At 39.8% G+C, this 141030-nt stretch overlaps 3 protein-coding genes across 14 annotated transcripts; 1 reads left to right on the top strand and 2 right to left on the bottom strand.

The window, feature by feature from the left end:
* Nucleotides 1-2375: 2375 nt before the first annotated feature.
* Nucleotides 2376-120156, top strand: CUNH7orf50 (chromosome unknown C7orf50 homolog). Of its 4 annotated transcripts, none has more exons than XM_027683429.1 (5): nt 2376-2545; nt 4168-4322; nt 96212-96411; nt 115321-115402; nt 119647-120156. In XM_027683429.1, the coding sequence occupies exons 1-5, from the start codon at nt 2482-2484 to the stop codon at nt 119827-119829; spliced, it is 684 nt and encodes a 227-aa protein (XP_027539230.1). In that variant the 5' UTR covers nt 2376-2481; the 3' UTR covers nt 119830-120156. The 4 variants fall into 4 exon arrangements, with proteins under 4 accessions (XP_027539230.1, XP_027539232.1, XP_027539231.1 ...); XM_027683431.1 differs by having other exon boundaries at nt 2533-2592; XM_027683430.1 differs by lacking the exons at nt 2376-2545; nt 4168-4322 and adding exons at nt 89938-90157; nt 92315-92410.
* On the bottom strand, nt 15664-33766 carry GPER1 (G protein-coupled estrogen receptor 1). Of its 6 annotated transcripts, XM_027683421.1 has the most exons (5): nt 33521-33766; nt 27770-27861; nt 24110-27547; nt 20023-20171; nt 15664-18686 (listed from the first exon to the last, which is right to left on the bottom strand). In XM_027683421.1, exon 5 carries the CDS (start codon nt 18254-18256, stop codon nt 17183-17185), a length of 1074 nt encoding a protein of 357 aa, XP_027539222.1. In that variant the 5' UTR covers nt 18257-18686; nt 20023-20171; nt 24110-27547; nt 27770-27861; nt 33521-33766; the 3' UTR covers nt 15664-17182. The 6 variants fall into 6 exon arrangements, with proteins under 6 accessions (XP_027539222.1, XP_027539220.1, XP_027539221.1 ...); XM_027683419.1 differs by lacking the exon at nt 27770-27861; XM_027683420.1 differs by lacking the exon at nt 27770-27861 and having other exon boundaries at nt 24211-27547; nt 33521-33765.
* Nucleotides 41405-89962, bottom strand: GPR146 (G protein-coupled receptor 146). 4 transcript variants are annotated; one of them, XM_027683425.1, is made up of 3 exons: nt 89471-89962; nt 67404-67445; nt 42340-44277 (listed from the first exon to the last, which is right to left on the bottom strand). In XM_027683425.1, the coding sequence occupies exon 3, from the start codon at nt 44231-44233 to the stop codon at nt 43229-43231; it is 1005 nt and encodes a 334-aa protein (XP_027539226.1). In that variant the 5' UTR covers nt 44234-44277; nt 67404-67445; nt 89471-89962; the 3' UTR covers nt 42340-43228. The 4 variants fall into 4 exon arrangements, with proteins under 4 accessions (XP_027539229.1, XP_027539227.1, XP_027539228.1 ...); XM_027683428.1 differs by lacking the exons at nt 67404-67445; nt 89471-89962 and adding an exon at nt 56471-56801 and having other exon boundaries at nt 41405-44277; XM_027683426.1 differs by lacking the exons at nt 67404-67445; nt 89471-89962 and adding an exon at nt 46947-47652 and having other exon boundaries at nt 41405-44277.
* Nucleotides 120157-141030: the final 20874 nt, after the last annotated feature.

The raw sequence follows: 141030 nt of genomic DNA on the forward strand, positions 1-141030 counted from the left end.
ACCCCTTAGACAGAAATCTACATTTGCAGGGGTGTATTTTGCAGCTGGGGGAGGGGGAAAGGAAGCCAGAGAAAGTAGCATTAACTGTGTCTCATGTAATGAGAATGAGGCCAAAATGCAGCACTGTCTGGGGAGGTTACTCTTGCTATCTTCCTGAAAAGCTTAAACAAATGAAGCCATAACAGATAATGCTCCATCTATTACCCTGATCAGCTGTCCTGGCTCTTTAAAACTGCATGACCATCCAGCTGCTTTGCTTGAGGCCTGAAATATTGTAGGTTGATGAGATGGAAATGTGCTGTTAATGAACAATGCTAATTCCCCAGCTGGGATCTAAGTAGACCTCTCATCCAACTAATTGTGAGAAAAATGCCAAGGCTTACTGATGTCAGGGGGTCAAGACCTCAATTTCATGTGTGGCTGGAGCCATTCCTCTGCAGACTGGAGCTGCTGGGCTGGAGTGTTGGCTTAGGACTAACTGGAGGGTAATTGCAGTCCCTTCAGTCCCCTGCAGCTATGAGTGTCCAAGGCTCCTCTGCTGAGGTGGGAGGGTGAGCAGTTGGCAGAGCAGAGGGTGCTGAGTTCCTTGACCTGGGAAAAATAATCTTTGATGATACTGTGAGAGATGTGAGCGTAAGTGCAGTTAATGCCTGTGCTTTGTGCAACCTTGAGGGGCACTGCAGTTGTGCAAAGACTGTTGTGCCTCTTATTCTCTTTGACTAGGTTTAATTCTTGGAGTACAAAGGCTGCCTAAGGAGGAAATGTGGATTTATGGCCCTTCACAGGGATGGCATATAAGCAATCAACATCTTGAGTTGTAGGCCTTTCATAAGAAAGGGAAGATGTAATTTCTGGCCAACACAGAACAAATATCAGTGCTATCCCATATTAATGTTTGGCCCAATGTGATTTTTTCTTCCTGGAGAAATTTTTGGAGATCACTGCTAATTGGCCAAACTGAATATGTAATGTAGGTATGAGTTACCACTGTTCATTCCATTTAATCTAGTTTTATGCAAGCATGCAGCCAAAATTGTGATTTGACAGTATCTGTAATACTGTGTTTAACCACAGGATGTCACAATAGGATATGCAATAAAATGATCTTTATTTTAGGGAGTCTAAACATAGATGACATGCTTTCCCTATTCACACTGGAGCAAAAGCTTAAATTACAACTTTAATTTTAGGTGCCACCACCTACTGATTATTCCATGTGCTCTAACGCCATAACTCTGCCCTAGCACATTGCTATGTTTTATATACATTTTGTTTTATATACATTCTCTATATATTTGCATACATTTTATACTTTTTTTGTATAATTTATAACTGGCCACCCATTTCTCAGTGGTGCCATGCACCCCATTGGTGGTATGGCAAGGGGTTTTTAGGGGGAGCAGAAGGGTGGAGGACATGGACCAGAGCCAAGAGGCTCTGCCCAGCCCAGCAGTGATGGGTGGGGGACGGGATGGCACCTCACAGTTTGGGGAGAAGGTGGAACGGGCAGAATGGTGGAAGTTTTGGACGGGAGAAGGATGCAAAGGTGCGACAGGATGCCTCTGCCCAGTGGGGAGCTGTTGTCACCAGCACCTGCTACCACATCCAGCATTTCATCTGGCACTGGGATCCAAAACTGTGTTTCAGGTTGTCATGAAAAAATTGCTTCATCTATGTGTGTGTTTGTACGCTGTATTCTGGTCCTTAAATTACCAGGGGGAGATGGAGATGTTTGTGCATGTGGTATTTATAGAAAATGAAAACATGGAAGCCAATTTGCTTCCTGGAAACCTTTTTCTCTGAGGGGTTTTGTCATCCCCTCAAACCGCATCATTGGCTTCTTCCCACGCATTCCCTCAGACCCGGTCAGGACACAGGTGATGCTGTCTCAGACACGGAGCCTTTAGGATCTGTGGGCTGAAGGGGATCATGGCCATTCTCCAGGGAGCCACATCTCCCTGTGTCAGCACGGCCCTGGGCCCCACAGGAGCTGCTGTGCCGACAGCACCGGGCTGGCTTCCATGGGTGTCCTGCACGGACAGTGAGGGGTGGGAGCAGTCAGGCTCTGGAGATTCCTGTCAGGCCCTGAGGGATCCCTGGCAGGATGTGAGTGGATCACTGTCAAGCCAACGGGGTCCCTGTCAAGGCATAGGTGATCCCTGTCAGTCCATGGGATGATCCCTGTCAGGGCACAGGGAATCCCTGTCAGCCCATGGGATGATCCCTGTCAGGGCACCGATGATCCCTCTGAGCCCAAGGGATGACCCGGATCCCGGGAATGACCCAGGCCAAGAGGCGGTGCCCTAGGCGGATCCCGGCGCACACAGATGACGTCACACCCCCGCCGAAGCCGGTGGATCGCTCCCCTGCACGTGTGTTCCCGGTGGGCGCTTTAACACCGGAGCGGCGCTTCCTATTGGCCGGCGTGGAGATTGGCGTGCCGGGAACCAACCAGAACCCTTCATTCTCCCCGCGTAGCCAATGGGAGGCAGGGGGCGGGCCGCGGCGCCAAGCGTGAGGCTCGTTGAATGTGAAGGAGCGGGAGGTGCGCGGGGACGGGCGGGGGCGGACCGGGACCTCCACACGGGACCGGCAGGTCCGGGGAGGGAGGAGGGGGAGCACCGGGGTGTCCCTGCGCGGCCGGGGCTGCGGGAGGGCTGGGGTGGCCCGGCCACATGCGCGGCGGTGGCTGAGGGGCTACTGCGAACCAGGGGTGCTGTGCTGGGAACTGAATGTGGTCGAGGTGTGTTGGGAAGCGATCCCGGGGGTCTGTGTTGGGAAGCAGAGACGGGGGTTCTTGTTGGGACGTGAACCGCGGGGTGTGTGTTGGGAGAAGTGAACCTGGGAGTGTGTGCTGGGAAGCATCCCAGGGCTTGTGTTTTGGGAAGCGAACCTGGTGGGGTCTGTGTTGGGAAGCAGACCCAGGGTCCTGTGTTGGGAAGCGGACCCGAGGGTCTGTTGGGAAGCAGCCTCAGGGGTTGTGTGTTGCGAATCGGTCCTGCTGGTCCTGTACTGGGAAGTGAACCGAGGGTGTCTGTGTTGGGAAGGGATCCTGGGGATTTGTGTTGGGAAACATCCCAGGGCTCGTGTGTTGGGAAGCAGTTCTGGTTGAGAAGTGAACCGGGGGATCTGTGTTGGGAAGCAGACTCAGGGATCCCGGCTGGGAAGCGAACCTGGGGTCGTGTGTTGGGAAGCCAGCGGGTGGGTGCTGGCTGTGTGGTGCCCTCCTGCCCGGGGCATGACCATTCCTGGCCTGGTCCCGGTTTCTCTAACTGAGGTGCCAAACCCATCGTTTGGTGGGTTCTGCTGTATTGGGAACCTACCAAAGCGTATTTGTGGGTTGTTTTATCTGTCAGCGTGTTTCAAGGTAAATATTTGTGATTGAGCCGACAGTTGCCTTTATGCTGTTGAACAGAGTGACGGTGTTGGGGCAGCTGTGGAAAGCCGCTTAAATCAGATTTTCTCGCAGAAATGGACTTACAACTAGACCTGGTTTCAGAACTGGGTTTTCTGCAGCTCCTGTTTGCCTTCACCCTTATGCCAGTGTAAAATTAAAGATAAAACTAATGAGGCAATTATTTAAGTTTTTTTAATCTATGTGAAAATAGAAAAGCTTGCAGTTTAAACAGAACTGATGGCTTAAAACTGTTTAGTGATCACATAGACTTATTTTTGCTTGTGAGTATGTGTGTATGCACACATATGTATTTTATTGAGATGACTGATAGTCACATTAATGTGTTTTGAGATGAGAGAGTTTTGATTGGTCTTATGTGAGGTAGACAGTTATTCAAACTATTTAATATGGTGCATTATGACCTGCAGAAAGCACAGCATCAGTTATGGGGGGTTTCTACCAGGAGGGTCAGTGAGGCATTTTCCACAACAGGGCCTCAGAGGAGAATATGTGCTGAGTTTCCTACAGGAGATTGACATTTGAGTTTTACAGTAGCTTAACTGTAATGTAAAGGAAACATGAAAAAATCCTAAAGGAAACATGAAAAGATCTCTAAAATGAATCAAAATTCAGCCCAGACATACATTTCATAGTTAAGTAGTCACAAATAATTCTCATACCAGTGTAATTATAGTATAACTGTCTGGATATGAGACTGGCATTTAATATTAACAAAGGTTCTAATTGCAGTGTGGTGGTTTCTGTTACAGAACAATTCTATTTCAGAATGCCGAAAATGAGTGTGGAAAAAAAAGAAAAGAAGGCAGAAAAAAGAAAAAAGCTGAAGCAACATGTGGCCCAAAAGGAAGAGCTGGAACCAGAAACTGAACCAGTGAAGAAGAAGAAGAAGAAGCAAAATCTGCAGGTTTGACTATTTAATTCAGTAAAATATGGATATATTTTTTTGTATATTCAGTACTGAACCTGAGTGTACTGTTTGATTCAGTTGCAATAATTCCTTGGATCCAGTACGCCTAGAGTGAAAGTTAAAAGGAAAAGCTAAGCTAAGCCAGATGGGATCTCTGTTTGTTTTGGATGCTTCTGTGAAAGACAGAGAATGGGTGAGAGAATGTGGGTGAAAGGGGAACCAAGTGGCACCGAGCAACTGTCATATGGCAATATCGACGCAGCTTCTGTTTCATGTGATCCTGAGTGGCTGGGAAAACATGAAAGATGTTTTCTTGGAAGTCCTCCTGATTTTTTTTTTTGGACAGAATGTCAAGTGACCAGAAGGTGTCAGCAGTCTCTTTGTATTCCTGAACACTTTATGAATTAATTTTATGAGATTGCAATTAGCAATATCAAGACATTATTTAAGCAGAGCTGTGTAATGTTTGGTGTTTTTTTGTGATGGCAGTGATGCATAAACAGGACCATTCAGTTCTGCTGTTCTGAGTGGTTACTGTAGAGTGAGGATCAAAGAAATATGAGGCAGTTTGGCACTGTCAAGAAGTGGAGAGGGAAAGGCAAAGGATTTTTCCTGAGGAATTCTTGAGGACCACCTCAAGAAGCCCTATTCTTAAAAACTCTCATGTTTCCTGGCCTAACATAAAATACATGTGACAGCTTATTACTTCATTTATCATGAGATGTGCAGCTCAATGGAGATCATGTAACTGAAAGTTAGTACTTGTTTTGTTATTAGACTTTATTTAAGCTTGTTGGCAAGAATGTTTTTGAAGAACTTTTGAATTCATAAGTGTCTCTAGGTATTGCATTTAGGGTTTGTGAAGCTTAATATAAGAAAAGCCAACCTATTGGCAGTAGTTATTCAGAGGTCTATAAATTCTTGCAGTTTTGCAGTCAGCAGTAATTTCTCAAGTAGGGAGAGGGTTCATCTTTATCAAAGCAAAAATAGAAAATTTTTGTATTTAGAGCTTAGTAAGAGGGAAAATTTCTCTTTTCCTTTGTAGGGTGTGTATTATAGACCTTAGATTCACAGTACTATAATTTAGTTCGACTGAAAATAGTTTTTCAGGATAAGACCATGTAAGATTGAAATATCAAAATGAAAATTTTATTGCCTGTATAATTTCATGTAAAACTGCAAAACATCCCAAATGGGCTTCAAGCCTCTGCCAGATGAGGCCTTTTTGGACCATCTGATGTCAAGTGATGAGTCCTTGTAGCACACAAATTAGCTCTTGTGGGCTGTACAGACTGTAGGACTGTGAGAGAAAGAGCAAATATTAAGTGGAAAGAAGAATCCTTAATGTCAGGGAACACCACTAGGCACAACAGTTCTTAGAATCATAAAAGTCGATGCCAGTGAGTGGCTTGAACATGTATATAGTGTGAGTTTTAGGGAATGCCATATAAGGTCTATGACAAGCCATTTCTTGGCATCAGCTTTATAAACTATAACTGTTGATAGCAGGAAAGCCTAAGTTAATAGACCACTTTTTTTTTTTATTTGAAGTGACTGTTGAGAATGAAAAATGTGAGGCAGATCTTACACAAATTTATTTCATTGGTTAAAGAAAGCTACTTTCCAGTTTGATTGTTACTCAGTGTGTATACTCCCAGCTTTGTGTGAAATCTTGGTTCAGACACACTGGCAGTTATGCTTTAAAGTGCTTTTGGCCATCAAACCTTGTCAGCATGGAAAACGTAGTAGAAAAGAAGGTAAAATTGTGTACAGGAGGATCAGGAGGAGCTCTGGGGCTGCAGTGATGTGCTCAGTTAGTGTGGAAGGTTCCACACATAAGAAATTTGGAACAGAAATAATTAAGAGTGTTTATTCTGCAGCCTTACTTTCTTTAGTTTTATTTCTGTTACTTTAAAACAAGTTGGAATTTTGCTAGATCTGCAGGAATTCCTGAATCGTGACAACTGGATTCTGATGAACTGTGAGTGACTTTAGTGCAGTAACTGAATTAAAGAAAACTCTTTTGGGCATTTTTAAAATAAGGATGGGTAGATTCCAGTTTTTCCTAAGGAGTCTCATGTGTGGTAGAAAGAAGTCAAAGGTTTTGGTGGGACACTGATTCATTAAGTCACTTTACTTTCCTGTGATTTACTTTTTTTTTCTATTGTAGTACAAGAAATTTAGTCTCCAAAGTGGAAAATACAAATCTCTAATTGATTTTGGTATAGACCTGCAGGCAAGTTGAGCTGTGTTTAAAGTGTCTGGATTTAGTTGTACACTGATCATTCCTTCATGAAATTTGTTTCAAAAATTCTTCCCAACTTCAGACTAAGGCATTTTTCCTTGGGACAGCTTGACCTTTCAGAGTAATCTTGATGTTTTATTGATTTTCATCTACTCAGTTTCTTCTGTTTACATTAAACAGCAATAAGCAATTCAAGACCAATATAAATGTTTTCATGAGTGATCTTAGAACCACGCAGCTCTAAATGACACATCTCTGGTGAAGCTGAGCATTACAAATTTTAAAACTTAATTCAGCCTTGTGGTTTTTCTGACTGATTTTCCTAATGTTACTGTTCTATTTAACTTGGCAATAACCACACATTTTAAATGTTGTTGTTTCTTTTGTTAAGTGCCTGGACATTTGTTTTATGTGGTTTTTAATGATTTTTGTAGTTTAGTAATATATTTATATGTTAGACAGTGTAACAGTTGAGTTTATTCTTGTGAATTGTCACATAACATAGGCATAAAGAAAAGAGATTTAAAATGTGTCTTCCAGGCTGGTGGTTTGATGTTAAATACTGGCTTCTTAAATAACGACTTCCTGGTGGATCTTGTCAGACACAAGTTAATTTTGTTTCAGTTCTCTGAAAAAAAAATATTTACAGTATTGTTAATGTGTCATCTTGAAATAAGAGAAGCGTTAGAAGTGTTTCTTTGCAATTACCCTTGTCTTGCTTCTGGTTATGGATTTCTTCACCCTTCAGACTTTGAGCTGCCTCAGTGTTGTGAAGCAGCACTGTAGGTAGGGAACAACATGTGGCTGCTTTTTCTAGGAGGGCATTTTGAGTTCTGCCCAGAATGACCTTAATGTATCAAAGGATATTGTAATTTACGGGTAGATCTTGTTTCTGCTGTTTTCGGAGCTGGTTGCTTTCTACAAAACAGTAAGGAATTCTTTCTGAGTAGAACATCTATTAGGCAAGACTCATAATTCATAATCCATAGCAAACAGTATTAATTTCCTGTTCCTTCCCAATTTAGTCTAGTAAACACTGTAACTTCCAGGAAAACTACAATGACTAAGAGACAATCTATCTTTATAAATCAAATCCCCTTGTTCATGGTTGAAGGGTACTTTAGGTAATGCTCATACAGCCAGTGGGTGTTTCCTTGTGTTTCCTTGTTATATTCAGCATTGCAAATGGTTGGAGGAGGAGAAATCATTTTCCTCAGATAAAGGCAGGATCAGTGGGAAAGGAATTTAATTTTTGAGATTCCATACAGATAGTACAAACAATGGCAAATAAACAAATGGTGTTTCTATCATCAGAGTGTGCAGGTGCCCAAACAGTAAGATCTGTTTACTAAATGGAAAATGGCTAAATCTGTAGGGAAGGGGTTTTTCTGTTCAACTTTTTGGAGATTACCACAAAGAGCAATATAGAACTATTAGGCTGGAAAACAAACCACAAAACAATGATTCTTTAAAATCAATGTTTGCTTGTAGCAGTGGAAAATCCCATAAAATTATGTTTAAGCTGTGGCGGGAAATATTTTGGCAGGAGCTTGGTGGAATTACTAGGAATGTTACCTTGATATGATCTCTAATGCTGCTTGTAATCAGGTAACTAGGGTAGTAATTTGAATGTTTAATGGCTGCAAACCAGACATTGATGCAAACAGATCCAGCAGATGCTGTAAAACTATCATCAGAAAGTGTATTTATTTGTTTGACAACCCACTAATTCATCCCAAAGTCTGTTGCTGAAATAATGAGTTGTGGATGATTTGCAAACAAACTCAGTAATCCTTTAGTGTTCCCTTAATTTATTTTTCTAATTAATGGGAAGCTTATCTTGTAACCATCAAAATAACTTGGTTTATATTTTCCCATCCTAAGAAATGCCATGAAGTCAACTTAGTGTGATGTTGCAGGATTGTCTTCTGATTATTAGGCTACCAGTACTAACTGTGTCTTATATACATTAAAAATACATTTTAGAAACTGTTTGCATTTCAATTCCGCTGTCCATTCTTCCTGCACTTGTATAGTTTTGCTGTGGTGGCTTAATCCTCTGTTTGTATGCATTAGTGTTATCTGAGGTTATTAATTATTTTGTAAGAAATATGTAGAAAACTAATCTTAAATATTGGGAAAAAAAGGAAAATAAATCCCCAAATGTTAATTTTATTTAGCATAACCTCCTAAAATAAGAATCTTGTCTTGTTCTGTTTTTTTTTTTTACCATTTTTAGAATATCTTTAACGTGCAAATAGAGTTTTGCCTGTGTTATGAAGAGAAGATGACATAATCTTTCATCTTCCCCCATCCCTGCATCTCTCCCTGTGCCTTGATGGAAGGATACATCAGCAGAAAGCAGTTTTCCAGTTATAAAGGGGAGGGTGAGAGCTATTTCTCAAAATGGCCAAGATAAATGTCAGGGTGGATATTAGTGTGGTCTCATTAGTCTGCTGGTTTTGGTCAGTTTGTAATTGAAATGTTGGGCCTATTTCTCTTTGCTTTGGGCTGCCTTTCAGTTGAATGTTTATTCTTGGTTTATTTGGGGTTGTTTTACTTGCACAAAGACACAAGTTTGCTGGCCCGTTGGCTCCTTATTGACTTGTTCTACAGTGGCCTTCTGATGGTTGAAAATAATTATGAACCTCTAAATCCATGTGGCATTTATGACTTACTCTGTGTCATCTTACTTGGCTTATCTGCTTTCTTATCTATGCAATATTTCTCGAATTAGGAAAATTTAAAAAAACAACCAACCACAAAACAACAAACTTTGAGGGCAGCTGGTTATGGGACTGAAACATTTGTTTCCTGCTAACACTTTTTCATCAGAATATTGATAGACTTGCTTTAAATTATTTTATTAAATTAACAAGACATTTATTTATTTTTTAAAAAAAGGTAAACTTAATTGTGACACTATGTAGTGTTTATAGAGAATAGTAGGCCTTTTGTAAACAGACATGTCTAAGGAGGTACAAAATAATGTCTGAAATATGGATGTGCATAGATTAGGCTGAATAATTTTACATTCCTTTGAAAATTATTTTTGTAGTGGTACGAATAGATTTCCCAGGAAAGAGTATTCACAGCTGGGAAAACAGTTGCTACTTTGAAGATGGTTTTCCCAGGCGAAAGGCTCACGTCCCCAACTGTGTTTGGTATAAACAATATGTGGTGTATTTCTTACTTTGTTTAAAGGAATTGTGCATTCTTCATTACATATTAGCCAACAAAAGGGTCATCCTAATTCTGGGTATTTGCCTTAATCTGTATCTGTTCAAAGTTAATTCCTTACTTTTATTAATAAAGCCAGGGTATTAAATTAATGGGGAATTTGGTGGTGAAACACAACAGCCCCTTCTTTGCTATTAAGAGGGGGAAATTCCTCCTTCTGTTCTGGGAGCACGTACTTGTCTTTCCCTCTCAGCCCTCATTCTCTACTTAGTGATGAGACCTTCCTTGATGGTTCTTGTTGGATTTCCAGTATAAATCCTTGCTTTCGTGATTTAGCTGCAAATATCTTAACAAAATTGAAATTCAGGACAGAATTCCCACTTGTGGGCTCAATTTGTTGAGTCTTCAAGCAGTTGTGGAAGGAGCAGAGGCAAGTTCTGCTTGACTGTGTGTCACCCAGCTCCAGTCTAGTGAGAACACTGTTTTCTGCACCTTTTCAGTAATGATTTTATTCTGGTTCTGTATTAATGACTTTTAGCTCCTCACAGACAGAGTCATCATCAATGAAAAGTGCTGGAGAAGGCCCAAATTGTTGAATATAGAAAATTTGGCACAAAACCTCAAAATATGTGTAACTTCAGTTAAAAAAAAAGTCCTGTTACATGTTTGATTTCACAAAATGCATTCACTTGACAAGAAATTAAGTTGTAAGCTTGAAAGGATGTTTGCTGCATTCTGATAGAGGATAAAGTGCAGAGAAATGGGCATTCAAAGCATTTATTCATGACAGGGCCTGAAACTTGGATGTGTGTTTTGTGTAACATAATAATGCAAACCTGATCCTTGTGGATTTGTTACTTCCTCCTTATTGTTCTTGGTACTATTTTATTAATGTTAATTTGTTCAAAAAAATAAAAAATGGCACAGATTTGGATATTTAAAATGTTTATTCTAAAAAGCATCTGTTTTCCCTGTCCTTGATGGAACACTACTGCTTTTCTAAACAACATGTGAGTCTGGTATAAGGATTTTTATAAAATACGAATTTTTCTGTATCAGTGGAATAGATTCAGAAATTAAAACCTCCCAATGTTTTGGTGCAGATAAAAGGGGGGTGTTGGGTGCTTCCACAGCATGAACAAGAAACTAGAAATTTCCTCCTTCAAAATACCTTTCGTGTTTAGATGCAATATTGTGAACCACATGAAAGAACAGTGTATATTTATGTATGTTAATAAATTACAGCATAGATAAAATGGCTCTTGGGTATTAGATCAAAGCCACACAGATTAATAAATACTTGGAAAGTGCTTGTCTGTTACATCCAACAAGTAATTAGAACAGAAAATTAATCTTTTGACTTTTAGAAGCTGCCTGAAATATCGAGGGTACAAGCATGAAGGTATTTGACAGGGGAACCAGACTCTATCTTTGAGTGATTTTACCTGTTTCTAATTGAATCCCACAGGAGTTCTGTAGGACATCAAACAGATCATCAACCAGTGTTTTATTAAATTTCTCAGCATTATCTTAATAATTTGCATCTGTAAACCAGGCTATTGCAAACAGCATATATACATAAGGGCAGACAGCTCTTCCTACCATCCTACATTTTGAAAGATGTCAGAGCTGTTCAGGGAATGTACTGAAGGCTCAGAACTACCTCGCTTAAAAAGGAGCAGAGAGGTTATGTAAAGAGAATGGAAAATCTAAAGTATGTGGGGAAAATACACGCTTTTAGTAACTGTCATTCCATCCTACCTTTACATTATGTACTGCATCCTAAATGAGAGTTATTCATATTTACCCATGTGTAAAATAACTCAGTGGTTACAGAACTGTGACACTGAACTGTAATACAAAGGTCACTGAAATTGGTCATGGACTTTGGAGCTTTCATGTACCTCATTGGCTGGTCCTTTTTTCAAGTCACCTTTGGAATAGACAAGTTTTTCCTATTTTATTATGAAACTCCCATATTCCATGGCTTTCAAGCCTGTACTCCATGATTTTCTAAAGGCATTTTTAATAAACTTGTGAGGTGGTTTTTTTTTGTAAATTGTTTGTTTTAGTGGTCGAAGTTTGCAATGCTTTGTTTAAAACATGGTTATCTTCCTTACAAAGATTTGTCTAGATTAAGTCATGGTCTGGTTTGGGCTTAGAATAGGAGCAGCCAACTGTCCTGATCCGATAGGTCTTGTAATAAAATCTCTGACCAAGATCAGAAAGGTCTCACTTGTTATCAGTGGGAGTCAAGAAGAGCACAAATCTAGCAAGGGACAGGGACAGTTTTCCATGGGTCCTCATGGGCCCTGTGTTATGGGCTCAGGATGCAGCAGGTTCTATGTGATCCGATGTGAACTTTAGTAGCAGCTCTGCCAGCAAGTTTGTGCTTCTGATCCCACGACACTTCAACAGTGTCACACATCATCAGGCATCTTTAATTAGCACAGATGTCATGTTTCTCACTGTTCTAGAGAATTAGCTTGCAATATCAGAAGTAATTCTGACTTTTTGTATTTAAAAGCCAAGCAAGTTTATAAAGTAAGCTCTCCCACACATCACTGTCTGTATCTTCTTCCCATCTTGATACTCAGTTGTCAGGTGGAAGTTTGGATTATTATCACTTTGTTTAGGTGAGTTCTTTCCTTGGTTTCTTTCTCAGTTTGCTGTGTGCACTTCCCTCTGGAGCACAAGAGTTAAAAGGTTTCTGTAGCCGGGTACAGGCTATTTCTCTTTTGTAGTTCTGAATGGAGAGAGAATGAAAGGAAGAAAATCTTATTTGCCATTATATTACCGTTTCTATTGAGAGAATGCCTGGGAAAGGAAATATTTCTCCTGCTGAGGCAGAAAATAAATCTATCTCCAGCACTATTAGGCAATTCTAACACTGAGCTCCTTCTGTAAAAATCGCCTTAACTCCAATTTCTAAGGATAATTTAACAATATCCTAATAATTTTCCTGTTTCTCTACTATGTGTTTTTTTCCCCCATAGTTTTTTAAAAGTCCTTCCAGAAAACACATTCAATGCAATTTGAAAAGGTCTTAAATAAACCTTTTCAGTGGTTTTGCTTGCAGGTCAAGTGAGCTGGAACTTGTAAGCAAAGCTGCTGCTTTGGAAAGGCTTACCCTGGTACATTAAATGTTTATTTACAGAAGGTGGGTGTTACTTTTTGGTAATGAACAGTTCAGTAGTTTGTTAATTTAGAGCTTTGAAACTTCTGTATATACCTGCAGCAGACTGTTGGAACAATGGACTGGAAACTTGAATATGGTTTTATCACAGGGACTGAAGAATTTCAAAGGCCATTCTAAACACGCAGGTGATTTTTGTGAGACTCAGACAACCATCTTTAGATTTTGTAGTGGAATTTAGTGGGCATATGTAAAATAAATGAAGTAGGATGTAGGAGACTGAGTTGAAAGTGGAGCTAATCCTGCAATGTCTGCAGTCCTGAGAAGGCATTGCTGTCCCTTAAATGAAAAGCAAAACCCCTTATCTCTGTTGTTTTCAATCAAAATCAAATTAATTCATTGGTTCACCTTCATGGATAGCTATTAAAATTCAAACCTGATTCTTCATGCAGTCACTTGTTTTTTACTTATGCAGAAACAAGTTCAAATGGAATTAATGATAATCAGGGTTGAACTTGACATGCTTTTACTTATGGTAAACCACTCTTTAGCACATTTTTTATGTGACAATCCTTACCATTTAAAATTGTCCAGACAACCTTTTCCCTTTTGCAATCTTAATAAACAGATGAGAGAACACAGCAAAATCCTTACACGGGAAAAAATTCAGTTATACTCTAACATAACTTGATGGCTGGAAAAAAGATTAGAGCCTGCACTGTACAGCCAGTGAATTTTGTTTGAAACACAGATACTTAGTCTGAAATTTTACAAGCATTTTCTTGTAAAATTTTGTGTTCAATTTTTTTTTTAAGCTTGCAGAGGGAGAGGTGACTTTTCTTACATCTTGTCCGTATTATGTCAGTCTTGCTCAGAATCTGGGATCACCTGACTCATTGATTCAATTCCCTGTCACATGTCCTCCCATCATGTAATGCTTTTCATAAATGAATCAAGCTTTATCTTTAGACTGACTGACTTTGCATTTTCTAGATGTGGATGTTGTGCCTGCACAGTTGGTATTTAGTGTATCTCCTAAAACTTAAAAGTATGTAAAGTTGCAGCATCTCTTTAACATGTTAAAATGGTCTCAGATAAATATTTTTCTTGTATCTTTTTACACAGCTGAGGGAAGACTGTTGCTTTCGGTTGCATCAGGTCCAGATTAGTGCTTGTTTGTGCTGTTTGCATTTATTTTGTTTCTAGATATTCAATTATACTCTGCATTCAAGATATTCTTGTGTTAAGGTATTTTCAAAAGCAGTTAATGGTTTCAGGCGTTCTTTGATTATTCTCCCGCCCCTCTTTTCTGTGAGCTTTTCATAATTCTAGACTTTTCTTGTCTGGAGACTTGATACAGAGTATTATAGCAAAGATTGTAAGCATCTGTGATAAACAGGTTTTTAAGTCTCATAGTTGTCATCAATCCAGCATTTTAGAAAGGCATATGGAATTCTTTCCTTAAATTAAACAACTGAACAATTTGTGAGAGACCAGAGAAAAAAAGTGAAGAAGTTGTATCAAAATTCTTGTCCCCCTTTCCTCTACACTCTAGGAAAGTTTTTGTTTACTGATGATTATGCTCTTCAAAATTAAAGAAAACGACACATTTAGCACAGAACTATTTGGTTCATGGATAAGCCATAGTAACGAGTTATTGCAAGATGATGGGCTGCAGAAGGCATGTTGTGTATATAAATACATGGAAGTTTTATGGTGTTTCTACAAATATTACTTTGTACAGAGTTACTGTTAAAAAAAAAAAGCTTTGGAAATAAGTGTGCTGCTTTTTCAGCTGGGAGAGCACTTTGCATTTAAAGTAAGTAGTGTGTTTAAATTTAGTAATTTCAGGCACAGTTCATAAGCCTGTACCAAAATATGAACAGTAGGGAACTCAACAGGTATTTTAGATTTGTGAATTTGGTTTTAAACGTGCAATAGGTTGTTTCGAGTTGAGTAAATATTTTCTTCATAATATAGTAATCTGATCTTTCCTAGATTTCACTGTGTATTACTGAAAATGATCATTTAGAAACAAACTACTTCATAGCATGTATGAGCAGGCATTTGCTATTGCTGTTTGTTTATTATCATAAGCTTCTGCACAAAGACTTTCTTGACTTGTGTTCTGCAGTGGTAGTGAAAGGGCTTCTACCATAGCCTTGATCAAAAACCTGATCCCTGTATTGGAAGGAAGGAGGAGGGGAAAGGAACTTATTCCTATAAAACCTAAGTAAGCAACAACTACAATTGGGAAAGTACATTCCTATAACCCCAAGTAAGTTATTTGTTCATGCCAAGTGTCAAGATTACACAAACCTAATCTGTCTGTAAACTCAAGATGTATCTCAATTCACGGAATTGCATTGCCAAGATACTTATCCATTCCTTCAGCTTGGGGTTGTCTGAAATAGTTGTCTTTGAAGGTGTGATGATGCCCATTGACAGTCCACGGGACATGAGTAACTGTGGCTAATTCCAAAAGTGAAAATAATGAAGAAAAAGGGCTACGTGTGATGCAGCCCAGTGGTGTGGGATGTCTTGTTAACTGTTGTTTAGCAACTCATGCTATGCTTGCATCTCTCTTGAGAGAAGATATATTTGGTGTTCTACGGGGAAGATGTGACTAAAATGACATTGTTCCTTAACCCGCAGTTGCCTCGGCCCCACCCTGCAGTTCCTGTTTGAGCTGCAGGAATATCTAGATATCTATTTCAAATTCAGCCATCATCGTCTTGTGGCCTTTCTGTTTACAGGTCAAGTCTTTTGTGGCCAAAACTTCCACTAGGAAGCTCGAGATATTTCATGAGAAATATGAGTGGAATCGTTGTTTTCACTGTTTTCTTTATTGCTTTATTAGCTTCAGTCATTGTTTTAAGGATCTACGTTTAAAAATGCTTTAAAATCTGTTATTGTGCTAATTAATTCATGTATGACATTTAAAAATAGGACAAAGCATCTTATTCTGCAGAGTTCTGGTGCTTCAGTCAATAAGCACAGAGGTGAAATGGGTTTGTTCACCTCAGAGGTGCAGCAAGTGATGTTTTAATGATCTTGCACACTAATCTCTAGGAACTTTATAGCTTCCTCTGAACAAGTTCAGCAGTAACTTGTGCTAAACATCAATCAGATTTAAAACCCAATTATTTTCTAGAAGAAAAGAGACACTATTGTTTTCCAGTAAGTGGTACTATAATTTGTTCGCTTAATATAATTAATCTTCAAATGAGCAAAGCAACCTACATACATCTTAAAACCTTGAAAGGCCAGTGTTCTCTGGAGGTGGGATGGACAGTGCACAAGGTGCAAATCTGATAATTGCCAATCACACTCCCCATTACGTAAGTTTTTCCTTTCTAAAAATAGAGGCTTCTGTTGTTTTCATAAGCACTATTTACACCCTTTTGCAGCGACACCTCTGTAAAAATCACAGCATTTTGTTCTGGCAATCAAAATAGACCTTTTGAATGTAAAGAGATCTCGTGAAACATGCATTCAGTTCTGAAGGCAGATGTGAATGTATGTGTATGTGCACTGGCATTTTTAACACAAGGCCCAATTATGTCTGTCCTGGGAGAGATGGTTGGGGTCAGCCCTAAAAGACAGAATGAAGCACTACATTTTGCTTATGTGAAGTTCTTTGAGATGAGCAATATAGTTACAGATGATTTTGGTTTTGATCAAGTAAACATGTAAACAGCAGTCTACATTTAGGAGACGAAAACTCACCACTGTGCTTGATTATATTATGATTAAAAAAAAACTTAATCATGGAAGACATGCTCAGGTACAGTGACAATAGTAGTATTTAGTTCTTCTAAGCAAAGTCATTTATCTTAACATGTTTGGATGGAAAAAAATCAATGTTTTCTGCATCTCCACGTCAATATGTTGTAATGATTTTTCCCCACTGTTAGGGCAGCTTCATTATTTCAGTGGAAGTTATATACACCAGGAAAATAGAATCTCTGATAATCAGATTACATCTAGAGTCTTCCTAACTTGATAAAATTTTCTCCTCTATTGTCATTCATACATGTATAATACAAAATAAAGCTTCTTCAGTGCTCAGCTTTTAATAATCCTGTTCTTAATTAAATATAAATCTGGCTAAAACATATTCTTCTACATCAAAGTCTTGTCATAAAAACATTTTGAATATAAACTTTCAATACTCAGTAGAGCGATACACTATATATATATATTCACAAATGCACTTTTTTCTGTTACTAGCAAGCATTTTGTTCTCTATTTGCACAACTTCACAGTCATATGTTTTATACAACGACTACTAAGTCAGACTTCTGATTGCTCGTTACTGTCAGGGATGACAGACGTCAGGGCAGCCTGACAGAAGCGATGTAATGTTGACATTTTTGTTTTCTGTTCAATGTACAGTCGCAGTTTGTCTCTGAAGGTTTCCCCCAGAAAACTGTAAATTAAGGGGTTCAAACAGCTGTTAGAAAAAGCTGCCAGGTTCACAATGTGTCCTGTTAAAGGATAATCGTGTCTGAAGGATGGGCTGTTTGAAGAGACGGGCTCGTTTTTCTTCTGGAGAAGTTGGACGCTAATGAAGACGTTTTCAGGTAACCAGCAGATAAAGAAAACCAAGACCACAACAAAAATCATGCGAAGAGCCTTTTGCCGCCGCAGACGAAGACTCCTGTGCTTGTGGGCTTTTATAAGAACTCGCACAATTAACGAGTAACAGAGACCGATGATCACAAAGGGGATAATAAACCCCAAGGTTATTTCTAACCACTGGATTTCTTTTACATCTGCAAAACAAAAATAGACCTCTCCGGTGTGTTGTAAATGCACGGCTGTGAATGGGACCAGAGCTGCAGAAATGGATGCCATCCATATGAGCCCACAGCTCAGTCTAGCGTGCTGCATAGTGCGGAATATGTTGGACCTCATTACTTTTGCCAGGGCTAGGTATCTGTCAAAACTCATCCATGTCAGAAAGAAAATGCTGCTATACATGTTGATCTGAAGGAACAAAGACATAAAGGTGCAAATGATAGTGATATCATAATACTTTTCATCAAGATTAAACACCTCAATGAGAGAATCAGCAACTAAAATGAGATCGGCCACTGCGAGGTTTATGAAGTAAAGGTCTGGGATAGTCATTTTTTCCCGAAAGCTTATGTTGACAACCAGTATCAGAATGTTTCCTACGAAACCGATAGGAAAGAGAAATATTGTGTAAAGACATGATAAGAAAAGACCAATAACGTATTGTTGGTGTTCTGATTTATCTGCTAATCTAGAGGATATGCTTTCGTTACACAAATGGGATCCATTCAGGTTAAAAGTTGTGCTGTTACATATAACAGGTGATATTGAGGCAGAATAAGTTTCCATGGTTAAAATATCTGTAGAAAAGGTATTAGCAATCACAGTTTGGTGTCAGTACCAAAAAATCAGATTTTTGGTTGTCTTCAACTAAACTTCTAGTAAGCATTTTTGATTGGAGTTGAAAAAGATGCAGAATTTTGTATAGAAAATTTAAATTCTTTAGAAGTCACATTAATTAGACTTAAAACTGACCCAAATATAACACTACAAATAGTAAATGTCTTAATTTGTTTTACAGGACACTATATACATTGTAAATGTGAGAATTTACAGTTCTTGTGTGCCTTAAGATCATGTAGGAATCTTTTTACCATGATGGTACTTGTGTCTGTTTAATAAAAGCTTTTCATCAACAGTGTTTCTTCATGCAAGCTGGAAGGCAGTAGAATTTTAGCTCCATTTGTTTTCTTTTAATAATCAATGAACATCCTTGGACCTGCAATTTGCAAATGGAAAACAATTAATCTCGTATTCCAGCACTGTACCATGTGCTATGTGCTTCTTCTAACTTAACATCATAGCTGAGATTGTAGAAAACGTCATGTTTTAATATATATGCAAAGGTTCAGTTAAAAGAATTTAAATTTTTTCTGGATGATAATATGTTGTGAGGGCAGATCTGTTAAAATGGTGTGTACCCTTCAGGGGTTCAGCATTAGAAAATGCAGAAATACAGAGAAATCAGATGAGTGAGTTTAGCCTAATAAAGAAAAATGGTGTTTTTTACATAGGTATTTATTTTATCAGCTTGTAAGGCTATTAAATAGCAAAGTCTGTGGCTGAGAAAGCAACAGAGATGAAAAGCAGTTGGTTCCTGCTGCTTTCAGTGGGAAGAAAAGGCAAATTTTAGAAATGAAGGTAATACAAGCAGCGTATTGATTTACACCAGCATTATTATACTCAATTTGCTTTTTGTTGTGATTTATTATGTTTCACTGACTTCCGGGTAGGAATGGAAAATACCAGTTATCGGATTTGTTTACTCATAAATGTTGAATGTTATGGACTTGAAGCATTGCTAGAAGTTTATTTAAAGGAAAAAACAACCAAACAAAAGACACCCCAAACAAATAAAACAGCAAGAAAATTATAAACCAGGGTATTTTGTGTTAAGTTTTAAATATTTTGAACTGCTTTAATCTTCATCTTCCTATCAACCCCTTGATTTTATTTATACTAAAACATAGTAAAAAAAATTGTTTGCTAGTAAAATTCGTGCATATTTCCACATATTAATGACTTAAATCCTGCCGAGGTACAGTCTGGGGGAGAAAAAGGAGCAGACCACTAATGGAGTAGGAGCGTTAGAATATTTTTAGTCAGAAATATAGCTCTGAGTTTGCTTAAATGTATTCAAATCACCAGAAGTAGCTACAGATACTGAAATAAAGATATGGGTTCCAGAGCTTTTATTTCTCAGTGAAACAGGCATAAGTTCCCAGTACCTGTTGCTGTGTTTTGAATCGTTTTAGTAGTGTAAATCTTTATGCTAAAATATCCATAGGAAATTACACTTATTAGAAGAAGGTTCGCTGTTTGTTTCAGCAGCTGTGGAAGTCAAACATAAACTGTTGTCCTTTACGTAAGGTCCTTTTATTTGCGAACAAGGCAGTAAAACTGCTTTAAACACAATAAAAGATGTTAGCAGCCTAAGAAATTTATTTTAAAAGGTCGGTCTGTGGTCAGATTTTAATTACATCTGAAAGGCTGCCAAAAGCCAAGTAATTACAAGCATTACAGGTAACTATGTACGGTGAAACACTTTATTTTACCTTAATTCCATTTCTCCAGAGCTGATTTTCCTCCAGACAGAGCAGCAGGCTGGTTCTTGCTGGGTACACACGTAAAGGATGTGCCAACTTCCACTGTTCTCTCGGTAAAAAACTTGCCTTTAGGTGTGCAGAGCTGCAGTGGATGCCACCTGTTGATGATTCAGCATTAAAAAGAAAATCATGTAAAAGTCTGTCCTGCTTTAGAACATCTTAAATAAAGGATAGTTTACAACAGCAAAATGCAGATCTTGCTGCATGTCCTTGCCAATAAAACAAGCTTTATAGATTCCCGGGGTTGTTCTAATTTGTGTGCAGTTGAAGTGCTGCTGAACAGCCTTATAAGGCTGGAATTAACCCTGTTTCTGCTGGTTTCTTTTTTGCTAGAACTACTCAAGCATCTTTTCTCTCGTATTTGTCAGTTTTATTTTGCCTAACGTTCGTTGCACCCTCCTTTCTGCCTCTGGCATTTTTCAAAGTTATATAGTCCGTTCAAACCTATAGCTCAGCTGATCAATAATTCAGAGGGTTTGATCAATAGTTAAAAGATTTATTTGCAAATTTTAAGGAAGCACGTTTTATATAGATATAAAGCAATAATTACTGCTATACATGGTGTTTTTTAAAAGCCTCTGGGCAATCTAAAGGGGAATATTTGATTGAGGGACCTCAAGTAGCTGAGATGGGTCATTTGCTAAACTGACAAGATGAATTTCAGTTTTCCTACCTTCAAGCTGATCCCATTTTGCCTGTTTGTATTTAAATTTTCAGGTATGTATTGTCATCCTCTTACTTCTTGGAATTGCTCAGCTCAGAATCACATGGATAAAATACTTCTTTTACAGAGAATGTGGAGCCTCGGTTTTGCGTAAAACCGCCAGTGCTGCAGGTGGAGTTTTGCATTTCATCTGTAGGGGGGAAAAACCCACTTGCCATTTCCAGTAACACCACCTACTGGTGGCCAGGATGCTTAGAATGGAAAGAAAGCTAAACCTTTCTCATAAAACAGAAATATTTTATTTGTGGTAGTTGCTTTCTGTGGTTATACTGATCTCATACCTGAATTTCAAGTGCCATGAGTGGTTATGCTGTACATCGATGCAGCATCTGCTCCTACTGGAATAAGATGAATGGGGCAATTTTAGAAGTGTGGAGTAAGCAACTACCATGTCATTATAATGCCTGTATGACACCAGTTACAGTGGTCAAATATTTTTAGATTAAAAAAGATCTCATCTGTAGAAAAGTGAAGCAAAAGTTCTTTAAACGAATGGCTTTGGGAGTAGAACCACTTTGCCTTCATTGAGGCAAATATATTATTTGCTGATTTTTTTGTAACACGCTGTGCATAGGAACAGAGGATTTTGACAGTGTTACTAAAAGAGTTTTTTAAGATGTTCTTGCACGATGGGTCCTCATAAATAGTTTGGGAATCAATTATGATTTAGATGAAAAGAATGTTTGCGCAAATTGGTGCTGGTATAAATTTTCTGAACAGAAGATTTCCACTATGTGTGGAATGGCTTTATGGAGTGTTTTTTCTACAGGGTGATGAGGACAGAGACTAAAGTGTTTTGCTTTGAGAAGTGTACAAATATGATGGTGTTATGGGACTGGAATAATTGTAATGTAGAAAAATCTTGTGATACCAGCTTTGAAGGTCTTAATTATTTGGTGTCATAGAAGAACAGAATAAAAAGAGTCTTTATTGTTGTTTGTTGATCATGTGGTTTTGCTGTACTTAGTTCTGTCCTTCAGAGCTTCCACTGATCTTGTAAGGGCCAGAAGGATTTTTTACTTTACTTAATGTGTAACATTCGCTTCTGGGTATTGGTTGGTTGTAATTATGGGGGCCTGAATTTGATAGTCAGCTGGTCTGCCTGTCCTTGCTTTTCTAGCTTTGCATATCAGCTGATTTACTATGAAAATGTATAGTTCTGAGCACTAATTTTCTTATTTGAAGTCATGGTAAGAAATATGTCACTTTGCCATACTTTCAGAATTGTTAGGAAATTCTCTTTCAAAAGGCCCACGAAGAAGCTGTTTTCTGTGCTGGTAGAACTATGAAGCATAAGAGGCTGAATCTGGTATTATGAATATTCTATTATTATGTTGTAACTATTGAGTTCTCTATTTCACTAAGTATTTTATGAGATGATCATGTGAATCCTCGGAATCCTGTTTCCTAAAACAATGACAGCATTGTCAGGCTCTTGTTTATGCAGTCAAATTATTGTTACTATTAATCTATCTTAATCTCATTGATTAATCTATCTTAATCTCACTAATTTGAGCAGCTGCTGAACATTGTACCCTTGCTCTTTCCCTATCAGTTGCAGCTATTCCATGGGACTTAACAGCGAGTGCCTTTAATGATCCATAGTCACAGCTGTGACAGTATTGAGCCTCAAAATTCCACCTGTTGTACCTTATTGTGACTGTTCCTGAGAACATGCATGAAAGCAACTGGTGCAGTAGCATTTTTATTATGTCAGACTTCAATAATCCAGCATTCAGAATTCTCCTAGCAGTTTATTTTTAAATACAAGTAGTAGTCAACTTGTAAAACACTGTCTATATCTCAATAAACATGTCTACCACCCCAGAGTCTTTCAGGAGCAGTAATGTAATTGCCTGTGATGTACTTACTAGCACCAGGAGGCAGAATGTGTGGTATATTAGAAGATACTCTGTGTAATTTAGCAGACTTCAACATATGTGCCTGCTTTTGTGCTGCTAAAAGGTGGCAGCTGAGGAGGAAGAAAGTGGGAGGTGTGAGTGTGGGAGAGAACAACGTTAAGAGGTCTGGTGCATCACAGCACTGCATGGCAGCCTCTCCAGCTGGATAAGCAGGATAAGCCCTGTAGGATGCAAGAGCTGTTGGATTATGTCAGAAGTGTGGAAGTGCTTTGGGTATAAAGCTGTCGAGTCCTGGAGAAATGAGATCAGGGCCAGGGAGTCTAAAGCTGAAAAAAATAAGGTGCTGTATTGCATGGAAGTGGAAGGAAGTATAAATTGAAATCATTTTGGAATGCTTGCAGTGTAATATAACCATCTGCAGAAGAAACAAGATTTGTTTAAGAATCTTTACTGAAGCTATCTCCAGGGGAAATGCAGATGCTGTTATACTGTTCATGACGTTTTGCAAGTACACTGATCTCCAAATTCTCATCTTTTTCAACCACTGAATGACATCAGCGTCCATTACTCAAACCCCTGAAGGGTTTTTTTCAAATGCAGACCAAAGTTTTGGAAAGATACAAATATTACCAGTACAGAAGTAAAAGATTCTTCTTTGAATTTTTCCAGTATATCCCTGCATTAATTTTGACAGCCTGCCTATAAAAATATATGCTCTATTTCCTCTGGAACATACTGTTCAAATCTAGGTGAAGCCTGGAAGAAGTGAGAGTTCAACAAAGCTGTTGCTAGCGTAAGGGAAAAAAGATCTCTCAGAGCAAGGAGATTTTATTTTGTTCTTAAAAATACTCTTAGATTTATTAATTATTTAAACATTATTACTTTTAATCTTTGCCAAAGCTGCTCTTTTCTCCCTCATATGAAACTCTTTTAGAATAGGGGTGTTTGTTCTTATATTCCAACTGAATGTGAGATTTTTTCTAGGACTGTATATTCGTTGTCATAAATTTTAATATAAGCTCTGAGTAACTTTATCAAGAATGTTTCTATGAAAACATTTCTGTATTGCAAAAAGTTGTATTCATAACTATTTGAGTTATTGTTCTACATTTTTCAGCCTCTTCCCTCCTGTCTACCTTTGTTTTCTCATATTCAGTTCAAAGTCTTTTGATTGTACATAGAGATTTCTCTATGTCAATATAACCAGCCATCCAGAAAATACTCTGATTTTTTACACGACAGTAGTCAAGGACAGGGAAGAGGCCAGAGTACATGAACTCGAATCTCACAGATGGCAGCCAGGAGCTATACCCAGGAGTACCCACAGACTCACACACAGTAGTTCATTCTGACAGGATGTACTCGTTCTCAAATCCTAGATCTGACAGTAGGTCCCTACAGGTTTTATTTCTCTGAGGCCTTTGGTTATGGTTCTGCTCTAGCTGTGTACCTTGCTGAGAGTATGATGAAGCATCCTCCTCTCCATGCTCAACCTTCCACCCATGCTCAACCTTCTGGCTCCTTCCAGGTGTGTCACCACGATTCACTCACCATTAGACCAGTTTCCAGGTGTCAGCCAGTTACTGACCAGGTTTTCTTTTAGGCACCTTTCACAGTAATTCAGGACTCAGAAACAACACAGTATTTATTCTTTCATCCTTAAATATAAAAGAGATGGAAGCTGTAAATAAAGTAGAATTATTCGTGCATAATTCCAATACTAAAAAATAGACCTCTTATCCACGGCACAGCTGAAACTATGACACTGAGGGATAAACAGCTTGCATCTTCTGACATTCTCCTTCACTCAGTCTGTCAGCTTTTCCATGGATGTACAGCTCTTACAACTCATCTCTTCAAACGTCTTTCTGCAGGGCTGATCTTTGGTCCGTGTTGTTTAATCCCCCTCTTCTCAGGTGCAAAACAAAACCTCTGATGCCATCTGAGAATCCTTTCACAAGTATGAATTTGGCTCTTATATTCCAAGAGATGATTCTTATCTACGTACTTCCTTTCTGACCACATTCTATAATGATCTGTTTATATGCAGAGTTTTTTAATTATCCATCTGTTCATGCTGGCAGCAGAACAAAATTGAACAGGAAAACAGGCTGACACAATGCAATGCAGACATCTTACCAGTTGACTTTTACATCTTGCAGAAATGTTGGTCCTTGCAGACATAGTGAAACTACATATTGCCCTTTATTTGCGTGTGATACAGTCGTGGTCTATACATTCCAGGACTTGGATGACTAAGACTAGATCTGTATCTCTAGATACTAAATCTATATTCTGTATTATTATTGAACAAATGTCCTTTATTCTTCCATTTCTGCACTTGGCTGTAGTTTTGTGGAAGATGTTCATCTTCATCGATCGGTTCCTGCTTTTCTCTCTTAGGCAGCCCATGCTGATCTGCACCAGCTCCCCATGCAAATCTGGACCCCATCAGGAAGACCTTTCAAAGGATACAACTGCAAAAAAACCTGTCAGTTCCGTTAGCACCCGAGTGTCACGCGAAGGAACGGATTTAAGCATAAAAATGAGTTTTCTCAAAACTCTTCAAGTTGCTTGAGCCTCACAGCACCGTATTTTTATAACTTTGTGATCTAAGCTGACGTCATTATCCAAGATCTAGTACAATTTTGTGCTATTCCTGTTTCCGTTCTCTCCACCTCTATGAGAGGAAAAGCTGAAACCAAAGCCAAATGTGTAAGGTGGCTCCTGGCCAGATTTGGTGACAGCAACAATGTTCTCAAAGTGAGCATTCACAGCTTTGCACCTACCTCTCAGCTGCATCAGCTACTGATTCTGCAGGGCTACATCCCACCTCCTGTACCACTGCTGTTTAATTCTGATTCAGATTCTTTCCCCTTCTTGCACCATTGACCCATCAACTCTCATCTACATGTACAATGCTTCTGTCTTTTTTCCAGTAGAGCTTTGATTTCATTTAGGACCTAAGGTTCTGCTTTTGTTTGCCCTCTTAAAAACACACCTCAGTTACACTGTTCTAGACTGGTATTTCTCTGGTTTTTATTTAGTATATTGTTGAATGTGACTCTTCCAATGCATGCGACTTCATACTCCTGAATGAACTCACCAGGAATGGCTTAAATCAATAATTGCCCTAAGTCTAAATGAAAAGTGGAAGCTGAGAGGACATTAACAAAAAGCTTTCATTCTTGCACAAAGTTTTAATTAGCCATCCTGTTGATCTTTCCAGTTCAATGCCTCACAAAGGACCCAAAGCTTTTCTTTATGGACCAGCGTTTCCATTAATTTGAATTTTTTTTTTTTGGGGGGGGACAAGAAGTCATACAAAAACTTCACTGCTGCTGCTACTGGGATTTAACCAGTGTTATAAAAATAGTTTGTAGGGTAAGAAGTCAAAAGAGGAAGCATACCTGAGAGAATGCTTTGGCTGAGGATTTTTGCTTTTGTTCAGAGTTGCTTTCTGCCATGTTTTTGTTTGTAGCTTTGTTGGGGCATTGATATTATTGCAGAAGCACAGTTCTATGGCAGCAGGACTCATCTTCCTACTTGGCTTTGAAGTAACACTTGCAGAAAATAGATGATTTTAATATATATGTGTATATATACATAAAAAAAACCCCAAACAACCCCAGACCCTACATGTTCTCTCAAAGATCACTATAAATACTAGAATTAAAGATCTTTTTTTCTTCCAGTACTGCTAGCTGTAAGATGGGCCAAGTTTGGGTTCTAAAGAAGGAACAATCACCCTTTTTTAAAGAAGTGAAAACCCAAACCAAAACCCACAAACAAGCTGAAAAGTAAAGTGGATTGACAGCTGTTCAGAACATTATTACTGAGACCCTCTTTCATGAGGCATGTTTGTTTCTGGTATTTCATGGTGATTGTTGGCAGTGGTTTTTCTTCTGCAGTTCTGTATGACTTTGAGTATTTCATCCTTGCATGGCTTATGAAAACTAAGTATAAACACCAAACTAGCACAGCTCTCGCAGAACAACACTATTTCTGCAATATTCATCATAAGCTCGTTCTTCGTGGTTCCAGTGCTCTTCTGGAATTTCAGTGTTGTCCTGAAGAGAAGCATGAGGTTATAAAACAGGCGGCACATAAACATTGTTACGCTGATCACATACACGGCAGGGTAAGTACGGATGTGCTGTTGTAAGGCTGGAGCTTCAGCAGGTGCTGCTTTAGCCAAGAGAACAGTAAAACAGAGTATCTGAAGGAACAGTGGGATTCCAAACCCAAATGTGAATTTAATGATCTCGTATTCAGGCCATGCAAACAATGGATCTAACTGGCAGTCTGTTTCCAGGTGATAGTTGTCAGTGCCAACCAGCACTGCCTCAGTCAGGGACAAACAGAAGGTGTATGTGAGAACAATTCCAACACACAGGATGGGTCTCTGGGTGGCTTTGCAGAGAGCAGTCCGTGGTGGAAATCTCTTGAGTAACAGTATGAGAAGCGTCAAAATGAAAACATACTGAGAATTGAAATAACTGAAGTTGAAAAAAAATGACAGCACGTTACAGGTGAGGTGGGTTGCTGTTAAATAGTCGGGTCTAGTAATGACAGTGAATGACAAAAAAATCATTACAATATTGCTGATGGTGAAGTGTAGAAGAAGCAAGTCCAAGTTTTCTATGACTCTGTGCTGCACATAATTCTTTATGAGAACAATCAAAATACATATGCCAGCTATTAATCCTGTGGGCACAAAAAAGGCGATGTAGCAGTGCATGAGTCTGGATATGATGTTTTGAGAAGCTATGATGTCTTCAATTTCTTCTGGGGAGGTGAAAGCCAGGTTCTTGCTTGGGTAGCTGATCCATGTCATGTTGTGAGAAGTCATCCTTCCTTCTGGTTTCCTGTTCAAAGGAGTTTGAAACTGAAATGGAAAAGGAAGGTGAAACAGGTTTAAAGTACAGTTTTAATATCTAATTTGTGCATTAAATATGTTATGTGCAGTCAGGGGTATGAGCCATTTGTTCACAATAAATGTAGTAATTTTTTAGGTAGGTTTTACCCTATGCTAATTTCAAGCTAACTTGCATAATATTTTTAGCCAGAGAAATCATCTTTTTATTTTTGGTGTGGGTTCTGCTCTTACCACTCCCCCCTTTTCCTCTCTTAGTGCAGCCAGGGCTTTTCCTGCAGCTCAGCCTCGAACACGACAGCCAGGATCCAGCACACTGGTGTCGCCTGTGGAATATATGGGAGTTGGCTGTTTGGGTGAGGAAGGAATTGGCTCTGGGATTAGGTGGAGCTGCTTTTCCTCAGCATCTTGCCAAAAAAGGCCAAGGCAGTGCACAGGGCAACTCCAGTGTGTGGGCAGCAGCCACAGCCACAAAAAGCTGCACTGTCCTGTTGCAAGGCGGGGAATTTTGGACAATTTGAACCCAGCTGCCAGTGGGAGCTTGCTGAGGAAAATGCAAAGACAATCACAATATGAGGCACGAGCCACATTCCTTCCTTTGTTTTAGTTTTGTTTCCTTTCTGTTCTGAAATAAAGCCTTTCATAACTGCAGTCTGTACTGAGCAGCCCATATAAAATTAATGTGAGTGTTTAAGAACAGTTATGAACAAACTGCTTTTATACTAAAACATATTTATACATTAATAACGCTGTCATTTCTTATATGTAGCTGTTGCATAAAACTGCAGAAAATAATGCTTTTCTGCATGCTCAACTTGGAGAAAACAATTACTGGTGCATTATAAACCTATTGATAAAGTTTTAGCAAGGAACATATTTTACAACTGTGTTATAAATTCCTGAAAATAGGGAATTTTAAGAGTAATATCAATAGGCTGTTAGCTGTAATGACTCTGTGATATATTGATATAATGATTCTGCTACTGTATAAATGTTTGGAGGCTCCTTTTTTTTAAGCCAAAATGCTTTTATAGGAACATAATATGTACTTCTGAAAAACTGAGTGTAATGGATATGGATATATACTTTTTATAGACCACCTAAAAGCACAATTAACTCAATTTCTGAAAGAAAATTTCTATGTACCTTATACTGATTGATGCAGAAAATAGCATTCTTTTTTTTAGTAGCAAAGAATATTTTTAAACACAAGATAATGAACTCCTACTAATGAATTTGGAATGTTTGATTAAGGATGCTTCTTAGTACTGGAAAGAGTTAAACATATATTTACAGTGTAGAGTGTTTTCTGGGAAAAAATTCTTGTTTATTCGTAAAGATTTCAATTTTCTGTTAGAGTTTGGTGTTTTTACTTTGTTCTGTTGTACATACAGCAGGTCTGAACAAGTAGGCAAAGACAGGATGGTGGAGTTCTTATAGAAATTTCTATACAGTCATACTAGTAAGAAGTGATTTTCTTAGTTGTACATAATGCCTTTTCCATAAAGGGAGTCTAGTGATGTTAACTCTTAAAGTGAAAGTAACTTTAAATTGGTAAAAGTTCATAAAGATGCATTAATGTTTTTAAGCAGTGCTCATTATAGATAAGTCAGTGTCTTAATACTATTTGACAGTTAATTTATGGTTGTTACCTCTGACACTACTTCACATTTCTGATATTTCTAATCTGTCCTCAAAATTGGAATTCTAATACTGGTTTTAATTAGAAAAGTTGACTTATCAAAGTGACTTTGATTAAATGTGTATATAATCTTATATAATTATAATTTCATTTATAGAAAACCGTGGAGTTATGTTTTGATTCAGCAGTGTTCTTTGTCCCCTTTAAAAGACAGTTTCTTCCTTTCTAGAAAAGGTTATTTTCTTAGAGATTCTACTACACGAAGGACTGATGCACCCAGGGAAGATTTTTTTGTGTTACAGGTGCACTCACAGGAGGGGAAAAGTTGATTAGTCAGACTCTGTTTATGTTCTGATCTCTGAGCTCGACCTACACCATGTAGGAATGAACTGATGGGCAAAACTGGTGGAAGTCTCTGAAGCAAGTCAAGAATTAATATAATTTTGAAGCTTAAAAATAGTTTGTTAAATATGAACAATCTTAAGAAAAATGGTATTAAATTCTAACTTCTGCAATTCATTTATTCTTAAATACTCAGCAGAGGGAAACAGTTTAAGTCAAGTTTTGACCTTCTATTAGTAGAGAGATTTGAAGCTTGATCTGGTGAAGGATTTGGTGAAGGTAATTGTGGCCACTTGAGCATCTGAGAAAGTTTGTTGTTATCACCCCGCACTGTAGCTTCAAGGTTAAGAAATATTTACATTTTGAGCTGTTCCATGGGAGCCTACAGTGTCACCTTCTAATCCCATCAGGCCTTTTGCAGGGCTGAACATGAGATTTCAGCTCTGGCACTGTGAGTATCTCCATTATCTTCTCAACAACCATGGGCCAAATAACTGTGCTCGTCCTCCTTGCAGAGAATCTCAGAATAACTCAGCAACATTCAACTTTTCTGGAAACATAATTGCAAAGGAAACAAAGGATGTAGTTTGTGGTTTCACAGGAAATCATATATGGCCCTACATCAAATTACAGGAAAAACAAGATGCCAAAACTTAGTTAAATTTGCTCAGGACCTGACCTTGGTACTGAGACTGGGTTCAGTTTTGACCATAGCAAGGGTATTTTTAATTGTATTTAGCTGCTCTTTGGGTGTTTAAGACGAAGTAAGGAATATTAAACTTAATGCAGCATATTCCAGTAGTTGCAACTTATTGTGTAAGCAAGTGCATCATCTTGGTTTCTCTTTCTGTACCCTCCAGTTTGCACATTGTGATATTTTAATGATGGACCAGCACAGTACTAAGGAGAGGCTGACAACGTGTTTCAGCCTCATTTGTCATAGATGTCAAGATGAATGCCTGAAACAGTTTCAGTTGTAACCACAGACCATTACTTAACATAGTTGTTAAATAATATCGATGATGTTACTCTTCCTCTCCTAAACATTGCTATTCTAACATAGATGTGTTTTAACTTCCTTCATCTGAGGAGGGATTTAAACTAAACAAAAGTAATCTATTCAACCTAGAATTAACATGCTTGCTTGGGGGAAATAACAGTGCAACTATATGATCAATGTAAGTAGTAATATTCTGAGCTAAGGAAAAATTTCTAGGTGTTCTGTTTTAAAGGGAACATCCCAAAAATCACTTTAGGATTCCCACACAACAAAATTTCACCAAAACAACAAACATCTGTGGCTTTACTGTGGTTAGTGAGTATGAGCATAATTCATGATTGAATTCAATAAAGTGTTTATCACAGAAGAAAAAAATATCTGCTAATAGTTTGTAGTTTATTCAGAAATATTTTTAGTTGTCAAATAAGATAAAAGTCAGTTTCCCCCCCTTCAAATTATCCCTAGAAGCTTACAAAAAATCACAGTGATAATGTCAGACTATTTTCTTATTCGATTCTGGTGTCTCACTAAGTATTTAAAAGAGTAAAAGGCAATTTTGAGTTCCAATTTTGATAGGAAAGGCTCATGTGCAGGGGGCTGCAGTCAGACATCCCAGTGCTTCATACAAGCTGATACATGTGGACTCTTCTCTCTAAAGTGGTCACACCTCCATAGATATTTCTGACTTATGGCCTTATCCTACAACCTAATATTTCAGTGCAATTTGAGGATAGAAAGCACTTTCCAAGGTGCATTCTCACCACCTCGTGAAGTGGCTGCATTAAGGTTTTCTAACTGATATTATGAATTGGGCCCTGTCAGAACAGCCTGACTCCTTTGCAGCCTCTGCAGGTGATGGATTGGGAATGGAATGGATTGCCATCCACAGATGGCATAACCTCTCTGTACATTTGTTTACATGGAAATGGGGAGCTTTAGAGATTCCTGTGACTGTAAGATGCTCATCTATCATGTAAAGCAACTCTTGAGAAATTGTAAGTCTTTACAGTTTTAAAACATTACCAAAGCATTAAGTTCATTCCCTGCACTAAAGCAAATGTATGCTTAGAATAACAATGGGATGAAGGAGCTCACAACTTCTGCTGGAGCAATGTGAAGATGTTTCCAAATTTTTATAGACTTTTGGTAATACTAATATAATTTAAAATAAAAATATGTGTTCCAAGGGGGCAGCAGAGGGTGGCTTATTTTTCATGTGATTTTTTTCAGAATCTTCATACAACTGACCACATTTCTTGTCAAAGTACTTTGAGTTTCCATCATATAAAAATGAGGAATTTATTATGTCATTTTCCTCTGCTCTGAGAAAATATGGCATTCCCTCAGTTCTTGTCTGGTTCTTGGATTTACTGCAGGGACCTTTTTTTTTCCCCCCAAACTCATGTAATGTTTATGCTCTGCTTGGCAGAGGGGCCTTGTCCTTTACTCTTTTGCTGGAATCTGTCAGCTTAGAGGGCAACTACCTCACGACCTGAATTAATATTTTTTTTCCTCATAACTTGCTGTAACATAAAGTGGCTTTGTTATTTCTATTTACTGGTAACTGAGAGTAATATGCAGTGTGTCATAGCTCACATGTACTGAAGCTGTGGTGGAAGCTTATTCCTGTTTCTCCCAAGATTAATTAGTGAGGGAAATCTGCAATATGCTACTTGCATTATCTTTCTCTGTGTTGTCATGCTGCAATATTTTGTCCCTTTACCTCAGCCCCCCCACTTTAATTGGCCATCATTCATATGTTATGAATCCTTCCTTAACTTCATATGGCCTCGCTTTTTTCTTGGGGGTTTTTTTCCCTCTTCATATCCCAGCTTCACCACTATAATTTAGCAGTTAAATATGTTTGATTTTTGCTTCCTGAAGCACAGTGAATACGTTCCCCATCACTTCCAACAGATGGGGCTGAGCAGTGAGTGCAGTGTTCAGTAAGCAGTTTAAAAATAGCAAGTTGTGAAAGGACTTTCAGTATTGAGAGGACCCAGTCCCGAACACTTCAGTGGTTTTGGGCTCCCCATCCCCACTTTGATGTTTAACTTTCAAATGGAGAGCTTGGTTTCAAAGAAACTTGTGTTTATTTAAAGTGTAGAAAGAAGAGCTCCTAAAGCAGGGAGTTTCTCCCTGGCAGCCAGAACTCTTCCTCTCTAAAACGTTTGGCTGGGCAGTCCTTTTGCATTCTGTCACCAGCCTTTAGAAGGAAAATATTCTTTCATCCAGTCATAAAGCAATACACATAATGCTCCTTATGAAACTCTGCTCTTGGTGGGCATGTCCTCCATTGACTTGTGAAAACACTGCACGTAATTTGGGGGGTGAATTTGTCCTTTAGGTTTGCACTGCATCTGCAAAGTTAAAAGAGGGGGGGCATCTTGCATAAGAGACTGAAATGTGAAATACTGTATTCATCTGTCTTGTAAAGTCACAATTCCTGCACTTGGGCGAGTATCTGAACTTGTAAAGGTTTAAGAAATCCTACCCCTAGCTTGCAAAAAATTACCAGTTCCTGAGAAACCAAGAGCTTTTAGTTTTACTTTTCTAGAACATAAGCTAATCAACAGTAACATAGTTTCCAAGAAGCATTGCTCACGTGTTTCCTGTTCTATACAATTCCTGTAGTGTGGTATCGAGCAATGCCCATCCTTTAAAAGACTGGATTTAGGCAACAGTTGGAGTCTTTTTTCTCCAGACCACTGGGCAGTATTTCATCATCCAGCTCCCATCGGTTCAACAGGAGTTAAGTACTTACTGGAAGACAGTCTTCACATTTTCTCTATTTAATGCCCGGCTTTATTATAAATTTCAGCTTTATTAAACATATCAGCCTTCTGAAGATGTTTCCCAGATACAGTAGGTTAGTTTGTCTAGTTCAAATGTTGTTAAAGAAGGGAAAACTAAAAGCTTTAAATTATAACCTCAGCTTCACAATTTGAGCCTCTTGTGATGAATAAAGCATTGCATATTCAAAGTAATATAAAGCACTTACCTTTTCAAGAGAATGCTCCACAGATACAACAGGCTGAGACTTTCACTGTAAAATGCCAGATGAAATATAATTGTTGTTTGGAGCTTATAACCGTTTTTATTTCTGTAGAAAGCAGAGTGTATAGATTAGAATAACTTCTTTAGCTGCTGTACATCACGATGAAAAATCCAGGCGCTTGCTGACTAAAAAAACATTCAGTTCTGTAAAAAGGAAACAGGAACTTGTTGAAGTCATTCAAACCATACACGTTGCATGTTTAGCAAACCTATGGTTTCATCATGTGACTTTAAAGTTCAAATTATCCTCTGCACTGAGATATTTTAGAACAGAAAAGTAGTGTTTGTCCCTGCCATTTCTAAGTGTGTGAGGCCATCCAGTGGATTTTATTTTCCTGTTCCTGAAGTGATCCCACACGCACTGACCAGCCTTCGCAACTGCATTTTTTTCCAGTGCGCTGGTTGAAGTGCTTGAGGTCTAGAAAAGGAAAAGCCTGTTGAATAAATACCATGCAAGGCCCTTTGCTTAACATGACAAAAACTTGATACAAAGCAGGGCATGTAAAAAATATTAAGACCCTTTCTTAAAAATAGGTGTCTTTCTACTTTTCCATGGGTTGGAACATTCCCAGTATTGTATATGTGCTATAAATTATTTTTCCAGATGCTCTGCAATGACCATGAGGTGTTAAAAGACAGGATTTTGAGCCTGGAGGATGTTTTGGGTCTGGCTCGGCATCAGTTGTCTTAGTGACTGTTGAATAGTGTTCTTAAAACCTCAGATAAAAATAGGCAAGAAAGGGTTGGCTCGTGATTTTTTTAGTGCATGCAGCCTGTCACCTTATTCTCACTAGGACTGAGGGCTGTGCAGAGAGCACACCAAACTGTGTGAGCATAGTCAAAGGATTGTTTTGGAAATTACAGAAAAATTTCTGGAAGTTTTTGCTCATCACCTTGTCCTTTCAGCTTCCAGAATGGATCAGGTGTGCACTTGAGGCAATGCTGAACAGTTGAAGCATCTGTTTGTTGCTGTACTTCCCATTGAAGTGCTTTGATTGATAACCCCGGGCTGTGCTGAGGGCAGGGGGGGACTAAAATTATTTCTTGGCTGAGGGTCACCAGCAAACCACTGGGGTTTGTACATTTTAGAAGTTGCATTGGGTGGGTGTACACAGCGATATCTGGCTGTGCCCTTTGTGATTATGAGTAAAATAAAGGCAAATCAATGACTGCAACAAACGTTTAAGGAATATTCACAAAGGTTTGAGTGACTCTGAGTTAATTAGCAGTGGATGAGCAGGGAGTAACCCCGGTGCAGATAAGCCCTGTCACAGCAGTGGTAAGACCACGTTTCCTGTTATTGAGTAACCTCCGTTCTGACAATGCAAGAGGTGATACAGCTGAACTCCAAGGGAGCTTATCCTCTAATGATTAAATTATATAAATAGAACCGGAAAAGCAAAAAGGGAGAAGCTATTTCTTATGCCTCCTGTCTTTAAAAAGAAAAAGTAATCAAAGAGGAAGCTCCCATCTTCATAATTCTGTTCACATTTACAAACATTAGTTCATACTTTGGCTGCAACCTGTATTAAGCCTCGTTATTCAGCGGTGTGTAGGGGGCAAGAACATGTTTCCTGCTTGGAATCTGGAACAAGCAGCACAATACAATTCCAGAATGCAGACACAGATTCAGAGAATCACACATCAGAAAACACCCATTTTACAGGTGTGTTCCAGACACCTTGAACAAACCTGAAACACATTTGGAAACCATGTGGAACATGTTTCTAGGCTTGTTCAAACACACTAGGACCTGAAACATGGCTGGAACACACCTGGAACACACCTGGAACACACCTGGAATGTAAATGAATTTTAATGGAAATGAAGTTAAATGAATAATGAATAATGAAGTGAAATGAAATGAAATGAAATGAAATGAAATGAAATGAAATGAAATTTGTGACCTTGATTAAAACACTGTGGAACATCAGGCCTTTGACATTAAAAAGGACACCCCCAGACAAAACCAAACCAACAAAACCCCAAACCACCAAGCCCCAAAACATGAGGGAAGTTGTACATAGAACTAAGAATTACTAGCTAGAAGAAAGTTAAAGGAACTTTGTGTATGGATGAATTCTAGAATAAAACTCCCTTGCATACCTTTATTGTATTATATTCTCTGCATGTTTGGTTTTGGGAGGGTTTTTTGAGTGTGGTTTTTAAAATGGAATTCAGATGCTTCTGCTGATTTATAAGGTACCTGGAGCTATATGAAATTGTAAAATTTGATAGTCTTTCTCTCTCTGCTAGGAAGGGGTTAGAAAAGCCCAAGTTGGTGATGTGTATCCATAAGAACTGGTATTAATAATTCCCTGTGCCTCAGAGGCTGCTGTAAATCAACATTTCTTCCTTTTATCTTAGAACAGCCATGCTTGGTGCTCTGTGACTGCTGCCTTCACATCTCAGGGTTGCTTGCCCATGATTCACTATTAGCAATTTTATATTGGCTTATTTGAGCACTGTTTGTAATGCAAGTTGTTTTATAAACAGCGTTTTATTATTATTACTCTGCAGTAATGTTTCTATCAATCACAAAATAAATTCCTCAGTAGGGGTAAATCATCTGTGTAACTCAGCTACAAGGGCTCAAAAATTGCCTGTATTTGCTAATAATACTCTACTTCTGTTAAAGGGTGGAAAAAAGCTTTTTTTAATTGCAAATTTTATAAGAGAGCTGGTCTCTGCATAGCACTGCAGGTGCTAGAATGATTATTTAATTGCACATAGGCTGACCTGAAAAATTTCAAATGTCTGTATTAATTAAGTATGAAATCTATTTCACTGGGAACTAGTGAAACCATAACTTAATTAGAAGGATTGCAATACTCTGGAGCTGAATGGGAATGGCACTTCCTATGGTCTTGGATTGGAGCATCTTGTCAACCACAATGACCAGTACCAGATGTTTCATAAAACAATACAAGAAACATGTGCTTTTTTAGAAATATTTCTTCCTTGTGAATAATCAGACCTTATAGCATGGTTAAATATCCCTCTGTTAGGTTCAAAACTAAAATTAACCATTGCTGAGGTTTGTTTCCTGCAACAGAATTGTCTCTTACATGCCTCACTCTCACAGCAGCAGTTGGTTGTGGAAGTTGAGGTTAATTTTGTTTCTTCTTACAAATACTTGCAGCAACACCCTCACTGCCTGCAGACAGGACCAGTTAGTATAAATCTGTGTTTAACCAGAAACTGGGACTGATTTTTTCCCCCCTTAACAATTAATTTAAATCTTTTAACTAATTTTACAGATCTTTCGGGAACTTCAAGAACATTCTGCTAGCGGCCACCAGATGGAGTTTCTGAAACAGCTTTGATAACCCAATACTAGCATTTATTTCAAAATGATCTTTTAAATGTTTTGGAGATAAGAAAGAGTTGCAGAAGCTTAAATTTGCAAATTTTTTTTTGCTAAAACTAGGCTTTTCAATTCACTTTGTAATTAGTAATTACATTGGGTTTGGCGAGGTTTTGGTAGTGGAGGTGGGGAGAGGCTACAGAGGAGGCTTCTGTGAGAAGCTGCCAGAAGCTTCTCCTGTGTCTGATAGATCCAGTGCCAGCTGGCACCAAGATGGACCCATAGATCAGATCACTCAGAATATTCTGAGTTGGAAAGGACCCACAAGGATCCTTGACCCGCCACTGGACAAGGCTGAGCCCATCAGTGCCAGTGGCAGCACCTCTGGGATAATATATTTAAGAAGAAGGAACAAAGTGTGCAAGTACAATTAGATAAAATAGATTCACCTTCTGGTTGTCTTACCTTGAAGAACTTTTGATAGAAAAAGTTTTTTAAAATATATTTTTATACCTAATAAATTCACCTAATTTCATACTCCACTTATATACTTAATTCTGATAAGAATCTGATGTTTTAAAATATTTTACTCTTGTGTTCTGCCTGCTTTAGACTGTGAATAACTTTGACTGTTCTTGTACATGGAATTAGAAGTGCCAGTTCTTTAGAAGGAAGGAATATAAGGAAATCATATGGACTTCCAAGTTAAGGGAAGGACTTGGTGGGAAGAGAGGAGGATGAAATAGGAGAGAATACATCTCTGCTCTCCTGATGGAAAAAGAAGGTATTCAGCATATGTCAAAGTGTTTTGATATAGAATGGAAAGCTAAAGGAAATACAACAGAGCAAACATTTCACACTTCAGCCTTGTTGCCGTGACAGTCTGCACAGCTGGGCTTGTACCACTAGAGTGCTTTCACTTGGAAAAAGTATTGCATGAGATATTTTAGAAATACACAAGGTTTTGCTTATTAAGAAACTTAATTTAATCCATGAGCATCTGTTTCGGATTCATCAGTGCATTGAGCTCTTTACAGCTGCAGAAACTTAGGCAAGAATCAATTCTTCTCTGAGTCCTTGGCCCACAGCGGAACTGAGAGCAGCACTTGGGCAACTTCTGCTTTTCTTTGGTCTTACCAGTCCTGTGCTGCTGCAGTGAAGCTCACGAGAAGGTCTCCAGCCTGGACACTGTGCTGCTTTCATTTTTATTTAGCAATGATAAGTGGGGTATTATCTATGCACGTACCAACAGCACAAAAACAATTTAATTGAATCTCAGTTTAAAAAAAGAAAAAAAAAAAAAGAGTGTTACCTCCCTTTGAGGTTTCTGGGAGCGGTGTCATGTTTTCCTCACAACCTTGGGGCCTGTTTTCCTGTTATAATAGTTGAATGAGTATTTTCTGATTATGCTTAGTATTTCTGAGTATGCTCCAAAATGTAGTTGTAATCTTGTTGTATTGACAGAAAAGGGCAGATTCAGATGCCATGTCAGCCTGGTTTGTACTGGTGTAAACATCTTGACTTTGCTGAACCTGATCAACTCTTTTTCCTTGCATTTATGTAGAAGTTCTCCCTTCACAAAGCTGTGGGCTTGTGAACTTGCATATGACTAACTCGGTTCTCATTGAAGATCCTTCAAGCCTGTGTTATATACAAGGGGTTTTACTAATCCAACTGAGAAACAGCCTTTTTGTGTACGTTGATTGTATCTTAAAGCTCTATGGAATGAAGGATCAGGAAATCACTGCTCTGTGTTTGTTCAGAGATGCTCTCCTATTTGAGTAACAGAAAAATCCTCTAAACCATTGTATGGAAATAAGGGAATCTTGTCAGACACTAGGCTTTCACTAACTGGTGTAGTATTGCAGCTCCCACTCTGACAGTTGCAATTTTCATTTATTTCTCACTGAGACTTAAAACTCAGAAGTGCCTTGGACTGACTTTTTTTTTTCTAAAGGAATTTACCAATAACTATTTTAAACAGAGTTTGCTATTATTTGCTGTCTTCCTACACTTTACAGGAAATTGAAAGGGAACAAATGAATAATTTGGTAAGTATAACCAGGAAAACACTTTCATATATGTGGGGTAAACTAACTGAGCCATGGTCAGTTATCTTTTGGTTTTATGCAGTGGTTACTGCAATAAATGTGCTATGAGGTACATTATATTCTGAAAGCTACATTTTCTTTGGCATGACAGAGGTGTGGGTTATTGTGTTATGTTGTTCTGGGAACCAAAAGGTGTTCTGCAGGGAGCTGACTGTGGCAGCACAAAGGAGAGGAAGTTGTCAGGATGTGGGCAATGCATACATTAATCTCCATCCTTGTATTTTTGTGGTGCACTGTTACTGTCTTACAAGTTGCAGGATTCTTTACGCTGAAAAAATCTGGGAGAGTTATGTGCCTTTTTGCTTTCATTCTCAGCCAACTTCATGCTGATGAATAATGAGATTTTAATGATGTCAAAATTATGGCCTGGAAATCTGATATCCAAGTCATGAAATTTGTTATGTTTGATTTAGTGAAGCAACACAGGTTTAACCTTGTCTGCAATAGGTTTTTATCCAGAAAGCCAAAAAAAGTTCACACATCTCACTGACCAGATACTTTTTATTGAGAATGTATTATGAGTCAATAGTTCCTTTATGAAGCTTTCCAGAAAGTCCATTTCTGTAGTATTTTGACATGATATTGGAGGCCGCAGCTCTTCATTGTAATAGAACCAGAAATTTTTTAGTGGCTGATCACTTTCTTCCATTAACTGAATTTACATCTTCAGAGACCAACCCAATTTGATTCTGAAACTTTTGAAACTAGGACCTCTACTAAGTTAGTCAACAAGGACCTGTCTTGAGTTAGCTGTGTTAATAACTCAAACAGAAGCAGAGCACGACATTTTTGTTAGTTCATTGATTTGACTCAATTAGCGGTTCAGCAAGAGGGCTATAAGCCATAGATCAACTCAAATATTAAGTTTAATTCTGTGAGAAAATAACACTGTTAATAATGGCACTTAACTAGTGCTTACTTTCTAGTACACAGTATATACATATAGAAGCATACAGTACACCTTCCTGTTCAGAGGTTTACATTTAAATTATACACTTTAAGAAATAATTTAATAAACTCTTTGCAAATTCTTTTTACATCAGTAGGCTGATTTCTATCTTGCATATATACAGTATTTTATTCATATTTATTTAAATGTGAAATAGATAAGCCCCTATTTACAGTCATCAGAAACCTTCAGGTATTTGAAATGGAAAGGCCCCATTCTCGAGAGCTTTGTAATTTGTCCATTAAATTTCTCCCTAGATTAAGATAACATGTATTTCCTTAAGTATTTTACTGCACTTGCTCCTCTACTGTTCTTTGTATAAATATTGCAAAGCTCTCCCTTTCTGGGATACTGCTTTTTAAGAGATACCATGTGAGGGTACTGCAGTAAGTCCAGAATTTTCTTAAGAGAACAGCAGCCAGGCAGGTCCATGGCACAGTTGCTTTGAGGCAACTAATAGATCAAATTATCTCTTAAAAGAGGTTGAGTGGATACCAGTCTTGTTCATTAAATTATCAAAGTTGTTTGTATCTATGATTGCCATCACATTTAGTATTTATCAAGGATAAATGCAAACATATGTAGCTCTGTTGCAATAAAAAAAAATAGGAAAAAATCAGATTTGATATTTCAAGCGTAAATTACATAAAACCCTGTCTTTCTCCATCTCTTATACAGCAGCTTCCATTCAAATAATTGAATAATATTTGGGTCATCATAAAGGAGTCACACAAATGAAGTAAACATGAGTGTAGAACGGTACCAGCTATACAAGTCCAAGCATGGATGGGAACAGGAGAGAAATGGAAGTTAAATAAATGGGGCAGAGAAGTGAAAAAGATAAACGATAGAAGAGCCATGATCTGAAACTGGGAATTTAACACAGAGAGAAAGGAACAGAAATAAAGGCAACAGTCCTGTTGGAGACAGAAAGTAAGATGTCTTAAGAGAAGGAGGAAATGGAAGTAGGGAAGCAACGTGGAAGTTAAAATTACACTTCATGCTGCCTGTTCAGCCACACTGTTCTGGCAGTGTCCCAGTTCTGAAAGCCCCTATTCACACCAGATAAGGCAGTTCCTCCCTGCTGGAACTCCTCCTGCATAATGGGACAGAATTTCTTTAACAGATTTTACGTGAGTGATTTAATGTGGTGCATTAGGAAACCTAATTTTCATCAGATGGGAAGGAGGAATCTCTTTGCTTGACAGCTATAAGGAAAGATTTTTTTTTTCTTAAGCATTTCTGTGTGGAAGTGAGTTTGAATGACCAAGATGTACAGAAATTCATAGAAAACCTCACAAGAGGGAAAAAAATCAGCCAAAACATCCAGTAATTGTATCAGCATAGAGGCACTATAAATGAGTGTGTGAGCTGGACAGAATGATAAAGAACAGCTTCATTCCTTAACATGGTTTTTATCAGTGGGCTAAAACTATGAAGTAAACCGATGTAGTTATGCTGGATAGTTTTTGTGTGGAGAAAACACCACAGAAGTAAGATTATTTACTGTGTAGTCTTTAAGGGGTAAAAAGATTTCAATAAACTATGAAAAGTTGTTAAAAAAAAGGCTAATGGAGAGTCTTCCACCAAAATGCTGACAACTTAAAGATGCTTGTATATGAAGAAGATAAGCAAAGATGACTATGAGAAGAAATTGAGTAATGTTGAAGGGAAAAGGTATGAAAAGTCTGTTCCTCACCTGCTTTCCCCTTAGCACTTAAGGATGTGCCTCTGCTGACAGATAGGACCAGCTATCAGATGAGATTGTGCTCTAAGCAATGGAAAAGATTCAGATCTGGTTTTGCTTCATGTTTTTATTATACCTGAAGCTTGAAAAGCCACATTTTTTGCATAAAGTCACGTGGAATTTGAACTGTGTTGTGACAGATTAAGCAACAAAACAATGCTGTGGTGTTGCAGGGAGAGTAACAAAAATGTCTCATGGCCCCCAAACCAGTGGGAGAATCTCAGTTCCACTTGTACCCCCTCCGTCATTAATAATGCAACAGCAGCACGGGAACAAGCAGTTCTTGGGTCAGTGCTTTGTAGTTTGTTGTTGTGGGTAATTATTTATGTGCTTCCTGCAGCATGTTTGTGGTTCTTATGTATTTCATCAAACCAGTAAAATTTGGTGATCTGGGCTGGATTTCTTCATCCCAATTGTGAAATACAGAAACTAGACTTTACTGTGTATCCAAGAATCCCACTGGGAGGCACTTCCATTTCTGAGAGGTCAGCAAAGGCTGATGCTGACTGGGATTCCTAGATATTACTCCCATTTTAAAACCTTGTATATATTGAGGAATTTTATATGGTTTCCAAACCTTTAGTGATGCCCTAGATTAAAGAGAGTTTAATTTATTTGTTGCAAACATATCCCTTGAAAATACAAAATGTTAATCATAAACATATTTATTTTTTAAGATAATTACTCTCATTACATGAACATATGTGGACCATAACACTTAGCCAGACAATCTTTACTAGTTAAATTCTGATTTAACTTTGTAAACCACTGTGTCCTTCATTTTCATATGTGGAACAAACATCTTTAGGTTCCCTTAGAATTAGACAATAAATATTTCTGGATTCTTGAAATGTTTTAGGATGCAAACAAAGGACTGGAAAATTAAAACACATTTTTGTTAATTGTTATAGCTAGGAAAAAAAATCACTTTACTATAAACTTTAAAACAGGTTAGTTGGTGTGAGAAAATAATTCCTGAAAATGGTAAATTAGGCTTCTTTTAGAGGGATTCAGTGATGGAGAAAGAAATTAAATAATTTAATTTATAATTAACATTTACTATTTGGGCATGTATAATTGGATCATATGATCTTTAGTAAAGATCATCTATATAATCTTCATTGAAAAATGCTATTTACTTCATCAAGGATAGCACTATCACTTCTTTGTACAGAAAATAAGGTAATACCTTTTTCTATACAAGATACAAGGTGCTGTGTCTTCAGTCAAGACTTCAATAAACTGCTTAGTGATTTCTTCAGACAGGAAGATTAGAGACATGAAGACAGAGTTTGTAACCAGTTCAGTGCACTGAAGGTATCGGATGTCACAGGTATTGCAGCACACTGGCCAGAGCCTCACGCGACTTCAGCAAACAACTGTTTGAAAATTAAGACTGTTGCATTCAGCTGCAATGGAAGCTCCTTCCAGCCTCTTGGTTGGGACTCTTTCATGTCTCTGAGTGCCAACACAGCAGTATCACAGTCCCAAGAACACCAAGTACTGCAGTAACAGAGCACCAAGGGGGTTTGTCACACCTATGTCATGACTTGCTGTACTACTGTGCGCTCGTGAGAACACCCTTGATTCCCACAGTGTATCTTTTTAAGCAAACGTCGCAATTTGTTGGGAAAGTTTTTGTTAATATATCTGTAGAGCAGAGGCATTACAAAGCTGCTTGAGAAAGCCAAGAATTTTGATAATATCGTGGTAAAATGCAATATTCGAATGTGATTTATATCCGCAATTCTTCCTTGCAGGTTAGTAAATGTGCTTACCAAGAGAATAACATAATAGGGTGTCCACAGCGTGAACTGTGTGCAGACTGTGGCAATCAAAAGCCTGTGCACTGACGGATCCAACCGCCCAGTGTCTTGATCCAGTGGCGTGGCCTCTTTGCGTATCCGCAGGATTAACGTGAGCGCGTAGAGTACCGCGATGGCCGGTACGACGTACCCGATGAACACCATGATGGCATCCGCTGCCTCTTGGTTCTGCATCTTGGAACACTCAATTATTTTGGTGGACACGTGATTGCAGACGTAGAACAGGAGAGATGAAAAACTCGTCAGCATGGCACCACCCCAGATGAACCCACAGACATGTTTGGTGTTGTACACACTCGACATGTAAGTTCTGGGTAGAGCGCGTTCGATGTAGTAGTCCAGACTGAGCAGTGTCGTAGAGTACATTGTAACTAAGGACGAGACGTTGAATAAAATAAGGAAGGTAATATAAACTTCATTGTTGGAATTCCAGATGGCCCATTTTGTATTGGCAACACCTAGAAGGTACATTGGTGCCAGAGCGTTGATGATGAGACCAGCAATGGCAATGTTGACAAAGTAAACATCTGGCATAGTCATGGTAGCTTTGTTGTAGAGGTTAACTAGGACCAGCAAGCCATTGTAACAAAGGCCGATTGGGAAACATATAATGAGGTAGAGTAGGGAAAAGATGGACAGTACAAGGTCGAAGTCATGGCAGAGATGCTGGTCCTCACTGTTCTCGGTACTGTTGATTAAGGCTTCACAGCTCCACATAGTGATTTTAGCTTTTGTGTCTTCTTCGCTGGTTACCAGCTTTTCTGTAGAGAGAAAAACAGTAAAGGTATTGTTGAAACATTATATTGTAAGCGAAATGCAGTGTAGTGTGAAGAAAACATTTTAAACTTGAAGATTACATGGATCACATAGATGACCTTGTTAGTCTAGAAGAAAGTCATCTGTGATTCAAAATTTTGTGAGACTAGTAAATGTCCTAAAGTTCTAACTGAAATGAAATTGGTTGCAAATGAGTTGATACAGGACACTCAACAGAAGTAAATTGCAAACTGTCTATCTTTAAGTACTGATGCAGTATATATGAATATTAGGACAATGGTATTTTTAAATTATCAAACAGTACCTTGTATATGGCTAGTAATATATAAGGGTAACTGCTGAAGAATGGAAGGATGTAAGCTGAAGCACAAATCTTTGTAATAAGATGGAGAATAGAGTTCTCTAAGGTGTTAAATAAACTTTCCATTGAAAAGATAGTTTCTTGGGAGGCACATCCAAGGCAGTATGGTGGCTGTGTACTGGATCACTGATAAAACTGACTAGAGGAAACTGGGAAGTGAGATGAAAGATTTAGGTTTTTTTAATAGGCCAGTTTGTATTCAGACTTCCAACCTATAACCATTTAGTTCTGAAAAAAAAAAACAATGGACCTCTGTAGTCCGGGGAACCTAATATCAGGGCAGCCTGACTTTCCAAAAAGGCAAGAGTTAGCTATCATTTCCTCTCAAAATAGCATGAATTCTTTAAAGTATGCTACTATCAGTTGTTATCCAGCTATCTTTGCTTTATGGTCAGTAAAGAGATAACGTTTTAACTGAAATAACTGAACTTCAAAGCAATTGTGAAAAGTCTCTTTCCAAAATGCAGAAATAAGAAATAACCTCTGAAGTACAACTCAAAACCTGCGCTTAAAATCATGGTTATGATTCCTGCCAGCTCATTTCTGGGCCAGTGTGGAGTTTATGCAGCAGGTGATTTCCCGTGTACTCTGACACTGTCACACACTCCTGTGGTTTTTTGCACACTTCCCTTTCAGCACGTACAGAAAAGTGTAAGCACACATACCTGCATTCTTTCCAGAGAGAGAGAGCAAGATTTAATCAAATCCTCAATAAACATTGTGCAATGAAAATGAATGTTACTAGACAACATGCTATACTCTGTGAACCATATGGCTGAATTACACAGTGTGGGGTTTGTAAGCATATGAATGCATGGTGCATCTCTCTAGTGCTAATTCTTTGACACTTCAGTCACAGTACAGAATTTGCCCCAAAATCACATCAACTTTCATGATTTATTTCCCATTGCAGTTGTTTTGTGTACATTTTTCTTCTAAATATCATAACCTATGCCAGAAATCAGGCTAAAAGTACAGTCATTTTAGCTGGGCAAGCAAATTTTTATTCCATTGTCCTATGCTGGCTTTCCTCAGAGAAGTGACTTCTGTGGCAGCAGTACCAGCTGCAGTTCTGTTATTTTCAACGCCTGTTTTCACCTTTGTGGGAAAACTTACTTTTTTCGTTCACTTTCTCAGTTCAGTTTTTTAGCTATAGTACTGCATATGAATGGACTGTATCATATCTTTATGTTGTCTTTCCATCCTCATGCTATTTTTGAGCACTGAAAACAACCCCGTTTGTTTTCAGGAAGCATCTGTTGTTTTAAGTTTTTAAGAAAGAAAAAGCAAAGCTGTTTTTTGTGCAGTTGAAGGGAAACAAAACTACATTGAACTGTTATGACTTGAGTCAAGCAAAGCAACAGACTGGAACCAGATATTGCAAATATATGCATTATGGTGAGTGCAAGGGTGACTAAGCACAGGCATGGATACAATCACGTAATTCCATTATGTAGGTTTATCCTTAAGCATGTAGCTTTGATTACTCCAGACTGAATTACATCAGCCACAGAGTAACTTGCCTGTATATTGTCTCAGAAGATCAACAGTCTTTGCTACCACACTTTGTATTTTACAGAGCAAGGGGATGTCTGGTTTCACAAGTGTTTTTAGTAATTACCCCTTTTTTCTTTACATAGTTTAACACAATTCTGTTTAAATGAAATAGTGATAGAAATGGCAGGTGATTCTCTGTGTTAAATAGTAATCTGACGAAAATGACAATATTTACATCTGAAATGAGCAAAAATAAAATCCAAAATAAAAATATTTTCGTAAGAAATTTTGTTGATGACTTCTAAATTACCAGGTGGGGTATTTTTGCCACTAATGCCGAAATCACCCATGTTTAATGGTCACTTACCGGCGAAGGCACTGAACCTGTTTGCTGTGCTGTGCAGGCCCAGCTCAGCATTTCTCACCCAGCCGTCTCTTTTGTCATTTCTAAAGGCAGTTTTGCCCTCACAGTTTTACCGTGTCTGGGTAAGTCCTTGCGATCCCTGAACGCGGCTTGACTCGCTCAGTCTAAGCTGACCCCCTTCCCTCTCCGGTCACAAGGAGCTCTGCACTCCCAGGTTGACTCTGTTGCATAAGTGAACGCTGCAGCCTCTTGTTTACAGTGCCCTGACTCGGCCGGCCGCGGCACTTCCCAGGTTCTCCCTGCTTTTGGACCCGGGATCAGGCTGAAAACGAAAGCCGGCCGTGGGCAGGGAGCGGGAAGCGCTCCGTGCCCGCCGCCGCTCCGCGCCCGCCGTTCCCACGGCGCGGCCGCCGCGCTCCGGAGCCTCTTACCTTCCCTTCACATTGGCATTCCTCCGAGCCGCATTCCCGAGGAAGGAAGCCGGCCGCAAGGCCCCGGCGTGGTTCTCCTTGGGAACATGGTGCTGGCCGTGCCAGCGCCCGCCTGGGCGCTGCTGCCTGCGCTGCACTTGTTTTTGCTCTATAAGTTACTCACAAGTTTCTGCTTGGCTTGGCAGCCGCCTGGCCCCTCCCTTTCCCTGTTTACAGCCAGTTTCAAGAAGTGAGAGGCTCCACTCGGAGCTGTGTTGGATCCAGCTCGCTTTTGTAGTCTCTGGGTTTCAGATTTAGCACTTAAAATACACGGGGCTGCCGGAGCGCGCAGGTTTGTGGTATTGTCATCGGCGCTGGGGGTCTCTGGGGACGCTGGAGAGGCTGTGCCATTCCCTGCGACTGCAATCAACAGCCCCTGGTTCAAGAGCGTGGGGTTTATTTTTAACCCGGGATGAGAATGTGTAGCTTTGAGGTTTCAGTTTTATAGGCAATATATCCTGAACAATCAGTATTTAAAAATTCCCGTACTACAAAGTGCACAGGTGCTTGTGGTGCTGGCAAACATGAGCCAGCTTGTAGCGCGAGGTAGGAAGAAAAGTTTCTGGGTGTTTAATTTGAATTTGGAGATTGTTTTGGTGTTGTGAAAAGGCATTACAGCATGACCCTCATTTTGTGATGGTGTTATGGGGTTCAGTTCTGCTTCCTTTTTTAAAAAGTTGATCGCTCTCAGGATTATTTGCATGTCACTCGCAGTTAATGGATGTGAGTGTATATATTTTCTACAACTTTAAAATGCATCATTTCTTGAAAGAGTTTTTGAACTGCAGGTTGATAATTTATCCCGTTCTGAGTTTTGTACTGTGGTTGTTCTGTTGTTTATACGGAAACTCCTTGGACTAATGAAATAAAGTTAGTACCTTTGAAGTGTGTTTTTAACTGATATCACCAATCAAAACAGTGTTGCCTTACTTTCTCAAAATAATTTGTCATATTTTTACAAATTTGCAGGCTTTATTCCATAGCAAATAAACACCAATGTAAAACTCCTTCATGTAAAATTAAGCAGGTGTTTATGGAATAAATACCAGAAAAACACTAAAAATGGTAACTGAGTTTGAGTTCTTCTATCTGACTGCAGTTTGGGTTGGATTTTTTTAGGTAAGGTCTGTCTGTGCTGCTTAGTTTGTATTAAAAGTTCATTATCAGTATGTAAAACCACTGCAAATCCCAAATGGCATAAATTTCCTAAGGTCCTGTTTGATACATTGTCCACAGACAGAACTGTGTATGTGCTGTGGATAACTTCATATTACAAACTGTGGCATCAAGTGTTGGTTGCCTCAAAACTTTAGAAGGACTTTAATCATCAGAAGCTGACTGGAGAAACAGCAAAGTAGGAAAGGTATTTGTGTAGAAGAACTTTTAGAGTGCTGATACTTGGCTGAAAGCCAATTTCTTTACACTCCATTAAAGCTGAAGGTGGTTTTATTTAGATACAAATTTGCATAAGGTACTTAAGAAAAAACTTCTTACAACACAGCAGGAAAAGTTGAGAGCGCTTTGTGGCAAAGATTATTTTAGAAAAGGTGCATGAAATGAACTTTAATTAATGAGAAAGAAACAAAGTGCTGCTCAGTTGTATTAGAGAGTCCATAGCTGCAGTCAGGTTTTTTCAGGCATTTTCATTCATAATGCAGCACTAAGTTGCAGAGCAGGTTGGGTCGCAGTTTGAAGCACGACCATTCTACACTCAGATTATTTTATTTGACTTAAAGACCCCAAACCTTTATCCAGCTGCAGCACTGTCTCTTTGCTCTGCAGATTTTTTTGTTTATACAATAAATGGTTTATCTACTTGCTTGCTTTGTTATCATCTATATGTTAGGTAGCTCTTACCTAGTTTATCTGACCTCTGAATATGTGTTTTCACAAGCTGTAATATCATTATAAACTGTACATAGCTAATAAAGCTGGTGCCAACAAGGCAAGTCTCTAAACAGGCCTAAGACTCATACCTTCATCATCTTTTCCTGAGTTCCCACAGGATCTCTTTATTCCTACAAACTGAAACCCAAAGGTGCTGCCTAAGGGAAGGCTGGGCCCTATGTAGAGCTTTGCTGGACAGCACAGATTTATTTCAGATCTAGACTGAGAAAACTAAAAATCTTGGCCAGAAGTGATGCATATATACATAAACCATGACTCAGTAGACTGTCAGCTCCTCATGAGGGTTTGAAAGTTTTTGAAAGTGTCATGCTAAATATTACTTATGGATTATCAATATTTCTGGAAGAAAACAGACCTGTAACTAGCTGTACCTCAAGGGGAACATTCTCTGAACTCTCAAGTGTGAGAGGATGAAGTGTCACACTGCTGTTATGTCTCAGCCTGGGTAACATGACATTTCTTTAGGCTTACTAGCTTATATACATACCACAGGGATTAACAGAAAACATGTTGGCTGGATATACAGAAAAGTAAAACTAGATTGCTCAGGTTAGATGTGAGGGGCAAGAAAATGCAGCAGTGCAGGCAAGTAGGTTTCAGAATATATTTTGCTCATGCAATTGCTGAGTTGGTGCTGTTTATAATATAATGATACAGCTCAGATAAAATGCTTTTAACATGAGTAGAGAAGAAAATCCTGCTTGATACTGGGGGCTGGGCTGAAAAACAGGCCCCTTCCAACCCTATCATTTTATGTCTTTGTGGCGCAACCATTGACCAGTTTGGTGGGTGGTAAGTTTGTAATTGATATTGGCTCCATTTGTAACATGGTTAGTTCAGTGCAACCTAAGGTGAAAGAAGGCACAACTAAATAGTAAGAATAACTGATACAAAGTAGCACTGAATATGTCTGTCTTGGATGCTTAAAAAGGAACAAATTAAAAAGCAAGAGTAGGTCAGTTGGAAGAGAGGGAGCAAGGAGTTGGCCACCCTGGCAGGTGAACTAATGGAAGAGCATGGTCCCACTGATTCCACCCTTCACTAGGCTCAGGGTTTAGAAAACCCTCTCCCTTTGCAGTATAACTTGCTTTAGTAGCTGCATAACAATAATTAAAAACAAAACCCAAGGAAACCTTTGACTCACACAATCCAACTCTTGCCTGCTCCTGCTTCATTCTGCACAATTTGAGTGCCCATTTCCACCTTTATAGCTTATTGCCTCCCCTTGGGTCAGCGTTATGCCTTAAATGTTCCTTCTGTCCAGGCATAAATTCTCATGTACATTTCCTTGTCCTTAAAAGAAGTCTTGCATTTCACATCTGCCTGGCTCTTGCTTTCCTCTTATCTCTCCCTGATGGCTCCCTTACAGTTAAAGTTGCACCTCCCACCATCATTTGCTCATATGACACACGGTATCACATCCGACTTATGACAGGGTTTCCAAGTACTCTTTCACTTCTACTTCTCTTGTTATTTTCCTGTGGGACATCCCAGGCTTTTCTTAGGCATATTGAGTCAACAGAAAAAAGTGCATTCTCAGGAACTATAAGGATGTATTTCTGTTGCATGTGGGATGAGTACAGAGATACCCGTGTTTCTGAAACTGTTCTTTGCCCTTTGCTCATCCTTTGAGGTTGCTCACTCTGCTTTTCTAGAAATTCTGACTATATTTTGTCATCAGAGCACTTCAAGGCTTAGCTCCTTCCTGTGACCTTTTTTATTAAAGTGCTCAGCTCCTTCCTGTGACCTTTTTTATTGTTCCACATACGTTGGCAACCTCTGCCACTTGTTTATCCTTTCATTCTGTGAGCACCATCTTAGTGGTAAATCATCTGCATAGCAGCTGCCTGGTCCTTCAGATCCCACTTGTGCCATGATAATCTGCTTACTGTCCCTGGCCTCTTGGGAACCTAAATAGATGCACTTTTTTTCCCCTGTTTTGATGTTTTGGTGTTGTTGCTAAATATATAAATAATATAAGGTAAAGCTATTAACATAATATAGCTGTTAGCAATGTCAGCTGCACACTTTGTTGCTATTTAGACTACCCAGCTCTTTGGAATCTGAGTTCATGTAAGGCCATGTCAGAAGTAAGTCTCTGCAAATTGCTGTCACAGGTCACTAAGCATCAACAAATGAGTTCAGATGTTCTTTTGGTTGGAAAGAAAGAAGAAAACTTGATTTTAGGTTATGGCAACTGTTTTTTAAAATGTGCATCCTCTCTAATAGGTTAGAACTACAGAACTTTCTTCTGTTTTCAGAGTTCATAGAAGATTGCTCAGAACAATGTGTCTACCCGTCAGAAATGGGTAACTGTATTTGCTTCAGTTTCTCTTCCACCCCTCAATATTTAAGCAGCTTAAAGCTTATGAGAACAGATAATATACTCCAATAAAGAAAGACAAAAAAGATCAACTACTCTGGAAACCATAATAAAAACTGCCAAGTGGTGTTTTTGAGAGCCCGTTAGATCTGTTGGAGAGAGTCACTGTGACAGTGGTCTGGAAGGTTCTAATAACCCAGTGCTACAGGGTCAAAGTTCTGTGGAGAGGAGATAGTCCAGCGTTAGGGCCCCTAAAGATTCGTGTGGAAGGAATCCCATGTTCAGACACAGATGTTATCTGCCAGGCACATTTGCCACTCTGGATAAATCCTCCTCTTTTTGTGCTGTTTGTTTCTTTGCAGTGGAGCCTCTGCAGGGGTTTGGTTGCCGGTGGCTGTGCCCTCCTGGCAGCTGCTCAGGAATGGGGCTCTGCATGGGTTAACTCTATAAACTCAATCGTGTTTTGATAAGTTCTCTCAGTGTCCCAGTATCAGAGGAGTGTGACTGGTCTCCTGCTCCACCTCTTCCCGACTCTAGCTTTATCACTGAATTCTGTAAGAGCCTTTATATGGAAAACATGACATATCATTTCTTCTTTAGCATTTGTGTGCAGCGAAAAAGAATTCACCTTAGAGGGAACAGTGCAGCTCTTAATACATCATATACGTGTGGTGGGTTAAGGTTTCACTGCTGCAAAAGGTGAAATACCTTATTTTTGTGCAGTTCTTCAGATGGGGATTCCATCAGGCAGAATGAATTTATGCAATGGTTACTTCTATTCATCTACAGGCAGCTTCACTGCCTGGGTGCCTGAAATGAGATACAATTTTGAGATGCCCAAACAGCCACTAGATAATACTTTTTTTTAAAAAAACCGAGTTATATGCAAAACAAAGCCCCTGTAATTTTCCTGGTATTCACATTCACTTCCAGTAACTTACGTTGTATTAAATAACAGGAATAATTTGAATGAATGTAGTATCAGAAAATCAGCTTACATAAGGTGCTTTGGGTTCTGGATTTTATAAAGTTGACCGGTTGGAATACAAGAAGTGACAGCTTTTAATCATCAGCAGAGTACACAGCACCATTCAGAGTGCTGAACAGCCAGTTAGCACTGCTGCAGTTCTGGGCTGTGTTGTCAGAGCCCTTAGAAGCTGATTTTGATGCAGCTATCCTCCTTTAAAACTAAGTGGCAACAAACTTAAATAAAATTCAGCATCAAGGTGATTGAGAGTTGCTATTAATTTTTTTAACTGAGTCATGGAAACCAAATTAAAAAGTACAATTTCAGTTTCTTGTAGAGCACACAAGAAAATATTTTCATTCAGTTTAAAAGTGAATGTAAGTTGCAGACTCTTTTCATATGAAATATTTCAACTCAGTGGATCTAACAAGGGTAACATGGACCTTCAGAAGGCTGAAGTTGTGGTGTTGATGTTCAGAGCAGCTGGGACTTGGTAGATTTACACAGTAGACACACTTTACCCCACTGTTTTTAGTTAAAGTATTTGTTCATTTATTCTGTTTTAAGGAATTAAATACACTAGGTGGGCAATATCATTAAAGAATCTTTTTAAAATGATAATCATCAATGTTTAACTATAAGGGGTTTTGCCCCCAGTATGGACAGACACTTAAACTGGAGGGCAAGAAGACAGCTAAGACTGGTTTGAGGGGGAAATTGTTTATGAAACTTATACGTTCCTTTTTTTTATATAAATATGATCAGATCATGAAGACTAATTTAAAACTTTCTGCTAAGGCCTTTTTATTATTTGAGAAAATATAAGATTACAGGGCAGTTTTATGGTAAAATGGTTTCTCTAGGTAATGTGTTTAAATCATAGGTGCCACATTTGCACCTCTTACAAAACAGCAAGTGCCCAGATTTCTGCATTTCCAGCATTTTGGAGTTGTTAAGGTTCCAGGTAAGGAATGTCTGTACTTCTGGTTTATGTAAATCAGCATCACTCCAGTAAAGAAGAAAGATTCTCGCCAGTCAAAATTAATGCAAATTATGCCAATGCTAGGCATTGCAGACTGAATTTATTCCAGGAAAAGAGTGTCAAAGGTGCATGGACTGTGCTGGAATTACTCTGTAAATGAGCTGGCACGGTGAGCTGGCAGGGTGGAAACAGCAGCTCTTATCTTCCCCCACTGTTTGTCAGCTCAAGGCTCGTGGCAGGGAACACTGCTGAAATTTGGCAGCACGGAAACATTCCCCACAGATATTCTGGTGCCAGTTGCAAAGACTGACAGGAGGCACAGATGGTACTTTTCCTGGAAACTATAATATAATGCTGTTTCCTATTAGAAACGTCGGCGAAAGCTGACCCAGTGACTTATCAGCAAGACATCACGTTGGCTGTGTAGGAGACTGTTGTGGAACAGACTCTGACTGCAGGGACCAGGTTTCCAGTAAATGCAGAAATATTAACATAGTCCTGTATCAGATAACATATACAGGAATCAGTACGAAAATGGTTTGAGTTTTAGAGTTTGAAGGGAAAAATCATCCCTCAGCAGATTTGCACTAAAGAAATTACTTCAAAATTTGTCACATCCGTTGGAGATAAACATATCTTTCTGTTAATTGTCAGCAAGCCCGAGACATCTTGTTCCTGACACTCTTGTGGCTTTTCATTTCCACTGCTTGGTGAAGGAAATAGCATTTTCTAGCTGTCTCCTGGATGAACTTGAACAATTACTGATTACATCTTATTCCATTTATAATGTCTGAAAAAAAATCTTTTAACTTTACATTCTAGGGGGTCCTAGTATAATATTAATGCTGATCTAAGGGTGGTTATTATTAGACTGCAAGATTTGGAGAAGGGACTTGCAATTAATTAAGAGGCATCTTACGGATGTGAATGGGCTCTGACTTGTCCATGTACTGCTTGTCATGTGTCACTCCTCACTCCACTTTATCAGTGACAGGGTTTTTTACCCTTTAGTCATCAAAATTTTCTCCCAATAAATTTGATTTCTTATAGGGTTCCCCATTGCAGCCATAGGTATATAATGAAACCTGAAAAAGCCAGGAATAACCTTTAGCACTTTCTGTTCTGGGATGCTGCCAAAGGGTTTGACACATTTAAGTATTTGATGATTTGAGTCCTTGGCCATCCTTTAACAGGTCTGTGGGTGTGGATACTTCCTTAGATACTCCTAAGGGGTGTTGTTTTTCCAGCCCAGTATGAGGCTGGGAAAAGGTTTCCAAGGGCAGAAAAACCCAAGTAGTACTAGGGGAAGAAATGAGCAAAGGAGTCTGAGATTTCTGTAAACCAGGACTCTTTAAACCTAAAGCTTCCCACTTCAAAAACATCTGTACCTGTAGCCACCTGTTATCCACACTGTGTCCATTCCATGGTACTTTGGAAAGCCATGGTTAGGATTTGTACAAATTCCTGGGACTACAGCCAAGTAAATGGCATGGAAATAAATACTAGTGCTTACTAATTGCAGTGTATTGATTCATATGCTGTACAGCAATCACTTCTTTAAAAAATGTGAACAGATTTTTTTGTAGAGATTTTTTAGTGTCTTTGGTAGGTAACACGCTGCTTTAAAAGTCTTGCTCGCCCCAGGAAGCCAGCACGACTTCTGTAGCAGATTTGTTACTGCAGGAGCCTCGATATATAAAATTATATTGGGGTTGCATGGCAAGGTTTTGGAAAGGTGTTCAGTTCTATTTCTCATTACCCTACTCTAATTTGATTGGTAATAAATGAAATTAATTTTTCTGTAAATTGAGGCCATTCTGCTCAGGATGGTAATGGGTGAGTGATCTCTCCCTGTCCTTCTCTTGACCCGCGAGCCTTTAGTTATGTTTTCTCTCCCTTGTCCAGCTGACAAGGGGAGCAATAGAGCAGCTTTGGTGGGCACCTGGTGTCCAGCCAGGGTCAGCCCACCTCAAAAATAAATATATAATCTGCTTCCTCCTGTGCTAATGAGTGGAAGCCTGAGGAGTAATTAGTTTGTCACAGAGCCGGTTTCTTAGTAATGATTGATAAATGGATGTTTTTACAGAGCCCACACAGGCACTGGGTGCTTATGAACAGTAAAGCACAGTTTGCAGGGAGGTCACTGGAGCCTGCTAGTCTGTCCTCAATTAAATGAGCCACACTTGTTGTAGCTGTTGTGGAAAATATGCGGAATATTCTGATAATCTCTTGTCTGATGTTCAGAGCCTGCACACGCGAGTTCAAATGAATCATTCTGAACTGCAGATCACAAACATTGATGTCCACATGAATCACTTTGTCCAGACACTTGATTAACTTTTTTGCATCATTTCAGAATCAGTCCAGCTTCTGTAGAAATCCATGGAATTCTGCTCGGACTGAAGTGATGGGGCCAATCAGACACGTGAAGGATGTGATGCCTGCATGACAAATAGGGTGCTGCCTTTTGTGCTGCTTTAGCATTTGTATAAGAACAACATAAAGTTCAGCTGACAGAGCCCTAAGGGAAAGTAGGTGTTCTGCTACATACAGTAGAAAACAGATTTGCAAATATCACGGTGATTAGTGTAGTTAAAAATGCTTAGGGAGGCTCAAAAAACCAGCAGTTGTTCTGCTTATTCAAAGCTTCTGCTGAAAGCAGTTAGGAAATTTTTGGTGCTTTGTAGTTTGCCTTTGGCTTACCTTCTTTTATAATATAAATGAAAATGCAATTTAATTGTGATTAATTAGTTAATTAGTTACTGATGTGGCTTTTTATCTGCTTTGCAGTAGTATTTCACTGTATAGTTTGCTGTGTGTTTATTACTATGCTACAAATAAAAGATTCACAAAGATCTCACTTTCATTGAGAACATTTTTCTCTATTAAAGACTAACTGAATTAACTTTTGATCAATTCCTCTGCTATACTTCTGCTCTAGTACAGCTTCTAGATTCAATATACAGGAACATCTAGATCTTGTATAAGAGTGATTAATAAAAACCGTAAAAGCACATAGTCATTACATAAACAGTAAGTGAGAAATCCAGCCTAATGTGCATGAAAATTGATATGCATAAGAAAAGCTACTGAACCTTTCTTTTGGCCAACCAGATAAAAGTGGGAGCATGACAAATTCAAACAATAATGTTTTTCCTAAAGAACTGTTACCTAAACCCCAAACATTGTTTTCTAACGATGGCACTATTCATTCGCCGATCCGAGGTTTATATGCATTAGTGCAAAGTGTTTCTAAGCTCTTAAAAAAAAATGAAATCTAAAAGGAGAAGTGCTAAAAACCTCACCTGGCAGGCTCTGCCTTGCTGTCCCTTGACGGCCGGCAGAAACATTTTGCCCCTCTGGTCGGACCCTTTCCCAAGTGAGCTCAGCAGAAACTCCAGTCTCTCGTTTCTCTGGCAGGAGTAAACAATGGGAGAGCCGGGAAGCGGCGCTGAGGCCGCGGCGCTGCCCTCGGCGGTGGCACCGGGCGCTGGACACATGTGACTGCCCCGCACAGACGTGCACATAATCCCTTAAGCCTCGGCCGCACGCGAAAACAAGGGCCTGATCCTGCCGTGGGGACAGCCCTGTGCCCCCTGTCCCTGGTTGTGAAAGGGGTTTGGAGAGGTCTTTTTTTTTTTTTGGAAAGGACGAAGCGAAAGGACGAGCTGCGGTTCAGCCTTTCGGTGTCGTTACGTAACGGGAGACAAACAGCGGCCGCATCAAACCGGGAGAGCTTTGATGCAGCAGAAGCTTTTGCCACGGGAGTAGCTGTTCTGCAAAGCTGTGCACGTTAACAGGATCACAGACCCAGAGCAAAATAAGCCAAGATGGCAAAAATATTATGTTAGTAATTTCTGATTTTCTTTAAAGCTGCTCATCACAGCTGTGTTTGCCAGGAGTCATGTCCCTTCCCATCTCTGAAGCACAACGCTGTTTAGCAAAAGCCTGTAGCATCCACTTGGCCTCTAGAGAGTTTAGACAGTAACCAGCATTAGGCTGAAAAACAGCCAATGTGTGCTTTTAAAAGTACTTTACTGTAAACCTCAGAATTCTTTTAAGCATTCAGAAAGAACATTTTAATTGGGGAAAAAAAACAAACATGTAACGAAAATGCTACTGCTCTATCATCTTAGGTTAATGAGATGGTAGGTAAATGTAAATTCTTTCCATTTGAATAGAAAGTGTGTAATATCATGATTCTCTCTGCTTAGCTTGAATACAAATAGTCCTTAAATAATTTGCCTTTTTAAACTGTAATGTAAAATTAATTTATGTGTTTTCCTTCCTCCCCAAAGCCGTAAAGTTTAATATATGATTTTACTTATCGACCAAAAAGGAGCTGACCCATAAAATAAAGGAAGAATTTGTCATTCATGTTAGCATGTGTGGGGTTTTTTATGTATGTAATATAAATGTATTTTCTTATTTTATACCATTAGTTGCTTATTTTTATTCTTACAATATCTTAGAGGCTAAGTACCATAGGACTGTAAGACAGACTCTAAGACACCTGAGAACTTTTTGAGTGTCAGTATTTATGATCTAAGTATTTGCTTAGTTCAGTTATTTTTTTTGTTCCTTTTGGCTAAGCTTCTATTGTTCATATTAAAGTTAAAGCCCCCCAAGTCTCTGTTTACAACCTCTATAACACAGAGGCTCTGTTTGTAGGTCCCAAGTTAGTATTTCCATTAGATTCTCTATTGTTGGAGATTGGTCAAATTATTAAATAAACAAGTACCTCTTTAATCTCAGAAGTAACATTTCTCTGAGGAGACAATGGGGGGTAGCCCAGGATTATGCTTTTTCCTTTTTTTTTAAATGGTTTATAGTAGTTCATATTTATCGCTCATTTGGATAAGCTGTTATGTATGGTTTGTATTTTGAAACACAGAGGAAAAAAACCCCAAACTGTGTTGATTGATAAAATACCAGTGACAGTTGGGTATGGAGTTGAAGGTGAGGTGTGCTTTCCTTTTGAAATTCAGACCTCATAAACTTTAGCGTATGGGCTTTTTGCAGGAGAAGAATGCAGGGAGATGGAATAGCACTCCTTCTGTCTCCAGGGAGAGCAGAAGGTAATAATGTGGCTCCTTCAAGTCTGCTGCTCTCTGGGTTTTATAGAGGCAACTGCTTGTTCTTATAGGCCCCACCAGTCCATCACTTATTTCAGTTTGCAGTGCCCACCACCTAATACTTTTTCCATTATCCTGGTTGGGTTTGTCTAGCAGACTTTCCTGAGGTTTGTTTGAGTGTAGAGATACATAATCCCTGACATAATTATGCTGTGTAACTATTGCTTGTAGTGACAAGTGGTAGTTGATCATCTGTAGAAACTTGGGGTAGTTGTGGGGCAGAGGAGACCGCTGTGCTTTGACCATAAAGGTCCAACTTTTAACAATATCCATACTTGTCGAACTTGCCCAGGTATTTCTTGTGTTTTCCTTCCTTCCCAAAGCAGTAAAGTTTAATATATGCTTTTACCTATGAACTGAAAAGGAGATTAACCCTAAAATGAATGAAGAATCTGTGGACAGACCCATGGATGTGGCTTTGTGCTGAGACTGGGTCCTGGCCAGGCAGCTACAAGGGAACTGGGGGAAATGGCAAACAGACTTGTTTGAGGTTTGCTTTAGTGACTTATTTTTTAACTCTGCCTCGCTGCAAAGTCAGCAAGCGCCAGCTTCAGTGAAGGTGGAGCCTCTTCTGTGATCTGTCAGGAAAATTGGCCCAAACTTAAAACACCTTTAAACACAAGCCAGATATTTTTGCTGTGCATGTGGTAGAAATTCAGCAGGATAGAACTCTGGTATGAGCATGACACACACACAGAACCTAATGCACTTTTTCTTTGCCACCACTAAGCAGCAGGGATCACTGAAGCCTTGGGGGTCTCTTCACATGTTCAATTTGTTGCAGTCTGCTGTTGCTATTGGCTTGATTAATGCGCTGAATTAAACATGGCAATTCCCTCTCCATCTTCCCCCAAATATGGTTCTCATTGCTGATGGTTCTGCAAAGTTAATGCACAACCTTAAAGTTCATAATTACAAGTAACTTGGTTAATATGAAAGCGGGATGTGAGCAGTGCAGGTTTTTGTTTACAGAATGATCTGTAGTGGTTCAGATGATGAAGTCACCCTGACACACTGCTACATCTGATATGAACTCATAGACAGTTCTAGTAATACTTCTTTTTTTACAGAAGCTAAATATGACAAAAATTAAGTTCTGCTCAATTTTATTTGGCAGTATAATGACTTTAAGAAGTTCACCTTTTAGGAGTGCTCTAAGCAGTAACTTGGATTAAGGCAGAGTTAGTGATTCAGGTTGATCAAACAAATCACAGCGTTAAAGTGAAAGTAGTTATTTAGGACTGTGGTTGCCAGAGTATTATTTTTATGAGCTGAAGTGGTTTTGTTGAAGCATCAATACAACATTAGTGAATTAGTGGGTGTGTTTGAGCCCTTTATACCCATGTGTAATGTGTCTATAAAGAGCAGTTATTCATATAAAGGATTATCAGAAATATTTCTCGGTATACTTTTATCTTAAGCTGGTACCTTCAAAGGAACATAAACAGTTGGTGGCACCTGATAAAGAGACTGTGGTGTGGGCAAAAAAATCTCCTTCCTCACATGGAATGAGGCCAGTCCCCACAGACATTTCTTATTTTCTAGTACTGTTGTTTTAAGTGTAAAGCAAGGTGTAATATTAATGGGATTCATTCAGGACTGTTTATTTCTGTTTTATCTTAGTGTGAATATTCAACAAGTTCATATTTCGTCATAACAAGTCTGAAAAGATGTAAAAAATTGAAATTGAAAATGCAAATCAGTTGAAGCAAGCAAGACTTATTTGCAAATTTTAGATTAGTTGCTTTGGAACTGCCTTTTAAATGGGCACAGCTTTTGAGTCCCTTTCATTTTTCATCTGCTACAATATTGCAGCTTGTAAGACCTTTGATGGAAAACTTTAAAAAGGCGACCACAATTGTAGCAGTGCTGCAACCCCATTAATCATACATTCATTCTGCAGAACCAGCGTCTCTGGTTTGAGAAATTCACCCAGCTCTCCCTAAGGGCCCTTCCAAAGGAGCTCTGCTGGCACTCGCTGCAGCACCTGGATGCACCACGGCCCTGGCACAGCCTCCCTTCTGGTGAGGGCTGGATGTCCAGGTGGGACCACAAAGCTCAGGGGCATTGCAGTGCACTCAAGCTGCTGGGACAGGTCAATGTTCCTCTCCTTGTGCCCCCTCCCTCATGACAGGAGTGGGAACCTCCTCCCTCGCAGCTCCTTCCTCTGCTGACGTGACTCGGGATCCTCATGTGGTTTTAGGGAAAATCCCTCGGACCTGCTAACCCAGCTAATTCAAAGGAGCTTTCCCAAAGTAAGCTTTACCGAGCTTGTGGTTCATGTCAGTAGCATGCCTTTTATTTATTTATTTTGAAAAGACCATGATTCTGTTTCAAAATACAGTTCTGTGCTAAAAACATTGGAAGAAACCTGATAGTTGCATACAAATATAAGTGATATTAATCAGCAAGGTAAGAATACTGGTGTCTTTTCTAGTCAGTAGGCTTTTTAACTTGGGCTCCTTTATATTTGACCCTGATCTGTATGGCCAAGCTGCTGAAATTCCATTAGGTCATTGCCCATGTGGATGTATTAGAGACATTTTCTACTGTGTCTGTGTGCATCTTTTGTCTCTGCATACCTTGGATAATTTTATTAGCTACTGTTTGAAAATGTCATTAGACATCAAATCAGTTTATTTAGCTATTGTGGGCTAATCCAAACATACAGAATATAATACACAGCTCCTGACCTTTTCCTGTTACCAGCAGCTCTTTCCTTTGCAGACCTCAGGTGGTGGGGATGGAGGAAGGGCTTTAACCCTGTGGGTATATTTTAGGAAGGCTACAGGACAGGCTGAAGGAACTCCAGCTCACTTGGCAGCATAGGAGAAACAGGAGAGGAAACAGATGTATAAGAAGAGGACTAAAGTCCAGGGCATTCCTATTCTCCTTAATAAATGCTTGGGTGCAGTCTCCCCACCTTTCAACCCCTTAAAGAAGTTGGAAAGCAGTGAGTTTGCCTGCTCAAGACTGTGGCTAATGAGCAGGATTTCACAGCCAGCTGACCATGAAGCACTACCAGCCTCTGAATTCACTTGACTGAACGTTACTTCTTGAAATCTTCCAGATTTTGGGGAAACTTCTTGCACAAAAAGATGAGGTTGAATGTTTGTAGAACTGTTTTTTCTAAAGGATATGGAGAATCGAAATGGAGTTAAAACACCATTTCCTCCAGCTGTCCATTTTACTACTGACACTTTTGATCTGTGCTCATATGAAAATACAATTTATTAATAAATCTCTACCCCAAGAGGTATTTTGATAGCATAAATCTATTGTATTTGTTATTAGTAGCAAATTTTAAAGGGAAGAAAAAAACAGAGGAAGAATGCAATAAAAATGTTGACCTCAGTTGGACTACTTGTACTCTGAGAAAATGAGATAATTATGGCTATAAAATCCTGTGCCCAAAGAATGAAAATAAACAACAGAGAGAGCCACTACAGTAGGACAGATTCACTGAAATATTTTCTCCATAATAATTCTTAATAATGTGGGCATTTTTTTTTTAGTAAAGGACTAAAACTGTCCTGGAAAGTGTTTGGCAGCAGTGCAAGAGGATGGTTTATAAACATTTCACACCAGGAAAATATTTGGAAACCAGTAATGTGGTCTTTTGCCACTCCTATTATAAGCAGCAATAGATGCATTTTTTTGTTGCATTAGAGCCATCTGGCAGGTTAGTGGTCCATTTATCTGTTACCAGACAATCATTCCATATAATTTTAGGCTGAATCTTCTTTTGAGGAAAAAAAAAAGTGATTAGAATAAAGGATGTCAGAGTAAAGGGTTAAAGCTTGAGTTAAATACAGCACAATAACACTGGAAATAACATTGCATCTAGTATCTAGATTTTAAAAAGAATTTTCCTTTAAGCAATAGCTAAATGGTTTCCTTAGATTGTTCATGTGTTGCACAAACCATATCAGACCAGTCTGTAAAGTTCAGCATTTTCTCCAGTGTCTAAAATCCTACTACAAAGAGTCCTTACGTCTGAGAGTCTGACACCAAGTAGAAATAAAAGGCTGAAATAATAACACCACTAAATTGGTTTAATTAATTGAATGTTTCTGTACTTAAGCTTTTGAAGGGTGGAAAGTATTGCTTTAAAGACTACCTACAAAACTGGTGAATGAGCAGCCACTCAGGGTGCCACTTCAAAGAGAAACACCCAAAAGAGCAACAGAAGGGAAGCTGCTTTTGAATTCTCTCAGTTCCTCCTGGCAGCCCAGGGCTCACAAAGCCAGAAATGGTTATTTTCTTTTGTGTTTGTTGGTTACATAACCAGCTCCCGGCAAATAAAGCCGGAGGTGGAGCAGCTGTACAAAGATCCACTTCGTAACCTGTGCCTACCATAGCTGCCAAAAGAATCTCACCTGAATTTAGGATTTTTTCCTTCCTGGCTGAGGGAAATTTCTTACACTGTCTGCAGACAACCTGATAGAGTTCAGGAGGCAGATGCAGCTCTTGGCTGCACTGGTGGATATTTTGAGATTCGTGCCTTTGCATTTACTCCAGATTTATCCCTTATTGCCGAAGCTGTCAAACAGATCATGGTTTCCACCATTTTTTATTTTTCAGCTTTCTCTGTACACAATATTGCTGTAGTTAATACTAAAGAAGTAGAAAAAAGTATCCGAAAATGGAAACCTGGATTTTACAAGAGTGCTCAGTCTTTCCTTTAGGATCAGTCGAAGCACCAAGAATTGTGCTTTCACGTTAATCATCCTGTGCCATCTTTAAACTTTGCCTTTGCAGCCGTGTTGTAGCTTCCATAAACCAGCATCCAGGATGCAGGCTGGTGCTTTACTGCTGTAGATGATAGCCCTGGCTTTGTTCTGGCAGTTGTGCTCTTTGCCTCCCCATCCTTGTCCTCCATCCTCCCGCCACCCTCTGCACGCCACGCACTGACCGTGAGCTGGCGGATCACTGTCTCTGTCTCCCTCATTATTTCCTTCCCACAGCTCCATAATGGCCTGGTCTTGGCTGTGGGACTTCAGTTTGTGATTTACTGGTTATAAAATTCCGGGATTATGTGTGTGCTCTTTCATTGTCTTCAGGTGTCAGCTGTAACACCACTGCAGGGATGTTGCAGTGCCATCATTTAAAGGATGATTAGGAGACCAGGCTGAGAGTAGCTACTACTGATGATATAACAGGTTAAAAGGATCGAGAGAATTTATACATCTGGCAGTTCTAACCATTTTTTACACTTACTTTATGTGAAATTAGACCTGGAAAGGAGGGACTTGTAATAAATATGAAATTCTAAAATGTTATCCATGCCCAACTCCTACAAACTTTATTATCATTACCTCTGTATGAATTAAAAGTCAGTTCATGTACTCCAGAGCAGCAAATATTGTCAGACAATGTGTAATGGAAATTTATAAGAGCCAATATTTAACATCTTGAAATGAGAAGCATCCAGGATAACTTTTGAAATCACTCGAATTCAGTATATATTACAACAAAATATGAAGGTAAATATTAAGGTTTTTTTCATCAGATGGCTTTAAATTAATCTTTGCATTTCCTTTAAAAAAAGAAAATGAAGAACCTTTTGGTAATGGAGGGTCAGGGTGCTCCTCATATTGCTTGCACCCTGAAGTATGGCACAGAGAGAAAAATTACTTAGAAATAATTCTATTTCTGTGTCTAAACTCTAGTTATTTGAGTCCAGAATGCTTTTAAAGTGCCTGGTTCAGGCCTTGATACTGCAAATTAACTTTAGGTAGTTAGATGCATATAGAGAGGCAGAACAAAACCCCACTGAAATTAATAGGTCTTGTGTGGCCTGGGGTTCTGTCTCAGAGGGCTGTTTACAGGGGGGTTGTTTATTTTTAAAGTGTTTCAAAATGCTTTTCCCAGCTAAGTATGTGACGTTCTATAAATGACAGATGAGTAGTAGCAAACTTCAAGCCCTCTTACAAAGTAGCTTTCCTTGGCTTTGTTTAGGGAGATCTCTTTGATTCTGCTTGTATTTAAAGTGCGCTGCTGGGTAACCGTGGAACATCCATCTGCTTAAACCAAATTCAAAGAGTATCACGAACTGACACCTGCTTAGGTCTTTAATTAAAAGTGGTTTAATCTCTAACAATCTCTACATACATAAGCAGAAAGTATCTGTGTTTCATGTGCACTTTGAACTGCCATTCATTTAGAAATCAAAGATTTGTAAATGAAACACAGTATGCCAGACATGATGATGTTTGACTGGAATCTCTTCTCGTTGGCATAGCCTAGTTTTCCTGATGCTGTCAGCCCCCGGGAATACATTCTTATTAAAAATTATGTATAGAGGGGGAAAATACAAAAAAAAAGGCTATCTTACAAAAAGTGTATCAACTATATAAAAACTGTATTTAAAATAGGCAAATATATACAGTGGGACATGTGGTGGAGAATTGTTCCTCCTTGAAAGGGTCAGCAGAAGGAATACTGTTTGTATTTCCAGATGTATGGACCCAATAGAAAGAGATTTATTTTCTCTATTTTTCCCAACTGTGAATTTTGCTGGCCTAATATGTCTTAAAATTAAAGACTGATCTTAGTTTAGTTAATGTTTATTCATGATAGTTCATTTTCTCTTTCTCAAATCTCTCGTCTTTCCTCCTCCAAAATGAGCATGGTCTCATCTGACAGGGAGGCTCAAACTGCATTAGGGAATGATGAACATGGTCCTTAATTTGTAACAGGAAGGAAGCTGATAGGGAGACAGAGAATTAAGGTTTATAGTAATACAGAATTGAGTATGAAGAGGACATGCAGCAGGAAGGATGTTGGGGCAAGCTGGAGACAGAAAGCTCCATGGTCATAAGTGGAGAGGAGTAAATTGGAAAGGAGACATGGATAATGCAGGAGGGCCTGGCGTGGCTGTGGATGGGAAGGTGGCACATGTACCAAGCCAGTGGGGTGGGACAGAGGGATGTGAGGGAATCCCTAGTACATGCAGTGAGCTGAGAAGTGAGTAACCCTTTTGACCTGCTCATCTTTTCTACCTTGAACCACTGCAGTGTCTGTGTTATGTATGTGTTGAGTTTGTGCCCGGAAAGGAGATGAACATTCCTTGAAAACATTTCAGAGCTGATCTTTTGAGAGTACAATGTTAAAGGCATTTGCTTTTGATTTACTTTTGACCTCCTGCAGAGCTCACCAAGCTCGTTTTGAGTAAGACAGGATGGCACAAAGAATTCTGGGTTGTTTTTACTATGGGTAGTTTTACTTTTAGGATGGAGACTTAAATTCTGAAATGTTAGGAGTCTGGTTTTTGCTTTGTTTAGATTTTTAGAAACTTTCTTTTCCCCTTTTACTAAGGTTTGTTTATATTGCTAGTTTTGAAATATTTGGGATATTGTCTCAATCACTGTCACCTGTTGTTTGTAAGTACATTTGTACTTTCTGGGACCAGTTTATACCATGATACAAAGAATCCAATGTGACAATAAAAAGGTCATGATGTTTCACCCTAAGTATCTGGCCAATGGCATCACACTTTTTTAGTTGAATGTCTTGGGGGTGAATAGTTTGGAGGAGTCTTTCCTATGCCAGCTCTAGGTTTTGGAGTAACAGACCATTTATTTTTTTAACAATGGCCCCTAAAAGGATGGAGCTGCATACATGTAATGGTTTTGTGATCAGCCTTCAGTGAGGAATTTAAACTAAAAACTTGTCTTGCTGTAGCTGATATCTTACTCAATATGTCCTTTCTGGTTTTAAACATAGTCTCTAAGATTAGTGTGGTTGAGTATATTGAAAGTAATAAAAAACAGACCCAGAAAAATTGTTGCATGTTTTAAAAAAAAATCATAAAATGAAAGAGGAAGTGCATCATTTATTATAACACCATGTAGTCTAATGAAAAACATACTGCAGGCTGGAAATTTGTGAAGAGCTGCACTAAAAAGTTTCCATTCCCAAAAAAATGCCTTGGGGCCTCCGGCTGTAAGCCTGTGGCTAAAGAGGCCCTGTGGTAAACTGACATAAAAAATAAGTACTCCATAAACAGTCAGCTCCTGTTTCACAATAGTTGGAAAGAAGTTTTTAAAAAGTGTTACCTATTGATGCTGACTGTACTTTATCAAAGTAAAAGGGAGGCCATGCATTTATGTGCATTAACTAGAATGTTAAATTGGGAATTAAACGCTGGGGAGATGGACACTGGGCACCAAAATGTTATGTTGGCTGTACATAGGAGAATATGAAAAAGATGAGGAGACTTGCTGAGAGCAACAGAACAGCACTTGGCACTGGCAGAGCTGGTATTAACATTAAATAATTCCTGGCCTCTCATCCCTTGCTCATTAACTAGACTGGAGTGAACAAGTTCCCTGCTCCCCCACACTGAGCAGGTGCCACCCCTTGCACCCCAGCACATTCTTCAGGCTGTGTGCAAATACACCCTCAGAGCATTGGTGGTGTTTGCACCATCAGGGCTCAGATGAATGGAATTGGCCACTTAGAGGAGACCAAGTTTTGTGTCTCTCCTTTTAATCTGCTTGGCTTTCTTAGAGGTGCCTTTTCCCTGCCGAGCCAGCCCAGGCTGGCCAACAAGGGGTTGGCTTTGCCGTTCTCCTTCTCCTTCATCAGCCCTTGTCAACATAGGAAAGTCATTCCTGTGGGCTTTCAGGCAGGTTTAAGTGTCATGATGCTCTGCTGGTGGGGAGAGCTTTACAGCCTCCATTCCTTCTTCACGTGGATTGGAAAGCAGTTTGCAGAAGTAATGCAAATTAAACCTTCTGATATTCCTCCAGTCTGTTTCTGCAGAGGTTTCCCTGCCTGGCAAGGAGCCCTGGAGTGCCTCAAGATCATGGGACACTTCCATGGAGCCCAGATTTCACAAACTTAGAAAGATGTAGTGAATTGGTTGTACCTTTGTATGAGACTACTTAGGTGGCTGGTTTGTGATCTTTGAGAAGGACAATCTGAGACTTAATATTACTTGTCTTAGTTAAGTCTTCAGTGAGGACTTGGTAATCCAGTACACTTTTTTACAGGAGTAAATGGAAGGTCTAGAAGTCCCAATTTTGGTAAATATTTTCACAGTTGTGCCTTGGTTAAATAAATAATAGTCACACTGTATTGCTACAGCTCTACTTACATGAAGTGCAGCCCAGCAGAATGTCAGTCTGAAATGGAGCCACTGGAAGGAGAAAAGAAAAGAAAAAAACAAAAGGTGAGGCAGTTATTTGTAGGTGGTTGAAAGAAATGAAAATTTAATCAGCTCTGATAAATATAGCTCACTTTCATTTTTTTGCCTTGTATCTCCCTGTACCATGCTCTGTGTAGCATTTAAAATATGCAGTGTTTTCATCCACTGATTAGAAAATCTATAACGTAATTGTTCATGATGTTTGATGTTGTAACATATCACAGTGGGGTTGATGGTTTTATTTACACTTGTGAGGTGAATTAAGGATCTTGAATAAAAGCTGTAGATTGATCTAAAAATAGAACCATAACTTCCTTCTCCTCATTGAAAATATCACGCCTGCTGGGTTAAAATTGATGTGTAACAGTCCTGATGCGAAATATTTTTCATGTAATATGATACTATGATAAATGTCAGTTTGGTTTGTTACTGTAAAAAGTGGTGGTTTTGGCACCACAGTAATTCACTTTGGTTACTGGGTATGTGTCTGCTCCTTTGCACACTGTGGGGAAAAAATATAGAGAAGTGTATTTTATTATTTTATTAAATTACAAGTATAATCTGTCCTCTCAAAATTTGTAACCAGTATTTCAGTATGGACACGTAACTTACCTAAAGGAGAAGAAAGGTAACTAAAGCACTGATTTCCCTATGTATTGCAGTAGAAAAAAAAATATATACACACATACATAAGGCATTAAAGAGGTTTTAGGTTAATGTTTGAACAGTAATATTTGGAGAGAAAGACAATCTATAAAAGTAGATGAGTTTTCCCCTAATAAAAAAAAAAAGATTAACAAGTTCAATTTATGACTGAATTTTGAGGTAAGTAGAATACTTTATCTGGGAAAAAATGGTTGAAGATATCTGCCTGTGCCACTTCATTCTTTTTTTTATCAAAGTTTTATCAAGAGGTGCAACACTGGTCTATTAAAGATCTGAGCTCATTCTGATGCACATTTTTCCTTCCCCTTTTCTCTTCCACTAGCACCGGTTACGGTCATTATCACCACGTGTTTCAGGCAGAGCTCCCCTTCTCTGCTTGGCCTCTCTCTGCCCTCTGTTTCACATCTTGTGGTTGGCATTTAAGGACCCAAGAAAAACAACCAGTGCAACCAGTATTTCCCTTGCAATTTTAGTTTCATACTTTGATGGAGAATAGTAAATAGAAGGACAAACTGTTACTATTATTGTGTGGTCTCGATCTTAAGAGAAAGGGATTTCCATGGCTAATGTGTATTTGTGGTGTGTCACACAGGTGGAAATCGCCAAACACCAACTCTAGTGGTCTTAAAAGTGGTAGTGGCTGTTTGGTGACAGTCTCTGGCTGGCCTCTCTTCTCAAGAACAAAAATAAATGTGCTAGAAATCCATGCAGAGAAAGAAAAGAGCAGCTCTTCTGTTTATACTTTCATACAAATTTAAGTCGTGTTCAGGGCCGTAGTGAGACAGCTGGTCTGTGCTTTAGAGCAGAAAATGGTTGGGGAGAGCTTTTCCTGGCTGGTACCTCTCACTGCTGAAGTTCCACCTGTGGAACAGCTGTAATACATCTGGAGCTCTGGGAGCTCCAGCCGTGGAAGGACAGGCTGTAGGAGGTGGCTTCCCCTGAGTAATGCAGCCCTTCAGTGCTTTAGTTGTGTCCTGTGGACTCATCTCCACGTGTGTGTGGATATGACTAGAATTAGAGATGTGAATTGTTGAATTCAGCTGGCAGAGTTGCACAAGTTTATTTACATGCCTGGCAAGGTGCATTGCTGAGATCTGCATTCCAAGGGCCCTGGTTGTGTGCTCATGGAGCTCTTAGGGCTGGATTGGGGAAACATTCTGTGGTCACCACAGTGGTCACCCAGCAGACACCAAAGAGAAGCTTTGCTACTGCTGACCTACTCTAGCTTCCCAAGGATAACATGTATCTTGTTGCCTTCCTCCTTAGTGACTCAGTAGCCCTTCTGGATTGATTTTCTTGCTTTCTGATCCTTGTTGTTGAAGTACAATTTCTTTTATGTAGTAAACAGTGTTTCAGGATTGATTAAATCACAACATGAATCATAATGGAAATGCTGAGCTATACACATCTATAAGGCTGTGGAGGTGAATAACAAGTTCTATAGTGACAGCCTTAAAGTGGGTTTGCAGTTTTGCTGGGAGCTGAACTCACTGGTTTTTGTTTTAATGTAGACAACTTGAGTGGAATAAAATGCTGGTTAATCAGTTTGAAATGAAGTTGTGGCATGGACAGAATGAGCATAGTATTTCTAGATAGCTGAAAGAATGGGGTATGATTTCAAAGGTCATATATAATTATAATTTTATTCATGAGGCCTGTGTTTTATATTCTAACAAATGTAATTCATCAATTGTATTAATCACATAGAATTCTGAATCACATAAAATGTTGCAGTGCTATAATTAAGAAAAATGAAAGCGATAAGGAGTAGCAGCTGTGTAGCTAATGAAGGAGTTAATTTCAACGTGTGTTTTAGACCATTAAGTACTACAAAGCAAAAGGGTTGCTTTGCCAGCACAAACCAAAGGAAGGCAGTTAACTACCACTCCCTTCCCCAGCCAGCATTGCTGGGAGTAACGTGGAGCTTGGGCTTTAGTTCAGGCAGAAGCGTGCACAAGAAATGTGGAAGAAGATATAAATCATTAGTGCAGATTGTCATTTAGCATGGAAAAATCTTTTGTATTCTGCATGTGAATATGAATTTTTCTCTATGAAAATGTTTTTATCCTTTCAGGTTGGAGTACTTTTATAAAGTTACTTAACAGTTCAGGAGCCAAGGCTCAGGCCTTTTTTTCTGTCAGGACTCTCCAGAGGCTGGGATCTGCAGGCCATCCAATACATCATTGTTCACGCTGTGCTTTTCTCTCTCATTTTTTTTTTAACAAGTCTGAAACGTTTTCCTTGTGCGGTTTCGCAACCCTGTATTTTTTTTTTGCCAAACAGCATGAGTCCTATCACTAGATCAAATTTAGAATTCACTGCTTCCAACAATTGTCTGATGGATCCACATGTTTACACAGCATGACACTGGCATCCAGATAGTGTCGTGAAAGTCTCGGACCGGTACTACCGTTTCATGTTTCCTCCCTACTTTAAAAAAAAAAAGAAAAGCTACAGGCACATTTTTTTCTGGTATTCAGGGCAGCAGTGAATGGTCCTGCTATTTCAGCCACCAGTACTATCTCAGAGAAGTCTGGAAAAAGACTTTTTCCATCTCCTGTAACTGAAAATGCCAACCCTCAGGTATTTTATCAGTACTTATTGTATCAATAAATAGATCTTAAAATCACACAAAATGGCCTGGGTTCAAAGGGAGCTTAAAGATCATCTAGTTCCAATCCCCCTGCCATGGACACACTAGACCAGGTTGCTCAGAGCTCCATCCAACCTGGCCTTACTTCCAGGGCTGAATGCTGCTAAATGGGAGCCTGGAAAATAACATTTCCAGACCCAATCCTTTTTTCTTTCCTGAGATTCCCAACTGGATGAAAACTTTTATGTCCGTATGCCCCTCCAGCAGCACGGGTACCACTGCCTTGGTGAAGCTCCAGCTGCTTCTCCCCAGCACTGATCTGCCCTTCTGCTGATCTGAGCCTTTGTGTGGCCTTATGATGAATCAAGTCACCAAAATGATCTTTCTGAAAACCAGCCTCAGGCACTTGGCATTTGTATAGCATGGGAAGACCTTTGGTAATTTACTCGCCTGTGTATTTTGCAAAGTGTTTAATTCCTGTCCCTGTGATTGGATGTGCATAAATCAGTAGCAATTACTTGGCAGGAACCTTCCACAGTCATTTGCTCTGAAGAAACAGTCCCTGGTAGCATGAAGTGAAGGAAGGGGGGTTTGGCTTGGACACCAAAACCTTTCCTTTTTTTTAATGCTCTCATGGGATCTTTCACTTCCACACAAGCAACTGCCCGAACTGGCCAAGCAGTCTTGATTTAGCATTGCCTTATGTACACGACTTGTCCCAGCTGCAGGATGTCATAACCTCTGTTTCCTTAGCTTAGATTTGAAATCTGGAGCCGTATGATTCAGATGAACTACAACTGCCCTTGCTTTAACTCAGTGTATTTGTTTTGAAAATACTGTTGTTGACTCCAAGTTTTAGCTGCTGAGCAAATTAAGCTGATCTGCAGTGGTAAATGGCGAATACTTACCAGCTTCATTAAAAAACTCCATAAAACCTGGAAAGAAAGCTCAAGTAATTTTTAGCTCATCCGTGCCAATGAAAACACTTCATTAGGGTAAATATAAAAAATATAAAACTAGTTTTGAATACAAAAATTAGAGATTGTCCCTGAGATAAGTGTAGCTCTGATGTATAAAACCAAATTCTTAGAAAAATAACTGTATGTTGTGCAGTATTTCAGGGAAGGACAGTGAGCTCACCAAAAACTGCTGCTGCAGACAGGATTCAGAATAGAGGATGATGAGCAGAACTGGGTTGGCTTTGCATTCAGAATTTGATTTTACACGGGCTCCTGTTCTTACGCAGCTTAGAAACAAGCTTTTGCATTTGAAGTAAAGCCAACTAGATTTGTAAAGATACTTATCTTATTCTCTGGCCCCATTCAAATCACCAGAAAATATTAAGGCTGACAAGCCTAACTTGATATGCTTCTCAATTAATATTTTTATGCCAGATTATAGTACACACAAATTTGCACGAATGCCAGGTTTGAAGTCACTCAGCTGGTTTTGAAGTGGCAGATGCTGCCTTCACTGTATGTCTGCTTTCCACAATAAAGTCACTGCAAATATTAGCGTCAGAGTTTAGTGTCTTTCTTTGTAACTTGTTGCAAATTTTAATTTTAGACGATTTTAATATGGGACCAAACTTTTCAGTTCTAAGTTCACATCTACACGGTGTGTCAGCTCCTCTTAATTCCTTGCTATTTTTGGCATTTTGTCTCCTGTTGAAATTTATGTGCTTATCAGTTGAGCGGGGCATTATTTACTGCTTTGTAAATTATTTTTTAAAGAGTAACTTAATCTAGAGTAAGTAAGCAGAATAAAAGCTGTGCCACATCCTTTCTGAAGGTATTTGATGGTGTGCTTTAGATGAGTAAAATTTTTTCTTAAAAAAGGAAAAACAGTCGATGCCTTGGCTGTAGTCTGTTAAATTAAAAACAAAGAAACAAACAAACAAAAACCTCAAAGCTTGCAAACCACCCCCCACCCCCCTTTTTATTGAAAAAATTGAGACATGGCAGAAAAAGTGAAAAATCACCCAAGAGAGTCTGCCTGTTTACCCAGTCATTGGAGGTCAGCCTCTATTGCTGATATGTCCTGTCAGGGTTTTGTTATCACTTGTTATATAAATGAAGATGTATTTACAGGCTGTAATTTGTAGAATTTTTTTATGATTAAGCTTATAAACATCATAATCTAATTGAATTCTTAACTTCCACTTTCTGTAATTGCCAGTTTGTAGGTGGTAGTTTGTGAATTTTCTTGTTTATTTATTCATAAATGCTCAGAGAGACTAAACAAAAAGTTTAAGAGCTGGGATGCTTTCCCAAATATAGTTTAGAGCTGTTGGTCAGTCAGTGAACTGCTTCTTCAGTGTGAAATAGAAGTAGCCCCAGCAGCACCTGCTGGGACAGCGTGTGCAGGATGCTAAGTTTGGCAAATCAAGATTTGTGAGTTGATAACGTGCAGGGGGATCAGTCTTAGGGCACCCGCAGAGCCGCTTCTAAATTGTCAGGCGTATTGTGGAGTGGAAAAGCTTTGAGGAAATTGTACTGAAATATTGGAAATAACCTTAAAATAAACAAGGAATTTTACTTGATGGATTTTTGGCAATTCTGCTTCCTTCCAAACTGCACGGGCTGAGTGAGATTTTTCTTCTGCTTTCTATTTCCCCTCCCTCCCAGGGTGTTGACACGAACCGGTTCAGAGTTTGGTGTAAGGCACTGGAGCTATTCCAGACTTAAGAGCTGGTGTTGGTGTCTCAAGGCAGTGCTATGGCCTGGGGACTTAGCTGAATTCCTTAGCAGTGGTTGCATGACCAGCCAGAGCAGTTTCTTGCACTTCACCATCCATTGGCAATGGTTGCTGAAAATTATTTATGCCCTCCAAGATTTAACCCATCCCATATTGCACTTTGTGCAGTGTCCCAACCTTTTAGACTGACCTGACTTTATTTATATTCACATACATGCACACAGACACATAAAGCTGACATTTCACAGTCAGACCTGCAGAGCTGATGGCTGGAAGAGCTCTTTCTCTACCCTGCTGGCAGCTGAGAGGAGCTCCATGGCTCCCCAGGAGGGGACGTGTTTGCCTCCTGACTCGGTCACTGAGCTGAACATGGGCACTTTCTTGCCAAGCAACTGGTCCATCAGAACGTGACCACCTCCACTGCCTCCCCTTCTGGTACGTGCCTGACTGCATGTGATTATTTCTCAGCTAACCTGCTGCTGGGACAGATAGAGCTGCCTCTGTGTCTGTTGTCAGTAATCGGCATTGCCAGAGGGAGGGATTGCAGAAGGGAGGCAGAGGGAAGAACGGTGAGCGCTGCAGTGCTCCTGCATGGAGAAGCTGGAGGTGGGTTGAGTGTGTTGTTGAGGCAGAAAGGAAGAATGGGATTTTGCAACAAGGAGGAAGTGGTGTGGTTGATTTGCCACATCACAGTTCTCAGTGGCCCACCCATTTGTTTTGACATAAATACCTACTCTCGAGCTATGTCCAGGCACGAAGACTAGACATGTACCTTCAGACTTGTGGTCTTCAGGGCTTGTTACTGCTCTTTGAAGCTTGAGCTTGATGTTTTAATGTTTTGTTTGGAGACTTAAGCATTTAGATTTGTAATTCTGCCCTTCTACTCATTTCCCTGATTTACCTTGCAGAGTAAACATTCTTTCGTTCCATTTCCCAGACTTCCTTTTCCTTTTCTTTGCTGTTGGCTTAATTTTGAGATATGATACTCCAGTCAGAGGTAAGTGTCTCCTTGGGAGTGAAACAAAAAAACAGCTAAGGGTTTGAGTGAGCTAACTATTTTCTCTGTTTAGAAGCAGCAGCTTATTTTCCAGTATTCTGGAAGTCCTCAAACACAGATCCTGCCAAAGGCACTGACTTTAACAACAACAGTGCTTAGGAGAACACGCTCAGGTTTTCTGGCAGCTCTTACAAGCCACTTAGAATAAATAGGCACATTGCTTTTAGCGAGTGCCCCAGAGCTTGAAAAGCACTGATGAAGACAAATTTGTATAGAATTTCTTCTTGTGGTTATAGTTCTTCATTTTCATTTCATGTGCAGTGGGCCCAGTCTCCTCAGAGTTTGATATCTAGGATCTTAATAGCAAATCTGTAATTAATGCAGCTGCATTTAGAGACTAAGACATTTGCAGGGTTTGTAGCAATAATTCACTGTGTGGCACAGCAGGGAACTCTGTGTGTTTTAAACATTCTCCACTTGTGCATGTACAGATTTTTATAGTTGAATTGAGAATTTATAACATGCTGGGTCTCATATTCCAGCTCTGTTTCTAAAGCTATACACAGAACTTGGACTAGGTCATAAATTTATGCAGATGAAATGAAGGCTGATTAGAATTTTAATATTAAGGAAGGAAATGGCCTTGGGTAGTGCACTACAGAGCAGAACAAGCCTTCTGTTAATACACAAGAGTATTACTGTTTTCTTGAACTTTGCCTTCCAATCCAATTACAACTTGTGCCTAGAAATCATAACTCTGGTGCCTCCCATTTGATAATGTTGAATGTTATCCTTGTCCAAGTTTATATCATTTCCAGTAGTAAAAACTATCGTAGTTATAAAACTGCTAGATAATATAGCCCTAAAATTGAATTATAGGCAGTAGTACATGGTCTTTGTTGATAAACAAAGCAGAGTCATGATGGTATATCAACTTGGCCCAGTTCTGTCTCTTTTTAAAGTAAATGAAAGCAAGACTTTTTCCTTGTGACATGCATTTCTGGTGATGGCATATTGTATAACTCACTCTCTGTGATAAGAATGAAGACAAAGCTTTCAGTGTAAATGATTTTTTTTTTCAAGTCAAGCAAAATAACGGGAATCTATGTGCCAGCTTTCGTTTTAAGCACTTCTGTGATAGCATCATGCTCACAGTATGTAATGAGCTCATACCAGGAGTAGTCCCAGCCAGCTCCTTTATCAGCATAAGCCATCGTAGCTCAGAACGTGTCCTCCCGTGTCCTCCTCCCATGCCCTCACTGATAACTGGATTGAACTAGATGCTGCATAATTCTCTGGATCTGTATTTACTGACGCGTCTTTGATGCACATTCACAGCAGAAAATGTTATTACTGAAGTGTGGAATCGCGTTCTGGTGTTTGTTACGTGAAAATTGATTCTGATTCCTCGGTATTTCAGAGTGTGTTATTAGCACAGTACAACTAATCATTTTCTTACAAAGGGAATGACAATTGTATCCTTGTTTGGATACTGATTGTGTATTTATAGGGTATAAATATATATAGCCCAATGTGGTGACTAAACTTGGCTGCTTTTCCTGCTGGTTTCTGTGGTTTCACTTCATTGTCCAGAAGAAGCAACAACATTCTTAACTCTGTTGCATCCCTCACCAGGATTGATGTGATGTCCACTCTTGGCAGGAAAAGAACAATGTGTATTTGTTTATTTGGGCCTTTAAATGGTATAACAGACTTCATAGTTTATTATCTATCTCTAAGAAGTTTTATTTCTAGGTCTGACACCATTAAAATGCCACATTAGTGGCACAGTCTGAAACATATTTATCCCGCTCAAAAGACTCAAGGGGTCGGGCTCAGGCTGTTATGCAAGAAGCTTTACTTCAGATTTCTTCCCTTTTTTCTTTGATCACTTGTGTAATGTCTTTGAAATGTATGTCTGGTGTTGATTCTTTTTTGTGTTCCATTGGGGGGCATTTGATTTTGCAGCTAAAAGGATTGAATACTAAGTGTTCTTTTTGCATGTGTATATAAGAGGGTGCTTCCTTCTTTCAGACAGAGAAAGGGCACTTCTAGGATTTAAGGCCCGATAAAGTAATTAAAAAGAAAAAGCAAAACCCAAAAAGCCAACACAGAAATGTATTTTTATAATTTTGGGGATTTTATACTGTAAATCAGAACAGAAGGAACAAACTGTATGAGAGATGCTACTGTAAGTTAAAAAAATCAAATTATTGCATTATGTCATGCACATTGTAAGAACAGTAGGGATGAACTCTGACTTCCTTAGTGCTTTTTTTCCCCCTATATTAGGCCACAAATGTTTCAGTAACCAGAAATATACAGGTTTTTAATTACTTACTATAATGAATTTGATGCTGATAAAGAGAGTTGTATTCAAAGATTTTTGTTTTCCCCTTCTTAAAGTAGAAAAATGCTAATGTTTCCTTTCCTTTCTGAACTTCCAGACTGGAACAGTATTTGATAATACTGTTCCCAGGGTAGAAGTGCCCTTCACAGATCCTCTTTGTAGAGCATATGAATTCTTTTGTTTGATTGTTGTAGTTTTTGGGCGCAACACAGCAAGTTTAGTGTCGGTATCTACATTGGGCTTGGCATTTCAGTGACATTCCATTTTAAAAGTTCTGTAGTGATTCAGTGCCGAAGGTGCAGTGAGTCTACAGCTCTGGAAAGACTCCTTTCTTTCTGGTGCCATATGTTATCTTTGATCAGGAAACCATTTGAACTGAGATGCCTTCAGATATAATATGAGCAAATATAGAAGTCCAGACCTTACTAGACAGTTTTACTGCAAGGGAGGATCCAGTTGTGGTTTTGCCTACAAACATTTTTTATCTGTTGAGTTACAGTTTTTAATTACTCACAACTGTGGGGGATTTTTATGTCAGCCATGTGAGCTCTGTGAGCATTCAAAACTGAATTATCGTTACAAATTTTCCCTGTATTTTTACTTCTTCCCCCTCCTCAATTCACTGCACTCAAAAGCTGAGAAGAAGGGATTGTGACTGGAGAGAGATCTCTTCCTTCAGCAGACAGTAATGGAAAGCCTAAACCAGTGATCCAGCTGACATCTCATACCAGAAGCTTCTCAAATGATCATATAAAATTCTGGCATCAAACCAGCCCGTTGGTGATAACACAGAGCTACCAAAGCTGATCAGTACAACCCGTAGTGAAGGATGCTGAGTAGCCCTGTGCTGCATCATGTGCCAGGAGCAGTGTTCCTACACTAACCCTGGAGATCCTCCCACCCTCAGTGTTACCTGCCCTGCTCAACATGGACAGGAAATAACCAACCAACTGCAGAACCAACTGGACACATGTGTGTGTGTAGCCTGGTGTGTCCCTACGAGCACTGAGTGAATATTTGCACCTCAGAGCTTCCAAAAGAACTGGTGGGAGTGCAGCTAACACCTTCACCCATATTCTTCCTGAAGAATTCTGCTATATCCAGTGCTCGTTCTGGCAAAGACATCTTAATCTTATTGTAATAGTTTTTAATTACTCATTTCTGCAAGATCGCTGCCAGAGAGTCACCACGAGCCAGATACTCTGTGAACAATTATCCCAAGGAGTTGTTAATTACCGTGGAGCCACTACAGCTCTTTAAAATGTATTGCCTGTACCCATACCATAAATCCATTTTCCTCTCCACTTGTTATGGAGCCCTTTGTACTCTGGATTCTGTGTTAATGAAGGTACAGAAGTGTTGCTGTGGCTTATTCCTCACACTGCTGCCTGTCATCTCTCTACAGACGAGCGTGTGAGATGGAGACATGACTAAAAAGGCCCTGCTAACCCAGCAAGTTAGGTATGATGTGGTCTAGGTTTTTTAATTCTGATTATCACTCTGGAGGAAGAGCCACAAAAACACTACAAAATTGCCTGTCTTTGTAGTGGATTTTGTGGCTTCCTATTTGTAACATTTGTTGCGTGTAAATTTTTGCACTTTGGCCAAAACAAGACTGTTTTTATGACTTTACTTCCAAACGTGTTGAAAGCTTATGTTGGTGTGTTATTTATTGTACAGCACTTAAATAACTTTGCATACCAAACATATGCTAAAGCAGAATTCACAAATGGCATCTCCCTCAGTGTAACTTCAGAAGTATTTCAGAGAACCTGCAGTTGGTGTCCTACTGCAACCACATAAATTTGCAAGGAAGACAGATGATTTAAAAGTTTTTGGACAGAAGTAGGAAAATTATAAATATTAGAAACATTACACCTAATTTGATTGAAATCCCAATGCAAACCTTAACCTAAGAAGCTAAAAAGAGAGTAATGAAAGATACATGCTTTTATTAGGGGCGAAGGATTTTAGAAGCCTTTAGAGGTCTGTGTGCTCTTTTATATGGGTTTTGTTTCTGGCACCTCTCAATGTGGATTTAAAGCAGCTTTTTATTTAAAAGGAAAGATATACAAGCAGTTTGGCGGTAGATCTGCTCTTTGAATAGATTAAAATGCCTCAAAAAACTTGACAGTTGCTTGTAAGAGGAGCTGTATTAGTTATTTTTCTGCTTTTATTTTTAGTAAATAATAAATCTAGTTATTAAATCACTCCTCTTCCTAAAGCATTTCCCATTACCACTGGTGTCCTGACAGGAATAATCTGTTAGGAAGGGTCTAATATGAGACCGGGTAAAAAAAAAAAGAAACAACTTAAAATCTTGTGAGCTCAATCTAACTTCTGTGGTGACCAAAGAGGGAAAAAATTCCTTTTAAATAAAATTGTTCTCTTACTAAATAGATAACTAGCCAAATGCATTTCAAATATTTGTTCAACTGATCAAATATTGCTTTAGGTTTAGAAAACAAATTAACCAAATGTTTGAAGAATTAGACATTTTGTACCTGAACACTTCTCTGTGTCATTACTTCTGTACTGATGACCCCAAATACTTTGGTCAAAATAAAAGGCCCTTTTGATAAAAATAAGTCAGACAAATGTGTTTGCAACTTGGATAGTTCCTACTGTTGTGGGCATTCATGTTAAAATAGCACACTTTTATGTTTAAATTCCAGTAGTTTCATTAGGGAAAGACCAGTCAAATTGCAGTGCTGTCCAGTGCTGGTAATAAGGAATTTTTTTCTGAAGGAACTGAAAATATAAACAATAGTTAAAATTACAGTGTTTTGTTAGTCTATAAGTATTGGGAAATCAGTTTCATATGCCTATATGGAACATTTGAATGAGAAAACAAAGTTGTAAGTTGAAGCAATTTTCCACCAAAGTTAAGCAGAATTACTAAGCTGGCTTGCTTACTGGGTTGTTGTTTTTTTTTTTTTTTTTATTTCTTCATAAAACAACTAAACTGTGGAAGTTCACAATCTTTTTTTTTTCTTTTTTTTTTACTCTCTTGCTTATGAGAAAGGCACACCAGTGTGTCAAATTTAAGTTCTTACTCCTGCTGTAGATACACTGATTGGCTGAAGTACTTCTAGATTAGCTATATATTTTTGGCAAAAAGATAACTTGATAGTTGAACATTAGTTTGAATTAGAGAGAAACACATTTCTCTGTGGATGGGTTCAGAAAGCAGAACAGTCCATCCGGACACTAAATAAAAGCAGTTTCCAGGTGGAAATTCTCAGTTTAGATGTCTGATAACCTTCTGTCGCAGTGGCTGTGCCTCAAGATCCTGGCAGTGTTTGGATCATTGGTATGAGATACCATCCCTCTTCCTGTTCTGGAATTAGAAGCTGTGAACTCCTTTTTCACACTGTTAAGTGTAAGATTTTCTACTAATTAGCCAATAACATGAGTGGACTCAGAGACATATAGGCATATCTAATGCACTTTTGCATGCTGCCTATGCCTAAGAGTTTTAGATAGACCAAATTAAAGTTTTGGCAGTAAGATTTCAAACTCAGTTGATTCCTACGATGGCTCTGCTGTGTTCTGCTGGTACTACATTGTATCACAGTGTGCACCCGCTGTGGGGTTACAGGCTTTGGTGATTATTGGATGTTCTGTTTACAAAATTGTGAACCTTTTCAAAAGGTTGCTAGAGTTTAACTCCTAACAGGACGCTCTGCTTGCTTTGAGTCATTGCTGAACTGAATGATGTCTTCAGATGTGATGCAACTCCAAGAGGAAATGCAAAGGGAAGGACAGAGGATGGCAACACTTATAGTTCTCCTTTAACTGCCTTGACCACATCTTGCAATGTATTTGTATTTGTATAGTATATGAAGATAACCTGTTTTCTTTATTACATTAAGTATCTTGATAAAGTTATGGGTATGGTTTATTATATAGATGGCAGCATTTGTTTGTTTAATTTCATTTTTAACTCAGTCATCATCTGTTAAATTATTGGAGCAATTCAATAATTGACTGCTACCACTACCCACCTCAGAATGAGCAAGCAAACCTATTTATTTCCGCCACAAATCCTTGCTTCTGATGTGTTTGTTGACCACTCATCAATAGATACTGAATAAAGGGGATTTTCTTGCTCATTCTAAACTGCAGGAAGAGAACCAGCATCTTCTCATTGCAGTTGTACCTTGAAATGGCTATAAAATCTGACAGCTCCATTGGAACCTGGCTGTATCCCAGGCTGTTTGTTTCCTGGCTGTGCCTCAGAGTTTTTGATGGGCAGGAAGTTGGTGTCTGTGCTGAACAGTCAAACCCTGTGATTCAAGGAGTCACAGCTCCAGCAGCCAGAGAACATCAGCTGAAGGGAGAAACTACCTGAACCAGCAGCTCACCTAAGAGGATGAAGAACAGAGGGGAATTTCACTTTTGTGAAATACCATACCCTCAGTATGGTGAAAATGAGTCCTGTACACTGTAAGAGATTTATAAATTCCTATACTGGTGATCTATTGCCATTTTTTAAATTTACTTGCTTATCTGCAAGAAAAATATATTTGTCCAAATTATAAATATTTTTTATAATATCAAACACCTGAGTTCAGGCCTTTGGAAACAAAAATTATTTTTTCTGTCTTTACTAGACCCCTACTGTCATTTTGAAATTAGAGGGAAATAATTGAAAGCCTGTAACTGTGCAATGCATGGTGCTACTAAGGAGCATCAAATACCAAATGATCTGTGACAATTTAAGAGTTGGAAAGCTGAAGTTCATCATCCCTATATGTAAAAGGTCGGATACCCATAGCAACGCTGGGTATTTTACACTTATATTTATTACTTTACATATTTTTACACTTATATTTATTTTAAGGAATGGTGTCTTCAGCCAGAGGCTGCAAAAAATGGGATTCCACAAGCTGCACATCCACTTGCTTCCACCTTTCTATCACTTCTTCTTTTTGCTGACAGAAATGTTCACAGTACATCACATTAAGAAACTGATTTGGTTTTAAAGTAACCTTTTTGAAGCGACAAAGAGGTAATTTTTACCCAAATGGGTTTTCAAGACCGTACAAACACTTGTGACAACCCAAGGAAGAGGTGGGAGAAAATGGAGAGTGTGTCTTTTGGCAGCAGTACTAACTTATACAGGTTTAAATTGTTGCTGAAACTATTACCTGAGATATTTCTTCATAAATGTAGAGCATTCTTTAGAGCCTAAACAGAAGTACTTGGTTGTGAAATCTTTCACTGTAAGCAAAATATACTGCATCTAATTTATGAGCATTTGTTCTGCTGCAGTCAGTATGTGACTATATTTCTGCCAGTAAGTTAACAATTTCTATTCTATATAATGTGGGTATTCCAGTGTAAGGCGGGAAAGGAAGAAATCAGAGCTCTGTGTAATGACATTAAGCTTTTAGGCTATAGACAGCTTAAATGGACTCACAGCTGCTTAACATATGCCCTCTGCCTGAACTCGCTTTATCACTTGGTATCTGACTTCTCTCAACGTATAAAAAGTTGATGTGATTGATAGTCGGTCATACAATATTTGTCAGGGGGAACTGAATCATTATGTGTATAGATTCAGGAGTATAGAAAAATAAAGCCGAAAGGACAACAACAAAAACTGTTGACATTTTTTTCCATTCATTAAGCTTTCCTAAAGCAACTCTTTTTGTTTGCTGGAGTTAGTGGTTGCTGGTTTTTCTAAGCAGCAATTGCTGAGTGATTTAGAGTACATCTCTGCTCTTTTGTTTGGATTTCATTTGCGAAACCATTTAGAGTTATAAAACTGTCAACTTAAGAACATTCTATATATTTTGCCAGTGAGGGCCTTGTGTATGCAGAGTTTATGCATTTCTCTCCATTTTGTGTGCTGTTTGAATCTCAGTGTATATCACTGTTCTTCTTTGGGCTAGTTGTTAGAGTAAGTCCCGTGGCCTTCTTTAGAGCAGCAGAAATCTTCAAAGTAATTATGAAATTGCATCTCAGATTAGTCATTAGATAAATGAGTGTGTAAGATTTGCTAATCACAACATCTTGCCCTTGGCCAAGCCTAACCCAGCAGTGTAGTAATAGAAGGCTCTGCTGATGCTTAAAAACACATGAAATTTAGAAGCCCTGAACTGCAACTGGAATTGAATCTTGCACCTAAACATTAGAAAGCATGGACCAGAACTGTTAGTTATGTTAATTACAGTTGTTAAGCCACAGTATGGTACCTTTCTGAACTCTCAGATGCCCTATAATAACTACCAGCTGGGAGTTGAAAAATGTTATGCAAACTCTGTAGAGTTTTGCTCACTGTTTCTCTCCTGCAGAATTCCTTTGGTGGCTCAGCTCAGTTTTACATTGCATGGAAGCTGTAGGGCCCAGGTCCATCATCATTCTGCACAACTGTAATCTCTCATGGCCTTGCTGCTGGCCCTGTTTCATGTATTTAATGTATTTATTTCAGATTTCCTACTCCTGTTTTTCATAAGGTATGGCAGACTTAAGATATCAGGTACTTAAATTATATAAATGTGGATGTGACAAGTCTGTGATATATTGTTGTGCTGAACACGTGCCTGAAGGTTAGAAATTTCTAAGCAAAGTTCCACAGTGGGTTTAAATTTATGTTACTTTGGGCAAGTTGCAAAGTTTGACTTGAACTGCCAACATGAACCATACATCCTGTCATGACAGTTGTCAAGAGTGTGTTTGATGAATCAGGTTATTATCTTTCATTTCCAGTTGTATCCCTGGTCTAATCATAGCAAGATCTGAGTGTAGAAGTAAAAAAAAAATGAAAAAAAAATATTTCAAACATTTTCAAAGCAAGGAAGAGGATGGACCATGCTCCTGTTTGTATCTTGAAAGTTGGAATCTGTCATGAATTTGCATCTCTGCATTTATTCCTGGGTGCCTGGCTGATTATGAACAGTGGGAGATAAGTCAGTGCTTGAAAACTACTCTGGAATTTTTGGAGTCAAAAGTTTTTAAGGGGCAATGACAGATTTTATGAAAGCATTAAATAACTGAAGAGTTCACTCAGCAAATCTGGAAGGATCTGTGCAGGAAGTACAGTGTTTTGTCTTTGCTATCTTGAAAGATTTTGGTTTTCCTGGCTTCCCTAACTGTTCCGGTGTTCCCTCTTCTCCTTGACTTCACACTCCAGTAACCATGCTGCTTGCATCACTGGCAGGAGATCATATCTCCATTTCTATCTTATGACCTTCCAGGACAATTTTAGCTCCCAGTATTCCAAGGGAAAGTATTAATTTTTTAAGAAAAGAAAAGAATTAATGAGAAAATTTCTTCGTCAAACTTGATTTTTTTCCCCTTTGCAGATTGCAATTTTATTCCATATGTTTTAGGAAACATACTGACTTTTAATTTAACCTTTAGCAGAGAAGTATCATATCTGCTTGCTCATTTTACATTCATAATAACGGATTGTCTCTGGTTAAGGTAGAATCCTTATTTTCACTTTGATTTTACTTTAATTTTTCTGTTTCAAAGTATGTTGTATTGTTCCCAGGTAAACAGAAATACAAAGCTTTTCTGTTGCCATTCAAGAAAGAATTCTGACATCTTGGCTTTTATCCAGAGTAGTTAAATTTTTTTTAATTTTGTTTTGAAGATCAGGATTTCCCTCGAGATGGACCTTCCATTTGCTGTTAATCTCTCTCTTCCTTTGCTCTCCTTTTCTTCTGCCAAGCACAAACTACTTCACTTTCAAAGCTTTGCAGTCTAATCCCACTGTAGCCATTATCCCTGTGACTCTTGGTTCACTAACAGCTCAAACATTTACCTTTGACCATCTGCATTTTCTAATGACCATCTCCAGTGCCTTTTGCTGTTCTGCCCCTGTGTGCAATGAAGAAGTTCCTTGTTGTTCCTATCTTAAAACTTTGTTTTGATCCCTGAGAAATTACATGATAACAGAACAGATATGTGATAAACTTAATCCTCCTGTTAGTGGGTGGGTCCATGCATTCTTGTATTTCACATGTTATTCCATCTGCAATTATCCACTCTATTTTGTACTTAACTTGAAAATTATGTAGGTAACTGCTGTTTTCTGTTGTGTTTGTACTTGGTTTATCAAAGATGTAAAATGTAACTTTGGCAGGTAAAACTTGGCTTTGAAATTATCATGAGTTGTAAATTCAATCCTTGTAAATTCTGGTATTTATTTTGTAAATATGTGTAAGCTACTTATTATTGAAATGTAGATTAATACAACTTTATTTTAGGATAACTTGCTAGATGCCCTAATTCCAAAATAAGCAAACACCACTAACACCTTGTGTTGTGCTGCTTTTACAATGATATCTTTCAGTGTGGTCTGTTGGAATACAAACAGGTTTTATGGAACATTTTTTCCAAACAGTCAACAGGTTTTAATTTAGGTTCTTAAATCATAATTGTTTTTCAATTTTCTGCTCTGCCTCACAAACGCATAATGAGGGCACACCTGATGCTATAAAAACCAGATGTCATTTCAGTATTCCAGGGCTGTGTGATAAATTTGGAGAGCTTAAAAGTTGGTATCACAGATTTATAGTTATCAGGGAGCTCACAAGAGCAGAAAGCATGTAGAGCATTGCTAAATAAACAGGATCTGGGAATGGATTGTGCTTTATTTTCAGAGACTTTCAAAATGCTGAAATTATAGATGGAATTTCCTTAAGGAACTTTCAACAGGAGACCATTTCAAACTCCCAAACAATATATTCAAATTCTTTCTCCCTACCAGTCATGTTAAATGAGCCTGTGCAGTGCCACTTGCACTTGATCATGGTGATTTGAAGAGCAGCAAGCAGACCTGAAGGAAAATTAGACTGCGTAATTCATGCCAGCTCTTAGAAACTTTCCTCCTTTACCATTCTCCTTGAGACAAAACTTAAATCGGATGTTCAGTGGGAACTGAACTGTACCTGAGATACAGTTTTACAGTACAGCTTTATAGTAGTTGTTTCTTTAAACAGGTTCAAATTCTGCATACCAGTGTTCAGTGGTGTATTAATGGAAATTATAAATATTTAGAAGAAGAATAATTTCACAGAAATTAATTGGCAAGGCCTAGGTCAGCCATCTCTGATTATCACTAGGCATAAAGTCAAATGCAAAAATCAATAACGTCCATCACATTCATTCCTTGTTTTGTGTTAAGATGTCTCTCTTTTCACAACCACAGTGAGGGTCCAATTCTCTGTCTCCCAAATCCTTTATCCCATTGTAAAGCAAAGCAAGTGGCAAGACATGCGCTGAGGTTGTTGATACCCTTGTACTTGGTTGTCACGGTATGAACGTGCAGGACAGTTGAGGGGCTGCTCGTGTTCTGGGTGTTGCTGTGGGTTTCTGTTTTAGGGTTGTTGAATCATGAAGTGATCACATTCTGCTAACAAAATGAATCCTGCCCACTCTCTTTTCTTGAGTGTCTTCTCTTGGGTCTTGTTCACCACAAATTGAAAATTGCATGTTCCTGCATACACGTGTGTGTGCAGTTGAGTGTATGTGAATGTAGGCATGTATGAAATGCATTCTGTGAGGTTTTAAAAAAGATCTTAGTATAGCAAACTACAAGTGATGATAGTTTTATCTAATGAGGAATTGATGAATAAAAGTTTTGTCGAGGTATATGTGGGAGAATATACAGAGGGTTTGAGAGTAGAGTGTATCTACCCCAGGACATTCATTCCCTCTAGCCATGCATCCTGTTGAACTGTGGAGCTGAAGATAGTGACAACTTGTTGGTAAAGAGGTATCAAGTTTTTACAGGTTTTGATGACTTTGTTGTTTCTAACAAAAATGTCTTCCTAAGTCAAATGCAAGGATTCCCGTTTGAATTGTAAGGAAAACCACCTTTCCTAGGGATTGATAACCATTTATTTTTCATTTAATATTTTGTCTTCTGCTTCACTAGTCTTTCCAATAGATGGGAAAACTGTACCTTCTCCAGCTGTATGTTAATTACATTCCACTTTTGAGGCAGAATGGGTACATTGCAGAGGAGCTGTCAACTTGACACTGAGAAAGCTAAATATGCTCAGTTGAGTGAATCCAGCACTGTGAACGTGAACCACCGGTGTAAATTAGAAAGGAAACACCTTGAAGCTTTACCATATTCAAGAAGTGTCAGGTTATGTTCATTTGAAATGGATGGCAATGCTCTTTCTCCACCAGTGTAGGCATGAGTATTATGTTTCACCCAAGACAGGCTATCCAGGCGTTCAGCAGACCCTGATGTTTGCACCTTTATTGTTGAATTTCCACATTTTTTTGAATAGCATTCAACTTGTTTTGTATAATCCCAGATATTTCCCTTCATAAAATCTTAAATAGGTGAGATTAAACCAAAATGTGTGTCCTTCCACTTTTAAAATAATTTTAACTACTTTGCTGACTGTTTCAAAACCTTGTGGACTCTTTTCAAACAGCTCTTTTACCAGCATTTGTTTCTGTAAGGACAATTAGCATGAACTGTTAAGAACTCTTGACTATGGTGAAGATGGGATTCATCATTGAGGACAAAGTACTCCCAAAGATATGGGACTATCAAGACTAGTAGAAATGGGAGAAATTGGTTCCCATTAGTTCTGTTCTGTTGTATCCAACTCAGCAAAGCAACATGAGATCCTTCCAGATCTCCATACTCTAAAGGGAAAGTTGGAAGGACTCTGTCACTGTGCAGGGAATCTGCTTTAATAACATTGACATGACTGAGGAAGAGTGATAAATCGTGCCTTGAGGTATGACTGCTAGAATGTCTGTGTTTGATCAAAACTTCTGATTGAGAAAATACCTTTTTTCTATATTGTGTGGTTGAAAAGAATATATTCCATTAACAGTAAGTGCTGTGGAAACTCACACCACTTGGCTTCTGAAAAACACATCCTTTTGAACAAAAATATCCCACACTCTGCTTTAAAGATAATATTTATATTTCTGCTGAGGGAGTAATGGGGAGGAATATCACTTGAGCTTGAGAATGTCAGTACAAGTGATATGTGTTGTGTAAGACCCACCTAAGCTTTCCTTGTTTGAAATGTTAAAAAAAGACTTCAATGAGTTCTTCTGCATAAGGATAAATTTAGCTCCAAGAGCCATGCAAAACAGACTTGTTGATTGGTGTGGGAGTGATTGCTGTGATTCCCGAGCTATGAAGGTGCTATCATTTCTGCAAAGGATCTGTGCAGGGGAGGAAAACACAGAACTCGTTTTGAAAAATGAATCATGGGTCTGTGGGTATGACCAAAACCTCATATAGGGTCCTATTCGGTTATGAATCACAATTTTGCTTTTTCGTTGTAAATTGTTGTTCTTTAATTACGTTTTGGCTATAATTTTGTGACTGTTTTGTGTGAAAAGTTCAAAACTGGATTAATAAATCCGTGTAAAAACTTCTTGCTATTTAAATACTGCCTCAGCTATTTTCATAGCTTTATTAGAACAGTTCATGCTTAAACTTACATCCTTTACTTTTGGTCATGGAAGTGTTCTCCAGGTCATTCTGTAAGTGTGTGAGTCATCCACTTCCATGTGTTGTGAAAATTATAAAATAACCCTTAAAAGGCGTGCATTTTCCAAGGAAAGAGCAGCATTGCACCTGCAGAAATACATCTGCACTTGCTGTACTGAATTAGTGCATTCTGTCTGCTGATACTGAAAGGGAGGAGATGCTTGGAAGTCTCTTCTTTCTACCTTCATAGTCAACCAGGCTTTTGTACCCTACAGGTTGGGGATCATGAGGTGCCAAATAAGTGGAAGTGGAGGCATCCAGTCCCTCCCCAGCCCTCCCTGGGACTGAGCGTGTGTGTTGCTGTCAACATCTAATGATGACCAGCATGGAGGGGACAAGCACTGTTGCTCTTGCTCCACAGGCACCTATTTATTATCTGTTCCAGTGAATTCCTGCCGCTGCTGGAAAAGAGATGTAGATATCATGATTTTTGCTTGCTTTGCAGAAGGCAGGCTTTGATTTCATCCTCCGTGTCTCACTGAAGTCTACATAAATAATCTGAAGCTGGCCAAAAACTTTGGAAGAATGTTATGATCTACATCTGTTATCTGTGCCTTTCCCATTTTTGTTAGGGATAAAACCTGCATGCATTAGGGTAATGGAAGAATATACATGTGCTGCATAAACCTGTGTCAGTCGTTCCTAAACAACGTGCCAGAAATCCCCCTTGGCTGTAGGAACAACTAATTGCAAAGTTCTTTTTGACAAAGCAATCAGCCTTGCCCCCCGTGCATGCACGCTGCTGTAATTCATGGTACAGAGCAGCACATGGAACTCGGTGCAAGTATGTTCTCTATGTGGCTGCTATGGTGATTAAAATACATAAATAAAATAGATAAATATGGACCATATTAGAAATCCATTACTGGCACTGTCTCAGATCACAGTCTGCTCCAGCGTGCGGTGTCAGTCGTGTTTCCCTGCTCCTTGGCCCTCGTGGAGCGGGAGCTCCTGGGGGGGCTGCACTCATGTGATGGCCCTGTCCTACCTTGTCAGCTCGCAAATTCAGCACAAAACCGGTAAACAAAGGGCTTTTGTGCATGGTTTATAGTTCAGCGAGGATTAGTGGCCTGACACGGTTTTCAGACGGGACAAGCTTAGCGTTAAGTCTCCCGAGGTTAACGAGGGCGGACGCGGGGCAGGCAGGGGAGGCTGGGGCAGAAAGGTCTCGCTCCGGTTTTGGGCGCGGTACAGAGAGTTGATAAAAGCAGGTTCTGCTTACCTGGGTCGGTGTGTCGGTCACGTGTTCCCAATGTTCCAGCTGCCTTAGGATGTGGATGATCTCAGGCGCTTGCTCGCAGTCCCCGCAGCTCCAGAGGTCCCCTCCGCCGGGCTGGACATCCTAGCCTGTTCCTGGGCTCTGGCTGGATCAGATTCCTGCTTTTCTTCCCCCTCTCACCTTTTAGCATTCTCCGACCGTAAAATCCATCCCTTTCCTGAAATGCAGGACGATGCACTTGTCCAATGAAGTTTTTCTAGGCGAGATTCAAATTCCAAACAAGCCTTTCATTTCCTTCGCGCTGGGGGGAGAGCGAAGGCAGGGAGGCGAAGGAAAGTGCTGGCTTCCTTTAAATCCCCACCAGCGTCTTCCCAGCGCTGGAAGCAAAGTAGCTTGTCATGGTGATCTTCAGAGTTTAACTTTAGAGGGGGAGGGAGAAAGTGGAAAGCAAACTGAATGCTGTAGTGGAGATTTCTCTCTTCCCCCACTGGGCCCCTTGCCGACTGTTTTTATTGATTTCAATCACTGGAGGCTAGCTGGCTCTCAGAAGAAACACTGTGTAATGTGTTCTTTCCTGGCTTTCATTAAAGAAACTCAATGCAGTGCGGTCACGCTGCCGAGCTCGCCTGGCAACCTGCCTACACCCTGTGGTACCTCTTTCATTGGAGGAGATCGAGCTCGTGGTTTGGGGTTGGTTTATTTATTTTTTTTCTAATTCTCCAGCAAGGATTTCAAAACAGCCCCTGCTCTGCTTCTAACTCCTCTCGCAGCCCAAAGCCTTTTCAAGCTTCGGAAGAAATTGTCAGCACCCCAAAGGGGACGACTTTGGTGGCAGTGAAAACGCCGAGTGCTGCGACAGTCTCGTGCTCCTTGTATTAAAATTCCTCTGTGTTTCTGGGGAGGGGTTAAAAGGGCTGTGTGTAAGCCACAGGGATGTGGATACAAATGACTTCCAAGGGGTTTCCTTTTCTTTTTCTTTTTTTTTTTTTTTTAATTCCATCTTCTCCTGATTGGTTAACGTGGTTTAATTAAGGGTAAGGGAGTAAGCAAAATCCTTCAACAAATATGTGAAAATTCCTGGCAGCACTGTAGTTGCAAATGAAGCAAAACTGCATTCCCCGAGCCTGCAGTTGCGGTGGTGTCTGAAATATTACTGTTGTATTCAGGGCTGTGATAGCGGTGGAGAAAAATGAGAAATACAATATGATACTAATTTATGCCTTAGAACCTAATCTGCTGCAGTATGTACTTTGTGGGAGCAAACAGTCTATAAAGTGGAATTCAACAAGCTATGTTCTGTAAGTCTTGCATTCTGTGTGCCTGTAAATGCTTTCTTTTAATTTGGTAAATTGTTCAATTTCTTCTTATTCAGCGGTTGCTAATGATAACACTTTATGGGCTCTTCACAGTTGGCTGTAAATCTATGAGACATGCAAAGATCACATAGTTTTAAATTAAACTGGGTTTCAAGCTAATCAAGGTGCATCTATTCTAAATTACAGCTGCAGATTTAGAGTGCTACCTGATCACTTGTGCTCCTGAGATACTATAGCTGGGTGCACAAGGAGGCTTTTTTTATTATTTTATTTTAAAAAAGGCATTTACATGACCACAAAAAGAATCCTTTCCTGGAGCAGAAAGATAAAAAGCCTGTTCTTATTTAAATCTGGTTTCCTGCAGAACTTGTTTGAGGCTTCTCTGCCTGGGTTGAAACTACAGAAACTTTTCCAAATCAACTTAATATAAATTATTCCCAGTGTTTTTGTTGCAAGGAGTTGAGATTCTAAAAACACCTAGCTTTTATGAAAAATTTGTTATTTTTCTTTGAGCAGCATATAAGTTTTAAAAAATCTTCCTCTGTAAGTGCAACAGACATGATGTAAGGAGGAGTACTTCTACATATTGCTTTTCATTTAAAATTTGCTTTCTGCATGATAATGAAATTTCATGTCTGGTCATACTTCTTTTCAAAAGGTTCTAGATGATAGAAAATAATTATTTAAATTCAGTATGGCCATGAACTGTTCTATGCAAATTCTCTAGCTGTAGTTGGAGCACAGCTCTGTGGCCAGCCTCGAATAGTAAATCATTTGTCAATCTCTCTTTTATGAACCTTGTGTGTAAGGGTTTGCCAGCCTTTCTTCTCTGTGGGTTTTGAACTGTGTTTATAGATTCTGCTTTTTGTTTTTAAGCCGGCAGATGGCCAGTTATTTATCAGGGTTCATATGTATTGTGTAAGGCAGGAACAGGACGTTTTGCATGCTGATATTGTTCACAGGGCATTTTTGGGGCAGGAGGCTGCTCGTAAGCAGAAGCCATTATGTGACGGGTCGGTAGTTCTTGGTCAGCGAACAAAGCCCCTTTTGACATTTCTCTGTATTAAAAGTTATGAAATAACATGAGCTTCATGAACAAACAAGGTGATACAATGCTTCTACTATGAAATAAACCATATAATCTATTTCCCCTCCATTTTGAACTCTCTGGAGTTCAAAAATTTGACGCCCTTTTTATATGTTTGTCGCTGTTATTTTTTCCTTTGAATTTCTGCTGTTGCTTGCTTTGCTGTTGTACAGACTTGTGGTGCTGTGCTGGGAGGAAAGGATAAAAGTCTGTTGGTTTTGGAGGAGCTGGATTCACTGTTACTAATAAATAGTGAATTTGGTCTTGTGGCTTGGTCTGTGGTTACTGTTATAGGTTTGGCAGCAAAGCCAAACTCCTGATCAGGCAGAAAGTTCAGACCTACACAGGCGAATCATAAAGGCAACATTTAATGGATGAGTATTCGGTTGGTTGTGGCAGTTCTTCAGAGTTTCTGACTACATCAACTTTATTCTGTGCTGGCAACGGGCAACCAGGGATGCAAATGTGGGAGGTTTGGATGCAGTGATGGGCGAGGAGGAGGAACAGAAGTCTTTAGGAGATTTCTTCAGTTCTACTCAGGTATAAGACAGTCAAGGACTTTTGTGTAACTATAAATCTGGAAACAAATTTAAAAATGCACTTAGTGCTCTGCTGAAAATACAACACAATTAGTGTGCTGTTAATCCCATCTGGGTGCTGCTTGCTCAGCTATTATGGTTCATAGTCCCCTGGCAGTACAAGCTTTTATGCAGGTGCAGTCCCTGGAAACATACACCTCTTTGGTTCTGCCACTCTTGCTGAAATAAAAAAGGGTCAGATATCTTCAAGAAAACCTGAACATCTTTCTACTGGTTTCTCTTGCAGTTCTACTTATTTTTCTCTGTTCTGAATTGCTTAGTAGGGCTGCTCTACACTATTAAATGCTTCCCTTCAGTGTGAGCTGGCTCCCCATTTATGTGGGTAAGCTCATTTATAAAGACCACTTATAAAATGTTTCAAATTTGTGCAGTATTTCCAGATTACAAAGAATGATGGAAAACTTTAACCGGTATCTGAAACTGCCACAGCTGAAGCCTCCAGATATTTTGAGGCAGATGTCTTAGACTATTTACAGCATATTGCTATATTTACACACAGTTCAGAAATTTGGAAACTGGCATTGATGAAAGGCACTGTATTGGCAGTCACAGCACTTTGCCTGCAGATGGACAGGGTACAGTATAAACTTTGGCAATTTGCTGGAAGATGCCTGAACTCACATCTCTGTACCCGTGCAAAGTTGACATGGGTTTTTATGAGCATAAGTGTGAAAGATTTGGGGGTCTGCCTTTTACTCAGAATATGGCATCCAGTGGCAATATCCCTTTTAGCACCTTTTCAGGCCTTCTGGAAAGCTTCCAAGTGGAAGACTCCCACCTCCTTAATCACGAGAAAACACTGGCTCTCCTCTGAATGTCATTCATTCAAGTGTGCTGACCTGGCCTGACCTTGTTTAGATTGAGATCTAATGAGCCCAGGATCCAAGGTGGTGTGGTAGCTCTCAGCAGGCTTTGCAAATAAGCAAGTGTTGTGTTTTTCTGTGTGCATGTGGTTTAAATTTATCACGTCAATAAACAAGTGTCTCACACACTCAAATAGGGACTTTACAATGTTGTAGTTAAGACTAAATTGCAGCACTACAAATTGTGATGTCACTTTATAAATATAGAAGGAGACAACGTGGAATATTTATGACCTCAAAACAATGAAGTCCTGTTGGTTGGGTTTTTGAAATTTAAATAATGACATAACACTAAAACTCTTATTCCAAATGAGTCACAAACTGGGAACACCTTTCAGAAGAACACCTTTCAGTCGCACGAATGGTTTGGAGAAAGAGAAATTAAAAAATAAGGCTATTGATTTAAAGAAAGCAGAGGTGCATCAATAAAGTAATAAATAATAAACACAGCTAGGATTTAAATTCCAGTAAAAGGTTTGGTTTTGTTTTCTTTCGAGTCTCAGGTTTGGGGGAAATATTTTTTATATATAAATTGCGATAAAATTACACTCAGCCTCAGTGGAGAATATACCACCAAATGTAGGTATTTTCTGAAGCACATAAGGCTTTCAAATTAAAAACACAGTCAAGGACAGATTGGGGCACATACGACTAAATTAACCAAGTTGACATGGATGGATAAAAGTATAGCTGGAACTAGAGAAGTTGCTTGAGCTGTGAGGTTGTGAGGACTTTTTGTGGGGTGTGTGCTGGCAGTCCCAGACAGAGGCCTGATGAATTCAGTTTTCCTTGAATGATGCTGTGGGCCAGCAGAAGGTACCTCCAGCTGTAAATCCCGACTCTTTCATGCCAGGAGAGCCGCAGCCCCGCAGGAGAACAATGCTCTTGTGTCAGACAGCCCACGGCACGTCAGTCGTGATGCTGGAAACAAACGTTGTTAGGGCCCGGTATTTACGTTGGGACCTACAGGGAGGGAGCAACTTGTTTTGTTTTTAATGGAGCAGTCGGGGAGAGGGATAAAAAGCTTTTTGATAATGCCAGGAATGTGGGGGGGAAGGGGAGGCTCCAAGATATGCATTTACTGTAAGTATGAAGAAGCAGAGGCCTCTTTATCAGAGCAGCTCTAATGATGTGCCACAGTCACTTTATTTGAAAGCTTCATGGCTCACAGAAAAGTAAACAAATTCATTACATTATTTTTAAAAGAAGATTAACTGTAGTGTGTCGTCTGTTGGACAGCTGCTGTAGTAATCTTTTACAAACACTTTATAAATGACCACCCTCAGTGTTTTCCAGGGCTTTGTGTGGCTGGACTGTTATTTTAGTAAGTACCAGGGTGGCTTTTCAAATGAAAACGTTGTTTCCTGTATAACAATTTAATTCTACCTTCACCCTAAATATTATTTTCTTCTCAGCATGAACTATAAAATGTCTTCTATACAAATACAACATATGTTGCTTTTTTCTGCATGTGTTTGCAATGAATGCTGGCTTTTCAACAAAAGTAGCTAAAAAGTATTTTGGATGAAAAAAGCAAATCCTCTTTACTTCCATTTATTCTAATTTTTGCTTTCTTGCCCTTTCCTTGGTCTGTGAAAGCACAAATCTGAAAAGATGAGTCAGAGTAAACTTATATGGTAGGTAAATTGACTCTGAACAAATGTTTAGACCCCAGCAGGTGTCTTTGGCAAATAAAGATGTGTTCAGGTACTGTCTTGTTTAACATCCTTTGGTTGAATGTCAGCAAGAATAACCTTATTTAGCTCTTTGGGTGGATTTGTGTTTGAAAGCAGTCAACTAACACAAATTGATATAACATTAAGGATTTGTGAGTTTATAATGTACTTTTAACCAATCTTGCCATAAGCAGTTGATCTTGTGCATTCAGGTTTCAGTTACGGGTTCCTCAAATAGGTGAGAAGGGAGCAGAGAGAGGAGGAAGAGCATTTCTCACTCAGTTGGCCTCCATGGGTATCCCAGGCTCTAGCAGAGAGTACCTCTTTCAGACATATAGGAATCCCTGGAGTCAATCTCATCTTGCTATGGAACAGTGTTTTATTTCTACACAGTGTAATCTCACACTGGATATATGATAAACTCAGTGTGTCTATTTAATGCTCTTCGTCTGTACATGAAATATTTATTTTCATTTGGGATAAGCTGATGCATATATTTATGGCAATACAGTTTTAGATGTGAATAATTTACTGTTCTGTCTACAAACCTAAAGAAATGCCAACCTTTGTGCAATACTTCTCTGTATGTGTTTATTGAAGATTGTGCATATGTTCCCTCAAGATTGCTAAAGTTTCTCCAAGTGGTCTTGGATGAAGATGGCAGTTGTCACATCTTCTCCCTTGGATTAATTGAGATGAAGTCTCTATGGCAGACAGAGGTTTTCTCAGTCCATGGAAGTGTGTGGTTACACAAAAAGCAGAAACTGAGAATCTCAGGGAAACCCTGCTGCTCCCACTGAAATGTGTGTATGCTAAAAAAAAAAATCCAAACCCTCCTTCCACTATGAAACAGCCTCTGCTGTTTACATGCCCCCCTCAAATTTGAGTGTGGGAGAACAAACAGCACAGGAAGTTTTAGATATGATGTTTAATACATAGCTAGAGGTGCTCAGGCACCTGAAGGTGCTCAGAACAGCATCATTATCTACAGAGGGCAGTTCAACAGATCTCTACAAGTGCAGCATTTGCAGTTCTGTGAATTGGGCAGAGCAGAGAGGCAGTGGAAGTACAGTGAGCAGTAAAAACATGAATCCTGAAGCTTGTTTTTGAATATTACCTGTGCCCTTTATTTGAATTTATGCACATTTTGTTTCACTTTCCTATGGAAATATAAACACTTTATTTAACTGTTGATTATTTCAGGCAACGAAAGAAGAGGAAGAACTTATTGCAGAGGAAGAGCAAGAACTCACTCCAGAGGAAAAGAGGAAACTGGAAAGAAAATTGAAAAAAGAGCGCAAGAAGAAGGAGAAACAGCTGATGAGGGAAGCTGGAATCTCCATTAAAAAGGCGGCGCCCCAGAAGCCATCGGGATGTGAGCGGGCTCTGGCCTATTTAACCAGGTAAGAGCAGTAAAACCTCTGCAGGTGCTCCCTGCAGAGGGAATCTGTAAACCAGTAATCCAGAACAAGCTGCACCAAGTAATAGCACATTAAAGGAAATTGCTGCAGTTTAGTACTAAGTTAATGTTTCATCTCAGTTGACACCCTGGAGGACAGTTGATCACCCCCGTTGTGTTTCTGTCGCAGGAACAACAGAGAGAAGTGAAGTATGGTGCAAACATTTTACAGAAAGGCAGCTCCTATCCTGAAGATATTATAGTTGCCATATAAATATCATGGGGTTAGCTGCACTTTGAGAGATGAAAGGCAGACTGCAGAAAAGATTGCAGAGAGAAAATGAGTTTTGTTTCTTGAGTATGCTGTTCCAAGCAAAGGAGTTCCAGTTGTTCTCTTTATATAAGCAAATTCCATGGAATGGTTAAGCATTATGGAGTCTGAATTAAACCACCTGCATGATGTTTGGATATTTGTAAACTAAGATGGGATTATGCCACTATTTTAAGGTTAAACAGTGTACAATGCCTGATTTTTGCATACCAAGGTGTACAGCAAGTATAGTGGCTGATTTCAGATGGGAGGCAATTGCTTTATCTAGTTAGCACACTTATTTAGAAGTCTTAAAATTCCAGCACAAAGCAAAGTCTATGGTTAAACTAAAGAACTACAGGGAAGCATTCAGAGTACCCCACAGACAGTAAGAGGCCACATATAAACAGGATGATAGTGTTTATTTTTTTCCAAACTGCAGAATATACCCTGTCTGTAAGACCTCCAGAAAGCTGGCATCTTACAAATAGTGGGTTACCACATGGAGTAATTCTAGGGTTGCATCTCTGGCCGTGCTCAAAACTGAAGCATCCAGACTGTCTGAATTGTTACTTACCACTCGCAGTGGGGAGGGAGGAAATTAATTGCATTCCAGGCAGAGGGACATGTGCATTTTTGTTACATAACCCTCAGCACGCAGCGATAGCAAAATGACAATAATATTTTTGATCTGGAAAACAGCTGGAGTAGTTCACCACTGTTTTGAACTGCAAATGGATTGACAGATAGCTTTGAACCATCTGCTCAGCCTGTACTCTGGTATGTGTGCTCTGGTAAGTGGTAGATCTCTAAATAATGGATTTCAGGTTTGGAAAGCAAAGAAACAAGCTGTGGGTTTTTGCTTGTTATTGCACTGTTATCTGTATGGATTTTTATCTTGTTAGGTGAGAGAACACGAAATTATATTTGAACTAATATTTGAACCAATTTGATTCCAGAGTTTCACTTAACCTGCACCAAATTACCTTGAAATAGAATATCTGCTCTGTCAATGGTCTTATAATACAGAGTCTATGGACTGTCTGTACAGTAGTAGGTTGTGAGGGATTCTTTCATCAACAGACAATTTGAATTTTGTAGACTTAACAGGGATAGTCATAAGATGCTGAACTGCCAAGCAAACATAGAGTCACTGTTCTAGCCCCAAATACTGCAGGACCATCTTGCATCATTGTCAGTTATAGAAGAACAGCTTAATCCTTTTACATCTCAGACTTCTTTTCAACCCAGTAAGACTGCAAAAAGAAACAAGTGGATTTAAAGGAATCACAGAAGTAATATATTAGCTGGGGAAGGGGAACAAAAATCCAGTTTCTGGAAGTCCATTGCAAACCTTCCAGCAACACCAGTGGGTCAAGGATTTCAATCTATGTGCTTTTGCAGGGCTATGAGCGTGAATAATAAATGTGAGGATAAGTAAATCTTATAGATGCAAGAGATTAATATAATTGGAAGTAAACAAAAGGGTGCTGTGGATTTGTGTTTTGCCCCACCTACAATAAAAGGCTTACATGACATAAGGGTTGGTAAGTGGAGTGACATCTTAACTCCTCAATGACGTGTAAAGCTCCTGTAGGACAGGTGGAACTTGAACTACCATGTGATGACTGAAACTGTCATTTTTATTGATTAAGGGACTCTTTATAGTATGAGAGCACAGCTGTATGAGGCACGAGGTGACTTTCACAAAGCCGTGCCTCGTGCTGTTGGTTGACAGGAGTTAATGAAGGAGAGCATTGATGAGAGGGTATAAGACACAGTGTGCACAGAGCAGGACTGCTCATCACATCCTGCCCTTCCTGACGCTTTCAGAGCAGCCCTGCAGCAGTGGAGCCAGGTTCCAAGTGATGCAATGCTGGACTCAGGCACGTGGGTGATGTTGGCAGCACGGCCGATGTGTGCTCCTGCTGCTGGGGGTCTGTGCTGCTGGGCACATGGTGCTACAAGCTGAGTTCTCTAGTTTCTTTATTTAAGTCTGAAAACAAATGGTCCTTGATGTTTTCCAGTCTCCAGAGGGATCAAATTTTAATTTTCTTGGAGGGCCATCCTAGCAATTGAGAGAGGCTTTTTTCACCATACACATGGCATGGCCACATGCGACAGCAGCTGATGCCAACTCGCAAACTGCAGACCCCAACTACTATACCTGAGGTGCTGAAGGGTTTCCCCTGTGAAGTGGTGACATTCATAGCCCAGGCTTTTGAGCTGCTTGCCCAGTTAAGGAGACCAGAATGAGCATGGCCAGGTTTTGCACTCCTCATGGAGGAGAAGCAGCCAAGTGACTTCTGGCTTTTTTCCTCTCTCACTTTCTGTTGGCCTGTGAGAAAAGGAATGAAGGAAGAAAAGAAGTCTTTGCTTCAGCAGTTTTTGTCTCACCTTTTCCCTCGGTGAGATAATCTCAGGTGGTTCCCAAGGCAGTTCTGTCCAGGGAGCAGTCAAAATGTCTGAGGAAACAGGAAAGTTACTGCCATCAGACTCCCCAGCTTGGTGAGGGAGCAGACAGGAATAGTAATAGAGCTGAAGATATATAGAGGATTAAAAATAGGGAGCTGAAGCAGAAAGGTTATAAAACTCTGGAAAGGAAAAAAGAGAATGTGAAATAATGAAAAAACCCAGAGTGGTACTGAGCAGAAGAGAAAAATAGCTTGTAAAATTACTGCAGAGGAATAGGGAAAAGCAGGAGTGAGGAAGTGGTTGAATAAACTGCTGAAATCTCTTCCTTTTAATAATGACATGCCTTGTTTCTTTATGATGGCAAGTGATGATTCAGATTTAAAGCCAAGATTAGAACGTCTCATTACTGTGATTCTTGGAAAATCTTGAAAAATTCATCCTTTTCTGAGCATTAAGCGACTTCAAGTGAAAAGATGTTGCAATTCATGAGAATGGTAATTAGATTTAATTATAACCTAACTGACCTTCTGTGGTGTTAAAATGTTGGCAGAACTTGTTTGTCTTGGCAAACCACTCTCTCGTAGAAGCTGCTGTTCTTGTGTCTGGCTTACAAAGTTCATTACTGTATGGATCGGGACATATGGTTTTCTCCATCACCCATCAAAGGGTGAGATCTGAAAAGATCTCACTAAAAGTATGTGGAATTACAAGATTGATATCATCTGAAGTAGAAGTAATAGATAATATCATTATCTGGATATTGCTGTGAATTATCTAAGCCTTTCAATACTATTTAAAATATTAACATTTTTAATGTGTTCAAATTTAAAAAATAAGGTGTTGGAGTACGTGTTTTTAATGATTTGTGTTATAGTAGTAGTATATGTCACCAAAATGTTTCCCAAGGCTTTTTGCTTTTCTTTATAGATCTTACTTTCCTCATCCTCGAATTTAAATTTAGGTGAGATTCAGAGATTCCTTTAAAGAAAAAAGATGCTTTTAGAATAATACAAACCCAGGGCACGTCACAGAAACACGAAAGTGTGAGGCAGCCAGAATTCCCCGTGGCGTGGGGAAATCATCTGACTCTGCAGAACCCAAGGCGGTTTTTGCTGAGTGTGGTGGCAGCTCTGCTGACAGCCCTGGACAACCCTGGGCGGCTGTTTATCCGCTGGGTTTGCAGAATGGAAACAGATCCCAGTCCTCCGTCCAACTTTTATTAGAAACAGTGCCAAGCACGGGAGATTCGAAAGCTGAAATGTTGTTCTTCCTTTCGAAGAATACAGAAGTCTTAGGGGTGTTGCTAGAAGCATTTATTTTGATACTTTGGTGTTTTTAAATATGTCTCATGTATTATATAGATGCATAAATAGGACTAACACCTAGAAAGTATATCAGGTTTCTACTCCTGCTGGAGCAGAGGCCATGTGGAGAAGGGCATTAAGAGGTAGCTTAGTGCTCACTCAGAGTTCACATCTAAGGAAGTTTCTGATTTTTCAAGGAACCAAGAGAGGCTTGTCCTGGGCTGTAAAGTGGGCAACAACATTTGAGATTTGAGATTGAGATTTGTGGCCAAATGGCTGAGATGACAGTGGCCCTTCAGGAAATCACAAACCATTCATCCTCCCCCATTTGGGGCAGGGGACTCCATTGGCAGAACTTCTGTGCAAACACAACCACGCTCATTATTGTTGAAAACCAGCTTCTAATTTTAAGCACTTCAAGTGGGCTTTTGTCAGATTTTGTTTGCTTTGTTGATCCATAACATTTTGAAGCTGTTTTTCTTCTCACAGGTTAAGTACTTTTTTAGCCATGGTTAGTGATGTTTGATTTTGAACTTAATAAGTCATTCTCTTTGTTGCAGGCCTAAATCTTTATTAATTTCAAACTTGGCACTGGTGTTGATGTTTTGCTATTAATGTCTTAAGCTTTTAGATATTAAGGGTGACTGATGCACTAGAAATCTAAACATACACAGGTTTTAGTTCCTCCCTCCAGAGACCAGCTCCTTGGATGGGGTAGCAACTAACATTAGCATTTAGTGTCATTTTTCCTTCCTCCGACCTTCAGGTCGGAGATTGAGTTTCCTTCCTGACAGGGAGGTGCAGCATATATATAAGCTCATCAGTTATCTTGAATTTCATAAAATATTGGAGAACTGCTCAGGTGATGAATCTCAATTAGCCAGTAACAAAAATAGTATGTGAACTTAAACTATTGTAATTAGACATGGCAGCATTCCTGAATTCCTTTCAACAGTTGGGACTTTAAGGTGTCTTGAAAGAGCAGTTTTTCCTCAAAGATTAGGGGAATAGTGATGGAGGATAGTTTTGCTTTAATAATCATTTTTTAAATGTTCTGGGGCAAGCATTAACTATGGATGTAATTAATCTATTCATACATGCTTTTAGTCATTTTGTCATATGCATTAACTCCATAAGAAACCTCATGAATCCAGAGAGTCAAATACAGGATGAATTTGCATTTGGTGTTGTTCTGTGGCTGTTTTATATGAACTTGGGCAGGCACTTGCTGCTATCTGATTTCAAAGGCTTGCACTTTTCCTAATACTCTAGAGATCAATGAATTTGTTTTAGCACTTCTCCGACTTTCTATATTGCTTGACTTTTAATTTCTACGAGGGCCTGACCTGCCTCTAAGTGGGATTCCTCTCCTTGATCTAAGTCAGTGTGTCTGTAAAACTGCAAGTTTTACATTTGATGTTAATAGTTGGGCAAATCTTCAGTTTAAAAGCAGCCACTGTCTCTATTTGTGGCAAAGGAGTCTTGTCTTATTGAGTTACCTTCTCATTATCCTGCACTCCCTTGTGTAACTTCAGTTACATTCACTGGCATCTGCTGAAGCCACCCCAGTTTGTTTGCAGTTCCCTGGCAGTCCTGCCATTACTCAGAAGCTCTACAAATCTCTGTTGCAATGCCCACACCTTTCCTATTTTAGGGTGCTGGTATGCTGGCAGTTATTCTTGTGAGGGTAGGTGGAGGGGGCATATTCACTCCACAGATTTGGTGCTGCTTGGGGCTATTCTGTAAACGTGCTCAAGCATATTATCTTCTGCAGAAGGCAAAGCTTGCTGTAAGGGTATATGAGAAATTGTTCTGCTGTGTTGGACCTGTTACTGAGCAAGGTTTTCCAAATCACTTTATTGCCCCACATTTGGTAAATAACTTCTCCCATCCTGGTGTTTACATCCTTCTTGAGTCTGTGTCGGGTTTCTCAGTCTCACTGTCTGTTCAGTGAAGCAGTACATCCCTGATCCTTCATCTGTTACTGCTCCTTCCAGACCCTGATGTGTTGTGGTGCTCTTCTTTGAACTCCTGTGTCTGTGACCCTTCTGGAAATGCAACACCTGGAAACAAACGTGCCGTTTTGCTGGAGCCTTCTTCCAGCTTCATGCAGAAGGGCTGAGAGTCTTCAATTCCTTCCTGCTCCATGTCACTCTGGCCTTGCTTTATGGGCAACAACATTGGATTCATCTTTGGGCCATCTTTGAGTTGAGATTTCACATTGAATTTGCTGAACACTTTTCTTTTTTTTTTTCTCCCCCAAACTGTTACTCAGTTTTGTGGGACAGTGTTGGCATGAACATGCCAACTACAGCCATAATACGTTTTTCACTGACTATCAAAGGGACAGAGCTTCTCATCCTGCTTCAGCGTGGGTGCAGCAGGTCAGACACTCTCCTGTTTCAGAGTTGGCTTTATGATGCCCATTTCCAGGTGTCAGTGTTCTTGTTATTATTCAAACTGTGCCTTTAGGATTCTGTGACTTCATGTTATACTCTGGGTAGCAGCACCATACAGCTTTTGCCTGTTTAATGAAGGTATCTGGTAACAGCCTGAGTTGATGATTTTCAGTCCCTGTGATAGAGTCATTGACTTCTGGATCCACTTTTCTGTACCTTGATGGCAGGCGATAAGCAGAACCGTGTTGGAGCCATACCAGTGTTTTTCTAACCCCCACATGACATCCACAGGATGTCAGATTGTGCAGGAATTGCTTTTAAACTGTTATTAACTTCTTGCTGGGTTAGCTGCTTTTTATGGTTCTAATACAATTTCACTGCTTTGCAAGAAGCGCGTGAACATCTTACCCTTAATTTAGTGAGCTCATGCAGGTTACTGCTCCTCACATATCTCTCTTCTCTTTTTCCACTTATAAATATTACAGCTATCCACAGTCAGTGATCCAGGCTTTGCCTGATGAAGATCCATTGAGAAAAGGAAGGCAACAGTTTTGGTCTGCTGCTCTTCCATGTGAGTCCAGCTTTGCCATGTAGGTGGTTGAAGAAATGTCTGTACAGGCACTGAACAGAGGCAGGTGCCTGTGCAGGAGTACTCGGATCTTGAAGCTGAATAACCAGGTTAACTCCCAGATGATCCTGAATTAAGAAGTCTGGGCTCTGCAAATGAGCTCAGACACTGCACAGAGCTGATTTATAAGTTACACCACTTCCAGAGCCAGAGTGGGCACCGAGGCTTCTTTAGCTGTTGCTGAAGATAAACTTGTCAGTTCAAGCTAATGCTGACAAATCATAGTATTATTTACTACATAATTCTAAAAACAGCAACCAAAAGTAAGAACCAAAAAAACCCCCAACTTTAAGTGGCTCAGAGCCAATCTTAGCTATTTTTGCCAAGAATTTCTGGGAAGAAAACAAACTTAAGGAATATATTCTGGGTATCTGTAATACTATCCTGGAAATGCTCCAGATGGACAGAATTACTTTGTAAAATAATTTCAGTCTAATAATTTCTAGGAAGTTCTGTCCATAGTGGTGGATCATGTTGTGAAGATCCTGGTACTTAGAAATATTTTTTGATGTATTTTGCCATTTCCACCTTGCAGGATAAGCAGCTCTGATTTCTAGAGACAAAACACGTGATTGCTTTGAAGATTCTGAAATGTTGGGTTCTAAGACTTTTAAGCATAATTATACATGGAAGTTCTTAGATGTTGCAGATATTTCTGTGGTATTTTCAACTCAATCAGAAGTAGGAAGTTTTAGAAACATCAAGGATTGCATGATTTTCCAGCCAAATTAGTAAATGCTTATGATGCAACTCATTCAACTTTGGAAAAGCAGCTGGACTAACACAACCTTCCCTGAACCAAACTCTTATGGTTTAGCTATTAATATTATTCTGGATAAACTCCCTTCTATAGGGAATGGTTTTGGAGTAGCTTTTTCACCCCTTTGCCTAGCACTGATATGTGGCTTGAGAGGAGGAAGCAAGGGAAACTCAGGACCATGCTAAATATTTCTCAGTCAGAGTCAGTAGCTGTTCCATCTTTCTGAATCTGCTCATTGTCCTGTTTAGTTTATGCAGAGGAAAGACATTTCTTCTTGTAATTTCCATAACCATAAATGGTCACTAAATTTAACAAAAAACCAAAAAATAGATTAGGAAACTCTAATCCTGCTTTATGGCTCCAAATCAAATTATTTGTCTTTCTAAATCTTTAAATTAATTTTATGGAAGGTCACAAGTACACCTCTCAAAGCATATTTCAGTGAAAGCTGCAGAGTGATTTACTTTGAAACCTTCTGCCTCTTTGCATTTCTACCATTTTTTCAGTGTGAAACAAAGCTGTCAAAATATTTACTTGGGCATTTTGTTCAAACATTCTCGTATGGAAATACTGTATTTAATATCATCATTAACATGAATTCAGAAATCCTTTCATCTGACATCTATCATTTACAGGATCAGCTGAAAAGTACCTTATTGACTAACCAGCCTCATCCTTAAATGGATTTTGATATGTTTGGGTTTTTTTAAACATACTGTCTCTATCTTTTCCCCACAGTAGTAATGATAATTTGCTTTTCCATTTTGCCTTCTCTGATAGCATATCACAACTGTATTTTGACAAAATAAGTGAAAAATATTTTGACACTAATTTATTTACTCTCGTTCTGGCGGCTTTTGAGAAATTGTTATATTACCCCATTTTTCAGATGAATAATTAAACACTGATGAAGTTTGTGACTCACCAAAGCCCTTGTACTATGCAGAGGTCTCCTTTCAGGCAAGTGACATGAGGGAAACTAGACACAACTTTCTTCTCATCTGAGCACAGGCTCTGTTTTCTTTGGCCCTGTACCAGAGTCTGCTTCCAACAGACCTGCAGGATTTTTGTCAATTCCTGATTTTGAAAGGGGAGCTTGCATGGATTTTGTTCTGTAGTGGTGTCTCAAGACTTTCCTAAATGCCACCAGTCTCTGGGTGGGCGTGCAATGCATGGATTATTATTCCAAACCCTTCTATAGCTATCTTGGGAGAGGCTTCTGTCTTCCATGGGTGGGGTCTCCTGGCAGTTGTGGTCCTTCACAGTATGGCTGCAGGTGACCAGAGCAGCTTTATTCCACTTCATTGCTGCTGATAAAACAAGGAATGAAAATTCCCAAGTTTGCCAGCTGGAGGTTACAGACAGCACTTTCATTCTCAGCCACATATATAAGATTTTCCTCCTGCATATGCTCTTGTATCAGATAAGATTGGTGGCACTGAAAATTACTCATTCCCATGTGCCTGAGGAGGCTTCCCGTGCATTCTTGGTGAATTGATTTTTTTCCCCATTTAGTTTGCTTTTATTTATTAATAATTGGATCAATAGGATGGTTAAACTTCTCATAATTTTTCACATATATGTTGTCAAAACTGTTAGTTATATTATCAGCAATTTACTGTTGGACTGTAAAGTGATGTGTCAGATGGGGATAAATAGATTACACGTGTTAAATTCATAAATATTGAGGCAAACATAATTAAGGTTTCTTTGCCTGATTCTTTCCTGTAAAATAACATCTTTATTTCTGAACCTGGTTAAGAAAATTTAATGTCTTCTTTCTTAATGACTCATTTCCAGTAAAAGAAAATTTAGTATAAATGAATTTTCTTAACAGTTTATTAAATGTAGCCATTAGATATTTATCGTTGAGATCCGGCTTTCATCTTTCCATAGTATTATACAAAAGAGATTGCATCTAATTGAACAATTAAGCAGCTTTAATATATTATTTCATCTGAAATTACCTTTAGAAACCTTGTGAGATATATTGGGGAGATTCAGAAGTCTTTAAAAACAGGCCAGTCTGCTCCAGGACTGTATCCTGAAGTTAAGTAGATGTTTCCAATCCTCACTGAAGTGCTCAAAACCTCACACAAGCACTTTGACCTTTCCCATTTGTCTTGGGGGAAACTTGTGCACTGTTCGGGTCAAATCAAACCAGAATAATTAAAATAACTCATTTCACATGGAAGTATTACAACAAACTACCTCTTGATATTTTTTAGCTGAAAGCATATTTCAGGGATTATTTACTTTATTGTGATGAAATGTCATTTGCAATGAGGTTGCATTGAAGGAGTGGGAGGCACAGCTTTTCCTCCCAGCTTCTGAAGTCTGCTCTCCCCTGGCTCTCCGGACTCCTTGCCTCAATCCTGGCTCCAAGCCCAGGCATCCCATTCCTAACCCCCCTTCTGGCTTTGAGAAAAGGCATTTTGTACTCACCCATCTCCTTCCATTCAGACTGTGTTCTTGACATGGCAGAAATGCAAAAAGAAGGTTTTATGTTTTCTCTGTGTCATAAAATTTCGATCGAGGAGAATTAACACCACTACTCACTTCCTCAAACACGTTCAAACTATTCATCTAATGCCCAAAGACTCGTAGTAGTGACGAGTAGTTTTGTAGCTCTAGGGAATCATTTAGTCTAGTCAGCCAAAGCCAAAATTAAAATTTAAAATGCAGTTGGCAATGATTATTAATCAATTAGCTCCAGGGAGCTGTCAAGGCTTCCTAACCAGAGTTAGAATAACAAGAAGTATTTTTGAAATAATAAAACTAGATCCTTAATAAAACTTGTCTCTTCCTTCACACATTCATTAATATGATGATGCCGAAAAAGGTATCAGGAATTAGGTTTATATGAATGAAATTGAATTGGAATGAAAGCCGTCTGCAGGAAGCACTAATTGGCAGATCCATTTCTTTAGGCATAGATTAGTTAAAATCTTAGTAGTGCAACACGTGTCACAGGGTATTAGAAGAGGGGAATCTGATACTGTCCTGAACACAATTGTGCAGTATCAGATTTTATTATGCACTGAGAGATAACTGAATATCTCAGCTAAATAAAAAAAAAGTGAGTGGGCTGTCAACTGCTGTACACTTTTAGGTTGATCTTGATATTGATATTGGCCCTTTTTAGAACTCTTTTGCCAGAGGAAGTGTAAATCAGTCTGTAAGGTTACAGCTTGGGAGATTCAAATGGCAGGGGGTCTGCAGCAGTGTCTCCACCCGCCTCTGCCATATTTCCTAATGAATGCAGCCGTGGGATGTCCAAACTGGGATGTAAAAAATTACAAGGATGGTTGACATGTCCTTTTTTTTTTTAAACTTCTATATATGTTCTTGCCATTGGTCCAGAATAACCTCAAAAGTGTTACTTCTCAGAGTCACTGTAAAAGCCATCTGTGTGATGGGTTATTTGAAGAGGGCTGCGTGGGGCTTCCTGTAACAGAGATGAGCTTTGTCTAATTAGCCAGAAATAGAAGTACTTGGATTTCATATAAAAAAAAAAATTTTATTTTTCTTTGAGGTGCTGGGGGGGGAGGAAGAACCTTTAAAAGTTTTTGAAGCTGATTTAAAATTTAAAAAGCAGTGAAAATGAGCTACTCAGCTTGAGTCTGTGCCTTGGCAGGAGTGTTCTGTATCACAGTTGGATGTTATGTGGTGTAACGGTAAAGGAGAAGAGAATTGACCCTATTTGTTTTTTCTGAGTCTGGTAGCATATCCATCATCTGATCTTCAGAAAGCATTTATATAACTGGATTGTTGCCAACTTTTGAAAATGATTTTACATACAGCTGGCTTCTTACATGATTTTCATACAGACTGTGGGGCCCTCTTTATCTCCTCGTACCCCCCAGGATGTTCTTCATGGGAGGGAGGCATAACAGTTGTTTTCATTTTCCCTTTCCCTTATTTCTGGTCCAGGCATCGTTGTGACCAGAATTAAGTGCAAGAAAAGATGGACATCTGGAGAGGAGATGGGACTTCAGCACAGCTTTGAGATAGCACTTGGTTGTATGTTCCTTGCAGGAGCAGAACAGATTGGCTGTGAAGGGCTCAAATTCTATTTTTTATTCTTCTGTGATAATTCAACTCCTGCTTTGTGTTCTTTTTATGAACGTATGTAAAATAAAAAGCACATTTAGCTTAATAATACAGTAATGGTAGCTGTGGGCTTTCAAGCCTACTGCTGACCTTTCTGTTATTATTGAAAACAGCAGAAAGTGCTGAGCATATTATTAGTGCTATATATATTCTAGTACACAGTGCTATATATTTTCCAATATATATTCTAATATATTTTTTCTAATATATATTCTAATATATAGTGCTACATATTTTCTAATCAAAATGCAGTTTTGCTGCAGACAGGCTAATGCAGATACCAGCAGCTAAATAACTGTATTAGGAAAATAATTTTTAAGGCTACTGCGAAGGTTTTTTTCCCAGTGGAATGCTGTTGGCATTTGCAGGTGGGTTGGTGTCTATGAGAAGTTGAATCACAGTAAGATTCCCTACGTGTACTGTACCAGATGTAAGAGACAGGAGCTCCACTCAGGACCTGCTGTATGATTTTGAGGCATTGTTACAATTTTCTGGGTCAACTTTTCTTTCCACTTATCATCTGTCTCATCTGTTTATACTCGAAGCTCTTCAAGGGAACGTCTCGTGTTGCGTTTGAACAGAGCCTGTGATGGGGGAGGAAGGGGATTTTTAGCTTGGCCGAAGCCTCAGGATGCAAACAGAATATAAAACGTTACAAATAATGGCAAGTGATAAAAGTACACATAATAAAAGATAAGCTGCAATAAACATTTTATGTAGATTTAATCAAAGCTTTGCTTTGTGGCACAAAGGCCCTTTCCTTTTGCTTTATAAATACTTTCTAAGAAAATCCTGTGACCTGTCTGCTGCACGGATACAATCAGATACAATGTGTCCTTATCTTGGACATCAGGACAAAAATGGGACACTAAAAAGCACATTTATTTTTTCCTGCATGTGTGATTCCTAAATTAAAAAGAAAAAGCTTCCTGCTCTTGCCTTTTCACAAGTCTGTAGTCATTACGCTGCGTCTAAACCAGATGGAAGAATATATTAAAAATTGTTTTTAAACCACAGATTGAGAAATGGTGCCAGGATTTTCAACCAAAAATGTGGCACTGATTCTAAAATCTGTTGACAATTTTAACAAGTTTTCTTTTGGCAAAAGAGCTACATTAGTGCCTTTTCTTCTCTTCCAGGAAAATAAGGAAAACCTTTATCTGAGTCAAAATTTATTTAGATTCCAAACTGGATCAGAGAATATCAGTGTAAATATATTAACTTTCTCCAGGAATTGGATTTGGGAAATATAAAGACTCATCCATAACATGAGAAAAACACAGTTAAAAATGAAAGCTACAACTGTCTCTTATGTCTGTCTAGATCTTGGGTCCTGCCACAGATCAGTGTGTCCAAGATTTTAACTACAGCTGTTCCAGTCTAGTCTCTGAAAATCTGTTTAGGATTTAAATTTTGGTTATCTGTTTTTTCCAAATGAGGAAAATCAGCATCACACACACTTGAAATTAGATTTTCTCTTACCTTGCATTGAGTGCTGAAGTGCACCATGAGGTAGCTTTCTGGTCATGCAGCTGGGTACAAAACCACACATTCCAAACCTATCTTTGTAAAAGTAAATTCACTTTAAATGCCCCTGAGAGAAACAGAAGAAACTCTGAATACCCCCAATAAAAATAAACACTTTTACACTTCCCTTTAAATAATTGTACGTGTTATAACTGGACAAAAAATTATTATTCCTGCTTCACTATATGCACTGTAGGGCACATATAAAACTTCCACCCACATCCATATTTTTTTTTAATATATCCGTATAAAACCTCTATCCATAAAATGGCTCTTCTCCCACAGGAACAAGCTTATGCCCAATTTTTCCTCCCTCCATGCTGCTTCCAGTGGTTCCAGGGAGCCTCTCTGAGGAGCAGCATTCCCGTGCTCACCTGTTGGCCATATGTGCGTTGTGCTCACCGTTGGACTGACTCAGTGCTCAGAGTTTCCAAATTCGGGCCTTATAAGGGCAGTGAGTTGCCTTAAACACCAGTGCATGGGGTTTTAAAGTGGCTGCACCGTGAAATATTACAGCAGATCACTTGGGTGCCAAGTGTTTCAGCAAGGCTTTAAATATCTTTAAGGGGATTTTTTTAAAGGATGGTGGTTCTTTATTGAGGAAACACCTGTGATCCACATTTTACTGATAGGATGCTGTTTGCAGAGAGCTTGGGCAATAAAGTGCCTAACTTGATTCCTGCAAGCCTTAGTTATGTGCCATAACTCTTGTTCAGCCTTCCTTGGGGGCCACGTGGAAGAACATAGGTGATCCTTAAAGACAGGTTGCAGGGTGATCAATAACTGGTGTATCCAAACAGAAAACTACCCAGAGAAATGAGGTGGGAGGAATGTGACAATTTTTGTGTAGTGTCATAGAATGCTGCTTTTAACCTTTTCAGTAGATCTTTTCCATGAATGTGGTGCAATGGGCCAGGCCTGTGGCTCTTTCCCTCCTTGGAGGGAAACTCGAGAGAGTCAGACATGAGGGTCCTTGTGGGTAAATCACAGGGGAGGCTGCACTCTGAGCTGGTCCTCAGGGCTGGAGAAACCTTTCCAATTAATTCCCTGATACTAAACCTGGGCTATATGCTGGAGAAATCTAATTTTGGTGGCAGTCTGCTTTTCCTTGGATAGATACCCAGGCAGGAAGGTGTATCCAAGCTGGACTGGACAGTGGCACACAGTTGGAGCAGTGCATGTGGGTGGGTCTAGGTGTCCTTGCCTTTGGCAGGCAGCAGTGCTCTTGTGTCTTCTGGAAGGTTATCAGCAGTCACATCTCTGTCTGTCTTTCTGCTTTCTTGAGACTTGTCTCCTATGCAATAATTTTTTTTCAAGTTCAATTAGTAAAATGGTTGGTTCTCAGCACAGAGCTTTTCTGCACACTGTGATTATTTACCAGTTGTGACAGCTTTGTAGTGTTTTGTCCTGGCTGGTTGTCTGAGCAGATGCATTGTGTTGACTTCCTGAATCCAATTTGTAACAATAATGTTTTTCTCTTACTGTGTTTCTGGAACCAATTTGACTACTTTCCCTTCCCCATCTCTTTCTACCAGGGCACCCCAGAGGGTGTCCTGCCCTGCACGCTACCAATTGTCTTCTGTTCGCCTGCTTACGCTGCCTGAATTCCCACGTTTTGGGAATAGATTTGTGTGAGATGACTACAGGCACTAAAAGTCATTTATGAGATAGACTAGTGAGAATCTTGGGCAGTTTTTCCACAGGAGACTCATGGTAAAAAAACAAAAGCCCAAATGTAAAATTTCCTAAGCTGCTTGATTTTTTTGATTCACTTCCTCTGTCTCTTCAATTTCAAAGCCACTTGGGAAGATCATTTGCACAAACATTTAAGTTCTCTTTAACTAAAGTCAACCAATATGTTTTTTTCAATGAGCTGGAGCTCATAAGAAAGATTCAAACATTAAATGTGTAAAGAAGGCAATTAGTGTTTGTACAATATATTGAAAATTAGCCTGAGGCACACTGGAAAAATACATGTTTTACACATATATATTTTTCATCCAATTCCATAGTTTATATTAGATCCTGACATAGATAATTGTAGAGGCTACCAAATTAATTCAAACAGTGGAAGAGGTTGTGATTGTCTATAAAAAGAGGTTTTTTTAACTGTAATGTAGTTGGTCTTACTCTGTATATTTAATCACTCAAAGGAAAAGCCTTTTCTCCTGCTGTACTATGTCAAGGAAGCTTATCTGCATGTAAACAGCGAAATGAGACCTCTCTTGTATTGCAAAGGTTGAATTTCTGTGGTTTAAAAGTTGAGCATTTCTAAAAATGTACTGATGATGTCATCCTGATAGAAGGAGATACCTCTCTCACTTTGTCATGGAGTGATACTTTCCATAGGTTTTAAAGCTGTCAGTGGAGTAGGAAAAAGCTGCCATAGGAATCAGTGGAAAAGTTTTATTTTAATAACTGTTGGGGAATCCAGTTACAGAGAGCAACTGTCATGTTATCTGCATTAAAGATTGTGCATCCGTTATCCGGAGTGTTTTGACCACAGTTTGATAGGAATTCAGGTCAAGGGAAGGACCATTTTCTTAAATGGGGAGAAACAGGAGTCGATACAACCACGGATGTAGTACCAGTTAGAAACTTGGGAGTGTTTTCTGAAAATACAAGTATAGCCATTGTCTATTAAGGAAAATACTATTTTTTCTTACTATACTAATTTAGGATTTGATTCTAATAGGACAGAGCACAAAGCAAAAGAAATACTGAGATTCCAGTGCTGTAATGGGCACAAATGTACTTTCTGCAGTTGATTATGTTAAAGTATTTGTTGTTTATATGAATTACTGTGGTGTATATAGAGCAGAACCTTTCAGGAAGACAAACTAAAACTTTTGTTTGTTTCTACAAGAGAATTCACTGGATTGAAAGTCCATATGGGATCTCGGATGCAGGAGTACAACGACTTGCCTTAACATGTAGAAGAGAGCATATGGTTTTGGTAATAGGTTAATAAGAGCAATTAACCTTATAGTGCACTCATTTGCTGGTCTCAGTTGTTTATAAACTAGGTAATAAAAATATTTTAACATCCTATAGCTTTATGGGAGATTAGTGAAATCAGGCTGTGTTTTTGAACTTTAAATGCCAACACTACTCAGGTGATAGTGTAAGTGATAGAAACATAAAATTAGCAGAGAATAAAAGATTCAGAGTACTCTGTGGTGTGTCTGACCGAGGGATATTGCAAATGTCTAAATACATAGAACACTGTGGAGAAATACAAACATGTGTTAAAGGTTTTCATTAGAAGTGGTACTGTTTTCACAGGATGCGGTCACAGATCTGTCATTCAGCTTGTTCTTGTCACTTTGCAAAGACTATCATGTAAAATGTTTCCAGGCTTAATTCACATAAAAAAAGAATTCTAAACTTACCTTCTTCTTCTTGAGGATGAACCTCACAATGGAAAAGGTTAAAAGAACAGCCAGCACTGTTGTTGTCTTTGGTTTTTTGTTTGTTTTGAAGGACTTCTAGAAGTTCAGTCACTTCCTGCAGAAGTCCCAGTTTCTCAGTCAGGAGCTGCTGCGCTTGCCTGGCAAACAGAGAAAGTGGGAACAAATGAGCAGGTTGTTGTTTGCCCCACAAATTGCACCCTCAAGAAAAGCCCTTTTTATTTCATCCTCTGTGGCCCACTCACATTACAGGTAGTGTCATTTTGACAGTGGTTTTTGTCCAGTTGGGCACCTTGCTGCGAAGGCAAAGTGACACCAAGGGTTGAATGATCTTTGTTTTGCAAGTACTTTGGTTTCTAGGCTGGTGGTGATGGGAGAAGGATGGTTTCCCTATGATAATAATTTTTTTTCCATTCTGTAAGTTTTGTCAGTCAGCTTTTTGATCTCCCGCTTTTGTGCAATATTTGTTTTGGAAACTTCTGCCTGTTTATTGACAGTGTTCCAAAAGATGCCTCTAAATCAGCTCATTTGTAGATTTTATTTGAGCATGTAAAAGATGATATATTGTGATTATTTATCTGTCCTGGTTTACTGTTATTTGTCTGATTTTTACCTTATATGTTGGTTACAGACTATTTTATTAAGCTTAGTTGGTGATAACCCTAATGAGCTGTTGCTGCTTTTTCTTTGTCCTGAATTTGAACATCAAGACAGTATTTTTTTTCTTTGAGTTTTCTTTGGAGGCTTCCATGGAACCTTTCTGTACGAATTTGTGGTCTCATTTTTTTCTCTTTCATTGAATTGACTGAACAATGTACTAGCTGGTGCAGCATTCAGCAAAGATGAGGACTCTTTTGCTTTATTAGACTTTACAGTGCTTAAACAATACTAATTCTCATACCCAGCTGGCTTTTCAATTGATTTCTGTGCTCTCTATTGCTGTGTAAAACAAGCTGGAACATTAATGGCATCTTGCATGCTACCCTCTGGAGACTTATTTTTCTTTAGAGAAAAATCAATTAAGTGTGAAAGTTTCTGGATTTTCTCCTTATATTTTTTATTCTTTCATTTTAAATTCTATTTTAGTGTGCTGTCAGATTTTGTACATGTTAAGATGCTAATTTTCAAGCATGTAATTTTAAAAAGAAGTCTTCATTTTATGGTGGGATTTGCTGTTTTGCTCATTTGTTTATATAAATAAATGTCTCTTTCTTCATCTAAAACAGAATATACCAGCTTGAAAAATATGTTCAAGATGTATGCAAATGTCCTATTTTAACCCAGCTAAAATTTTGCATATTTAAAATGTGCTTGCTAAACAGCTAAAGAACGTTTGCAGATGTTAGTCATTTGTTTTGCCCCCTTGCTTTGAACAGTATTGAAGTATTCCTTGTGAGAGAAACCATTTTTCTCTCCTGTAAACATAAATATTTAAGTCACACCTTTAGGCAAACCCAAGCCTTAAATACATGCTCCTCAAGAATGAATTGTCTGCTCTGGAACAGCTACCTGTGATGGGCTCCAGCCAGTGCTGAGGTGACCATTGTAGCACAAGTTTCTCCATCCAGTCCTTCAGAGGCTGCTTAATTTTTTATAAATTTCAGTGCATTGTGAAATATCAACTTTCTAAAACCAAAATTTGATTTCTTGTCTGCTCCACCTCCCCAGATAATCAGGTAGTCCTGCAACTGGGATAAGGATTTGGGGTGCTCAGTTGTTGTTGTGGGTCAAAGGAGGGCAGTGACCTCTCATAAAGGACTGGCCAAAGCTGGGGAGTGGGGCTTGGTATTTAACATCAAGGAATGAGTGCTTTCTGAGGAAAACCTATAACATTCTTGGCTATGATATCTTCCTAAACCTTTCACTATTTGCACAGAAGCCAGGTGGCCTTGTACAAAATGTGTACCAGTATCCGTGCCACAAAATTTCACGTGGCACAATGCTTCCTACTTGGAAGCATTGCAGGCAATATTTTCTGAGTAAAGAATGTTTTGCTATCACAATATTTCATTTAAGCCAAATTTTTTCTTTTTCTAATTTTCTACAGCTGGTCTGAAAACCCAGAAGAATGGAAGTTTCAAAAGACAAGACAAACGTGGCTTCTCCTGCACATGTATGATAAGGAGAAGGTTTGTATTAATGCTGCTTTTTCTCACCACAAATATGATATAGTGTTATACATTAGTTATAGCTATTCTTTATTAACCAAAACTTGCTAGAACTAGCCATGCACTTGTCTAATAATTTTTTAATAATTTATAAATTACTTTTTTTTTAACCAAGATGCTGAATAATTTTAATTGTTGTCATTGATATTTTTACTTTGTTAGTGATCATTCTCCTGTGTATGCTAGATTTTTATATTTGATGTATGGGAAGCATAAATAGAGCAGATTCATGTTTTATTTAAACCTAGAGTTTGCTGAGAATTTGAGTCATATCCTTAGTTTGAATTTCCTAATGTGGAACCCAATACTGTAAACCATGATTCTCATATTGCTTCAGATATCTCTGGCTCCATAGAAGATGTACAGTCTTATTGCCAAGACATTAAAATAGCTTTCTCATTAAAATATAAGTGAAACCTGATGTTGATTGTGCAAAACATAAAGTATAACCAGAAGCCAGGATTGCATCCATACTGAAATCCATTCATTTCATAACTGAAAAAACAACATAAATTGAATTTCCAATAAGCCTGACCATCGTGGTATCGAGTGGGAGTTACAGGTCATTTATTTTATTGTGTAATAGAACAAACATCTGCCTATTTGCACAGTGCCTTATTTATTGATTCATTTCATTGACACTCAGGTTTTGCTGATGTTTTTGTGTGCACTTCAACATTTATTCATACCAATCTTCCTGACCCAAATTACTCAGCAGCTCTTAAGCCAATCACCTGACATAGGGTGTTACCTTTCCGGTTAAAAATACTTTTAGAGACCCAGATAATTAAAAGCAGAGTTTCATGAAGGCAAAAATGTTCACAGGGTGTAAATACACTAAAAAGATGAGTTGCAGAATACAAATTTGGTGGTGGTCTCTAGGTTGTTTGCTCTGTCTTCAGTTTTTAAGTTTCCCCTTTAAAAACCTCTATCAACCTTCCAAAATCAACATATGCTCTTCAAAGCTACCTAGAAATTGTTTGGCAGGCAGAACAATGTTTTTACTTTTTTACCTGTTTACCTTGGGGTTTGTGTTGAATTACACTGGGACAAAATGAACCGTAAGTAGCGTTTGTTTTATGTATCAAAACACAGCTTAACTCCTTATTTCTCAACAATGAAATGAAACTTCCTTTTGTTTTTTAATCTGCTGAAAGTGCTGAGATTTATTTAAATTCACATATTTTGTAGTTTAATAATCAGAGAAGGCTGAATATGAGCTTTAGAGAATGATGAACATCTGCATCCAGATTCAGTTAAGTTAGTAGAACTGTTCAAGTGCTTATAATTAAGCATATGATGAAGTCTCTTCCTTCATCAGGACCATAGGGAGGGCACACCCAGCTTCTTTTGAATATTTTTTATACCCAAATTCAACTTCCTGTCCATTGCAGAATAAAATCTGTTGGTAATCCAAGCATGACTAAAGTACAAAAAGAGACATAAGACATAAGTTTCTTCCCTTCCTAAGCCACATCTTTGATCTCATGGTGTCACTTGGATGCCTACTGAAAAGCCATGCAAAGCACTGAGTTGAGTTTCCCGCACTGCTATGCCTCTTACTGTAAGAAATAAGTTGAGGTTTTAAAGTTGTTTGCTACATGAAGGTTTTTTTCAGTCCCTTTAAAATCCATCTGGTGGTTGGCTGACAGCTCCCAGGCCGAGCCTGTGTACCTATGGTGTGTATACTTCTGCAGGATCCAGGATAAAAAACAAACACTGGGTCATTTGTTGATCTTTGTCATCTGGCACAGCATTTTTAGAAAGTCATAGATCAGCTGTATTCAGCTTTGGGGCTGCAAGGCCTGGAGCTGAAGCTTCCTTGGAAGGTAACCCAAAAGGCAGCGTGGTGGCAGTGAGCTGAGGTCCTCTGTGCTGGGATCTGCAAGTCTCCAAGTCTGAAAACTCGTGAGTTGCACAGTGTAATTGTAAAGTGATAACTGTTCTTTTCCTGCTACTCTTTTGTGGTGTTTCCCTCCTTTTCCCAATGACAGGAATTATTTCACATCAGGATATTTCCGTTTTAATCAGCTCCAGTTAGAACAGAGGCAAGATTAGTGTGTGAGAGAGAAAAAGAAACAAGGAAAGGGTCAAAACAGTTTAACAAAAGAATAATAATAAAATCCCATAAGCATCACTTCCACTTCCAGAGCCGTGGTGGGAGATCTTGATCTCCAGTTTCAAACCAGCCTTCAAACTGATCTTAGAAGAAGGATTGTGTTCCTTCTTGGAAAACCTCGCCAAGCCCCCTGAAATTGCCTCTTTTCAATACTGTATTTGAAGAATTAAAATTTGGATTTCATTAAGTTTTTGCTGGCACTTAGTGTGTTCCAGTCCTTGCTATGGCTCTACTGTATAAGTCAGGAGGAAACATGACTTACCTTGCCTACAGGGTGCTGTATTGTGAGCTCCTGCTGAAATGAACCTCAGAGCTGTGTTAAAGAAAAATAATCAGCCACATGTCAGCCTGTACAGTTCGTATTTCTAAGTTTAGAGTAGGTTTTCAATTGCCCCTTCAAGCATTTTGCTTAAATGATATAATAATAACTGTAGTTCCACAGGTATGTCTGTGCCATGAGGGCTGAGAACAAGAGGGTAAATTATAGAGATAATTTAGCCAAGGTTTGAAACATGGAAATGTTGCTGAGCTTTAAAAGCTCAGTACTGAGTATCTGCATTAAAGGAGCACTGTCACACTGAAATTGTTTGCATCTGAATGGTTTGTCAGTTATTAGTACCAGCTTAGTGTGAGTAAAAGCTTTCAAAAATATAGACATTTTTCATTATGTTTAAACGTGTTTGATTTGTGTATTATAAGAACACTTCATTTATCATCCATTTCAGTGTTAGTCACCGTAAAATTAATATTTTTGTGTAACTATTGTTTCTTTAACGCAAGAGTGTTTGTTTGAAGAATTAGAAGGTTTTCCGTAGTGTACAAGTTATGAGGCTGAATGCAGACTTTAGTTTTGATTTATGGCTTTGTAATATGCCTGATTGATGAAGGCAGTGTTGGAATATTCTTTCTTCCTCTTCTTTTGGAGTGATAGAAGTTTTAGTGATCAAAGTTCTGCTGCCAAATGTCGATGGAGAAATAGGTTGTAAATTAAGTGTCTGTTGAAGCTCTGTCTTCTCTGAAATGTTGATACTTTGCAGAATTGAAACCGCCCTCAAATAATTAGTCTCCAATCCTTTAAATACTTACGTATGTGTTTGACTTGACTCATGTCAAGTTATATGTGTAAAGTTAAACATGGAGAAAAATATTTGCAGGATGAGGTAATTTTAACATCCCCTGATTCACAGCAAAAGATATTCTGTTATTGGCTGAAACCTGTTCCACAGATACACAACATGAAGTCAAGGTATGCTTCAAGATAGGTCTGTTCACCTATTATTTTGATTTGAAATACTGAATAAATAATTCCAAAGTCTTTGCTAAGTTATTGCCAAGATTAAGGTAATGATCATTTAAGCTGTATGTTCTACCAGATAAGCTAAAATTTAATCTATGACTGGTTAATTAGAAAGGGAGGGAAACGAGGATAACACAACTGTAGATGACTAAAGTGCTTTTAATGTTGGACATGTTGGTTCACCCTATCAGCTTTAGTCAGCGTGATTTCGAAATTATTTCCATATGTCTGAATTTCAATTTGTTTTTCAAATTAAGTTCTATTCCTTTGTATAAGCATTCTGTCAAAGTGCATGATGGTGGGTGGTATCTCAAGTCAGCAAACAAATAATTTTTTGGGTAGGGAAGAGGGTAATTCCGGCAAAATTCTTTCCTCAGGCACATTCATGCAATTCTCACCAAATTTAGCAAGATTCACATACATGTTTCCAAAAGGAGGATTTGGCTGGTGTATTTTGTTTTTTTCTTACACCAACCCTCACATCCTTGAGCTCCCTGTCAGGGAGTGTTTGCATTTGCTGCTCAGCGTTTCCACATCTGCTTAGCATTTCCTCTCAGATGCTTTGCCCATCCGAGCACATGACAGTCATCTCTCCACGGTCCATCCCTCCTGGCAGCTTGTACCTTTCAAACATTTCCACTTGGAGTTGGGCATTGGCAAACACCAAAGCCTGTGCCCGTCTCCTGATTGTCTTTCAGGTGATGCTGTGACATGATTGCGAATGAGTATAGAGAGGGAAGAAAATAAATCAGATCTTTCCTTCCTTGTTTGTTTTTTTTTTCTTTAAAGGTTCCAGACAAGTATTTCACCATTTTACTGGATTATCTACAAGGCCTTCAGGGCGGGGCAAGAGACAAAACTGTGGAGAAAGCTGAAGCTTTTATGAAGGAATTTGATGGTTCTGATGGAGAAGACCCAAACGTGCTGGAGAAGTGTGAGCGCATACGACAAGTTCTGCAACTGCTGTCCTGAGAGTATTTTTGTGTCTTAATGGTTGTCTGGTGGAGAGGAGGAGAGGATGTCATATACAGAGGCTATAAATGAGTTGTAAAGACGTCATTTTCTAAAAATAATCCTAAGTTTTGTACTCATAATTTTTTGCAATTGCAAATATTTATCATGCTTTGAGGTGATGAAATAAAAATAACATATATGGTCTATGGACTTGCTATTGATCTTACTGCATGTCTTTAAAAAATAAACCTCTCTCCTCTCATTAGTTTTTCTCCATCTGCCCCTGTAATTACTGTTAAATAAGAGGAACTTTACAGTTCTTAATAAGAAGAGCAAAGGAACCAACAAAAAGCCTGGAGGGTCTTTTACAATGGCAGCTTTTAAAATGAGTGTACAGTACAGTGCGTGCTCAGCCAGCTGTAATCTATCACTTTCAGCTTCAGAAGGATGTCACTTGGATTTGGGAAAGATCATTTTCAGTCTGTTGAACATGGATTGTATAACAGAGTTGCTTATTAGTACTTCACACGGTGATCTGGAGATACCATCAGCTTTGTTAGTTTTCCTTTTATATTTTAAAGTTTTCAAATGCATTAGGGCAATTGTTTAGATGTTTAGATAATGCACAGATGGGAATAGATCAAATCCTTGCCTTTATGTGGTGAAATCATCAGATGGTACCTGAACTTACCCTACAACGAGAAGTGCTGTGCTGTATCTGGCCTGACAGTGTTACATTTTCATCTTTCTCTGGTAATTGGCAACCAAAAGAGTTAATTCCTGTTCATTCATTTTGATGTAGGACATTTGTCTCCTATGAACATGCTGAAAATGAGGCTTTCAAGTAAAAACCAAGGACATTAATTACTCAAAAGTTGGATGATTGGCTTATTTAATAACACTGGTATTCAGACAGAGTTCTTGACCTGATTCTTTAATGTTTCTGCAAACATTGTTCATACTTTACTAATAACAACTATATGAAATGTGTAGTGTTTTAGAAGAGTGACTGTCTTTGGGAATTACAGCTTTAATTTGGATGGGTGAAGGAGGGGAGGATCTACAGATATTCAGGCCTGATTTTTCAATAAGAAGCATTTGAGTGGATTTGACAGCCTTCACAGCCATGGATTAATACAAATCTTTAAAAGTTCGAAATATATTACTAATAACAAATAACTTATGCTTTCTGACTTCTTGAAGATGATGTTTTCAGTCCAAAAATACTAGAGACCAGCATGCCCTGCTCTAGCACAGTAACTGGGATGGAGTTTGGCACAACTTGGAGTTGGGCAGAATTGAGCAGCAGTGTCCAGGTTCTCCAGTGAGCTGCTGATGGTTCCTGGGCAGCTCAGGTGCTGTGGCAGTTCCACAGGGCAGCAGCTGGGCGAGGGCTGCAGAGGAGGCAGAGCCAAAGCCTTTCTGAGGCCCAAAGCTTCACAACACTGATCTTCCAGTGTGAAAGCTGGTAAAAAGTATCTCCAGTAAAAAGAAGCGATCCTGACATTTAGTGAACTCATAAATATCATTGGATCAAGTATTTTACATGTGAGAAGATGCAGCTGGGAAAAACTGCTGTCACTCCAAGCAGAAGCTGGTGCTTTTTTCTTTCCACTAGGAAAAATAGGAATTTCTCATGGATGAAGTTTTCAAAGTGTCTCTTTGTGAGTTTTTCATTGCACTTTGTCTGTCAGAGAAGAATTTTTGTTCTCTCTCAAGGTATCTGAGCATTGCCACTTTTGATTTCTCTGTCACTCAAAACTGTGGGTCCTCATTGTGCACTTAACATACCTTGCAACTTAAAAGCACAAGCACATTGCAAATGCACTTTGGAATAGACTTGTGAAAAAAAGATGGTAAAGGTAAGATCTGGGCAAAAAAGTGTGAACCTTATATGATTTTGACAGCTTTGTCAAAATTCGCCTTTCTTGCTCCTTGATTCTGACCATGTGCAAGTTCTGACAAATCTGTGAGAAGAGATGCTTTGTAGATCAAGAATGTCATGTTTCTTTTTATATCAGTTAATATTAAAAGCACACAAGACCTGCCAATCTGGAGTCCATGTGAACAGCAGTATTTGGAAAAGAGCAGTTAGAGCCTCTCACCAGCACAGTAATAGACCTCTGGGAGTAAGGTCCTGCTCTGATCTTCTCTTCCTCAACCGCTGTTTCAGCTCTCCCTTCACTCCTACCTATTGCTGGGTGAAGGACATGGTATTTGGCCTCTGCTTTTGCAGTTATGGAAAATTCAAAAGCTGCAAATGAAGGTAATTGTTGCTGTGGTTGTGTTTGGCAGAGAAAGCAAAGCATGAGCTTTCTGCCTCATTCCTCTTGGTGTAGGTGCTGTTCAAAGGACAGGGGGGTCTTGAAATTTGATAAAAGGTTTGTCAAACTTCTGCTTGGTGGTGTTGCACGTGTCTTGTGTTTCCAAGCTCAATATGAAAAAATCTGAGAGTTGTCTTATACTTGATGCTGCAGTGTAAATAGGAAAGGGCACTTTAATTGCATTTCACTTTTTTACTTTGCACCTTTTCTTAAGGAATCTTTCACTGGTTGGCAAACAAGTCACCTTCAGAACAGCCATGAAGTGCAAAAGGACACACATTTTTGGGTGACATGTATTTACTGAATTCCTGTAGTTGGTTGAAGATACAATGGGAAGATACAATCTGGCACTTTATTCACTGTGTTTTGTCATTTGGTCATGTAGAATTTTCAAATCTCTACCTCACTTGTAGCTTAGGCAATCCTATGGGTACAGATAGAACAAAATCACGTCTCTGCCTCTGTTTGAATCAGTCTGCTGTGTTAAGAAAAAATTGCATCCAAGGCTAGAAGTAACAGTGTGTACAGAATGACAAATTACATCTCCATCTGCCTATGCTAATCGTCTTCTAGTTGAGTTAATCTGTATTGTGGAGCTCTGTTTAGCAGAATGCGTGTCCTAAGAGAATGCTGAAGTCAGGATTTCTAGGCAAAATAAAGGAACATTAATTACTTAGAATTGCTTAAAGCTGGAACTGTGCCTCTAATGGAAGTACTAATTACTCAAAATTTGACAGTGTAAAAAGTTCCCTTTAATTTGGCTGATCCTTGCTATGGGTTGTGTGTCTATTTGGTTCTTTGCTGTCTGCCCACAATTTTAATTTGTTATCACCATTGTAAAATAACTGGGTAAATGAACTCTCTGTTCCTATTTGGAAAGGGTGTCTCACAGTTGCTGAATGTGTAGTTTATTTCCTTATTTCCTCTCACTGGAGAATTGCTCTGCTGTGTTTCTCTTGATTTTAAAGCAAGGTGACTATTGACTCATCTCCCGTCATTTCAAACGGCTTAGAAATTCACATCTTTGGGTTGAGCTTGGGGGTTTCGTTTTTGTTGTGTGGGTTTTTTTAAACTTTGCCACTGAATAAGGCAAAATAACAAACATTAAAATCTAATCACATTTCTGCAAATCAGTGTCAGAAACAAAAATCATGGAAAAGAGATTTAAGTTGCAAAATCAAGCACTCAGAAAATGAGAAAATGTAAGAATGGAAGCTGGTTGTGTAATTTAAATTTTACTCCTTCACGCGTATGTAGTATGAAGGAACTTCTTAATTATGTCATCAGGGCTGTGTTTTCCTTTGTGTATAACTGATAAGTCATTTATTCAGTGTTTTCCTCGCAGTTCTGCTGCTGTTATTATTTTCAAAATTTAGGTCTATGAAGCAGTACTGAAGCCAGAGAAGTAACTTTGCTGTGGGGCTTTGATCCTCCACAGAAGAAATAAGTAGGAACTTTCCTATTCCTTTGGTGTAGGAACTAGTCATAGATGTTTCATCACAAATGTTCCCTTTAAAACATGTTTTAATGTTCTGATTCATTTACAGTCAAAATATTGAATTGATGTTACTTAATTTAAATCCAGTTTTGTTGACATAAAACTTTCCAGTGGCTTATTCTGGTTTAGCCCTTGGTTTCCTTTTATGTCTTCCTTTCTGTACAGCTGAATGAGCTTGTTATTTCTGTCCCTGCAAATAGGAATATTAGTTGTTTACAGTGATTCCAGTCATACAAGGACACAATTAAATGTCCTTGCCTTTACAGGACAAGCTCATTTTAGCAGTGATTTATAATTATATTCTATTTTAAATTCTTCACAAGAACATACATAGTCAACAACTTAATGTGCTTTAAAATAGTGATTTTTTAAAAATATGGTTTTTTCCCCTACAAGGAACAGGGAATAGCAAACTGAATGAAACTAATGAGTAAATGGTGGGGGAAGGGCAAAGCAAAACAGTGGTTTATCTTTCTTTGTCAAAACAAAGCTGAATAAGAAGCTTGTGCTACTAAGAAACTTTAACTGGTGTTACAGACACAGAGGGAGGGCCCTTTGGGTACAAACAGAGGAACACTCATACAGCTGCTCTTACTCATTTTTTTCCCCTACATGCAGAAAATTTTTGGCATTCCACAACAAAACCCACGAAAACACCTACGTCAAAAAATTAAATAGGTTTCAAAATCAAATACTTAAAGGTCAACAAATGCCACATGTATATAAATGGCCAGAAGAATTAATATTCTACCTCTCTATGCCTCCTGCTTGGAGAGTGAATGAAGGGGGGGATTGTGTTAGAAGCAAACAAGCAAAAACCCTAAATTATGTGAGCACATAGTTAAAAGTACCAGTTACCCTTCTATTCATAGGAAGGTGGAGTTACATTCCCTATTAGTTTTCGTTATTCAGATTTTTTAATGAAGATTTGCTGCTAATTGAAATTTCACACAGCCTTTTGGTGTGACAACTTACATCTATTCTCCTCATGGTCCCACGTGTATTTTATGAAATTGTAAGCCACGGGACACAGGATCTGTCACTCTTATTTGCTTATAAATAGCCAGACCAGCTACAGCACTGTGAAAATCATCATTTGCTTCTGAGCTCCTTTGGACCCCAAGGATGTTGGCACTGTGTTTCCCTGTACTGGTCTAGAGGTACAACAGGCTCTGGCAGCATCCTTTGTATCAGCCAGGCTTGCTTAAGCTCCATGAAATTGCCCAAGTCTGGTCCAGTGATGCTGCTGATGGAAGTTGCCAAGTGAGCAGTGACGTGTGTCTGTGGAGCACTGGGAGCAGGGAGGCTGCAGGGTCTCAGCTGCTCAGGATGCTCAGCCCATGGCTTGCTGCTTGTTTTCAGTCTTGGGCTGCTGAGAGTTGTCACTATTTTGTTTGTGGGCTTAATTGGACTAAAAGAACCAATGTTCTCAAACTGAATGTTTTAAAGCTATTTGGACATATTGAAAACTTAAGCTACAGTGATGGTGTTTGTCTGGTAGCATAGATACGTGTAAACAGACTTTATGGATTTCACAAAGACAGGACCCTTTATGAGAAGCAGAAGCTCTTGCAGGATCCTGGAAAGGACTGATCTGCACCCTGGTTTACCTTGTTAAATAGGACTGGTGTTTCTGTGAGCTGTCACAAATATATGCTCTCAGATAGGCACAACAACAGGCAGCCAAGAAACCATGTATGGGCATCAACCATGCCGGGGGGCAGGGATGACAGTGAGGAATGTAACCTCCTGAAGTTGCCTGGCTAAGGCAGAATGCCACCTGGCACAAATCGTGGCTGCCATAAGGTTAAAAATAACAAATAGCATCCCTATTACATAAGGAAATCTTTTGTCCTTGTTTAATGGGGCACTATGGTATGCTGGAAAGAATAAATGTGGAGCTTCTCTGAAGTCCTACTTGTGGTTAGTGCTCAGGGCCAAGCCAGCTGCAAATACCAGGTCTGATCGTAAGCCAGGCACTCTGTATGAACTGCTGGCATTAAACAGGTGAAATCTGGGTGAAATTCCAGTGTCTAAGTGTGCTCAGCAGGAGCCTCAAACCAGTTCACTGGTGACATCTCAGCGCCAGGTCTTAAGGTCCCCTTTTATGATGGTTGCATTACTGTGACATAAATACAGAGGATCCGTGTGTTCAGAGCAGCCTGTGGACCCTCTAGAGGCTGCAGCCCATGGACCACCACCTGCTGCTTATTGCAATAAAATGGATAATGGAGTGGCTGTGGAAGTTATTGTGGATGAACTTCAAACTCACCCCAGAAGTGGGATCATTTTCACCCCACCTCACCTGCCCACAGGTCACTTCCAGTCCCAGGAAGGAAACACCTGCTTTGGTTTCAGTTAAAGAATTAACCTGAAGTGATAGCAATGCTCCTTCCTTTGTGTTCTACCTTCTCCTCCTGATCCCTCAGCATGAGACGCTGTCTGGGATGAACCTGCAGCCTGAGTCCAAGCCAAATTCTCCCATTTCAGTGGCAGCTTTGAGGACTTCCAAAGGCAATGCCTATTTCCAGTTTGACTGCACAGGTCTGCCTGTGCCCATCATCTCTTTGGCTACAATCCCTTTCAGGTCAGTACAGCTGTTACTTGGTAACCCTTACCAAAAATTTTTGGAAGCTTCCAATGCCTGCTGTAAGCAGAAGCATTCATCAGCAGATGGTCCTCACATTTCCCTTTTAGGTCCCCAGCTGTACCCACACCATCTCCATGCACCCAACTGTGCTTCCAATATCCATCTTTTTGTGAAAAAGTGCCTTCTGGTGCTTGCCACTTCGGCTAGGATGGCAGAAGGCATTGGGGATTGAAAGATCTTGATATTGTAGTTATAAGAGTGGAATTATCCTTAAAATTTACCCCACATTCCTTCAAGATGGCTCTGGATCTCCATCCCGTCAGCTGTCACCTAGATAGATGTCCCACCAAGCAAATTCAGACCACGTGGACATGCTTTTGTTTGTAAGAGACGATGCCAGTCTGAGCCTCATCCCAGACTGCATTTTATGGAAATTGGGGGAGATGGCAGAAATTATTTAAGCACATTTTAAAGTGCCTTAGGTGACTAAAAAGAAACCTTCAAACAGAAGGTCATCAGTGCCCTGATAATGCCTGTGAGGCTCTGCCTCTTGTCGGGGGAGTGGCACATGTTGGTACTTTCCAGCTTCCAGTCCACCCATTTACCCACCCTGGCTCCTTGACAGAGGTTCCAGACAGTATCACCTTCAGGAGGGTCATTCTCTAGGCTGTCCCATTGTGTAAAAGGCCAAATTACAGGGTTGCTCGTGAGCCCACTCCATCCCTGTACGGGTGGTCTCAGCCGTATGAAGGGTGAACCCAGCAAAGGAACAGTCACAGGGAGATGCTGCTGTTGGAAATTATGATTTCCTCATACAGTTTGTAGAGTGCAGATACCTCAGTCAGAACTTGGACCTTTGTCGGATATTTTTATTTTTGAAAAGAAGAAAACAGTTGGATAATTTTAATTTGCAGTGCTTTTAACATGCTGTTTAATCTCAGAGATGGACATTCTGCAGTGAGGGGATGGTTACATTATGAGTATTGCACCAGCATCCTTCTTGCCTTCCTGTACAACCTCCTGAGCAGATTATAATGTACTTTAACTGATAGATGGAAAAGTTCAGCTGGCTGAATTAGCAAAGAAGATGAAGACAGCTCATCAAAAGGAAATGCAGAATTTAAAAATAGGCCAGGTATTGCTGTCTGGGTTCTGTGTCTGTGATACTGAAATGAAACTCATTCACCTGTGCAGCAATATGGCATGAAATAGTTCTCTGCACTGTGTTGTGTTACTTTTCTTTTGAGCAGCCAGGGCTGCCAACTGTAGAGCACAGAACGTGGAAGGAAAACTACAGTGAACTTGGCAATTATTTCCAGAGATTGGTTCAGTCCTAGAAAATATCCACTGGCTCGCTAAAAAAAACCCAGGGGTTTCCCTGTTGTTTTCTAAATCCTTTTTTTATTATTGCAGCTGTCTTTGGACAAAGGGAGGGGGAAAAAGTGACCGCAGAGAGATCAGGAGTACATCTTTGACATTGCTTAATGAGAAAACACTGACTCTTGTTGAATCACCCGCTAACGCAGAGCAGACAGAGTGTCTCAGTTCATTTTTGTCTGGCTTTTGTTTCGAGGGGTCCCAGTAGAAGATGAAAGGTGAGTGTGGGTTTGTGCTGTTCCCTGCACAGGTGTCACAGATGGTTGCTGCTCCAAGAGAGGAATGAGGGGAATGTGACCGATGCAGTCCTTCTGCAAACAGCACGTCCTCGTGCTTTTCTGCTCTGCTTGTGCCAATATTCCCCCTTCCTTGCTAATGGAAGGGCATTTCAGCCTGCAGAACGGATCAATCAACCTTTATTTGCATAGTTGCTGTGGCTGTGGGTCCTGTGTTCCTCATAAAATTGCTTTAATGGTCAAATTAAACTTTTGACCTGCTATGCAGCTGCGAGCCACTGGTGGTTTGGGTTGTCTGCAGAAACACTTCAGAGGGTGCTCAGTGGGCTCCACATCAGTCCTGGGAAAGGGGACCTGAGTGCAGGTAATGGGAAGCATGAGCTCCAGAGGTTTTAGAGGAAACAAATTTCACTGTAATGTGGAACTCTGTGCAACTCAGTTGACACTGGCAATGACAGCACATGTACCTTGGTGTGGGGGCCACAGAAGTTGCTGATACTTGTTTTGTTGTTGTTTGGGGAGTGTTTTTGAGAACTGAGAGGTATTCCAGTTCAGCCAGTTACAGGAAGATATTTATCAGTCCCATAAAACTTTTTGCTGCAGAGATTTGAAAATGACAAAATACTGTGTCCTGCTGCTGCAACTCCATGGATTAAAATGTGCTGTAGCATTTCAGAGTGGTTTTTTCATACGTGGAAATGATAAAATAATTGTCTCGGAGGAAGGCAGACAGATGTCTCAACTGGCTTATCTAGGAAATCCTGCCATTTCTCTCAGACATGACCTTTACCTAGGTCATCCTGCCTTTCTTGCAGCTCAGCTAGATCATTATGATGGGCACCAGCTTGGCATACCCTTGAAATGGATTCAAAATCCAGCCCAAGCTGTTTTGTGGATAGAAGAAAGTAAAATGCTTGTAGTCCCATTCTGATTGTCAGGATGCTAAGGCTATAATTCAAATCATTAGGCTTAGTGTATAAAGCCCTTCGTAATCCAAGTCTTAAGAATCCAAAAGGTCGCTTGTGGTCCAATAATCCTGAATAGTAAATGTGATGAGCTAGCAGTGACTGTCCTGATCCTAAAGCATCTCTCAAAATAAACCCTGGTCTCTGCCCCAAAAGCATATGCATGTTATTTCAAGATGATCCAAGAGGCTGTGCAAGGAATAAGCAGCTTGGCTGTTGGGCAGCATCGTGCAACACTGATTTGTTTGAAACTATTTCATTAACTGGACTGAAGGAAAGGACAGGAGGATGCGGAAGGTTTTAAAGACACACCCTCCTGTGGCCACGGTGGTCCAGTGGAGAGAGATCTGCTTATCACCAAGATCTCCCAAATCCTCCCCAAAATGTGCTGGTGCAGCTGCTCATGTAAATAAAATGAGCAAAAGTTGCTCAGATGATAGGAATGGCTCATCTCCTGGTCTGAGAGCAGTGTCAGACCTCATTCGTGCAAGAGAGCATCGACACAATGATGGGGACAGGGGGTGTGAAACATCTGGCCAGAGGTGCAGCCACTGGCATTAGGAAGGCAGGAGGCTGAGAAGGTGTGGCAGATCCCAGGTAACTGTATCCCAGCTGTGACCAGCTTGCAGGGATCCAAAAGGCAGCAGCTTTGCAGAGCAGCCCAGAAAGGAGGTTTGGTGCCTGGCGGTGCAGGACGGCTGCATGGAAGGAGCCCCAGGGTAGTTCTGTGGGAGGAAAGGACAAGTGGCCAGGAGGCAAACCTGGAGGATGCAGGCATGGGCTGATGGGATAATTTATGGGGTTGATTAAACATGAGATGGAGGACATGTTTTGCTGTATTGCATTTAAGGAGCTCAGTCCTTTACCCACCTCCTTGACACCTCCTCAGGAAGGTGCCAGAGAGGTAAAGAAATGGAGGACTGGGAATATTTAACCATTTATGAGACCCCCTTGGTGCCTGACACTCCTTTTCATCCCTGTTTTTGTGCTGAGGGCAGTTAGATGTCAGCTGGGAGGAAAGCTGCATGACTTTGTTTTTCCTCTTAAATGTCTCCTTGCCTTTCAATTTGTTCAGTATTTGAACTGATTTCGTCTTTATATTGTATTTATTCAGTGGTGCTCTGGATATGGTTATTTTTGTGCCCTGAAGGGTCTATTTTCCATTCCATATTAATATAAAACTTCTATTAACATTAAGACTTGCTGCATAAAGGGGCACTGAATAGCTAAAGTGTACTTAAATACCTGTGACCTCTTGGCTTTTCTATATGGAATGATTATTAATGTTTTGTCCTTGCCTTGTTTCATCAGAAGATGCTGCCACACAAGGCATAGCTGGGGAGGTCTGATCATCCTTTTATTACAGATGGGAAAAACAGAGGGAAAGAGATTAAAAGATTTGCCAGCAACACAGAGCAATCAGTGGCTGTGCTGAAAATAGAAACCAGGCTCCTGGTTTCCATTCTCCAAATCTGGCCTCTAGACAACACGACTATATTAAAAATGTAAATGCAAATATAGACAATATTTCCTTTTTCAAACCTTCCTTGCTATCATTTTGTGTCCTTTTGACTCAGTTTCACAGAATAAGCTGGTAGCACTTAGGTTGAAGGCTCAGGAACCAGCTGGGCTGAGCTCACTGGACGTAGCAAAGGGAACTGGGTTGGACCACCAAAACCTCAGAGTGACCAAAGAGCTCATGGCAGAAGGTGGGAGGAGACTTGTGTCTATTTTGAGGCAGAAAAGTATTCAGTAGATGTAGGCTACTGTTCAAAATACTTTGATTACTGTATTTAAGGAAGCCCAAAGTGATACTGTCGTGACAGCCAGTCCCTCAGCCTTTGTATTCTGGAAAATACTCTCTCGTAATGCACCACAGATCCAAAGCTGGCAGTGTAAGGACATGCAGGCATTTTAACTGTTTGCTATTAAGTTTGCAGATGATGGGTAAATCAAACACAACTGAGGTTTGAGATGCATAACCAAAAGGGAGCATTGAATTGGGTCTGCACAGCTGCAGCGCCTCCTGCTCTCCAAACCAGAGATGCTGGCAGGACCATTGCTGCGCTCGTTCCTTTGGGTTTGTCCCAGCTTTATTTCTGTTCCCATATTGTTCCTCTGTGCTGTAAACAGGCTTGAGGGTCAAAAAAATAAAAATAGCATGTGGATGTGACCCAACCAAACAGCCAGAGTAAACTTCATGGGAGAAACTGGATTTAGAAATGCAGCCCTGAGTCATGCCAAGGAGAGTCCCTGTTAAAGGCTTTTTTAAGAAGCAATTAGAAAGCAGTCTCCTTTTAAAGACACTTCCCAGGGCTCATTGCAGGGACATAACATGCAAATTACAGCTAAATTCTGCCAGTCATCCTCATGTGCATGTGTTTGTGTGAGCAGGGTATGAGATGTGGCTGCACTTGTTCAGAAGTCCCCTTGGAACCAGTGACAGCAGTACACAGCTCACTGCTGTGTCCAGCAACACCCTAAACACCGAGGGAACCCAGATAATGCACCACTGGGACACCACAAAGGGAAAGTGAGTGTTGTTGGAGCCTGTTGAGGATTAAGACCCCTGCAGCATGTCCCAAATTCCTGCTGTTTTTAATGGCAAGCTGTAATATAAACAATGGTAAAACTCAGCTGAAGTCAAAGGGACAAGGGTTGGCCTTCGTGAAGTTGATGCATCTTCCCTAAGGCATCACATCCCAGAACTCAGCTACTTCTGAATCCCTTTGCACTTGACAGAAGCCCAAAGTAAGTGAGATAAAACGTAAACCAAGATGTTAAGGTGAGGACATCCCTTCTCTCTGGAGTTGGGAAGCTTCTTGCTCTAAGGAGTTGTGGGACCAAGGGGTTGCTCACCTGCCCAGAGAGTGGGGTCCTGGTGGTGAGCTGGGAGTGTCTTCTCGTGGCTCTCAGGCCTGGGGCAACAACCCAGCTCACCTGAACAGGTGAGCTCAGCCTTGTTTGTGGAGTCAATCAAGACCCCACAAGAACGAGGGATTCCTGTTTGCAATTTTTTAATTTTTTTTGAGAGTACAATGAGCTCTTCTTTATAAAAGGGAGAATACCTGCAAATACTTCAGAGTGACTTAAAAGATTTTATTCCAACAACTAGATTTTCGTTATCATAGCTATAAAATTGCAATACATAAGGTGCACTGACTGCTTCTGGCTTCACTTCCCATGATCTCCTGTTTCACTAATGCTTTGGAACTCTTAAGACTATTTAATGTCTGGAAAAGCCTGTTTAGAAAAGATCTGTCGTATCATCTTCATGCTTGTAGTTGATATCAAGAAAAAAGCAGTTTTCATTAGCAAAGCTGTTGCCTTTTGCCATTTCTACTGGCTTAGGAGAGCAAAGTCTCACTGCTGAAGACTGAACGTGACACAGTTTTCAATGTGCAGCCCAGCAGCTTCTGAAATACATCCACATTTTGTGAGGTTTATAACCCTGTAGCCACTAACGTTGAAATTTTTACTGGTTCAGGCCATATGTCTCTGACCTAATTAGACTTTTACTGGCTAATGGTTTATGGAGCAAACCTCTAAGGATTTTGTGTCTGGTTCCTGAAGAATTGCTTGCAAGAAGGAAATGCAGTTGCCTAGTGCTGTGATCCTGCTTTGAAATGGGCAAGCACCTCCTTCACTGGCTGCAGGGTGATGCCTGTCCATGCTGTTAACCTGGGCAGATAATACTGCTACATTTTAACCTAAAATTACTGATTGGATTACATATTAATCTGCAACCTCCAAAGGAGCACTGTGCCCCTTTGGCTGGTGGTGCTGTGCAGTGATCCATTAGAATTTCTGAACCCCACAATTTGTAAATCCCTGAAACGCTTCCAGGGGAGTCAGGGTTTGTTTAAAGATGAAGATGGGCTCATTTCTCAGTATTGCCACTGAGGCTACAGGTTTAAAACCACGGGCTGGGTTTTGCAACTGCAAGTCATGTTTCAAGTGCTCCATGGGTGATAAAATACCCGCATTGTGATAGATTGAGTTACTTTATTATCTGCTGGGGGCACGTTTACTGTGTCACCCCTTTTGATACGCCTGTTAGTGATGACTGCAGTTCTGATCATGTTTCTATCACTGTCTCATATGCCCTTTGAACTAATCTTTTCTCTTTTCCATCTGGATTTTTCTTCTCTAAACCAGAGGTAATGGCATCTCTTTAGCTGGAGTGCACTTCACATTCAAGTGAAGGATATAGTGCTGCCTCTGGAGCAGAGCTGACATCCCTGAAATGAGTGACAGACCCCAGGCAGAGAGAAGGAGGATGTTGCTTTTCAAAGACAATCTACACCGGGCTGTAGAAACTGGTGTTGCACTTAACACCATTTAAGCACTTTAACCTTCCTCTGACAAGTGCCTGACCTGCAGCTCTGAACAGAAAACCCAAAACCTCTCAAACTGAGTACAAGCCAGTGCCCCCAAGCTCCATTCTGAGATCCAAGTTCACAGTAGGCAGTTCCAGCCTGGAAGGCAAAGTTTGCACATGGATTCATGGCTTAAAGGCAGTTGCAGGGTTCAGGGTCAGCAGCATTTTGGCTGTGGAAGGCGTGGAGGGGTTTGGGCAGTGGGTTTGGGCCAGAGCTCGCTCGGGGCTGTCCCAGCTCAGCTGAGCCAGGCTGTCACAGCTGTCAGCACGTGTTATTATGTTAATTAGCTGAAGGGAAGGTCTGAGGCAGCTCGTGCTGCTTCAAAGGGCCGTTCAGGGGAACATCTAAAACACAGTTTGCAAGAAAAATAAATGGAGGAGGGCTTAGTTTTCTCCTGTGGCTGGCTGCAGCCCTGAAGCAGAGCCAGTGCTGCCGAGGCCACCCACGCTGGAGGGCTGTGGGCTCCTTCCTGGCTGACTTGCCCTCCACACGGGTCCAGCAGCCTCCTGCTGATCCCACTGGCTCCCCAGGCACCTTCATGCTTGCTCAGGGGCCTGCATGGAGACAAAGATGGGGAGGGAAAGGCCACTTGTGGAGAGAGGGGATGGTGTATTCCAGGATGCAACCTGATGAAGCCAAGCTGGAGACCTGACCCCGTTGTCTCGGCCAGGCTGGCTCCTGTCTGGTGTGCACCAGCACAGGGCTGTGGAAGTGGGAGGCTGTGCCTGCCCATGATTTCAGGTTTGCTTTGGAAGAATTACCAATCTCGGGCTATGGAGGGATGCATCCAGAAATGGTGATCTTCACAGTCTGAATTTTAACCCTACCTGCCCTTTGCTGGCTCCAAGGGCAGGTGCAGGGAAAGAGGCCTCAGCTTCTGTTCTCTGGTTCTCTTTGTCCAAGAGTGACTGATATGGAAGGGCTCAATCTCCAAATAATTATACACAGACCAAGGAATGGCTTTCCTTCCCAACTACAGACCTGTTCTGGTGCTCTCTGTGTAAGGACTTTTCTTTCTGGGCTTCTTTTTCTGTGATTTCTCCTGTGACTTGTGACATGACCCTGCCCCGACTGGGGAAGTTTTGATTTTTTTAGAGAGGTCAGTTACTCCTAGATAAACATTAATTTTCGTTTTAATTTTTAACTTAAGTCCCTGAGGTGACAATGCTTTTGTAGGCCATCTAAGAAGCTGTTATCTTTGCCCAGCTTTGCCTCTTTCATGGGTTGCTACACCCAGCAGGTAATGAGTAACCTATCCTCGGCACTGGGCAGGCTGGAGGCTGGCAGAGGTGGGCTGATGGCTTCCTCCTCCCTTCTCTGTGGGAATCGTAAACACATTTTTAGTGTCAGAGTGACATCTCTCTGCCTCTTGCTTTTTGTGATTCTTACAGTGTGTGACGATGCTGTTCCTACACCTTTATCCTGCTCTACACGGAGCCCGGGAGACCTCCCAGAAATGCCGATGGGGAAAGGGTAGGAGCTGATCCAGCCCCAGGGAGTGGGGCTCCAGGCACAAGGGCTGCATTCACAGCCCAGCCCCGACACACACCCCAGGGCACAGCCCTGCACTGTGCTCCTCAAAGCCACATAGGCAAGTCCTTGTCCAGGCAGGGACATGGACGCACATATCCAGACTCCCAGTCTCCTGCTCTCACCACAGATGCTGTTGTTTGTAACACAAGTGGGTTTGGGATGGACAGATGTTCCTGGGCGGTCCGCAGGACTGGGTACAAGCTGAGGTCACGTCCTTTCCACTCAGTCCATATCCTGGCTCAGACGGGTGAAGAGTTCAGGTTTGAATGGGCGCTGTGTCCAGTGTAAGTGTGAACATCCTGCACCTGGGAACAGTCCCAAAACATCCTCAAGGCTGATACCATCTCAGACCACAGTACGGAGAAGTACAACATCCTTGTGATCTGAAAGAACTCAAAAAAAAGATGATCAAATGCTCTTTTCTTACCTATGGGACCCTCACAATGTTTGTGAGATCAGGGTAATTTTACAAAAGTGCTGTCTTTCCACTGATGTCTCTGACAGGTCTCTCTCTGTCAGACACTGCCAGAGAGTAACTCTTCACCCACCCAGCAGGACATACCACCCACTGGTGACCTCCACACTCTGATTTGTCTCTGCTTCTAGGTGTCAGAGAAGTACAACCCAGTGTTGGCTGCCCATTTGGGGTTTCAGAAGGTGGTGCTGGCTGGCTCTGAGACAGTAGAGGTGTCCTTCTGAACACAGAAGATGTGTTTGCAAACAGACCAGCTATACCAATATTCTATCACATCCACATGGAAACAGTACCAGCAGGCTGAACAGATAAGGACCTGCTTGCTGTGCTGCTTCTCAAACAAGTTGTTGCAATAGTATTTAAGAGTCCTTGAGCTGCATCCTTACTGTCAGGGCTATGTTTTGTAGGGCTTGGGAGACGTCGTTTGTTTTCTTAAGAAAAATGTGTCTGGGGGTCTCCTTGTTTTCCTCATCAGTGTTTTGCTTTTAGTGGCACTTGGGTCACATTTCAAGGCTGTTTTTTTGCAGTGCAGATGGGAGGAAATTATTTTTCTGAACACGAAGTCTGAGGTCCTTATGCAATCCCTTCTGCAGTTACTGGGAGTTCAGACAGAGCGTGGATCACCCATGACTCATGATAAAGGCTGCAAGAACTGGCAAGAGTGCAGTAGCACGGGCTGTTTGTACCTCAAACAATTACTTCTGTAAACAGATTTTTGGCATGTTTCTGAATTGCATGTTAAAAACTAATATATTGCCCAAGACTAGACATTGAAAAACAATGAAGGGAATAATCCAGGGCTGAAAGAAAAAGATTTGATGACCTAATACGTATATAATGCATACAGCATGTGTGTGTGGGGGGGTTCATCTTGTTGTTAAGAGTGAGGCCCAGTGTGAGGAAGGGTACACTGCACCACTTTCCCAAGCACTGTATGAAGATGTGGGCTGTGTTCAGCCCCGGAGCTCTCTTGGGAAGGGAGGGTTTCTGCACTGTACCCAAACACCTCTGTGGCCTCTTGACTGAGCCCTTTTTTTGGCCCCTGGTTTGTCCAGCTGGGGGAACTCCCCAGCTGTGAGCAGAGGTGCCTCCCTGCCACCCCTCCTGTCCCCCTGCACAGTTTATCCTCTAAACCACAAGCTGTTCAGTGAAATCCCTTGTCCTGTCCATGGCAGGGACAGAGCAGTGTCATCTGCTCCCAGCCTTGCTCTCTGAAACAGCTGGGTCATTTTTCTGAAGAAAAATAAGTCAGCCTGAGACAAATCCCATGCATTGAGCTTTTTGCTGTGTATGGCTGCAGAGAGACAGAGCTATAAACAAGCCAGACCCAGAGCCATGGTGTGAAAGCACCAAACTGCTTAAAATACTGCCCCCTGCCCAGAAAGATTCTGCATACCTGGTTTGTTTTGCGGGTGTTGTTTGTTTGTTTGGATTTGGGTATTTTGTTTGTTGGTTTGGTTTTTGCTGTGGTTGGTTGGTTGTTTGGTTTGGTTTGTTTTTTTCAGTATTTTTCCTAGCAGTACCCAGAATAAACCACGAAATGTTATCATGGTCTACTCCTTGGTGTTTCCAGTACAAGCAAGGCTCAGGTGGAAGAGACAGGAGGGAATCAGGTCTCTTTAGGGAAGGCATGGCCAGAGTTTCTTTCTTTAAAGACAGACCAGTGATAAAACTACTGAAAAACAGACTCTTTTTGTGGATGTAGAAAGAGAATTAGCCAGACTCATTCCATCTGTTTTCTGCTGGGTGCTGTGTGAACATCCCAAAGTAACCTCTTGTCTTAAGGACAATTGTATGTGTATTTGGGGGTTACTAGGTTCAGCTTTTGCAGGAAACATCAAAACCAGTTAGCAAGAGTGAAGGATTTGTGAATCTTATTCTGCAGCCAGTTTATAACAGTGAGAAATGGTGTAAGTAACCTCCCTGCACATAAAATGCAACTGCTTATTGTGCTGTGAAATTTAACGATGCTGAGAACTGAGTGTAATTGATTTATAATTCATGTGAAAGATAAAATCGATGATCTAACAACTCTAAAACATAAGTATTTTGGCTTGCTAAACACTTGGAGTTTTCTTTGCGTAATGCGTAATGCTTTATCTTTTTGCTTTATTACCTCTTTAGAAATGTAATTTTATTGTTTCATGAGTTTAGTATCACTATCTCTTAATTGTATTTTTTTAATTCATGTTTATAGGTTCTGTCTAGACAAGTCTGATAGGCTCCATTCATTTCTGTAGAGAATTTTCACTAAGAGGAGGCACTTTTATATATTAACATTTTTTAGTCACCAAAAAAAGAGACTGCAACCACATGTCATGTGGTTCCTCACATAAATGATTTCTCCATTATGACACTTGAGTGTTACATGGTAATGGGTGAATTTAATTTTTCCTGTGGCTTTTTTTTTCCTGTTTCCTTTTAGCTATTTAATTTCTACTCATTCCTTGTATTTCTCCTCAAACCTCACAATACCATACTAAAAAAGGTAGAAGGGGGTGTGTGTGTGTGGGGGGGGTGATCTTAAAGAACTGCATCAAGGAAAAGAAAGAGGGTATTAATCAAAACAACCTGACAAGCTACGTTGGTGCTTTGGTATTCAAACGAGGTATTTTAACAATATGATGATTCCTAGTGCCATATCCTATTCAGAGGTGCTGATTAGATTTCTGGTCTAATGAATACGCTTTATGACAGTCTATTTATATAAAATTTATATATAAAATTTGTATTTAAGATATTTAAATTTTGGGTAATCATCCTCCTATTTTAATACATTAAATGCTGCATACTGAAGGAAAAGCAAGAAAAAATTAACTAGAGCATATTGCATGAATGTCTAAAACTTGTCCTACAGTTCTTTCCTTGATGGAGAGCAAGAGAGAGGTAATGTCATTTTTCCAGCGCTCTCCAGGCAGCCACATCCCTCCCTACAGGCATGGGAAGAGGCAGCAGATTCCCAGTCATGGAGGTGCAGAAATTCCTATTGCTTCGTAGCCTCTCACGTGTGCCAGAGCATTCAAAGTTTGAACATCCTGAACCTGTCCACCTCCATCCAAATGTTGAGTGCTGCCATTAAGGAACAAAGGATCTGAGGGGTTGTTCTCTATCTGCTCCCAGGGGCTGCAGACCTCCTGCCCTGGGGTATTCCAACCAGCAGGCAGCAGGAGCTGGGATTTACAGGTGTTTTACCACTGAGGGAAACTCACTCTCTGCCTTTCCTTCGTCCTGCAGAAAAGGTTAACACAGAGATTGAGTGAGTTCTTGGCCCTGGCTGATCCCCTACCTTTGATGAGTGGAAAAACATGCCATTTCCCAATGCAGTGATCCCTGAGGTGTGGAGATTTGTCACCCTCCTGCCACAACTTCCCAGGTGCCCCTCAGCTGACACTTCAGAGGCTCCTTCATTCCCAAGGTATTTGCTACTCTCCAGATGAAGGGGGGAGCAGCACACCAGTGACCCACGGGGCAAAACATCACAAGGAGTGAGTGAACTTCAAGCACAGGGCTTCTTGTGGGGAAGAGCTGGTTCCCTAATCCTTCATCTCCGCCACGTCCAGTCCGAAGGCAATGTGACTTCAGGGTTACTCACACAACTTCCCATTTCCCATAGCTCAGTCTTCATACCCTGGACTCTGTTCCTTATTCGCTTCACTCTCTGTGGCTGTTCATGCCCTGCAGAGCAGTGCTGCCTCTGGGCTACCAGGACATTGTCTCATTGCCTTGCTTGAGGGAAGCAGGGAGCAGCTGGGCACCAAGGGAGCCTGGCCCATGCCTTTTCTCTGCTTCATAACTCAGGAACAGCCAACAACCATTGTAGCTGAATCATAGAATTGTTAAGGTTGGAAAAGACCTTAAAGATCATCAAGTCCAACTGTCAACCTAGGACCACCACCATGTTCACCACTAAACCGTGTTCTTGGTGCCGTGTCTGCATGTTTTTTGAATACTCCATCACAAATCCTGATTTCCACCACCCTGCTGGGTGACGGCCAGATCAGGCATTAGCCAGTAATTCCAGTGAACTGGGAATCTTCACTAATGAAGGGTCATGTGGTCCTGAACAAGCCCAGAAATTATCTGTTCAGAGGAAGAAGTTGGGTTCCAGACACAGCCCAGAGGGAGGAACACTGAGTGGGAAGCTGGAAGCTTGCGACATCCACACGTGCTACAGCAGAGCATGGCTGTGCTGCAGGGTACAACAGTGATCCTCTGCTCACCTCCGTGCTGCTGGATAAAATGGGAAAAATGGGAGATGCCAGATGAATTTAACCCCAATCATTCCTTGATTCCTCCAGGTTAATGGGAAATGAATGTCTTTGTACCCAGCCTTGCAGCGGGTGAATGCAGTTGGACTGAGGAGGGGGCATAAAGTCTCAAGGCTGAGCTCTGCCCTCCTTACCTGGCCCCAATTTGTGCTGGCAGAGGGTTTTAGCCCGAGAAGGACCACAGGGCTGGGCTGGCTGTGACTCAGAGGGATCGTGGTGCCATCTCGTGGCAAAAGTAAAGTAGGAATTATATTCTGTGCAATGCTGATTGCTCCGGCCGGTGAGAAGGGCTGCAGGTAGAGATGCTGATCATTGCCCCTCTGAGGGCAGGAGCTCTTGATCCCAGCATCACACAGTGCTTGGAATGGCAACCTGGGCAATGGGACACGCTGCCCAGCCAGCTGCCAGCCATGAGCCACATACACACTATGAATTGGGTTTGCTATTTTAAAAATCCAGCCACCCGTCCTGCCCCAAGGTGTTTACCTTTGATTCAGGTGAGTGTTGCAAGGCACAAACATGTTTTGCAGCTAAAGGGAAGACCCTCAGGGCCACCAAGGAATGTGGAAATGGTATTTCTACCCCTGAGAGCCAGTGTTTTCTGCTAGATAAATATGTAGTTGAGTCTTAATCAATGTTCTGCCATCGCTTGACTGCGCAAGTAAATGGGAGACAGGCACTCCATTTGGTGCAGATATATTCAGCTGTGTAATTCCGTGTGCTGGGGAGGGTTCACTTCCATCCACCTGCCCATGCAGGCACGAGTAGGATGCGCTTTTCCAAGGAATCACAGAAACCTGTTTTGGATGTTTGCACCTGGTAGCTCCTGGCTCTTGTTGAGGCACAGGTATTACTGAATCCCTGTACCCAGCCAGCACTGCCACCGGCTCTGCTCTGCTGCCAGGAAGTGCCAGGTGATGTCCAAAAAGAGCCAGCTCTGAAGGCTGCTGTGCTTTCCCTGCAGGAAGGGATCCACCTCTCTACTTTCAAGCCATGGCAAGGGGTCAGGTCTGAGGTTCCACTGGTGAATTTGTGCAGATTTGAGCTCAGCCCAGCACTCTCCCCCAGAGCATTAGATTGCTGCCATATCTCTCTTTTGAGTCCACATTACTTTTGGAGGGGGTAGAGCAGGAACAATTCTGCCCTCTCTGAAGCCCAAGGTAAAAGTATTTTCTTATTTCAGCAAGGCCAAGACTTCCTTCATGGAGTTGATATGTGGTTTGCTCCCCAGTTGCTTTACCTGTCCCTCCCTGCCTTCCCTGGAGAAGACTCCGTCCCACTGCCACCACTCCTCAAAAGTGGCATTGCCAGCAGGTGATGCTTTGGGAGGGCAAGAGGTAAAAGGCTCAGGATCCAAGGCACTAAGCAGAGGGCTGGCACCAGCATGAAGGAAGCTGTGGTGGCAACCTTTGATTTAGCCTCTGCAAGCAACTGTAAAGAAGTGAGACTGTCCCCAGGGCTGACTCACAGCCCATAGCTGAGCACAAAGGGAGAGCAATTTGCCCTGGAGAAAACATTCTGCAGGTATGGAGGGTCTCCTGTTGAGCTGTTTTTTACTAGGTTGAGGGTAT

Source organism: Neopelma chrysocephalum, unplaced genomic scaffold (assembly GCF_003984885.1).
Source record: "Neopelma chrysocephalum unplaced genomic scaffold, ASM398488v2 Primary Assembly neopelma1_65, whole genome shotgun sequence".
Taxonomy (NCBI): Eukaryota; Metazoa; Chordata; class Aves; order Passeriformes; family Pipridae; genus Neopelma; species Neopelma chrysocephalum.

What these genes read in the sequence shown, in the direction of transcription:
- CUNH7orf50 (XM_027683429.1), top strand. Translation starts at nt 2,482, where the DNA reads ATGGGAGGCAGGGGGCGGGCCGCGGCGCCAAGCGTGAGGCTCGTTGAA. An exon ending in GCTCTGGCCTATTTAACCAG is followed by an intron (nt 96,412 to 115,320) that starts GTAAGAGCAGTA and finishes AATTTTCTACAG; the next exon opens with CTGGTCTGAAAACCCAGAAG. An exon ending in ACATGTATGATAAGGAGAAG is followed by an intron (nt 115,403 to 119,646) that starts GTTTGTATTAAT and finishes TTTTCTTTAAAG; the next exon opens with GTTCCAGACAAGTATTTCAC.
- GPER1 (XM_027683419.1), bottom strand. Translation starts at nt 18,256, where the DNA reads ATGGAAACTTATTCTGCCTCAATATCACCTGTTATATGTAACAGCACA.
- GPR146 (XM_027683428.1), bottom strand. Translation starts at nt 44,233, where the DNA reads ATGTGGAGCTGTGAAGCCTTAATCAACAGTACCGAGAACAGTGAGGAC.